At 37.0% G+C, this 144,179-nt stretch overlaps 1 protein-coding gene and 1 non-coding gene across 7 annotated transcripts; one reads left to right on the forward strand and one right to left on the reverse strand.

Moving 5' to 3' along the window:
* Positions 1 to 13,073: 13,073 nt before the first annotated feature.
* On the reverse strand, positions 13,074 to 105,933 carry HBS1L (HBS1 like translational GTPase). 6 transcript variants are annotated; one of them, XM_054490907.2, is made up of 19 exons: positions 105,661 to 105,881; positions 101,567 to 101,632; positions 93,031 to 93,156; positions 89,152 to 89,346; positions 88,774 to 88,890; positions 52,392 to 52,500; positions 47,024 to 47,283; positions 46,405 to 46,570; positions 43,345 to 43,462; positions 37,221 to 37,367; positions 35,130 to 35,204; positions 34,458 to 34,575; positions 33,733 to 33,801; positions 30,851 to 30,955; positions 27,560 to 27,650; positions 27,065 to 27,173; positions 17,687 to 17,787; positions 14,784 to 14,928; positions 13,074 to 13,738 (listed from the first exon to the last, which is right to left on the reverse strand). In XM_054490907.2, the coding sequence occupies exons 1-19, from the start codon at positions 105,701 to 105,703 to the stop codon at positions 13,727 to 13,729; spliced, it is 2,172 nt and encodes a 723-aa protein (XP_054346882.2). In that variant the 5' UTR covers positions 105,704 to 105,881; the 3' UTR covers positions 13,074 to 13,726. The 6 variants fall into 6 exon arrangements, with proteins under 6 accessions (XP_054346882.2, XP_054346883.2, XP_054346884.2 ...); XM_054490908.2 differs by lacking the exon at positions 88,774 to 88,890 and having other exon boundaries at positions 105,661 to 105,933; XM_054490909.2 differs by lacking the exon at positions 93,031 to 93,156.
* Positions 52,279 to 52,351, forward strand: LOC134739799 (small nucleolar RNA SNORD19). Its single transcript, XR_010126845.1, has one exon. It is a non-coding gene; the product is annotated as a small nucleolar RNA SNORD19 (small nucleolar RNA).
* Positions 105,934 to 144,179: the final 38,246 nt, after the last annotated feature.

Below are 144,179 nucleotides of genomic sequence, written 5' to 3' on the forward strand. Positions count from 1 at the left end.
AGGTGTGAGCCACCGTGCCCAGCCGGTGCTGAGACTTCTGACAAGCGTGGTGTGGCTGATGCTGGGAGGCCCAGAGCAGCTAGAGTCTGGAGCTGGCGCCGTTGCCTGTTGCTGGAGAGTTGCTGACAGGGACTGGAGACAGAAGGTAGTCTCAGGGTCTTTCTGGTGCTGCCCACGGTCAGGTCAGCTGGAGACAGAATGAGAGAAATATGCAGGTCCCAGCCCTGGCACCACAGAGCAAAGTACCAAGAAGTGAGCTTGGTGCTGAGAGACAGTGAGTACCACCCGGTGTGTGCATAAAGACTTCTGTAGCCCATCTCCCTGGGTCTCCAACAACTCTGCCTAATGTTGATGGACTCATCAGAATGTCTGTCTTTTTGTACAGAGTGCAAAGGATTCTAATGGGATGACTATGGAAGGGAGATCTTTTTGAAGAAAGGACTTTACCCAGGATAGCATGAGAGAGGAATTTTCTGCCACGTGACAGCAGAAGAGGACAGAAGCCGGACACGGTGCTTCTAAAGAGTGCCTAGTGCTGATCAGAACTCCCCACACAAGATCAGTCCCAGCGGCAGAGCAGGCGTGTCTGTCAGTTACAGTGGCCTCCTTGTGCCATTTCCTTGTGCCATTGGAGGCTCAAGCTGGGACTTCGCTGGGTTTTCTTTTTTTTTTTTTTTTTGAGACAGAGTTTCGCTCTTGTTGCCGGGGCTGGAGTGCAATGGCATGATCTCAGCTCACAGCAACCTCTGCTTCCTGGGTTCAAGCAATTCTCCTGCCTCAGCCTCCCAAGTAGCTGGGATTACGGGCGCGTGCCACCACGCCTGGCTAATTTTGTATTTTTAGTAGAGATGGGGTTTCACCATGTTGGTCAGGCTGGTCTCAAACTCCTGACCTCAAGCGATCCACCCTCCTAGGCCCCCCAAAGTGCTGGGATTACAAGCATGAGCCACCGTGCCTGGCCTCGCTGGTTTTTCATAATGTACTTGGCCTTCCTTCCCTTCTCCCATCAGCCCTTTTCTGTCCACAGTGCAACCATTTGATCCCCACCTGCAGGTCAGCCACAGAGATGACTCTGGAACCAGAGCTCAGCTGAGCTGGGAGAGACTTTCACCCTGGAGTACAGAGCATGGGCCTCATTCAGAGTCTGGTCATGTCCATTGACCCCAGTCCTGATACCTGAGCTCTGACATGCCCTCAAGGCCTTTTCTCTAAGCTTGGCACCAACGTTTCTCCTGTCAGTTTCCCTTGAAGAGACATGAAATCCTATATCTGGGCCTAGTGGCTGAGAACCTACTTCTAGGTAGTTCTACCTGCTTCACTGGACATGTGGGTATCACCTGCTCCTGAATTCTTCTGGCTGGCTCCATCTGCTCGCCAGTGTGTCCTGCTGAATGCAGATCTGTTCTTACCATATCCCTGTAACAGCATTCTGACCCATGGGTGAAACGTACTCCCATTTGCGGTCACAGAATCTACCCCCTACCACATCCCAAGGGGTGGCTTCACTGCCAGGTCCTGCATGGTGAGGACAGGGGACTCAAGACCTTGAGTGCCACTGAGAAAAAATGATAAATGGGAGGTATTAAGTATACTAATATTCTAAGAGAACTAGTTGCTCTAGAATATTACAAAAGAGAATAGGGTATTTTTATCTAATAGAACAAAAGTTATTCTCTTTAAAAGGGGAAAGACAATTCTGATTTAGGGGGCCCCAGGTGTACTGGAGTTTTGTTTTTACCCACAGTGGTAAACAAAAATCACAGTATGGTAGCATGAGGCAGCTGGGAGGGGTATGCTAGACTCAGGAGAAACACAGGATGGGGAACAGAGAGTGCCATGAGTCAAATGGAGCCATCAGAGTTCATTCATTTGGAGAAGGACAGGGGAGGATGGATACAGAAGCATGGAGAGGAAGTTAAAAGACAGACAGGATGGTAATTCCAGGCCAAATAAATACCTGTTCTGGGGCGTCATTTTCCTTCCGTCTCCACAAGAACCTTGCTCACTGGATTATCATCTAACTTTTCATTCTTCTCCTCTCTCCTGGCGCTTTCAGCCTTTAAATGAGCTCCTCTCTCCGATATCATATCATATAAACAAAATAATATAATAAACAAAAATTTAAAAGAACTTTCTCTGGCTCTCTGGCCTCTGTCTTCTCCTCTATAATCCTTCTCTCCTACTGAAAACATTACACAGAATGAATGAAAATGAAAGTGCTGTTGTTATAGGAATAACTACCCTCACTTATATGTGGCAGGATGTTGTTCTCTTGCCCATTTGCCACCCCCCCAAACCCCAATCTTCTTAGCCTCACTCCTAGGAGGAATTTTTGTGCACAATCACATGTCAGAATTATCCTATGCAAGGTTATCAATATGAAACGGTAGAGGTTTCTTTGGTTGCATGTGCTCCACTCTGAGGAATCTGGGGACGTGCCCTTGCCCTCCAAGGTTGGCGCTCAGAATGGGACCACTGTCTTGGGATGATGGTTGCAGGATCCCCCAAGAGATAGAGCTGAAGGCTAGAAAAACTGGGTAAGGAGAGGAACAAGGTATAAGAGAGAAATTCAAGAAGTATGTATATGGGATTCTGTTTCAAGTGTGAACAGATAAGACCTTAACACGTATGCTTATATTAAACTCAGCCATTTTGGGGAAAATGCTAGGTGCCCCCTGTGGTGGCCACCCCTAATGTTCTCTAACATACAGTTCTCCTCCTGAGTACTCCTCAGCCCCTTTGCAATGAGGTGGGGCTGTTTGGATAGTTCTGGCCAGGGTCTTTGAGTAAAAGCCAAGCCTGCTGGGGACTGTCCACTGTCTCTCCCACTTCCATATAGACCAGGAAGGCTGTGTGTTCCAGGTGGCAGGTACAGGATGGAGAACCTCTGTCAGCCTGGACTGCTGAGTCACTCTATGGAGTACAGTTTTATTATGTGGTGATACTTAGCATCAAATAAACATGTGTTTTCCTATGCCACTGTATTTGGGGGTCAATTTCTAACCAATCACAGCATAAACAAGCCTACCCTAGTTAGCAGGCATATAACTTTAGTTGGCTAAAATTTCAAAATTTCTCATTGATGCTATCTTGCAGATACCAGTCCCTGGGCACTGATCCCATATCTAGACAGGAATAGAGCCCTCTGTGAGGAGACGTGGCTCTTTTCCTCAAAGAAAAGGGCATGGCCAAATGCGTGGGGCCTGACGGGTGCTACATACCATGTTAATGATGCAACCCTAGCCTACTTCCCTAACCAAGGAGGTGAAAGTGCAGTGCCCAGCTCAGAGGCAAGACTTAAAGCTGTGGTCAGTGGAGGAAGGTAAGAGCCTCCACAGCGAAGGTGTACACCTCCTCCAGTATGGAAACACTGCTAAGATGACAAAACTTAAACCCAATTAAGGGGTATCGTATTGATATTACAAAGGCCATGAACTGTGGAAGCAGCTACCATCTGACTCCACGGCCCCTTGACTGATATTTGTGACTGGACACTTGCAGAGGATCAGACATTAGGATCAATTAAGATACAGTTGTTCTGGGCCAAATGGCCAAGGATAATCAGAAAATAATACCTTACACCAAATATACTAAGTGGAAAAAACTGCTCAGCAAAGTGGACTATAGAAATGATTCTGACCCACAATACCTTAAAATGGGTGTGACTGGCATTGTTTTTCTTTTCAAAACGTACTAAGGTATGAGACTCCCTCACTCTCAACTCCCATGCAACAGCAGATCCTCCAGGCTTCTTAACTCTGTAGTCAGATCCAGTTTGACCAAGGCAAAGATTTTTAGGAATTGATTTTCACAGGAAGGGTTTTACTTGGCCAGGGACAACTTCTTATCATCCAAGAGATTTACCAAGATGTTTTCAGGCATATCTAAAATAGAAGAGGTGCAGGGCTTATAACACGGGCTTCTCAGGCTATGTACACAGTTGACCAGGAATGAGGCCAGGGATCTCACTGCTTATTTGTTCGCCCTGGGAGGAAGCCCTGGTTGCCTAGACTTTCATTCTGGGATCAAGAACAAAGGACAGATGCAAAGACTTGCCTAGTATATAGCTGAACACGGATCAGCATTAGGCAGAATAGGTCCCCAGAAATCTACATTGACACTCTGTTAAGGTGCCAGGAACAACAAAGTGGAGATAAAATTTCTCTATGGCATGTGGGATTCAGGGGCAACACAAACAGGAGTCTTTCAGGAAAAGACTCTGTATCTTGAAGTGGATTCTTTAATGCTGGGCATGGTGGCTCACGTCTGTAATCCTAGAACGTTGGGAGGCCCGAGGTGGAAGGATCACTTGAGCCCAGGAGTTTGAGACCAGCCCGGGCAGCAAAGTGAGACCCCCATCTCTATAAAAAAATAGAAAAAAATTAGCCAGGTGTGGTGGTGCATGCTTGTAGTCCCAGCTACTTGGGAGGCTAAGGTAGATCACTTGAGCTCCAGGCGGTCAAGGCTGCTGTGAACCGCGATCGTGCAGTGGCACAATCATTGCTCACTGCACTCCAGCCTAGGTGACAGTGAGACCCTCTGCTGGATGCTGAGCCAGAAAAGTTAAGGTAAATGTTCTCAACAATTCTCCATCCACTGAAGAACTAGAGTGGTGCGAGTGGGGCTGAGCGTGGGATTTCCCCAACCCCTAGACAGCAGGGCTCCAAGACGAGTCAGAGAATAGCCTCGCCCTCCCTACAGCAGGAACAAAGTGGGGTTTGAGACATTTTTGTTTCAATTGATGAAATGTTAATAGAGGCTGGTTGAATAGCTGTGATCTATACATATTAATTTCTTGATTTTGATGATTATTGTGGTTGTGCCAAAGATAGATAGATAGATAGATAGACAGATAGATAGATAGATAGATAGATAGTCAGTCTCACTCTGTCACCCAGGCTGGAATGCAGTGGCACAAACATGGCTCACTACAGCCTCCAACTCTTGGTGTCAGGCAATCCTCCCACCTCAGCCTCCCGAGTAGCTGGAATTATAGCCATGCACTCCCATGACTGGCTATTTTTTTTATTATTTTTTGTAGCGACGGAGTCTCACTATGTTGCCCAGGCTGGTCTTAACTCCTGGACTCAAGCATTCTCCTGGTCTTGAACTCCCAAAGTGCTGGGAATACAGGTGTGAGCCACTGCACCTGACCTGTGGAGAATACTTTGTAGGAAACAGATATTCAGTTCAGTAGTGATGGGACATCAAGTGGCAACATGGTTTAGGAAAAAAATTGTTTCTGTTGGACTTGGAACTTTTCATTTATTTGAAATATTTTCCAAAATATTCATAACAGAAAAGGAAGTGGATTCTTACCTCATATCATGAACATATTACTCATACCACATAAAAAATTTACAAAAAAAAATTTTTTAAAGAAGGGAAATGTTAAAATCCCCAGTCAAGGCTGGGGAAAGGCTATGATAGATTAGGATAGCTTCAATGGCACTTATTGCTAATGTTCTAATCATTAGTAGAGGGAACAGTTTATGGGGTTTTCTTAATTGTTTTAAATCTACATATTAATTACAAATGTTTTTTTGCTTGCATTAAATACTATATAACAAAAATTTAAAGACTATTATTTAGAACAGTGTTATATTTATAGAAATACTGCAGCCAGTTTCCCCCCAATATGAACATCTTATACTAGAACAGTACATTTACCACAATTAAGGAACCAGTAGTGATACATTCTTAACTAAACTCTGTAATTTATTGATATTTCCTTAGCTTTTACCTAATGTCTTTGGTACAGGATCCCACTCATGACACCATATTACATTTCCTTATATCTCCTTAGTTCCTCATGGCAATGAGTTTCTCAGATTTTTCTTATGTTTGATGATCTTCACAGTTTTAATGAGTATTGGCCAAGAATTTTGTAAGATGCTCCTCTGTTAAAATTTGCCTGATGTTTTTCTCATGATTAGAGTGGTGTTGTGAGTTTTTAAGAGGAAGATCAGAGAAAAAGTGCCATCTTCACCACATTATTATACATAGATATACATATCAGTATGTATAATCAACATGATGTCACTCTTGATGTTAATCTTGATCACCTGGCTGAAGTAGTACTTGTCAGGTTTTTCCATTATAAAATTCTTTTCACTGCTTTTCCATACTGTACTCTTTGGAAAGAAGTCACTATGCTCAGCCCCACACATGAGGAGTGGAGTGTTATGTTCTACCTCCGTGAAGGTGAAGTATCTACATAAATTATTTGAAATGCTTTTACAAGGGAGATTTGTCTCTTCATTTCCTCTTTCTTATTTATTCAACCTCCCTTTATTTATTCAATCATTTATTCATATTGGTATGGACTCATGGGTATATTTCCTAAGGACAGTCATTCTGTTTCTTTTCTAGGTTTTTTAGTTAAATGTTATTTAGTTAGTTTCCCATAGGCTTATAGTAAAAAATATTTAAGTATATACTGATTTCTTTCCATTACATACAAATATATACACATATACACATGCATATATGTAAAATGTATTTGTTGCATACACATGTAATACATAGGTATATGTATTACACATTTTAAAAAATTTTTACTTTGCTGATTTATTTCTATTACTTTGTATTCCACAAATGATTTGAGATGACTTACAGAAATAAAAATACATACATTATAATAGGTTGTGGGGGAGAAAATATTAGGAAGAATGAAAAATAAGTGCTTGCAAACAAGATAAAGCCAGGAATATGGGTAGTTTACAAAATGCCTAAGATCCTGTACAGTTTGGGGCCTCAAATTTGGCTGTCAGCTTCCTGGCAGCCAAAACAAAGAGAAAACCATTGTGAGTATAAAGCTATCTGAAGCTTTAATAAGTAAACTCATTTTCATTTTTGAAAATAATCTTAAATTTTCTTCATTAGGTTATTTAGAAGAGTGTCTTTTATATGTCCCATGACTAAGGTATTTCTAAAAACTCATTTTAATATACAGAACTTTTGAGTATTATGCTTTTGATAACCTGGGGTTTTCTTCATCACTAAGAATACACTCAATTTTTGTAAATGAACATTTTAGAAGGTGTTTAAGGAAATAAGCCTAGCCACAAGTAAAACTCCTTGGATGAAAATGTCAGTATGCTATCACGCAGGAGGCTCTCTGGGGCATCAACAGTATTTTGCTGAAATTACCATGGTTCGATATCTGGCTTATAGGCTTTGGGATCTGAATTTGTCAATATACTGAGAATAGGCTCATTTAACTAAACTCAAGAGGTTGATATTTAACACTCAAATTCCAATTTATTTATATACTACGAGAAGTATATCAGAAAACCCACAGATTCTTGTGTCCTCATTCTTGGCACATTTCCTTTCTCTAATTAAACTACTTGAATTGCCAAATAATCAAACTTCAGCACATTTATTCTTGCCTTCAGCAGAACTTATGCAGCTCAGTAAAAGTTAAAGGACCAACAAGGAACCAGAAGAGACATTAGACAAATCAAAATTCAACAGTATTTGAATCTATCTCAGAGTTATGTATTTATCCTCTAATTGGGCCTGGCCTGGCCAAGGTAGCCAGGGAGTCTTTCCTTTCTGGACAGAGTGCAATCATTTGAATATTTATGTCCTTGCAAAATTCATGATGAAATTTAATTCCCAATATAACAGTATTAAGAGTTGGGACCTTTTAATTACAAAATTGGGCCATGAGGGCTCCATCCTCATGCATGAGATTAGTGTCCTTATAAAAGCACTTGAGGGAGCAAGTTTATCCCTTCAGCTCTTCTGCCTCATGCGAACATGGTGTTTGTCCCTTCTGCCAGGTGAGGACACAGAAAGAGATGTCATGTTTAAAGCAGAGAGCCCTCACCAGACACCACATCTGTTGGTGTCTTGATCTTGGACTTCCCAGCCTCTAGAATATTAAGACGTAAATGGCTGTTATTATAACTTACCCAGTTTAGGGTATTTTGCTATAGCAGCTCAAACAGACTGAGAGACAGGGCTTTGAATGAGTAGCATTTGTTGCTGTGAACCTTTCTCAAGATTCCATGGATAACTAAGCCCTCTTATGAATGGCACAGACCTTCTTTAACTCTGCAGATATCTTGCTATTTTTGTTTTCCATTTTGTTGTCAATTCCTGTTCCTTTGTAGATTTGACTTTTCTCACTGACCAATTTTAGAATCTTTGTCTTTGGTATTCTGCAGTTTCACTAAAATGTTCTTAGACGTGGATTTCTTTTTATTTGCCATCCTTGAAATATGTTGTATTGCTTCTATTTGTGAATTCATGTCTTTCATCAGTTCTGGAAAATTTTACAGCTATTATATTTTTTGATATTGTACATCCATTCTCTGTATTCCCACTTTCTCAAACTTTAATTTTATGTAATACATACCTTCTCATTCTAGTCTCCATTCCACATGAACTTATTCATATCTTTATCTTATTGTGCTGTATTGTGGGTAAATTCTCTGATCTATGCTTCCAGCTACTAATTCTTTCTTTGGCTGTATCTAACCTGTTTAATCTAAATAGTTTTTAGTTTCAATTATATATTTCACACTTAAACGTTATGTTTGATTTTAAAACACATGGTCATTTTATAGTCTCTTATTTACTCACATTTCCACCTCTTATAAGGAAATATTAAATATTTAAATATTTTAGCCAGCTATTTTATATTCTCTAACCAGTAATTCCAATATCTGTAGTCTGTTTAAATGATTCCAAACCTGAAAGATAATTCCCATATCTATAGTCTGATCCATTGAGTTCACTTTACAATGTAACTCTTCAAGAGCAGTGTTATCACTGCTTATTATCAAATTCTTGAAGGAAACTTGTAACAGTATATTCTCTTTTTACATATGTTCATTTTTTTCTGCTTTGCTATTTAAGTCCTCTATGACCTTGTTTGTTTACATGATCTATAAAGCAGAGCTATGAGAATTCCTCAATAATTGTAATTATGCCCTTTAATTTTTAATTTCTAAATTTCATTATGCATTTTTATGTCATTTGGTACAGTTTTATTGTGCATTATACTTGTTATTAATATGAAATTCTCTTACCTTAATTTTTTTTTACTTGCTTTAAATTCTTAGTCCAGTGTTAATATTGCTACTCCTGATTTCTGGAGAGGCAGTGTAGTGTCGTCGAACATGCCTCAGTCAGACTTAAATCTAAATCCAAATCATGGTTCCATAATTTACTTACTAGTTTTTAGTAATCCCTCTGAGCTTTAGTCTTCTCATCTATAGACTGAGGTTAATAATACCTGCCTCATATAATTATAGATATGTCATGTTAAATGAGTATATGAAAATTGCTTGGCACATGGAAGACACCCAACGGATCACAGTTATTTTTGTCTCCCCAGTACATCTGTACCCTTTCTTATTTAAATCTATGGTTTTATTTATTTACAAAACAGGAATATTTTGTAGATAGCATATCATTAGCTTTGCAGTTTGAGTCTACATTTTAAAGATAAAAACCTATTTTCATTTACTGTAATAATCACAACCTTTGTCTTCATTTAATTTTCTTGTTTCCTTTCCATCATTTGCTGTACAGTTTCTTTGCTTTTGCTTTTTTGCATTGATATGAAAAGTTTCACTAATTCCATTTGTGGTTACTGTAAACATTCTTAAAACTTTGTTTTATGGAATTATCAGAATAACAAAATAATGTAGTCGCTTTATGGACTATAAGTAACTTAATGCTTTTCTTTCCCTATTTCATATCCCCATATTTGGTGCATTAATTTAATTCACTTACTTCATTATTTTGTTTTGCATTGTATTTTATACCTACATTTACACTATTAACTTACTTGTATATACTTAAATGGATTCAGTGTGAAAAAGCAGCTTCTGACCTAGCACTAACACTAGGCGGTGGCATTCTCCTGCTGAACATTTAACAGTTCTCAAATCTCTAACATCAGATGAGGTCACTGTAATCCAGATAAAATGAGATACTGTAATCATGCCTGAGCACAGACAAAAACAAAGTCACTGTGCAAACCATAAATAGACAACCTTTTCTTGTGGCTAACATGGGTGACTGCTGCTTCTTTCCTTTCCTCCCACCCACAACATAAAAATTAAGATACCCAATTGTAAAATCACTCCCACTTTCTGACAGCACTCAATCCAGAAGAAACCCTTGCTCACTTGAGCCCTCCTTAAAATTAGCTACATGTGCTCAAATTCTTAGCAAGCCCCTCCTTACACCTTCCCACTGAGAAGCACCTATAGACCCCAGTAGTGTGCAGTCTCTCTTGCTGCAGCAAGTATCAATAAAACTAATTTTGATTACAATTATGTCCTGGTGATCTTTGATGACATCAACAAATGATGAGCATCAACAAATGTTTGCCGCAGAATTTTCTACCATCACCTACCCCCCAGTCTTAAAGTTTTGAAGTATCTCTTTATGATACCCTGTCCCCTGGTTGGACTATCAGCCCTACTAAAACTCAAGCCCCAGAGCTTTCTCTTGTGCCTGGAATATGGCAGGCTCATAATTAGATGCGGAAAGGATGAATGTTTTTCTACTTACATATTTCTATAAATATTTTGGAGGGAAATTAGAAGATGATTCAGTAGTTTGTATTGGGCCTACTTGTCTTGATTTTTTGAAAACTGTATAATTTTGACTAATTTCTGTACATCAGGATCTGTAATTGTTATTTTATGTCGATAAAAAACGCCTCTAATACTTCTATTGAAAAATATTGATTACCTAATAAAATGAAAATAACTTGGCTAACGCTCAACACTATGTAAAAAAATGCATTGGAGAGACAAAAGAAATACATGAAAACATTGGCAGCAGTTACCTTTAGGTGACAGAACTGTGGGTTAATTTTATTCTTCCCTATATTTTCTGTATTTTCCAAATTTTCTGAAGTCACTATGATTGCATTTTAACAATGGTTAAAACTATTGATTTGCATACTCATGGGAGAAAAACAGCTATGCCTAGAAACTGGTCTCTAAAACATTTCTCACAGTAGAGAGGCTCAATTGTCATGAATGTGTGAATAATACTAACAAGTCAAAACACGGTTCTGTAATGTGTTCAAGCCACATTATCCTAGAGGTTAACTGCTCAGAAGAATCTCACAAAGAGTCAGTCAGAGGACAAAGCCATTAGTGTGAAGAAACAGTAAAATCATAAAAAAAGAAGACAGTCAGGACAAGAAATACCTGAAGCAAAATGACACAAAATGGATGTACTATAAATTATGGATGAAAGTAACAGGGTGAGGAAATCAGAGCATAACCAAGCTTGGGCATGTCTGCTTTACCTCTTTGTCACTTAATTAACTTGAGCCTTCCACTGCCAACAGTCTTCTCACACAGTGAATCCTCGAAATAATATCACCACTCCTTTCAACCACAATCAATCATCAATAAAATGCAAATAAGATTGTACTTAAACACTATTGGAGAAGGAAGAAATGAATAAATGCATTCATTTCTACTACTACTATTTGTTTATGCTAAATTGTAAACTAAAATTCTTAATTCGATCATGGTCTTATATAATATACAGAGTGGGCGGTTTCTTGTTTTTACTCCCCCTACCTTAAACCCCAATCCATTTCCCCTTCCTAACAGCACCCTGAATTTCCAACCCTCCCACAACTGTTAGCTATATGCTTTGGGTGATATTTACTTCACACTCAAACACAAGATATCCTAGGGAAGTATTAATAAATAAAACTCAATCATAGTCAATGATGAGATGTTTCTAGGACTTCTGGAGAAGATATGCTCTTTTAGTCTGTCCTTGCCCTGGATGCGAGATCTGAGGATGTAAGTGTGGAATTATCACATCTTGTCAAGAACCTGGCATTACAGAAGAGGTTTTTTATGGGTGGCAGGGTGACAGGTCTTGCTCTGTCACCCAGGCTGGACTGCAGTGATGTGATCATGGCTCACTGCAGCCTTGACCTCCTGGGCTCAAGTGATCTTCCCACCCCAGCCTCCTGAGAAGCTGGGACTACAGGCATGTGGCACCACAACCAGCTAGTCTGTTTTTAAATTTTTTCTGTAGAGACAAGGTCTCACTATATTGCCTTAGCTGGTCTCAAACTCCTGGGTTCAAGCTATCCTCCTAACTCAGCCTCTCAAAGTGTTTTGATTACAGGTGTGAGCCACCGTGCCCGGCCGAGAGTTCTATATAGAGTTTGAGAGCAAAACCAGCACCAGGGAAGGCAGAGTGGAGATGAGTCCTTGCTAACACTGTGTGAGCTGCTCGATCTAAATGGAATCAAAGCTAGAGCTACCTCTAATTTTCTCAGTTATGTCATTCAAAAATTTTTCTTTCTGCTTAAGTCACTTGAAGTTAGATTTCTGTCACATATATCTGTTAAATTCCTGATTAATATTAATATATAAATAAAACTTTCTTAACTCAGTGAATCTGAAGTGACAACTACACATGTATTTTGGTAAAGAAATATACCAAGTATGTTCACTTGGTAATCATTCACTAAGCAACACATGTATAATCTGCCTACTTTACCATATGGATATTATTGCTTATGTTCAAAATGTCAGGTTCATCAAAAGGTGCAGGGAGAAGAAATGCTGTTGTATATGTTAAGCCATCGATATACAAATCATGCTGCTTTCTAATAAAAAAAAAAAAAAAAGCTTATCATAAACAGTCTATCAGATCAGAGTTCCAGGTTCAGCTGAGGTCAAAATCTACTCTAAAGCTCCTTGCACCCAGAAGGCACCTCAACGAATACCTGTTTTTAAATAAATAAACCATGGGGTTTGTTGTTGAAACTTTAAAGAAAAACATGACACTTACTCACAGGGGACTTATAATCTATAAGGTAAGCAAGATAAAGAAAGGGCCATCATAGGTGTAATTCTATAAGTGAGAATGGGAAAAGCAAGTTATGGCTTAAAAAAATGGATGAGATGAAATTGGATCTGCCATTAGGATAAAAAAAAATTCATGTGACAGAGCTAGGAAACTCTTAGGTGAAAAAGACCCCACAAAACCCCTAAATCATATTTAGTGTTAGTGGCAGAGAATCTTATAAATGTCTAAAGAACAAAACACAGTTTGTATTATGCTCAAACTAAGGCATTTTATTAGCTGGCTTTACAACTTAAATAATATCTTGGCTTTCAAAGGAACAGCTTCCACTAATTTCGAATTAAACTTTCACAAGTTTACTTGTTTGGGGAGGGACATTCTTATGGTCACCACAAAATACCTTTATTATAACCTTCCCCAAATCTTTTCTTAGCGTTAACTGGGAGAGAAAAAAAAAAAAAAAAAAAAAAAGCTTAGGTCAAATATCAACTGCCTGAAAAACCCAATTAAGTTACTTTTCCTTAAAACATGCGCAGTATAATTGAATCAAAAGAGAAAACTGCAAATACATTGTGCTTTGGCCAGAAGTAGAGTTCATTTCATGATGATTCAGTATCTTCAGATACTATTTTTGACACTTGCCATAAATCTCAGCAGAGTAAATCCATTTACTAACATTTCAAAGGCAAAGTTGTTTTTAACTTTAGACTTTGCCAGTTGGCAACTTAGAATTTTTGCAAGGGTGATTATTAATACTTCTTTGCAGCTAATTTTAACTTTAATTTTTCTCTCTCATCTAAAAACATATCAATTGCACATTGTTCCTTTGACTTAATAACTGCATTCTTGAAACAGAGGTTAGCTATTTCACTGTATCCGGAAACATGGTAGAAATTCTGACCCATCATTCTTTCATCTGTTAAAACAAAACAAAAAAAGATATTTGCTATAATTTAATCAATCACATTATAAGAACAACAAAGGGAAAATTACAGTGAAAGAATTATCATATCAAGAGAAAATCTTTTTCTTTGTCCTGCAACTTTCCTCCTTTCCTAGTCGTGCTATTTCTGCAATTTACTATAATCTCTCATTATTCTCCACAAACACCTCTATCTTATTTTTAGAATGCTCTTTTAGAAAGAATGCCTTGATAGATTAAATGTGATATTGATGGCAATGATATCAGCTACCAATATTGGATGATTTGTATGTGCCGACTACTATGCCGAGTGCTTTGCACGTTATCATTTCATTTCAACACAACTCTAGGAGGTAGATTCTATTATCCTATTTTTATATTGAAGGAGGTAAATTGAAGGAGAAATGCATTTATGACACTAAAAGCTGGTGGAGCAAGAACACAAATGGGCAGTGTAACTCTGAAAGCTGTTCTCTTCACCTTCACCCCACACCGCCTTCCATATGTATATTACTTAAATTATGTACATAGAGTTTCCTGGTGCTTTGGCAACTTAAAAGATTTTTCATGATATGTGTAACTCACTTTTGATGCAACTTAAAGTTTATGTTATATCCAATTAAATAAACTAGTTTTAGGCAGAAAACAATCATGTGGAGTAATGAAGTACCCTTTAAAATACAATATTCATGAGATTCATATTAATTATGATAGTGTAGAAGAAATTAAATCATTGAAATTTTCTGGTTCATTTCTGGCTATTTTCTCCAACAATTAGAATTTAACATAAATTCTAATTTCTTGTTCTAGTAGCATAACTGTGTTTCCTTTAAGGCATAAAATCTCACTGAAGATTTTACCAATTTTCCAAATATAACCCTATCCCTTAAAGGACCACTACAACCTAAAATGTGTAAGGCTTCTCCTCATCAATGCTTTTTCTTTCATTCCCTCAATGCTTTCTTTTCATTCCTAAAAGGTAAAAAAGAAAAGGCATCATAACTATGGATATATAATGAGTCACTTTAAAATAAAATACCTCAGTGACAACACCAGCAGCTATTGTAGAACCACCGTAACGTAGCATGAACCTCCCCAGCTCTTTAAAGTCTTTATATAGCTCAAGAGCTATTGGTCTTTGTGTCTGTAGCTCTACCAATGCATTCTGGCCTTTAGTCAAAAACCTATTAGAAAAAAAAAAGAACAAATGAATATATGATAGAGGTGAATAAATGTAATAATAACAACTTGAAAAACAAATATTTCACATTTAACCAACATATCAACTGAGTCTTTCAAAAACAAGAAAAATATTTTTTGAATGAAAATATATGTCTTTGGACTTTCTGCTTTAGTTGAAAGAAATGAGGAGTAATTCTAGATTTAAGAAACATTAGGTAGTTCATTTTTACCAATCTTCCAAATATAACTCTATCCCTTACGGGACCACTATAGCCTAAAATGCTTAAGGCCCCTCGTCATGAAAGAAATGCTTTTTCTTTCATTCCCTCAAGAAAGTGAGTTCAATTATCTAATAAAGAAAGTTATACTAAGGCTTATTTCTATAAAAAAGTATTTGCAAAGAGGAATATAATGCCCTATGTCTTTCCTAGTAAAACTGTAATTTATGGAATGTGTATTAGGAAGTTATCTGTAAAGAGGACAATCAATCTGTTGTTGCTAAGATTCCCCTCAATCAATCAAGCAATCTCTCTCTTTCCCCACACAGGAATAATAGTTGCTTAGCAGGAGTTCAGGACAAAAATCACATAAGCAGCTTTTCCAGAATATGATACTTCTAAAATATGAAGGGAGACAGGGCATGGACCAGACTGTAAATGGTTTCATAAAAATACGTAAACAAAAATCTCTAGGCTAGGCCCTGCTCAGAGTTAGTGAGAGAGGCAGAACCTAAAAAGGGACATTTTGGAATTGTTTTCTAATTTAATTTTTATGTACTCTAGAAGTATAGTGGACAGAAATCATAAACTCTCCTTTTGAAAGATTAGTTCAGGGGCAGACGACTAAAAGAAGGTTCTAAAAAAATACACCAAAAATTCCAAATATTGGTTTTGGACAATTTCAGGCTTAAGTTCATTCCTTAGGAAGGAGAGTATCTAATAGATACATGACTTGTTCCTAATTTAGTTTCTAGAACATTAAATTCCATTCTGCATAAAGCAGTCAAGAGCCTACAACGTGCCTGAACAGGAATGAAAGGGAAAGGCCAAACGGTTGTGCAAAATAAAAGGATAAAGCTACAAATAAGGTGACAGGGAACACAAACACGACAATATGTTAAACTCTACCATCATTGAGCTAGGATTTTGTAGCAGGAGCATGGAGGGGAAGACTCAGGATTATTTATGATGAGCCAATTTCAGACTGAAAATTCTGTATCAATTGTCTAGGTCAAACAACCTGGCTCCTGAACAAAAGAATATAATTTATGTGAACCAACTGACTAGGTTAGAATCCTGCCTCTACCACTTGAGCTTTGTGTCACTTGCTAGATGCTTCACAGGATTGCTAAGAATATACATCATGTGAAAGCATTCACAATACAGCCTAAAAAATAGTGGTCCTCAAGAAATGTTAGTCATATAGTTATATCGTGTTTCTCAGAACATTATGGCAAACACTCATGCCAGAAGCTAAAGACTTAGGTTAAATATAAAGATCTACCTTTAAGAGAGAGGTAAAGTGGCCCTTCCTCCTAACAGAGAAACAGGCAAGGGTTTAGAGCAATGTGAGATTTTCTCTTCCACTTGCAGTCAGCCTATTAACCCACTAACAACGTTTGGCCTCTTCTGCAGGTGTAAAAGATGAGGAACACCAAGGACAGAAAAAAGGGGATTTGGGATGTTATTGGAAAAGAAGTTAGAAGGAAAACCCCAAAGCTAAAGCAGCCAAGCCAAACTGCAATTACCCTTAACTTGGATTTGGGTAAGAAATCTTTTTTTTTTTTTTTTTTGAGATGGAGTTTCACTCTGTCGCCCAGGCTGGAGTACAGTGGCGCGATCACCGCTCACTGCAACCTCCGCCCACTGGGTTCAAGAGATTCTCCTGCCTCAGCCTCCTGAGTAGCTGGGATTACAGGTGTGAGCCACCACACCCAGCTAATTTTTGTATTTTTAGTAGAGACGGGGTTTCGCCATGTTGGCCAAGCTGGTCTCGAACTCCAGACCTCAGGTGATCTGCCCGCTTTGGCCTCTCAAAGTGCTAGGATTACAGGCATGAGCCACTGTGCCTGGCCAAGAAATCTATTTTGTAACATTCATCTCTAGTCTTGTATTTTGTTTTATTTACATACTTAGTTTCTGAGGAAGTACTTTAAAAATCCCAATCTTGTCCTAGCCAAAGGGGAAGTGTCACACCTAGGCCCGGACATTAATGCTAATCAGCAGGCCCAACAGGATGCTGATTACCTCAACTTAAGGCTCCAGGTGGACTTTGAGCAAAAAAAAAAAAAAAACTTTCCAGATGGGAAAAGAGCAGGCACTACAGAGTGTGTAGATTATTTTCTTCTTAGCTTAGCATAGGGAATGATCTTATTAAGAAGGTGACAAGAAAGTTAAACACGCAATAGAAATTTGGAACCGCTGTCTAGACACATTTTTTAAAATGCCCTTATTTTCACATAACCAGTATCTATGGCTTGAAATGTACATACATATATAAGTTTATATTTACGTTTATTTATAATTCACATCCTCCACCACCACACATAACAGAAATTATATCTAGTATCCACATCTAAACAAGAGCTTAAATACTTACTTGTTTTTATGTTTGTTTTAATCTAGCCCTTGAAAAAAATAATTTCTGGAACAAGTAAAAATGGGTTTCACTTACCACAAAGAGAAATACTACACAAATGAGTTAATCTTTAAAAAATTGGCTTAAATTGCTTGTTTATCATTTCTGCATTAAAACACTCACTTAGGCGTTTTCTTTGTGACTTCACCCGTGCTTTTGTTTAAGACACTAATCAATCGTTTAATAACGGCGGGTTCACTGACAGTTTGGTAGTGTAACAGCACCTAAAACAAAAAATTATAACACTAAAAATCTGCTACCATAGTATCTCTGGCCTTTTCTTTTGGCACTTACACTTAATTATCTTCAATTCAGCGCTACTGCTTGGAGTCTTTCAGGATCTCCAGTTGCTTCCTCTAAGTCCCACCACTCTAATCAGGTGGTTACTTAACTCACTAAGGGGAAAAAAGTCATGAGAGGCATTTCAAATTTCTACCCCACCGATTACTGCATCAACTTTAGTTCAGTGCATAACCTGTCAGCTTTTTCCTCTGTAAAGATGGAGGGTAACAACATCTTAGGGTTGTTGTAAAGATTAAGTAAGAGAATTCGTCAATTAGAACAAATGTTGTCGTTGTCATTTTTATTATTATAAGTAGTAGTAGGGAAAGAACTTGGGATTGAATCTCAACTCTTTCTCTTCTGTCTGTACCTCAGTTTCCTCAAGTGTAAAATAAGTAGGCTTTTATAGCGTTGTGATGAAAATTAAATAGGATCAGACACAGTGCTTGCCATGGTAGATGTTCAACCAATATGAATTGTCTCATACAAATTAGAGAGGGGGATAATATCATATTCACAGTAATTAATGTATTCATTGTTGAATGAGAATAAAATATTATAATAAATATACGGTAAAGAGGAAGGAAAATAACATTTTTAACTATACTGGGTACAAGCATTGTATGATATGATTTAAGATTTATATGTACTATTTAATTTATGCAGCAGCTTAGTAGGCCCTGAAGTCAGACAGACCTGGGTTCAAATCACCTCTAGTTGTGTGAACTTTGGGGCATTTTTTTTTTTTTTTTTTGGAAGCGGAGTCTTGCTCTGCTGCCCACGCTGGAGTGCAGTGGTACGATCTCAGCTCACTGCAACCTCCACCTCCCAGGTTGAGGCAATTCTCCTGCCTCAGCCCTTACAGCAGCTGGGATTACAGGTGCACGCCACCATGCCCAGCTAGTTTTCGTACTTTTAGTAGAGACGGGGTTTCACCACGTTGGCCAGGCTGGTCTCGAACTCCTGACCTCAGGTGATCCGCCTGCCTCGGCATCCCAAAGTGCTGGGATTACAGGCATGACCCATTGTGCCTGGCCTGGGGCAATTTCTTTAACAATCTTCCACCCCTAAAATCCCCAGCCTCTGGTTCCTTATCACTGAAATGAGGAAAATCAGATGTTATTTTAAAGTGGTGCCTGGCACATGGCAAGCATGCAGCTAACTGATGGCCTTATATATTAGCTATTATTTCCATGTTTTGTATGTAAGGAAAATTAAAATCAAAAAGGTTAAGCAATTTAATGTGGCCATGATGCTGTGTGTAGAGCTGAATTTTAGGCTTATGTCAGTTGAAACTACAAATTCAAAGCTCTTCCCACTTGAGTTTACAAGGAGGCCTATAGAAATCATATAAATGGAAACTTTCACTTTATGAAGATGAAGCTAAGGTTTGGATACACCCTAATCCAAACCAGAACAAAGTTAGATTGACTATCCTCGCTCAAATAATAAGTATGCAATAAGCATTAAGTGTGTAATATGTCTATAGTTTGGAGATATTGGAAAGATCAAAGCCCAGGACATATCAAAGCTATCAAAGTTTCACTGGTTTATAAGTACCATTTAATGCTGTTTGTAGAAACATTGGCACTTCTACTCTGGAATTTCCTAGCCAAAATAGTTTGCACATTCAGAAAACAGAAATGCAAGGGGGGCTGTAGATGCACAATCTTAGACTTTGGGAACTTTCTAAATCAACTCATTCAATTAAAAAAAAAAAAAGGGGGGCACAGCTGAGCCTGCCTGCATTACTCCAAAAAGACAAAAATGGTTTAATTTTTCAATGGCACTTGAGGAGTCAGAACTGGAAAGATTCCAAAAGAATTAAAAACTGACTATTGGGGGTGAAAAACTTGCCACAATGCGTGGTAAAGTGGTGAGAAACACCTGTGTGCATTCAAAGATTCAGGTCTTAACCAGTACCAATATAACATAAATATAAGTCTAAATAAGAAACATTTCTTTTGTAACAAACAACTTAGGTAAACAAGTAGGATTCACTTCGCTTAGCCAAGGTGTGACTAAGGAACTGGAACCAGTCTCCATGGCCAAATTTGAAAGAACAGAAGCATACAAACCTAATTAAGTTCTTTCTACCCTTGGTGAGCTATATGTGAGCCAAGTAAAATCAGGATGGACAAAGGATGGGTTGTGGCAGTATGAAGTTAGGTCTTATATGTCTTTTTATCTCCTCAGTATCTTGCAAATAGTAGCTCAAACAAATTATCACACGAAAATAACAGAGAGAAGTGACTGTACACTATCTCAACATTTTAATTCATATTATATATAACCAAAGTCATCTACAATTCAAAGTAATGTGCAGCATAGTGTAATAGGAAAAAAAAGTACAGGATTTCAGAGTAAAGGTAATGAATAAGGAGTCCTGGCTTAGTCGCTTATTATTTATATAGCACAACCTCTCGGAGGGTTCAATTCCTTATCTGTAAATAGGAACCATACTAATACAGGTCCACAATCACTTATCTGCAATTCCCAAGTCCCAAAAGACTGAAAATCTGAAGTTTTTTCCTAACTCTGTAACAAGCCCATTTAAGTGCAAAACCAGACTTGAAGTGAGGCAATGTATAGATCTTATTTATCTCAGTTAGTGTTAATAAGTTCTGGTGCAGAAACATTAATATTTTGATTTTAGAGTGTTGTTCCCTTCTGTTATGTAACTTGCATGCATTATTTACCTTTCTAAAGTTCTAACATTTCTGAATTCTAAAACCATTGGCCTAAAGGGTTTCAGGTAAAGGCTGGGATTGTATTCTTCATGTACGGTTATGAGAATCAAATTATCTAGTGTTCTATAAACTCAAATGGGCTACATAATCTGTTAGGTGGCCAAATAAATTATTTTCCTTAATTTTCTAGATAACCTGTATTTTTAAAATGTTAACAAATACATAGTCAAATGGTTTTCAACAAGGGTACCAGGACCATTCAATAGGGAAGGAACAGTCTTTTCAACTCATGGTACTGGGAAAACTGGATATCCATATGTAAAACAATGAAGCTGTACCTTACATATGTACAAAAATTAACTGAAAATGGATCAAAGACCTAAATATAAAAGCAAAAACAACGAAACTCTTAGAAGAGAACATAGCACAAAAGCTTTATGACATTGGATTTGGCAATGATTTCTTGGATAATATACCAAAAACATAGGCAACAAAGGAAAAAATAAACTGTACTTCAACCAAATTAAAAACTTTTGTGCAACAAAGGACACTATAAAGAAAATGAAAGACAGCCTAGAGAATAGGAGAAAATATCTGCAAATCATGTATGTAATAAAGGGATGATATTAAGAACTTCTATTAATAACAACACAACCTAATTCAAAATGCACAAAGGATTTAAAAAGACATTTCTCAAAGATATACAAATGGCCAATAAGCACATGAAAAGATGTTCAGCATCTAATTAGAGAAATCCAAATCAAAACCACCGTGAGACACCACTTAACAACTATTAGTTTGCCTATTATATTTAAAAAATCCCTCTCCCACACCCCACTCCTAGAAAACTTGTTATTTAATGTGTTGACAAGGAAGTAGAGAAAATAGAACCCTTATGCACTGCTGGTGGGAATGTAAAATGGTAGAGCCCCTATGGAAAATGGTTTAGCAGTTCCTCAAAAAGTTAAACACAGAATTACCATATGATCCAGCAATTCCACTCCTACGCATATGCCCAAAAGAATGAAAAGCAGGAATCTCAACAGATACTTGTACACCTGTTTTCACAGCAGCATTATTCGTAATAGCCAAAAGATGGAAACAGCCCAAATGTGCATCAACAGATAAATAGATTTTAAAAAAGTGGTATATACATGCAATGGAATGTTATTCAGGCTTAAAAGGGGATGAAATTCTGATACATACTACAACATGGACAAACTATGAAAACAATTTGCTAAGTGAAATAAGCCAGACACAAAAGGACAAATATTGTATGATTCCACTTACATAAGGAACCTAGAACAGGCAAATTCACAGAGAAAGTAAGTAGAAGAATGGTTATCAGGGGATACCAAGAGGGAATAATGGGAAGATACTGTATAATGGGTACAGATTTTCAGTTTGGGATGTTGAAGAAGTTCTGCAGATGAATAGTAATGATGACTGGCCGGGCACAGTGGCTCAATGCCTATAATCCCAGCAATTTGGGAGGCCAAGGCGGGTGGATCACCTGAGGTCAGGAGTTCAGGACTAGCCTGGCCAACATGGTGAAACCCCGTCTCCACTAAAAATAAAAAAAATTAGCCAGGCGTGGTAGCGCACACCTGTAGTCCCAGCTACTCGGGAGGCTGAGGCAGTTCCAGGAGGCTGAGGCAGGAGAACTGCTTGAGCCCAGGAGGCAGAGGTTGCAGTGAGCCAAGATTGCGCCACTGCACTCTAGCCTGGACCCCAAAGCGAGACTCCATCTCAAGAAAAAAAAAAAAAATGAATAGTAGTGATCACTGCACAACATTGTGGAGGTACTTAATGCCACTGATTGTACACTTAAAAATGGTAAATTCTATGTTTTTTATATATATATATAAAATAAAAATCAAATATAAATTCACTTAAAGTCTAATCCATTCTTCTATTATTTCCTCTTAAAAAATATAGAGTGAGAAGAGAGAAGATTCAAATAAGCTCAATTCAAAATGAAAATGGAGACATTATAAACGACACCACAGATATACAAAAGATCATTTGAGACTACTATAAACACCTCCGTGCACACAAACTAGAAAATCTAGAGGAAACCGATAAATCCTGGAAACATACAACCCTCCAAGCTTGAATCACGAAGAAATAAGAAATCCTAAACAGACCAATATCAAGCAGTGAGAATAAATCAGTAATAAAAAAAATTGTCAACAACAACAAAAAAGCCCAGGGCCAGATGGATCCATAGCCAAATTCTACCAGACATTCAAAGAAATAATACCAATCCTACTGAAACTATTAAAAGACTGAGAAAGAGAGAATCTTTTCTAACTCATTCCATAAAGCCAGTATCATCACCCTGATAACAAAACCAGGAAAGGACATAACAAAAAAAGAAAGCTACAGACTAACACCCCTGATAAACGCAGATGCAAAAATCCCTAACAAAATACTAGCAAACCAAGTCCAACAGCATATCCAAAAGATATTTTATCATGATCAAGGAGGTTTCCTCCCAAGGATGCAAGAATGGTTCAGCATATGCAAGTCAATAAATGTGATTCACCACTGAAACAATTAAAAGCAAAAAAAAAACAGATGATCATCTCAATAGATGCGGAAAAAGCACTAGATAAAATCCAGGATCCCTTAATGATAAAACCTTCAATAAACTAGGCAAAGAGGAAACATACCTCAAAATAATAAAAGCCACATATGACAAACCCACAGCCAACATCATACTAAATGGAGAAAAGTTGAAAGCATTCCCCCTAAGAACTGAAACAACACAAGGATGTTCACTCTCATCACTTCTATTAAACACAGTACTGGAAGTCCTAGCCAGAGCAATCAGGCAAGAGAAAGAAATAAAGGGCATCCAAATTGGAAAAGAGTAAGTCAAACTATCTCTGTTTGCCAATGATATAATTACATACCTAGAAAATCCTAAAGACTCCTCCCAAACAACACCTAGATTTGATAAATGAATTCAGTAAAGTCTCAGGTTACAAAATCAATGTACACAAATCAGTAGCACCAACAACGATCAAGCTGAGAATCAAATCAAGAACAAGAACTTAATCCCTTTTACAATAGCTACAAAACCAACCAACCAACCCATCTAGGAATGTACTTAGCCAAGGAGATGAAAGATCTCTTACAAGGAGAACTACAAAACACTGCTGAAAGAAATCATGGATGACAAATAAACAGAGATACATCCCATGCTCATGAATTGGAAGAATCAATATCATGGAAGAGACCACATTGCCCAAAGCAATCTACAGAATTGGTGCAATTCCTGTCAAAATACTAACATCATTTTCCACAAGATTAGAAAAAACAATCCTAAAATTCATATGGAACCAAAAAAGAGCCCAATTAGCCAAAGCAGTCCTAAGCAAAAAGAGCAAATCTGGAGGCATCACACTACCCTACTTCAAATTATACTACAGGCTATAATAACCAAAATAGCATGGTACTAGTATAAAGGTAGATTCATAGACCAATGGAACAGAATAGAGAACCCAGAAACAAAGCCAAATACTTAACAACCAACTGATCTTTGACAAGGCATGCAAAAACATAAATTGGGGAAAGGACACCCTATTCAATGGATGGTGCTGGGAAAACTGGATAGCTACATATGGAAGAACGAAAACTGGATTCCTGTCTCTTCTCAATACATGCAAGAGTCAACTCAAGAGGGACTTGGATCTAGGAACTGAAACCATGGAAATTCTGGAGGAAAACCTGGCAGAGGTTCTTCTGGACATTGGCCTAGGTAAAGAATTTATGACTAAGACCCCCAAAGCAGATTCAACGGAAATCAAAATAAATACATAAGACCTAATTAAGCTAAAGAGCTAGTGCACAGCAAAGAAATCCTGAACATAGTAAACAGACAATCCACAGAATGAAAGAAAATATTTGCAAACTATGCATCTGACAGGACTAGCATCCAGAATCTACAAAAGACTCAAATCAGCAAGAAAAAAAACCAAACAATTTCATCAGGAAATGGGCAAGTGACATGAGCAGACACTTCTCAAAAGAAGACATACAAATGGCCAAGAAACATATGAAAAAATGCTCAACATCATTAATCATCGAGGAAGTACAAATCAAAGCCACAATGGGATACCACCTTACTCCAGCCAGAATGGCCATTATTAAAAAGTCAAAAAACAATAGATGTTGCCGTGTATGTGATGAAGAAGGGAACGCTTGTGCACTGCTGGTAGGAATGTGGATTGATATAGCCTCTGAGGAAAACAGAATAGAGATTTCTCAAAGAACTAAAAGTAGAACTACCATTTGATCCAGCAGTCTCACTACTGGGTATCTACCCAAAGGAAAATAAGTCATTATATCAAAAAGATACCTGAATGCATGTTTATCACAGCACAATTTATAGTTGCAAGAATGTGGAACCAACCTAAGTGCCCATCAACCAATGAGTGGATAGAGAAAACATATATGTACACCATGGAATACTACTCAGCCATACAAAGGGTAGAGATAGTGTTTTGCAGCAACTTGGATAGAGCTGGAGGATATTATTCTAAGTGAAGTAACTCAGGAATGAAAAACCAAATAGCATATGTGCTTACTTAAAAGTGGGAGCTAAGCTATGGGTACACAAAGACATACAGAACAGTATAGGGGACACTGGAGACTCAGTAGCGGGTAGGGCTTGAAGGGGGTGAGGGATAAGAAACTACATCTTGGGTACAATGTACACTACTTGGGTGATGGGTGCACTAAAATCTTAGATTTCACCATTATACAATCAAAAACCACTAGTTGGTAAAAAGAAGTAAAAAGAAAATTGACAAATAAAAAACAAAGGAAAAAAGTACTTGTACCCAAAAGCTACTGAAATAGACCTTCCCATACAAAATAGTGGAAATTTAAATATATTTATGTAGTATTATGGCATTAGTCCCTAAATAGTAAAATTTTAATAGCTTAGGAAACCTTCGTTTGCTTAAAAAAATTTTTTTTGAAGTTTTTCTCCCATAGGGAGTAGACCGACAAAATATGGCCATTCTTTTCTGAAACAAATTTGATCCTGGTATTTCTGAATCAATATATGCTGGCAGAATCTCCTAAAGCAACAGTGGAAAAACTTGCAATTCGTGCTTATTTTTAAGAAACTACAGTAGTCAGGGAGACAGTATTACTATTCAAAGTCACTACTGACCTCTTCACCCCTCTACCTCTCCATTGGCAAATATTATTATTGCATGAGTAAAAACATGCAGTAACCAACCTCTCCTTTGCCCCACAGGACATACTGCGTTCTGTGAATGAGTTCCATTCGCTCACAACAATTAACTTGTTGTTACTTGATGATCAATACATGAATTCTGAATATTTAAGTATCTTCAACTATAGCAATTTTTTTAAAAGAAACTTTTCTTTTTTAGTGTATGGAAGAAATGGAATATAATTATGTAAGTAAAGTACCTAAATAGTACCTTAAAATATAATTTTACATGATCAAATTAATATAGAAATAATTACAAAGAATTATAAAGTACAAGGTTATCTCAAATGCAGGTGTATCAGTATAAATGACCCAAATAAATGTATTGCCAACCTCTAAACCACTATCACTAACTTTAAAAAGTCTTACTTTTATTTCAAAGATGCATCAAATGGTAGAAACATCACTGAGAAACATTTATTGTCATGCAGAATCTGTACTATATGAGCTAATTAGAAAAAAAAGTCTAATGGGAAAAATGGTTATCTGTCACGTGACAAAAGCAAGGTACAAAAACTATAAGAGTACGGTCCCAAATATCTCAAAACAATTACATATAAAACAAAAAATCCAGACTATTCACAAGTAACAGCTTTTCAGGATAAGTAACATTATTGTATAAAATCTCCCTCTTCCCATAAAATGTGTATGTTCAAATGATGCTGGCAAACCAACCTTACAACATGCAGGGTCTGAATGCGTTGCTTTAGCACAACTGAAGTTTACTGTATGTCTAGGATCCCCAGAATACACCCAATATATACCAACTGGGTGGATAATATGCTCACATAAAAACACACTGACATGTAAAGATATATATCTATGGATTATGCAAGTATATGGCATTTTTATTTTCCATATTTTTACGTTTTCCAAAATTTTCTAAGCAATCTATTACTTTCATTATCAGAAAAACCGCAAATCTACATATTAAACAAAATGGAAATCCAGAATGATTCAACCTAAAAAACTTAGGTAAACTTTAGAACAGAGTGAAAATGTGTCTATCATTTTTCCCTGGATAAATTTTATTATCATTACTTTGTATCCTATTTATTATTAAATATCTTCTCAATGCCTTTTAAAAAGTCCTCAGGCTCAAAGATCAAAATAAAAAACAAAATAAAAACGATTTTCTAAGTTTTTCTGGATTACAGTAATAAGATGTTAATTGAAAATAAATATAGTATCACCACTTGTAAAGAAAGTTACCACTTTGGATAAAGTTACTTTGAATTTATAAAAACAGGAATAATAAAACATTTTGGAACTTACAGGAAATCCTTTAGTGATAGGAATTTCAATATTAAAGATGAGGATTCGGGCTCTGAAACGAGTGCAAGCTTTAATGGGTACTTTGGGACCACAAAATATGCAGCCAACACTGTAAGAACAACAAAAAAAGAGGAAAGGTAATTGGGGTACAAATTTACATCAAATAGAAAGGCCTCAAAAACATTTACAAGGACAGTAAAACAATTAAGTAAATTAGGGACTTTTTCTAAATATTCTCTTCTGAGCTAAAGCATGACTTTAAACCATTATTAACCTTATGTCATTTTTATACATTAGAGCTTTCACTCAAAGCACATGCCAAGTATGTGTGCTGACATGTATTAATTCAAATTTTAAGTTTGCTTACATTTACACAGGTGTCTATTTTTGGTCAAATGAAATTCAAAATTGAACTAGCAGGTTGCAAAATATATGTGTTTAGAGGTGAGGTCCTATATGAAGACAACGGTTGCTTAAACTCATTTTCTCACTCACTTGATTTTGATGATATCCATCCCAACCAAAGTAAGACTAACGTGATCGCCTGCTGCCGCCCAATCGACAGGTTCATCATGCAGAGTGATTCCTGGAAATGAGTAAGAACCAAAGCATACAGTGAAACACCTCGATATCAAACCATAACAACCAACAGAGTTTGGCTGATTTGTGCTTCATCAGTCACTACTCATCATTTTCAATATGAATGGATTGAGAGTAAGAAGTGTAACTGTGAGCGTTGAGGAAAACACACTTCCTCTAGAACTGACTCTTCTAGAATACCACCCTAAACATAAAGTGACTTGTATTTGCCCAAAAAAGGCTGACTTCTGCTTATTTAATCAAGATTTTTAAACTAATTGACACAATTGGTATATTCATTAAACAGGCCCCATTCAAATATTTCTATTATATTAATGGATACAAACAAAATAAAACACAGTTCAAATTATTCATAATGACATAAAAGATGGGCTGGAGAAGATGTCTAGCAGCATTTTCTTCTCGAGTTTTGCTTTTAATTAGACAACCACCTAAACAAGTAATCCTTGTTTTCCAAGTAACCCATGGGACATGTACACTCAGTCAGAATTTCAAACGGTCCTCTCAGCAGGCCCCTTAACTACTCCTGGCTCAGAAGAACTTCTTTCCAGAGAGAGATCTGCATACTAATGACTAGTTATATGAAAAGAAAAATATTAAGGAAACAGTGATAAGAAAATTTAATTTAAAAATGATCCTAGGTGTTGCTATATATCTGGAGAGATACATCTATTTACCTAGACATAGTCCCGAAGGTAGTCGGAGAGAGCTGTTCCCAAGGGCAATACTCAGCTACCTTATTCAAAGGCTTTTAAAATATATCCCATATTCTCTCATTTTATGGAATACATTTATGGATTAAGTTCCTTTCCATAGAAATGTAGGCCTTTTGACAAAGAGAATGTGTAAGCCAACCACTGTGGATAGTTCTTGATTGACACGTTGACATGTTCTTAGTAAATTATAATCCACCCATATCTTTCTGAAAATACTCATTTCCTAGGCAGCAGGGAGAGTTTCTGACTTTTAGGGAGCTCAAGGATTTAACTTTAAGAGCTCTGAGACAATCTAGAGTTTTATGCAAAATATCATGTATGTGCACGTCTGCATTAATCTGAGAAAAGAAGGCATAACTGTTTTCTTCAGGTATCAGAGATTCTTCCTTCCAAACATGTTAGCAATTATTGTATTAAGGAATGTTTGTTAAATATCAACTTACTAGATTTAGTTTTAAAATGTAAATTTAGAATGACCATATCTGAATTTTGCTATGAAATATGGAATTAAAAACAGAAGCTTGGTATTTACATACAATAGAGATTGCCTTTGGCTTAAACATTTGTAGATATTTCATACTACAAGTTCAATTAACAGTATAAAATTTTCCAAAGGTAATTATATTATCTGGTTCTTCTTCCCCTCAATCATGTTACACTGTTCCACACATGACATTTATCAAAAAATTTTTCTCATTGGACAAACATTACAAAAAGAGGCTCTTTTTTAATACTCTATGAGCTTGATATGTTAATAAAGTAAAAAAAAGTAATTTAGAATTTCTATTTGTTGGTAGTAGATTCAGTCAAGTCTTTCTTTTGGGACAGTACTGGTTAGAGAGCCACAGTAGTACCTAAAAATGTTTAGACAGAACAGTGCATTCAAGAATCAAGTAAACCAAGCAAAAGCAGTAAGGTTAGAATGGAGGAAGGAGAACCTCTCTGTTGAGTTAAAAGACCGGCTCTCAAGAAGTAGGGTGGTTCTTCCCTGGGGCTTCTGATAAGACTTCTCTCTTAACAAACACTGATTAAAGATAATACTTTAGAGTTTCTCTGTGTGGAAAGTACAGAGAAGAGGAGGGTAAAGAATGTGAGACTTTCAGAGATGACTAAGGATTTTAGAGGTTACAAGGGAGCCAATCTCAAGGTCTGTGATAACTTTAGGATCATAGTTTTAATTTATGGCTCTTAATCATAAAAAAATTCTTGTTCTCAAAAAAGATCATTAACATACCAAAAAAATCGTGTTTCAAAAGTATTATAGCTCTTGTCACTTTAAAAAACAAAAGCAGAGACCTGTACTTGCACACAATGAACAAATCTATAGAAAATGACACTATTTTTAAAGTGCATATTACTTTTTAACAAAACAGAAATTTCATGATCTCTAGTGGGCACAAATAAAAAGGTCAAATGGAAATATCTGATTTTCACTCCCTTATTCATCTTTAAATATAGGTTAAACCATGTAACTTCAATAGATATTAATTTCTTAAACTTTTCAAGAAATCTTTTAAAGAGAGCATATTAATTCAAGAAAAATATACATTCAAACTGATAAACTAGTCAGGTACAACTCTAGATATAAACTATAAATTAAGAGTAACAGAGAGAAAAATACTAAAATTTAAAAAATTTTTGCATTTCCAATAGGAAAATGTAAAAATTCAGCTTAAAATGGTTACAAATAATATTATTTTATAGTATAAAACAGATCTTCAGAAGTCAGAGGCTTAGTTGGAAGCCAGAATAAAAGAGGTATAGAATTAGAAAGTTTTAGTCAAAATTTGGAAAATAATATACATGTACATGTAACATATAACATATATACATATACATAAATATATATGTGTGTATGTATTAGAAGACAGAAACAATTATCAGTCATGAAAAAAATATTGGATCTATATGCAGAAACAGTCACTGGCAATTTAAACTAGTTCAATTTCTCTTTTCAATATTGGGTTTTTCTCCATTTGAATCTTACTTATATCTTCCTATAAAATATACCTACATTTTTGGCATAAACATGATCAAAGCTGTTAATTTATAGTTATTCTGAAACATACATTTCAAAGTAACAGACTGGAGAAGGCTGCTTTGCCACTGACTAGTTAGGGTCAGGCTGGGACTAGATTTAATTTCTGCTACAGAATATTATTCCAAATACATCTGTGAGGTATCTATACATATCTGATTAAATCCTAACCAGGCTTCTCAAATCTGTGTCAAAAATAGAATGCTACTACAGTTAGAATGTTATATGTACATATATATACAGACACAGTCACAACAGAAAAAAATCGTTTAATGTTTTCACATTTTAATCTTCAACAGTCAGTATCATTTTGACAGTCAGTTACAATTTCAGTAAGAGGTTACTTACTTTGGAGTGTAACTAAACCACTTTTTAAAAATCTGCTGTCTCAACTTAAGGCTTGTTTAGCAAAAGCATCTTGCAGATAAATACCTTTCACCGTACAAGTTTCATTAGGAGGCATTGCCAGTAGTCGGTCACCAGTTTGGATATAACCAGCTTCTATTTTACCAGTTATGCAAAATCCAGATCCTTGATCTGCAAAACATACCAAAATCTTATGGTTCATACAGCAATGTTATCTGATGATTAATACTGTTAACTATACTTAGTTCTCAAGTAGTCATATAAAACTAGTAGTTCAATGGACACTAAATAATAATTTCAGAATTAACATCTCTACTAAATATGGCATACCACACTTTACTTTTTTTTTGCGCAAATAAAAATACTCATATTACCAAAAAAAGGTTCATTCCTTTCTCAAATATTCATTGAGAAATAATAAATACGTGAGTACCAGATATTATACTAAACTCTGGGGATAAAAAAAAAATAAAAATGTAAGTCCCTGCCCATAAAGATATTATACTAGTGAAGAGAAAGATGGAAACAATTACATTGTCCTGAGACAAATAATATTTAAAATATACAATAGAAACAGAAAGGTGCACCAAAGAATCCATGATGGTGAGAATAGACATCTGGGCACTCTGAAGAAGGAATAAGTGTTTATTAGGTAGCTTGTATGCATGGGTAGGGAGAAAAAGGAAGACACTGCTGCCCCAGGAAACTGTGTGGGCAAAGGCATAACCAAATGCGGGATGGGCTAAGAGTCATGTGTCACTTGTGGGGGCCATGGGGAGGGGACCATATAGAATAATGAAGAAAAGGCAAGACAGGAGGCAACAGAGATAGGCAAGGGAGAAATAATAAAGGGGGTCTCATAAATCATGCTTAGGGTTTAAATTTCATCCTGCAGTTAAGTAATAGGAAGCCAGTAAATATTGTGACCGGAGAAGTAAGGTGATGGTATTTCTGTCTTAGAGTAGAGGCTGATACAAATGCACAAACTTACTACAGAAAGGGAATAAACTCAAGAATTCGGGAATAAGGAATAACAAGTTTGGAATGGTAAGGAAAGTGAAGACTAATGACAGAAACGGGAAAATCTGAGATGATGATGCATTAACTGTGAGATATGAAACTAAGGACAAGATCCGTTTTAGGCTTGGTAAATCTGAAGTGTCTATGAGACACACACATGCAGAAGCTGCATTCCAGGGGGGACCAATCACACCACGTTCCATGAGAATGGTACCCCTAAAAGAACACTCTCCCAGGAGAGATGTCCAGTAGTGCTTAGACAAGTGTGTGGAGAATGAGTGAAAAGGTTTGGGTTGGAGATACAGATTTGGGAAGCATCAAGATGCAGAAGGTAGAGACACTCATGGATGTCAGTTCAAAAGGAACTTGAAGACTAAGAAGAGGACTGAGGCAGCAGAACACTGTTTAAAAGACAGAGAATGAGGAGCCCATAGAGAAGATATAGAGAGGTCAGAGAAATAGACAGGTTAACAGGCGAAAGCAGGTCACAGAAACCAAGGGAGGAGTTTCAAGGTGGATGTGGCTACCAGCATCAGAACCAATGCCAAATTCAAGTAAGATAGAACTGAAAGTGTATATTGACTTTGGCAACCAAGAGGTCATTTCATGACCTCAGGAGGAACACACTCAGGAGAGCAGCGTAGGCGGAAGCCAGGAAGCAGCCTGGAAGGGGAACAGGAGGTGAGAAAGTACAGTCAGCAAACACTGTTAATCAAAGAAAAGTAACCACCTCTTGTATTCTTGATAAACAATGGGCATCTTGGAAACTATTAGTATATTTCCTCTATTACTAGAACACTGGGAGCTAATAATGATAATGATAAATTTTGATTTCATTGCATGATTTTTTCAAAGCACCTTCATTCGTTTTTTTAATTCATGTATTAAATGTATTATGTGCCAGGCACTGGGCTAGGGCCGCAGATACAGATAAAGAAGAGATAGTACTTGCCTTCAAGGAGTTCATAATCTAAGTGGGATAAACAGACAGCATAGAAAAAATTATAATGCTGCATGAAAACACAATGACAGAGGGTACAGAGAACACAGAGGGACGCATCAGGGCACGTGCGCAGGTAAGCACACCAGTTATCAATTTACTGCTGCTCAGTTCCAGATTCACTCTGCATTGCTGGCTCTGTGACAATGGAGATTTAGAGGACAAATGACATCCTTACAGTTTTTATTATTGTAATAATAAATCTTATATCCTTTTATTTATTGAGTTTTTTAATTGTATTTCCATTTTACAGTCTTCTATATAGGATCTTGCCCATATTAAGTTAGATAGATTCTTAGGTATTTAATATATCATCTCTTCCAGCAAGTTCTGAACCTCTTCTACACTGGTCCTTCCTCAGCCCTACCTATAAAGTTTCTGTATATCTTTTAGTTGCATTTTTATCATAGTTAATAATTCTTTATATTACATTTCCCATTTCACCTATGTATGGTATCTAACTCCTAACTGGACCCAGACTGCTACAGATGGGGAGGAAATGGACAAGAGAAAGAACAATACAACAGGGAAGCACGGGTAGACATGTGGCAATAACACATCCTGTGTGGTTAAGAAACAATAAACAATCCAGTTTGGTTGAAGGATTTGAAAACTAAAGGAATCTAATGGGAGAAAAAAAAACTATAAAGTTAGAAAGACAAAAGGCAAGGTTTTCTTATGCTTGAAAGATGAGAAATGGTGAGTAAACTGAAGGTTTTCCTGGACAGGGAAGCTAAGGAAGCTAAGCTAAGTTTCCTGGACTAAAACTGTGCATTTTAAGATTAATCTGACAGTGATCCTTACTTGGGCATGGAGAGGAGAGACTCTGAAGGCAATATACTGTCATAACTTAGTCCAGGAAAGGAGGTTAGGAGGGAATGGGGAAAAGGGGGCTATAATGAAGAAGCACTGCAAAGGTAGCACTTACCTTTGAAAACATCAGACACACATAATCTAAAAGGCTTGTCAATAGATCGCTGGGGAGGCTTAAAGGAATCTGGAAAAAGAATTGCAAAAGGCAAGGTTTAATTTAAAATTAAATTTTTGACTCACTTAAATAAACTCATTATAATCCCACTTCTCCTAGAAAATAACTACTTTTTATAATTACTAATAGCAAATTAACTGTCACTAATATACACATTGAGCATCCCAAATCCAAAATTCTGAAATCTGAAATGCTCCAAAATCTGAAACTTTTTGAGCACTAATATAATGCTCAAAGGAAATGCTCATTGGAGCATTTTGTATTTCAGATTTTTGAATTTGGGCTGCTCAACTAATAAGTATAATGTAAATATTCCAAAATAAAAAAAAAAAAATTTTAGACCCCAAACACTTTGGGTCCCAAGCATTTCGGATAAAGGACATTCAACCAAGTAATAGTTTGCAGTTTATAAAACGAATGTTAATCTCACTTAATTTTAACAACAGTCTATAAGATATGTAAACCAGGCACTAGCCTCATTAACTGAGGAAAACTGAGCACTAGACAGGTTAAGTATCGCACATGATGACAAAACAGGTAACTTAGTTCCTCCGACTACAAATCCTATGCTTTTTCATACATGTGACTATCTCCCATAAAGAACTCTAAATAATAATTAATACCAATTTTATAATGCATTAAAGCTAGAATGGCAGTATACTTACCAATTTGTTCTAATAAACATAGTCCTTTATACCATTTTGTGAGTTCACTTGACCGAGATCTTGTGATTAGATTTTCACCACTGAGACCACTTGTAGGAATAAAAGCTACATCACTCTCCTATTAAAAAGATTGACTTATGAAACTTAATACAACATTTTTTAAAACATTAAAAGATTCACCATTACCATAACTGCACCAAGTTTGCAAAAGCAACAATGTACTTTTTAAAACATAATAGAAATCACAGAACTACGGCCCCAAAGTTATCTGATCCAATAATTTTCAACTTTTTTGATTGTGGGAAACTTGCAAATTTATTCCAAAACATTCAAGCATTTGGTAACAAAGGCATATTACAGATGCTTGCTGGACAAATTCTTCCCTATCAGTTTCCACACTCCTCTATGACCTCCTTAAACCTATACCATCTAATTTAATAGGTAGGGTAAAAAAGTATTTTGCTTACATAAAAACCAACCCAAATATTAAACATATGCAATTTTCTAAGTTGAAATAATCCAAAGAATATATTATATACATGATACTCTAGAGAAAATAAAGCAAAGAGAATTAAACAAATTTAATAAGAATATCAAAGTATTAGTTTTTCCTCTCATACCAGTAAGATGACTTAAGGAAAGTAATAACAAATAAATCTAAAATGATCTTACCTTAAAACCTGCTTGCTTAAGAAAGTGCCCAAGTTTTCCAGTAATCTCTTGAAATCTTTCTTGTTGCCAATTAACCTGATAAAGATCCAATTTATTTTTTAAAACTATGCTTCAGAACATGATACATAAAATTTAAATTTCTGCAATGAAATATAATCAAGACTATATAAAATATAAATATAAAATCTATTAAAATCAAAACACAGAATATCAGACCTTGCTAATAATATGATCTAAAAGTAATTGTTCCTAAAACAGAAAGCCTACAAATAGTCTCCAGTACATTTAGAATTTTTTATATATGCTAAAAGTGATTTCAAATTTGGGGGGAAAAAGTGAGTATTTTACTCACTTTTGCTTGGACCAACTGTTAGAATAAAATAAAATTATCAGCACTCCCCTCAAGCCAAATAGACTAAAAAAGTATACATAATATGAACTCTGGATAATGACATGCCACTGCAGTATTTAGGGGTCTGCAACTTACATGGAAATGCACGCCAAAGGAATGGATTAATGGATGGATAAAGAAGTAGATAGAGAAACCAACAAGTGAGGAAGTAAGAGGTAGAATCTTAATAAGTGAGTATAATATGGATGTTTACTGTAAAATTTTTTCAGCTTTTCTTTATATTGAAATTTTTCATGGTCAAATGCTGGGAAAAAATTAAAAGTACATGTAATAATGATACCATAAAGGAACTAATAGCAAATGTAGGTGAATCAGATCCCAGGGTAAGAAAATACCTAAGCAGGCTGGGTGCAGTGACCCACACCTGTAATCCTAGCACTCTGAGAGGCTGAGGCAGGAGGATAGCTTGAGGCCAGGAGTTCCAGTCCAGCCTGGGCAACACAGTGAGACACTATCGATCCAAAAAATTAAAAATTAGCAGGGCATGGCGGCACACACCTGTAGTCTCAGCTACTAGGGAGACTGGCATGGGAGGACTGCTTGAGCCCAGGAATTGAGGCTGCAGTAAGCTATGATGGCACCACAGCACTCTAGCCTGGGCAACAGAGTGAGACCCTCATCTCAAAAAAAAAAGAAAGAAAATACCTAGGCATAAAGACAGAAGTCAAAAGGAACTATTTATAAATTTGAGTATATGTCCAAAACATACCATAAACAAAAAGTAAAGTAACAAATTGGAAAGAGATCTAAGAGAGGATAGAGGGGTAATATCTTTAACAAATAAAGTATGTTTACAAACCAATAAGAAAAAAATAGTTACATAAATGAGGAAATTATATAAATAATTCCCAAAAGAAAAAACAAATTGTTAATATACAAAACATATTTAAATATGAACATTCACAGTAGAGTAAATTTTTTTAAAAAGAGGAATCATGTTTTATACATAAATTGGGAAAACAATTTTGTAATAACAGCAGTATTGATAAGAGTTTAGGAAAGTAAATACACCATATGTGACAGAAGTAAATAACTAGAATTTTGCTCAAAGGCATTTTAATCATGTTCAGCAAGTCTTAAAACGTATATTCCCTTACGCCCAGAAATTTCCATGGAATGAACCATTTTCTAAATACATATGTAGGAAATGTTCAAAAGTAAATGTTTAATGAATTACATCTTTAAAATAGACTAGAATACAGCCATAAAAACAATACCCTCTTTATCTAAGGATTATCAATTACTTGGAAACGTGCATAAGACAAGAAAATTATTTTTTAAAAAGCAGATGATAAAACAGATAACCCAATTTTGTAAATAAAAAGATTCTTATCTATAAAAATAAATTGGACGAATACACAAAATGAAATGTTATAAGTTTCTGGGTGGGAAGGATAATTGGAAATATAGGTTTATTTCTGATTTTTATACTTTCATTCCACTATAAAAAACATGTATTATTTTATAATTTAAAACAATTTTTAGGTGTTAAAAATTAATTTTAAAAATAAGACATTTTCTTACTCAAAAATTACTAACACCTCATTTATTTAAGATGAGAACGGAATTTATTTTTAAAAACATGGCAACTGACTAATAAAATGTACACTAGTCACATCTAAGTCATCTATATGAGCAGAATAACATCTTAAACAAATCTCTACAAAGCCCTTAAATACCTGATCCATTTTATTAACTGCAACTGCAAGCTGCGTCACTCCCAGAGAACGGACCAAGAGTCCATGCTCTCGTGTTTGTCCTCCAGTCTCAAATCCAGCTTCAAACTCTCCCCTGCTGGCATCTACAACTAAAACAGCTACATCCGCCTAAAGAAGAAAAATAATCGAAGCCAGAAATAATGTTTCAGCATTTTCATTCAAAGGACAGATTATTCAATTAATTATGTTAGTCAAATTTTTAAAGGAAGACACTAACTATCCCCACCAAAGCAAATCAAACAAAAGACTCCCAAAGATGGATTTAAATTTTAAAATAAAAGTCACCAAAAATAATGACACAAAGAACAAGAAAAAAGTCCACACTTGATTATGTAACAGTTAAAATATATAAGCAAAGGAGGAAAAATATAAGCAAAATTAAAACATAAATAAACAGCAACCAGGCACAGTGGCTCACGCCTATAATCCCAGCACTTTGGGAGGTCAAGGCAAGCAGATCACCTGAGGTCAGGAGTTCGAGACCAGCCTGGCCAATATGGTGAAACCCCATCTCTGCAAAAAATACAAAAACTAGCCGGGTGTGGTAGTGCACACCTTCCTCCCAGCTACTTGGGAGGCTAAGGTATGAGGATCACTAGAACCTGAGAGGCAGAGGTTGCAGTGAGTCGAGATCGCCCCACTACACTCCAGCCTTGGTGACAGAACAACTCTGTCTCAAAAAAACAAAAAACAGTAGACAGGGAGGGACAAACATTTGTAACATATAAGTAAAAGTTATAATCTCTATAGAATCTTTACCAAAAAAAAAAAAAAAAACCCAAAACAAAGCAAGACGACATAGCTTTAAAGGACACAAGCAAGCTATTTGCTAAAGAAATATAAATGGTCAACAAACATGAAAAAAATTCAAATTCAGTAGAAACTAAAATTTTTTAAAAGTAAAATAAAAACACATTGACATATTCCCCCCCTCCCATTTTTACAAATCACATTGTTAAAGATTTAAAAGACAAAATTATTTGCTGTAGGCAAGGATGCGGTGAGAAGCGCATCCTCAAATATTGCTCATGGGACTGTAGGTGCACCACCTTCCAGGGGGTATTTTCACAAAAAGTATCAAGAACTTAAAAATTATACATATTTTACTTCCCATCAATTCCACCTCTAGGAATTTACCCCAGAGAAATAAGTATAGATCTACAAACATATTCATCAGAGTATTGTTTATAATGAAGAAAAACAGCAAATATGTGAATTGTCAAAAAGCAGCACATTCATCCTCTACAGCTATTGAAAAAAAGCCTTGTATAACAAAGTTTTCTAACCTGTGTGGACCATCTTGTGAATCAGATAGAAAGACATTCCTTTCAGACTCAAATTACACACCCCACAAAAGAAGAAAGCTAACCTCAGCTTAGCTCAGTTTTTGTTAGCCTTATTGAAACTAACTTGACAGGTTCCCACTATTCTTTTGTGTTGATGCCACTTGCATCATGTGGATGCAGCCTTTTAAAATGTGCAATAGACAGTTTGTACAACCATAGAAGTTCCTCCTTTTCATACTTATCAATTATTTCTGTCAATGCACTATAGGGACATTTTTTAAAGAACACTTTTATTTTCTCTTTTACAGCTTTTGCTTTGTATGCATACCTGTTTGTCATAGAAATCCACTTTTCTGAAATCCAGGAAACAAAGACTAGACCTGGCATTCCCCTCTTTAGCTATCTCGGACTGTTACATGATAATCACTTTCTCTCTAGGGTCCTCTTATATTCCATCCACATCATTAAGTTCTCCTGCTTTCTGGTCAGAACAGAGTACACAACAGCTTGTTTCTTTGTTGCTTCCCCAGTAACCCTTTATTTCTGTGCTCTGCAGTTTTTAAGGAATTTCAGATATAATATATAATCCTCACCATAATGGAAAATAAATGGTCATAAAATATGTCAAGAATGTCTCAGATACCTTCTTACAACAGAACATTACAATTTAAATTGAAGTACTATCCATATACTTTGTCTGGTGGGATAATTTACACTATTCCTGTTTCCTTTTACTCGTACCTAAATACTCCTGCTTTGTCTCTACTCTTAAGTGCCATCTTCACTTCCAATCCTTCATATTTTATAAAACTGAACATTAATTTCCTCAATGAGATCCAGCTCTTTTGATCAAGGATCCTTAGATAAGAATAAGCGTACAAACTGAAGCAATCAATTTGAAAATTGGCTCTTTCATGCATACTTGTAGTCAATAATTGTTCTCCACACCTCAGGCAAGTTGTCTAACCTCTCTGTGTTACCAACTTACTTACTTCACAGAAACACTAGGGAGTAAATATAGTTTATATAAAACATCCAGACCTGAACTTCCAAGTCCTAGGCTCAGTAATTGAAAATCTTTTTCTCATTAGGTTTTCATAACAACTGTAAAATTATATTTACGTTCTTAGGTTAAAATGTAAAATTCATTGAATTGGTATTAAGATACCTAAGGCCACAAATGTTGTACCTAATCTTCCTATTACTATATCCAAAAAATTACTAGGCAATTTCTCTATTAATATTATTTCTAGGCAATAGCTCTTGTCTTTGGGAGTCCAAATGCTTACTACACGTTCTCAAGGAAGCCTCTGATGATCAAGCAGAATAAAGTGATCTCTCTCTACAATGTATATCTTCTCTACTCTTGGAGTGCAACTGTTAGCCTTTCATCTTCACATCTTGTCTTCCACGCTGTGATTTCCCTGAGGTGAGGCAGCATGTCTTGTATGCTTCTGTGTCCCCAAAGTCCACTGCAATATTTTGCACACTCGGCAAGTTACTTAACATCTTTGAGTCTCTTTATTTCTTTGTTACATAATGGAATTCAATTAGATGATCTCTAAAATCCTTTCTCACCATAATTCCATAAAGAGTTTGAAATAAATGATTTTTGTTTGAGGCAGGGTCTTACTCCCTTTCCTCACGGCTCACTGCAGCCTCAACTTCCTGAGTTCAGGTGATTCTCCCACTTCAGTTTCCTGAGTAAGTGAGGCTACAGGCACCTGCCACCACACTCAGCTAATTTTTTGTATTGTTAGTAGAGACAGGCTTTTGCCTGTTGCCCAGGCTGGTCTTGAACTCCTGGGTTGAAGCGATCTGCCCACCTCAGCCTCCCAAAGTGCTGGGATTACAGGCGTGAGCCTCCACACCTGGGCCTGGAATAAACAATCTTTATAATAACTGTGGACTCTAAGGTTCTAGAATTCAGAAGTATTTTTTACTACAACTGCTTCTTCTGGTGTTTGTCTCGCCCACTAAACTATCAGTGCTTTGTAGGCACTGCATTCCCACACTGCTACCCCAGTGCTTGCTACACAGCCAGTATTCAATAAGTAATCATGAAAAAAAAAGAGAAAGACTCACAGACATACACACACACATACATATACACATATAAGGAGAAATCAAAACTATATTGTATTATTTGGTAAATGCAATGAGAAGTACAGTTTCCCTAAGTATCAGTGAGGGATTGGTTCCAGACCTCCCAACACCCGTGGATACCAAAATCTATGAATGCTTAAGTCCCTTATACAAAACAGGGTAGCCTTTGCATATAGCCTACACACTTCCTCTCACACACTTTAAATTATCTCTAGATTATGTGTAATACCTAATACAATGCCTACACATCACTTCATTTGCATGGATTCAACACAGTACCCAGTGTGTGGCAAATTCAAATTTTGCTTTTTGGAACTTTGTGGAATTTTTCACCCCCCAAATATTTCCAATCCACAGTTGACTGAATCCATAAATGCAAAATCCATGCACATGGTGGGATGATTGTATACTAATTTAAAATGGTGATAATATACACTTCCTAGAGTTGTTATAAAGATTATACTAAACTAAATGCATATAACACCTAATACAGTATCTGGTCCATATTAGATACTCAATTAATAGCGATAATTACTTTATTTCAATCTTTTATCACATTCAGTCCATGAATCTTGAATTAATATTCTAAAATTACATGTCAACTTTCTAAAATAGTATCAAAAAATTCTTGTTTATCTTCAAATATATTATAATGTATTCATACAATATCCTTTTTGGTTGACAAATGTTCATATTAAAATTCTCTTTTTGGCTGGGCACAGTGGCTTACGCCTGTAATCCCAACGCTTTGGGAGGCTGAGGTGGGGATTGTTTGAGCCCAGGATCTCAAGACCAGCATGGGCAATACAGTGAGATCCCATCTTTACAAAAAATTAAAAAATTAGCCAGGCATGGTGGCACATGGCTGCAGTCCCAGCTACTCAGGAGGCTGGGGTGAGAGGATCCCTTGAGCCTGGGAGGTTGTGGATGCAGTGACTGGTGACTGTGCCACCGCACTCCAGCCTGGGCTACAGAGTGAGATTCTGTCTCAAAAAATTAATCTTTTAATGAGTAGATCCCAGAAAATGGTTAATTGCTTGAAGTCATGTTTTTGCCATGTAACAGAGTCAAGTTATTTTAACTCTTCATGTTTTCCAGTAATCATCCATTATGAGAGAAATCAATGTCCTATATGTGCAGTGCTATTTTCATTGCTTTAATCATTTAAAGTTACGGTGATGCACAGCATAATGCCGTTTTGGTCAACCATGGACCGCATACACGATGGTGGTCCCATAAGATTATAATGGAGCTGAAAAACTCCCATTGCCTGGTGATGTCGTAGTCACCACAATGTCATAGCACCATGCGTTACTCATGTATCTGTGATGATACTGGTATAAACAAATCTACTGCGCTGCCAATTGTATAAAAGAATATAGCATATGCAATTATGTATAGTACTTTATAATGATAACTATGATAGTGGTTTATGTACTTACTATTTTTCACTTCTGATGATCCTGATCCTGTGTAGGCCTAGGCTAATGTGCGTATTTATGTCTTTGTTTTTCACCAAAAAAAGTTTAAAAAGTAAAAAATATATATTAAAAAAAGCTTATGGAATAAGACTATACAGAAAGAAAATATTTTTGTACAGCTGTACAACATGTTTGTGCTTTAAGCTAAGTGTTATTATAAGAGAGTCAGAAAGTTAAAAAAAATTTAAATGTTTATAAAGTAAAAAAAGCTACAGTAAGCTAAGCTTAATTTACTATTAAAGAAAAACATATTTTTAAATAAATTTAGTGTCACCTGAGTGTACAGTGTTTGTAAAGTATACAGTTGTGTCCTAGGCCTTCACATTCACTCACCATTCACTCACCGAATCATCCAGAGCAACTTCCAGTCCTGCGAGCTTCATTCATGGTAAGTGCCCTATACAGGTGTACCATTTTTTATCTTTTATGCCCTATTTTTACTGTACGTTTTCTATAATATGCTTAGATCAGTTTAGGTACACAAATATTTACCACTGTGCTACAACTGCTTACAGTATTCAATACAATAATATGTTACACGTTTGTTGCCTTGGAACTATAGGTTCCATGTAGCCTAGGTGTATAAAAGATGTTACCATCCAGATTTGTGTAAGTAAACTCTAATATGTTCACAAATGATGAAACTGCCTAACAACGCACTTCTCAGAATATTTCCTTATCATTAAGGGATGTATGAATGCAAATTATACTTGATTTTTTGCAGTATTCTTATTAAGAATCATGTAATTTACAAATTGCAATGCTTTTTTAATATTATAAAGAAAGTAAATAAACCACTGGGCGAAAATACTCAAGCTTCATTATTTCTGCATAAACAAGCTCTTTAAAAAGATATAGGACTTGAATATATTGAAAGACATAAGGCAGATTTTGAAATACTCAGGCCAACTTATCAATAAAGGAAATACGAAGCTATACTCATCAAGTCCTTCACCATTACTTTTACGATAAAGAAACTCATAGCTTTTATACATTTTGTTCCTTTGTAAGAAATTTTAAAAGGTTTTACAAAGTACAGGTAAAAAGATCATGAAAAATACAATATTGCTCTTTTTGTTCAAGCTTTATAAAGGTTAAAATTTTTAATTTTAAAATATTTTAAAAGTCAGAATCCTAGAATTGTAACCTCAGCATCAGGAAATTTTATGTAAAGTACAATCAGTACACTATAGTGAAGAAAACAGCAGTTACCTGGGCTGCTCCTGTAATCATATTTGGAATGAAGTCCTTATGGCCTGGAGCATCCATTAATGTAATAACTTTGGTTGTGGTTTCAAACTTTGTCATACCAACATCCATGGTTACTCCCCTTAAACAAAACATAACATGGTTAGAATGTACGATGTAAATAGTGCTACAGAGTAAATTAATAATAGTCTACATGACCATCTACATTCTTAGGTAAAAATGGAAATTGTTCTTATAGACCATTATTTTTGAATAATTAAATTATCAATCAGGGCTGGAATTTCTGCTATAATAGAAGTGCATCCATATGGTTTTAACACAAAAGGGAGGACAAAGTAAGAGCTCAATAAAAATGATAGTTATGCCCTATTATCTTATTTGTTTTGTAAGAAATAGTGTAAATTGTGAAGAAAGAAAGATACATGGGGACAACTCTAAATGGGGGGGAAAATACTGCATATGAGAAAAGATAAATGAAAAATTACCACGACCGAGAGGTAATTTTCTTCATGTTCTGTGCTTATGCTTCACTAATTATAGAAATGAGCTTATAAAACTTAATTTGCAAGGCTGGTTAGTATGCTACATATTTAGAAAACATAAGATATCAAAGCAGATGCCTAATTTTTAAAAAACAGAGACAGATGAACAGCAGATTGTTTTGTATCCTATTTAATTCTTTTGGAGACCAACATAGTGCCTTTTTTCAGCCACAAAAATGTAGATTCAGATTAGTGAAATGCTTGCAACTAGAAGCTTTTCAAATTACAGACTTTTTCGGATTTGGAATATTTGCATATACAAAATGAGATATCTTGAGGATGGGACCCACGTCTAAACACAAAATTCCTTTGTTTCATATACACATTATACACATAGCCTGAAGGGAATCTTATGCAACATTTTCAGTCGTTTTGTGTGACCTGTCACATGAGATCAGATGTAGAATGTTTCACTTGTGATGTCATGTCAGCACTCAAAGTTTCAGATTTTGGAGCATTTCAAATTTCATATTTTCAGATTAGGGATGCTTAACCTGTATAAGAAGGCCCAAGGAAGGTCTACAAGGGCACTCAGTCATTCTAGGCCTCAGGAATTTAGACAGGGAAATCATGTGGCAATAAACTAGGTTTGCCCCAGAATCACTCAAAGTAAGAAATAATAATACTCGCTTTTACTACCAAAAGAGTACAACAATTAGAATAATGAACTATAGGTTTGCCCTAGCAATAAAGTAACTGTAGGTCTCCTTAATCAAGCCATTTTAGTTTAATCTGAAAGCATGGGCCATCCTAGTTTGCTAAAGTGACGCTTAATTCTCTTTAATAATTCCCAAATACTCTAGGGACCACAGACACCTTCAGAATAATGGTGAACTAAGACTTATTCTGAGATCCTCCCTAGACTGACCTGGGTATACTCTGCTGACCCAGCTCTGATTTCAATTTGTAATCCTAAGGATATGAAATGTCACTCAATTTACTAATTTCTGTTCTTCAGTATCTGAGAAGACCAGGGGATTTACAAATATTTAACATGGCGGGATAAGCAACATATTACATTTTGTAAATGCTATTAAGGAACACATGGTGGTAAGCTAAAACTCCCATCATGTACCTGGAAGCACCTGCTATCTATGGAATGAAGAAATATTCTAAAACTTATATCATGCTGAGCAATAAAAAACCAGCAGCAGCAAAAATATGAAAGCCAATCAATAGATGTATTATCAAAAAAGCTAAAATGACTGACCATTATAGGAATCAAATAGATTATTAGTTCACTTGCCAGCTCAACTAAGATACTAGGTAAATTCAAGTAAACATTCTAACTTAAATTATACTGTTCTCAATGTCTTTACCTGCTTACTAGATAACGCAAAGAAAACTAAAAAGCCACATACTTTAATAATGTGCTTGTTAAACTGAGAGGTGAAAATTATTTAGGCTTCTAATATTGCATCATATACAATTACATTGTTTTCCAAAATTGGCAACTGTCTAGCTAATTTTTCTTACTAGGACAGAAAACAGGTCTGTGATACTATAAAGAACTAAAGACACCCACAAAGAAAGAGAAACCATTATGATACAAATTCTGGTTTATCAGAAGAGCTAAGGAATACTGTGACCTGCTTTACAGAGTGTTACCTTATATGTTTATAATGGAGACTATCCAAGACTGCAAGAAAATACACATTAAAAAGGCATGCAAATCCAGATATATTCTCCAATAATCAGACTGAAGACATCAGAGAACACAGTTTAATCTCCTTGTTAATTTAGGACTTCCACAGGACTTTATAAGTTTGTAAAGAGTCATTATTTTGACACAGATGATATATCTGCCATTTCACTAATTATTAAGGTGTCCTTTGGCTCTCCCACCCTAACAACCCTAACATGATCTATACTGACACTCTAAAAAGACTTCAAAAGAAATACTATTCTTTGACCAGAGTATGAGTAGCTGCATATTCCTACTAGAATCTCCCCAAAATTAGCACTCAACACAGTAGCAGAGACAGAGGAGTAACTGACTGCATTATAGCTACAGAATTACTTGTTTGCTGACTGTCTCATAAAAACATAATATGTAAAGTATAAAAATGAATTGTTTGGTAATTTGAATTTGCTGGTTATTTAGATTCTACACAGAAGAGGTTTTACTACAGTTACCTTTCCTTTGTAAGCTGACATGAAATTAAAAGTCTTACTCATAATTTTAATTCAAAATCAAGGCAATTTGACAAATACTTAGGGAAGTGACAACTGAAACTTATCCCATAGACTAATCAGCTTATGATTTTTACTGTTTTTTTTCTGCATGGCTTTTATTTTGTTTTTTTAAACATTGTTTTAATCTATTTCCATAAAAGTCAGAAGAGTAAAAACAGTATGCAAATTACAACAAAAAAGTCAAAATATTTCTCTGATATTTAAGAGCTATTTTCTAAAAATAATGTCTAAAGTATTTCATGTTTTACAAATTCAACACATATTACACATTTATTTTAGAAGACTGTATGATTTCAAACTGAAAATTTTGAAATATAGTGACTACCTTTCCCTTTCTTCGCCAGTTTCATCCAAGACCCATGCATATGCAAACGAAGCTTTGCCAGCCTTTTTAGACTCCTGTTCATACTTATGCATAGTTCTTTTGTTTATATTACCCAGAAGATAAAGCATATGGCCCATCAGAGTACTTTTCCCAGCATCAACATGACCTAAAGAAAATTGATTCAGGATTAATACCAGGTACATTTTCAGATGTTCACACTGAGGCATTGCATAAATGTGTAATTCAATATTTCATGTCAGTGGTTTACAGTAATACCAGTATTTATCAAATGACAGTTAAAACATCTAATAGAAAAAAAAGAGCATGTCTCTTTACAGCGGGGGGGGGAATTTCTCAGATTTTTGGAAATTAAAATTGTCAACAAAACACGCCAATTTCAAAATGTCCACAAAATGAAAAATCCCACAATCAAGTGTAATGACCTCTTTGGTAACTTGGCATTATCTCTCCCCAGGTGACTAGAAAGCATTATGAGGCTGTGCCTCCTCTCTCTCTGTCCATTCCACCCATGGAGAAACTCAGAGTTTCCATGCTGCCACCAGACATGGGCAGGCTAAGGCATGGCTGGCTGACGATCCAGAGGGACAAAGAGCATTACCAATGACCACTAAGTTGAGTAGCTGCTTCCCTCCTTGCCGCTTCTCCAGTTCCGCCTTCACATCTATTTGCTGCCTCAGCTTGCCAGACTTTTTCACCGGTGCTGGGGTTGAACTCTGCTCTTCTGATGCTTGAATCGTTTGGGGTGGATTAGCAGATTTAGAAGCAGTCTCAAGAACATCGGAAGAAGCAATGGCATCTTGAATGGGCGGTCCTTTTTGAGGTGTGTGGAAACTATGACCATTTTCTTCAGACGATACTCTACAGAAGGCAGATAGGAAAAAAGTATTTTAAACCAACTCTATTGATGTCCTACAATGTCAGAAGGGCAGAGAAGCTGTTTCTTCATAATCCTTTATGCTCCAGACCAAAAATAGTCTCTGCTAAGTAGCTAAAGTCTGTTAAGGTGGAAATGATAAGTAGCTAGACTCAAACCACACAAATACAACCGTGGAAGATCCCACGCAAAAAACAGTGTACCAAAAATGAAGATAAGAAGAAAATATGTTGAAAAATAACTGAAATTCAAAATCAAGCCCACAGCCTTGGCCATATAATCCATCCTATCAAAATCAATGGTATAAAGGAGATATTTTGTAAAAATGGCACCAAATATATTACTGGAGATGAATTAGTACTAAAATATAGTTTTACTTCAACTCATCCTTCCAACATGATAGACTTATGATCTTTTTTACTCAAACACTACCCTGAGGGGAGATATCTCTAAATGACTACAGTTCATAAACATTTTTGACAGTGGAGCTTTAATTCATTAATTCAACAAACACTTGATTTATTAAAAACTACAACATATACTAGGGACTGATGTCAAAAAGAAAATGACACAGAAATTAAGAAGTTAACTACCACTCTCAAAAGATTACAATCTAGTGAAGAACTCACATATATAAAGGAGAAACAAGACTGCCCAGCTTAACCTATTCTCTCCTTGACAAAAGTAAACACTGATCTTAGTTCTTCATGAGCTCGTTGACACTCCACATAGAAATTAGTACCAGTGCAACTCTGTGAATAGCTATAAGGAATGTGACCTAATAATCAGACTATGTATGATATGCGTCACTTTCCTTTAACAACTATGGATAAACAGAATTAGGACAAAGAGCAGGTTAAATTGGAAGTTATTAAGAATGAAACCAATTATATCCAACTCTATGTGGAGCTGGCAGAGAAACTACATATAGAAAGCAGTTTATAATAATCATTTAAGATTGTAGCATGATGGATATGTGTAAGCACATCTATTTTCTTCTTGCCTATTATAACAAAAAATACATTGGTTTTTCCCTGTCAGGGCATTTTTACATGCCCAACATTAGCCCTTCACAATATGCCTCAGGAAAAGAGTCACAATAGTTATATTTGCAACTTTATTAAAAGCCACATATACATTCTCATTTTATTTTGCTTTTTCAAATCTCCACTAACCAATTTAGGTGTTCATTTTTGAGCACTGCTTAGACAGATGTACTTCATCTTAAACTAGTAGGTAAAAACAGTAATACGCAGAAAATGTTCCCATACTTTTAAAGGATTCTAACAAGCTAAATTAAGTGAAATCAGACTATACTTTGCAAATATTTGTTTGAATGACCACAGCTAGTTCTAAAACCAAAACTTGACAATTCTGTACTTAGAAGAATTTTAAAAGCCCCACAAATTATAATACAAGTGATCTACTATGACTAGACATAGGCTCTGGTTTGGATCAGTCCTGGGAGAAATCACAATCTCGGGCCCCAGACCTTTTTGTTTTTAGCTGCAAAACATTTTCTTCAGAGGCAAGCTTACATTAAATTCAATAAGGAAAACAGATCAAAGCAGACAGCTATGGTGGACAGCATGGGCAGGGGCTTGAAGCTCAGCTCCCCCACCAAATCCAGGCAGCCCTCAGAGGGGTTGCCAGAATAGGAAGGGCTTCACAAAACAGGGCTGACTTGATCATTTCATTTGTAATTCAATAACATGAAAGGTTTGTTTTCCTCTGGCTTTCAGGATAGCATTTCCATTTTAGTAAATCTTTTTTTTTTTTTTTTTTTTTTTTTTTGAGATGGAGTCTCACTCTATCACCCAGGCTGGAGCGCAATGGTGCGATCTCAGCTCACTGCAGCCTCTGCCTCCCAGGTTCCAGCGATTCTCCTGCCTCAGCCTACCAAGTAGCTGGGATTACAGGCGCTGCCCACCACACCCGGCTAATTTTTGTATTTTTAGTAGAGACAGGGTTTCACCATGTTGGCCAGGCTGGTATCGAACTCCTGACCCCAAGTAATCCACCTGCCGCGGCCTCCCAAAGTGCTGGGATTACAGGCGTGAGCCACTGTACCCGGCCCTTTTTAAGTAAATCTTAGGTAAACTGTAAATTAATTCACTAAAATTCTACAGTGTTAGTGGGAAATGACCAAAGTAATTAGAAAAGTATTCCAGGTAAGTCTGCCCTTAGTAAAAAAAACTTCTGCATATTATGAAATAAAAGTCAATGTTTTAAGATTGGAAAAATATCTAAGATAAGGTCTAAAAATGACCATTTGGATTTCAGGCCTATAATTAATTACTGACTGATATGAATGAAAGAATAAGTTGGTTGAATTTTTTTCAGGTGCTTTCTGGTATGATTTTGTAAGCTTTTTTTCTTTCTTCCTTTCTTTCTTTCTTTTTTTTTTGAGATGGTCTCGCTCTCGCTGTGTTGCCCAGGCTGGAGCGCAGTGGTACAATATCGGCTCACTGCAGTCTTGGCCTCCCAGGTTCAAATGATCCCACCTCAGCCTCTTAAGTAGCTGGGACCACAGGCATGCACCACCATACCCAGCTAATTTTTTTTTTTTTTTTTTTTTTTTTTTGGTAGAGATGGGGTAATCTCAATATATTGCCCGAGCTGGTCTTGAACTCTTAGGATCAAGTGATGCTCCCACCTCAGCTTCCTAAAGTGCTGGAATTACAGTCACGAGCCACAACACCCACCCTGTACACTTATCTAATATTATAAAATGACTAGTCTTTTTTTTTCTCTAAACTACCTTTCTAAAAGTAAACTATACATGAATCTAGTGGTTTAATCTTTCTTCTTGAGTTAAATACTTAGAAGCGAATAACTGAGATTTAAGAGGTTAAAAGAATATTTCTTCTATATGCAATGTTCCATTTCTACTTACATGCACTTACTTGCATCTACTATTTTTAATATTATTAAAGAAAAAGAAAGTTTGCTGTTTCAGTTCCTTCCAAGCAATGCATTATGCATTATCCTTTTTTTTTTTTTCTCTTCCAAATAGAGACAGGATCTCACTCTGTCGACCAGGCTGGAATGCAATGGCAGGATCATAGCTCCCTCGAACTCCTGGGCTCAAGCAACCCTCCTGCCTCAGCCTTCCAATGTGTTGGTATCACAACCATGGGCCACTGCACCCAGCCATATCCTTTTTAAAATAAGACACCACTGAGAATCACACTACGTAGAAACCTATGATGCTGAAATCTTGACTCAAAAGTGTTTCCCTGTGTTTCTATATGCTTTCTTAAGACTAACCCAGAATAGGCTAAGTGCTATCCCTATCATAAATCTCAAAAAAATCCTGTAATAGTGCAACTTGGTTGGCCTTGAGCACTATTAAGCATTTCTGAGTATTTCGATCTACAACTGCAGACCTTTCACATTCTAATGACTTCTCCCATAGAGCCACATCAAAATGTTGCCTCATGCGTGTATTTTTTATCTTTATGTTATTTGCAAGTTTATTTTTAAAATAATACGTATTTCTCCAAGGATTCTGAGAAATAAATATTTAATAACTATTCTGTAAAAGGAATACAGTGATGAACATTAACAGTCCCTGGCCTCACAAAGAATATAGTCATAAAATTCTGAAAGGCCTGCATTGTACTTACAGAGTTTTCAAAAATTATGCACATTATTTATTGATACATTTATTACCCATTATCTTTATAATTATTCATTTAGATACCTATGCATTTACTTCTAATATAATACATTAATTTGGGTTCATTTGCATGTTAAGACTTCTGAAAAATCTTTTGCACTAAGATTATAAAATCCTTAGAACAATAAATTGTGTATTCTATTTATTTCCTCTCTCTCTCTCCATGCAAAAATCCCATAACAGAATTAAATGGCACTCAAGAATAAGGACAAAAAGGGCAATTATAATTCTGACAACTCAATCCCAATTCAGAAGGAAAAAAGGCATACATGAAGCTTTTTGAGACTGAATCAGAATTCTAAATTATTTTAATAGGCTAAAGTTACTCATGATAAAAATTAACTTTTTCATTCATCCAATCATTCAATTAATGTATACTGAATGCCCACTATGTCCTAGATAAGGAGTCCTTTCCTTCATTGACTTTGAAATCTAGTGAATAAAGTCTTGTTTCTATGAAGTCCAAAAATTGAACCAGGTGATAAACATTCTTCCCAACCAAAATTCATGATACCTCACTAGTTTAGACAAAAGAATATTGTAAGGAAAAAAAAAATAAGGTTCCTGGGTTTATATTTTTTAAAAAATATAACTTGGGAAAAGAGAAAAAAAGAAAAAAAGTATATATATAAAAATTTATTGTTTATAGTAAAAACCTATTGTTTATATTTGATAACAATGTTTATCATTTTGGCAGACAAAATACATATAATTTATAAGTAACAGATTTATTGAACAACTGAAAATTCTGAAAAATTTTAGAGTTTAAAAATTAATGGCTTTAAAGCAACTCACTCCCCTTGTCTATAAAAACTCCTGGAAGGATTCTAGAGACTGGGATAAGAACAAACAAGTGCTACCAAGGTATGGTGTATTTCCATTTTTCACTATATATTTGAAATTGTACGTATGTTTCATATCATATGTCTTTGCTACAATGGTCCTATTTATGTCTTTGCTACAATGGTCCAATTTATTCAATATGAAAATCCGAAGAGTTTAAAAATATTTTAGTTATTAAAAAATTCAATTAATGATTCCATGATTCGGGGACTCACTCCAAAATCTGGTTACCTCTGCCACCTAGTGGTATAAGAATTCCCTATCTCACAGTGCTAGGTTTCACAAAATCATAGGGTTTTTTATGTTAAAGTAGCTATAAAATATTTATGTAAGAAAACTGACAGTAAGGTAGAGTAAGTAATACACACAAGATAAGGCCAGAATCAAGCCTAATTTCTCATTTTGTCTCTTTGTACTATGTTATACTGAGGATATATGATACTTCAGTGCTAATGATATATTATGCAAAATTGAAACAGTCTGTTTCTTACAGACTAATAGGAGGCAACACTGATTTCAAAAACGTGGGGGTGGGGGTGGGGATGAGGGAGGTACTCAAAGTCTTACCCAGGCACTTCAAATCCCATAGTTTGCTTCTTTCCAGATACAGTCATTTTAGCAACTTTTGGCACAATTTCAGATTCACTTCGCGATGTCTGGGAATCTACTGGTTTTCCTAGTTAAGGAGTAAAATATAAAAGGCCAATTAATTTCTTTAGTAATATAAAGAAATCTATTACGTAGTATTTTAAATTATAGATTATGATAACTTTCACATAATTAATGTCTTTATAAACACATTATCTTATCTCTAAAAAAATTTAGTAAGATATTAATGCTGAAAGAAATTCTGTCACTTTAATCTAGGAAATCCCCTATTGTCAGGACTCTCCTATGCTTAACCTCCACCAAATCTCTTCCTAATCTTGAACTGACTGTTAAGTTTCAGTATTAAGAGGTCACAAGGTAGTTTCTGCACTGAGCCTTGTTCTGACATTATACCTAGACCCTATACCTCCCTTTCCTACCACACCCTTTCACAATACTAAAATTGTTTGGTCAGTTAACAGATGGCTAAACTATTTTTAATCCTGTGAGGTTTATGAACTGATGAACAAGTTGAGAGTCTGCTGAATTGTGCTGGAATATAGTATATATTTTACTTGCACACAACACTAGACTTACTAAAATACTGATATCTATAAAGAATCTAGGGAAAGAGGTTAATGTAGAAAAACTGAATTAAGAACATGGGGGAATTAGTCAGGCATGGTGGCACGTGCCTATAGTCCCAGCTACTCAAGAGGCTAAGGTGAGAGAATGGCTTGAGCCCAGGAGTTTAAGGTTGTAGTGAGCTATGATAACACCACTGCACTTCAGCCTGGGTGATAAAGCAAGACTCCATCTCTTAAAAAAAAAAAAAAAAAGAAAAAAAGGTCAGGCGCAGTGGCTCACACCTGTAATCCCAGCACTTTGGGAAGCCAAGGCAGGTGGATCACGAGGTCAGGAGTTCGAGACCAGCCTGACCAACATGGTGAAACCCCTCTCTACTAAAAATACAAAAATAAGCTGGGCATGGTGGTGCACACCTGTAATCCCAGCTACTCAGAAGGCTGAGGCAGGAGAATCGCCTGAACCCGGAAGGTGGAGATTGCAGTGAGCCAAGATTGCGCCACTGCACTCCAGCCTAGGCGACAGAGTGAGACTCCGTCTCCAAAAATAAATAAGTGAATAAATAAATAAAAATAATTAAAAATGGAGGGATGGAGGAGAATAAATTATGAGCTAGATCAAAGTAAGACTTTTTTTTGCATTTGATCCCTACATAATTCATTGAACTTTTAAAAATGTGTCGTTATAATTTTTTAGAAAAAGTACCACCAGGATTGGATCCACATAAAACTATGGAAACTGCATGTGCTACACTGGTAAATACATATACAGAAACCACTAACAATATAAGAAAAGTTAATGTATAAAATTCATTTAAAATGTTTGCTATTTGCCTACTATACACCAGGCACTATGCTGGAAATATGATGGTGAAGAACAGACGTAACACTTGCTCTAAGAGTGATTACATCCTAGCGGGGAAAACATACTAAATGATAAAAAAAGAAGTACAATTAAAATTGTTATTAGTGTTATAAAGAATCCATATATGGTGCCATAAAATTTGATGATAGGGCACATGACTCAGAGAGCTTCTCTAGGAAAGTGAGAATTGGAGCTATGATGGGGAAATTGAATATAAATTATAATAACTAGCACAGAAAGAGCATTCCAAGCAGAAAGAGAAGCTTGTATAATGGTCCTTCCGTAGGAGGAAGCACGGTTCTTCAGAGGGAGTGAGAGCAGAAGGGGAGCTACATGAAGCTGGAGAGATGGGCAGGGCCAGAGAGTGCCGAAGATCCTAATGCTTGCTCTAACAGAGGCGGAAGTTACCAAAATGAGGTAAGCAAAAGAGAGGGGAAAGTGGAAGGGAGAGGAGCGGATGAAGTAAAGGGACATCTGAAAACAAACAGTTTAGGGAAAATTTTGAGATTGGGACACATTAGGAATTTGGACCCAATATTTGAGAGTTCCAAATGACAATGAACGTTAAATAGGCAGTTGAACATGTTGGTTGACCTCAAAGGAGAGGTCTGAGCTGCATCAGCACGTAATTGGTAATTGAAGACATAGATACAGGCAAGACCACCAAGGGAGAGAGCACAGAGCAGGAAGAGAAGTGGTCCTAAGAGACCTTGGAAGAACTCTAGCATTTAATGCCAAGATAATGGACAATATGCCTACAAAAAGGCGAAGGAGAGCCAGGGAGGGTGGTGCCAACGAAGCTAAGGGAAGAGAGTGTTATGCAGTTGGCATTACCAGGATCTAGGGCTCTGGGCCAGTCAACTGAATGAAGACTGAAAACATTCACTGGTGACATGATCACTTTAGATAAAAGTCATTGGTAGAGTTAGCAAGAGCCATTTGAAAAAAGTGAGAAAAGTAAAAGGCAAACTAGGTTAAAAAATATAAGGTGAGAAATGAAGGCATGTTCACTACCTCTCAGCTATAATTTCAAAATCCAAAAGCATTGAAATATTAAAGTTTTGGGTTTTGTTATTTTAATAACTCATTTGGAAGCAAAATCTGACATGGACTGATATGAGGCTATTTATCGATAGCACTTATTGCTCCTACTGAAAGTGACAGCCACACACTTCAGAGCAGAAATGGCAATGCGTCTGATTACAGGGAACTGCTCCACAATTCACTGGGGCTATTATACAGATGGTATGTACATGTTAATGTTTTTCTAAATCCAAAATATTCCAAATTCTGAATCAAATCTGGCCCTAAGGGCTTTAGATAGGGATTACATTTGTATGAAAATGATTCTTTTAAAAAGCTTGTCTGGAAACAGAATAATATGGCAGAATAGCAGTAGAAAGGGGATATGGGATCAAGCTGATAGAAAAGATTAAATGGAGAAGGTTTAGTTGAATAAATTACGAAGAGATCATCAATATTTTAGAGTTTCAGAGAAGGCAGAATGAGATGGAATCCAAAGTACAGGTAGAAACTGAGCTGAGACAGGAGAAACGCTCTTTTATTGCAATAGAAGGCAGCTTTGCATGTTTAGGAACTGCAAAATGAAAATTCCTAATGGATGATTTCTGTTTTCTCCATAATACAGCACCTAGTTATGCTCTGGGACCACCCAAGGAAAGTAAAAAGATTTGCAAAGTGAATAAGGTTTTCAGTAACTGCTGCGCAAAAAGAGAGTAAGTTGAACATTTAAAAAATTAGAGGAATTGTTGGATAGTATTGAGGGCCCATTTAAGATTTGTGATAATGAATTTATAGTGGAACCTATCTGCCTTTGTGTGACTTTCTCTAGCAATGTTCAGCCATTCACAAAAAAGGCACAGAGAAGACATTAACTGCTTCATTAGGAGTTAAGGATCTATCCAACAGGTATAAGAAGAAATTATATGGCATTGAAATTACAAATAATTAAATCTAAGCTGATTTTAAAAAATAAATAAAATGACAAAGGAAGAGTCCTGATGCACTAGGAGAAAGCAGAGGGATCTGTAAGGAAAGAAGGAGAAGAAATCTTAGTAAATTTCTGATGAGAGGTGAAGCTCACCGGAAATAAGGTAGTCAAAGAACTGAAAATCCAGTGTTGGACTTGGTGGTGTTTTTCCATACAGATAGGTCATGAGCTGTGATCATGAAGAGCTTAGGGGGAGAAGAAAAGAGTAAGCCAGCTGCCAAAGTCTCCCATGAGTAAGAAGTGACTGCGAGGCTCTTCACTAGATGACAGCAGTAAGGACTGACAGAAGGCTGGCTCAGCTAAAGACAATAACTTCAAAAGAATAGAAATCAAGGGGGGAAAATGATGAAAGAATGATGGAAAGGAAGGACAGAGCCTCAGGTTTAAGAGGCTATAAATGAAGTAAAGCAAGAAGTAGGAAAAACACTAGGAAAATAGATTGAGAATTATAGAAGGATTGGCTTTGCGTGAAAAAGCAGTTCCTGAAGTTACAGCAAAAGTGGAGGGGAGTGAGAGGTGAGTGAGGAGATAAGGAAGGAGGATACTTAAGAGCATGATGATGATGACGATGATGGGGTATGCGTATGTGCATGCATATGTGTTAGGAACAAGGAGACATCCTGACTGATTAAAACAAGGAAAAGTGGCATGGGGGATTCTGGCCTCTGTCAAAAGAAGAGGGGGGAAAAAACCATACAGCATGAAAATGTCTCAATCCAGCCTTTATGACACTAATTCCAACTTCCTGTTATAGTTCATCTTAGTATCTTCCAACCATTTTGCACGTAAAAAATTTATTGTCCCACTTACCACATTTAGTACACTGAAATACTGAAATTTTGGCTTTTAAAAAAGTAGGTGGGTCATACAATGGCATAAAAGGTCTCTAAGCACACAAAAAAATTACAATGTGATCCTGTAATATTTCTGGGGATGCAATAAATATCATAATACTTTTCTTTTTGATTTTTTTTTCTATAGAACATCAAACTCACGATGTAACATTTCAAAAATGTGGTTATTTAAGTGAAAGTAGACGGGGAAAGTCTAGTATGGATTTGAATACCACCCCATTAAAGCAGTGGTTCTTAAATCTTTATTTTCAGTCAGGTACCCCTTTTAAAAACTAACAAAAACCATGGGGCATTATTCATAGAAAAATGTACCATACATATAAAATTTTGCATGCTATTTCAAGGACATCAATAAGTCCAACTCTAGAACTTTTGAGAGATAACCATGGCTAAGGCTATTTTGGAAATACATTAATTTAAATTAATGATGTTATCCACAGTCAAGGATAAAAACATACATTCAGTAAATTATCCATTGAGCTGTTCTTAACAGCAAGGTGATTTACTTCCACTTACTCAATACATTACAAAGTCCCCCTCATGACTAGCACCATTCTGGAAGGCAGGCAAACTCTACTGACATAAGTCAGAAAGGAACTCATAATTAAAATAGCCAGTCATAGATCAATAACAGATACATATATATAATTAATCAAATCCATATTTTTTAAAATGTAAAATGTTTACTGTGTTCTCCCATCTTCCCCAAACAACTGGAAATTCATTCACCATTTAACAATCCCAAGAAATTGAACACTAAATTTTCAGTAAGTCCCAAAATATGACAGTAAGAAATAAGTACTGGATGAAAAAGAAGGAATCTTTGATTCTGGTCCCTGCCCTACCACTAATTAGCTGTCACCTTACGGCTTAAGCGGTTCATTTAATTTCACTAGCTTCAGTTTCCTCTAAACTTTTCCATGAAGTACGTAAAATTTCCACTTCCTATAATGAGGTGAATTAAACCACTAAGATGTCCTTTAAATCAACTAGCCCACTATGAGATAAAAGTAAAATGCACCATTCCAAAGAAAGACTATTAATGTCCTCCCCTAGGCCTCACAAAACCCACCCACCAAATCATGATCACCCAAAAGATACATATTCTGAAAACTCATATATTCATAATTAGTGTTCAGTCTCTAGAATAGAGAAGAACTAATCATCTGTTAGGTAAAGTTTTCATTCAGACAGAAATAATAGCCACCCAGCTGAAGGGCTACCCAACTGATCAAGTCTAATCTAATTTTATAGACAAAGAAACAAGGGACAAATAAGTGACTTCACCTTAGTGGCAGAGCTTGCACTTAAACCAAATTACCTCGCTGCCTGTCCAGTTGACCTTTCTCATCCTCCAGCTACCTCTGCAGCAAAACATAATTAGAAACTGCCTCCGTCCCCATAATTAGAAACATAATTAGAAACTCTGTCCCCAGTGGTTACCCCTTGAGAAGCTGCTTTCCCCAGGGCTCTCCTGGTTCCTTCCTGCGGCTAAGATCTAAATAGATTCTAGGTTTTCTCTTGAACATGAAATGATGTAGGTCTCTTGTCCTGAAGATTTTTTTTTCAATGTATATTCATTTCTGAAGGATGCAAAGGTAGATCTCTCTCACATCACACAACTGATACAGACTCACTGAATTTAATGAAACCCCTCTGCTTGCATATCCCCAATTTATGCTCTTCTGATTCATTCCTTTGGTCTTTAAGCACACTCATTATCAGAATACTAGCTGTCAGGGGTCAGGAAGTGCCTTACACACGTTCACACAGTCCACAGTACATGACACAGTGCTCTGCCTATAATAAGCCACCAATAAATACAGTTTAACGATTAATCCCTAAGGGTTTAAATTGTGAAACTACAAGGTGACCTCTATTGTCTTTATAAGTTATCTTAGATGGCAATAACCTCCTCAATTTACTCTCTTTACTCACTCACTCCTCGCATTTAATACCAGCTACCTCCCAAAGTTGAGATATAAATTCTAGAAAGCCAACGTGGCACTCTCATATGATCTTCAGCCAGGTGCTTTACATGGTCTTTTACCTTTACACAACCACGCAGAATAGGTATAATTACTCCTACATTTCTTTAGAGAAACTGTGGTTCAGACAGGCTGATCTGCCAGAGGCCATACAACTGTGGCCTGTTACATAGCTAAATTAAAAAAAAAAAAAAGATATGAATTACATGGCGCTATTATCAAAAAGTGTACTCTACACTATTCTGAGAGACAAGTTATAAAAGTTGTTGAGCTGAGATGTAGAGGCAATAAGCAAGAGAAATTCAAAATATGTACCTGAGTAATTCTAGAAGGCTTAACAAATGAAATGAGATTTGACTTGACTGAAAAGTAATAAAGAGGAGGCAAAAATAATATGAGAAAAGGCATATGCAGGGGTCAGTGGGGCAAAAATTCTAAACGTGGGCACTCATCAATATGCTTTTAAAGACTATATAACTAAAGTTTTAAAAAAATGGCTTTTTTAAAAAAAGATCTTTTGTAGATTTATGTTCATGGAGTCCTTTTCTCATTTAATAAGTAGAAAGTAAAACAGAAGTAGTATTAAATATTCTTTTTTTTTTTTTTTTTTGAGACGGAATCTCGCTCTATTGCCCAGGCTGGAGTGCAGTGGCGCGATCTCGGCTCACTGCAAGCTCCGCCTCCTGGGTTCACGCCATTCTCCGGCCTCAGCCTCCCGAGTAGCTGGGACTACAGGCGCCCGCCACTGCGCCCGGCTAATTTTTTTTTTTTTTTTTTGTATTTTTAGTAGAGATGGGGTTTCACTGTGGTCTCGATCTCCTGACCTCATGATCCGCCCGCCTCGGCCTCCCAAAGTGCTGGGATTACAGGCATGAACCACCGCGCCCGGCGTAAATATTCTTTGTAAGGATAATTAGTAAAACTGTTTAGAAATGAGGAAAGCCAAATTAAGATTATGGAAGAGAAAAACCATAGAAATTTATATGTGACGATGATTTCTCCATAAAATATGCTGCTGTGTCTCATCATTCTATAATTCCTTACCTTTTCCAAACCATTAATAAGGCATTCCCTAAGCTTTGGCCCTAGGATCCTATTTACATTCTACAGATATCTTCTATACACAAGGGCAACCAATCCTAATAGTCTACTATCGCTAGAAATCTAAGGCTCAGCCACCAGACAATTCACAGAACTTGAGCCTTGACCTAGTCATCAGATATTTCAGAGACTGAGTTTACCCCATCTGAAAAATGTACCACCTACCTCACAATGATATAATACATATCATATACATAAAAGCATTTAAGAAATTCTCATACAAAACTAAAAAATCAGACCTTTATTCTATAAAATTATTTTATTGTTTCTATAATAATATCCTTGGAAGAAAATCCTTAATGGCTGAAGTTTGTTATCAGTATATGTTTACTGATAATTTTTGGTTTTACTGGCTATTTCTGTACCTATTAACCTCTTTTAGTTTTAAAATGATTTTAGGTGATAATAGGATCAAGAAGTACTACAATAAATATGTATCTAGCCATAGATAAATAGTATCACAAAGTACCTTACCTTGGTTTGAACTCAGTGTTTTTTATTTGCTTAAGTGTCATGCAGATAAGTTTCAAGAGTACATAACAAATTAAGAATGATCTGGTAGAACAAATCCAGTGGGACTATTTTGGGGGGAAAAATGCCAAGTTGATGTTGAAGTTCATCTGGAAGAGTAAATGTGAAAGAATGGCCAATAAAATAAACTAAGAATAATAATGGGGGAGTTGAACTACCAGATATCAAGATACCAGATATCTAATTCAATGAATTAGAATAGGGCATCTGCAAATAATCCAATTAGTAGAACTATATTTACATGAATGTTATATATAGGAATTAACAGGAATTAAGTATATGGAAAAATATATAAGAATTTATACATTATATATGGTTATAAATAGAAATTCAGTATATGCAGAAGTGTTTCAAATCAATGGGAAAAGGATGGGTTATTCAACACATTATACTGGGAACACTGGCAATTCATATGGAGAAAAGGCTCTATCATATATACAGCATATCATATATAAATTCCTTATTGATTAATGATATGAACGTAAAGCAAAGAGAAAAACATAAAAATATAGGGACTTCAGGTAAGACAGATGTACAAATTTGTTATAAAAATTTCTGCCTGACTAGGCGCAGTGGCTCATGCCTACAAATCCCAGCACTTTGGGAGGCCAAGGTGGGTGGATCACTTAAGGCCAGGAGTTCAAAACCAGCCTGTGCAAACAGCAAGACCCTGTCTCCACACACACAAAAAAATTTTCAATGAGCTGGGAGTAGTAACATGCACCTGTAGTCCTAGCTACTCAGGAGGTTGAGATGGGAGGATCAATTGAGCCCAGGAGTTTGAGGCTGCTGTGAGCTATGATTGTGCCAATGAACTCTAGCCTGAACAACAGAGCGAGGCATTGTCTCTTTAAAACAGGTTCTCCCTGATTAAAGATACCACAAGCGAGCATAAAATATGTGAGGAAAATATATGCAAGGGGTTAGTTAATATATACAATAAAGAGTTCCTGGCCGGGCATGGTGGCTCATGCCTGTAATCCTAGAATTTTGGAAGGCCAAGGTGGGTGGATCACCTGAAGTCAGGAGTTCGAGACCAGTCTAGCCAACATTATGAAACCCCATCTCTTCTAAAAAATACAAAAATTAGCCAGACGTGGTGGCACGCACCTGTAATCTCAGCTACTTGGGAGGCTGAGGCAGGAGAATCACTTGAACCCAGGAGGCGGAGGTTGAAGTAAGCCAAGATCGTGTCATTGCACTCCAGCCCAGGTGACAAGAGCGAAACTTGTCTTAAAAAAAAAGGAGTTCCTACAAACTAGTGAGAAAAAAACTCCTCAGAAAAAGAAAGTGAGCAATAAATGGGCCAGGTCAATAAACACAAGTCAAAGGTATGGCAGAGGAAAGGGGAAAAAAAAATGTTGCTATGTACACCATACTTCTGAGAATATGGCCTTATAGAAACATTAACACTAATGTGCAACAGGATATGAATGAGATTGTTCACTGTGTTACCATATGTAATGACAAAAAATTGTAGATGTACGTAAGGGAATGGTTATGATGTATCCAAACAATGGAATAGTATGCTACAGATATAGAATTAGAAGACCTACATGTATGAAAAGATAACTACGACACATGAAGTAGAAAAAAAAAACTCAAATATAGCAATGGTCCTATATCACATCACTATGCGACTGGCATTAAAAAGTGTGTGCTTTTTAAAGTGATTACTTCTAGGGAGTGATAGTAGGAAAGAGAGAAGTTGACTTTTCAATTCAAACTTTATATACTTCTATGCTACAATGACTGTATATTATTTTTATAATAAAAATGACTTGTGCCTGTAGTATCTGATATGGTGTCTCTGCTTTCTATCTCTAGCTCCTCAAACCATGTTCTACTTCTGTCCGCTAGGGTTTTCATCATCTCACCCGCTAAAATATACTCTGTAGCTCTGTACAGAAAAAATCTACTTGTACATTTAGTCTTTAACATGACCGCAATTTACCCTTCAAGATCCACCTCTTCCTTGCAAACTCCCATAAACAGACTGAGAATCCCTGACATAAACACTCTTGTTTTCTCACATGCATGGCCATGGCTCATCTATTTCCATGTTTCATGCAAAAGCCACTACTTTCATGAAAATTATACTTTAATTTTATTGCGCTAAGATTTGTGATTATTAATAGAAGGAAGCCATGGCTTCTTGGTAATGCATGAATCACAGAGGCCAACTCCAGCAATGTATGATGAAAGACTCTTAGATTCATTTCACAAAGATTTACTGAGAGCCTCTGAGGTAACTACCAACAGAATAAAGCACATATAAAGTTACATGCATACTTTTCATGCCCTCACAAGCTTTCCACACCAAATGCCTCCAATTCACCAGCCAGTTAGGTTAGTAGATAAGACATGGACTCTGTTGCAACACAACCTGAGTTTGAAGCCAGGCCTTGCCACTGCATGACCTCAAATGAATCACTCAACTTTTCTCTATGCCTAGTTTCCTCGTCCATAAAGTAATAGTATCTGCCTAACAAGGATGTTAGGAGAACTGAGAATTAAATGAACCAATACATGTAAAGTACATGTAATGACTGGTACATACGAAAGCACACAGTCCGTGGGTCTCTGACAGTCACCAAAATGCCAACTTCTTCTTTTTCTCATGTGATACCAGGACATTTACAAACACAAATTACTCTCTAGCTATCACTTATTCATTCGTGAAGGGAAGGCGAGAAATGCCAACTGTGTGACACTGAGCTAGGTACTGAAATAAACAGACCCAAGAATGTGGTGAGACATAAGGTTAGAAAAGCAGGTAACTCATTTAGAACCATGTCTAACATTTCACTTATCTTGAAACATAAGAGCCACTGAAGGAATTTAAGTGTTAGAGAAACATATCATACTTTTAAAACTTACTCTGACCCCAGAATAGAAAATGGATTGTGGAGGCAAGACTGAAAGGAAAGCAATTAGAAGACTGTTGTACAAATACATGTAAGAAATTCTACAGTGATCTAAGAGCAATGGAGATAGAGAAAGGAATATTTAAAAGACATTACTTTAAAAGATATTACAGTCAGACCTTCATATCCTTGGGTTCTGCATCCATGGATTCAACCAAACACAAATTGAAAATATTTGAAAAAATTTAAAAATACAGTATTTAACTACTATTTACATAGTATTTGGTATCTAGACTACTTATAATCTAGATTCCTTTTCATGTAATGGTAATTTAAAAAGTAATTTAGAGATGATTTAAAAGTATACAGGAAGATATGCATAGGTTATATGCAAATACAATGACATTTTATATCAGGGATTTAAGCATCAGCAGATGCTTGACGGAGGGGGGTACAGAGCCGAAACCCAAGGAAATGAGGGACAAGTGTACAAGGTAAAATCATGAATCCTTGATATCTGAATGAACAGAGGAGATAAGAGAAAGGACAGTCCTCAGATTTTCTGCCAAGAAAGAAAGGGTAGATGGTGATGCCATGAACAAACAGGAAATACCTTCCAGGAAACTAAGAGAAGTCTGCTGGTCAGAATCTTATTTCTCTCACTCCTTTCATTCAGTACAAAATTACAACAGTCCACAGAGGAACTCTGCTTCCTCCTCCTAAGCAGAAACTGTAACCAAAAATTTTATTTTATTAAAGACTGCCTAGATACGATCTTGGATCTTCAGAGTTTTTCAGGTTAAATTCTAGCATGTTCTTGGCACTGAGGACACAAAGATGAGTGACAGACTGTTTTCAGATAGCTTTCATTCTAACAGATGTGATGAACAGTATGATAAGATGAAACGAAAAAAAGAGACAGAGAAATTAAGTAAGTTTCTAGGAGACCACAACCACTGTGACTGCAGCTGAACAAGTACTATAGCACCGGAAATGAGTAAGAAGGAACAGACATGAGAGTCAATACATTAATAGAACATGGAGATTAATTAAATCTTAGGAAGGCAAAACATAGGAACCTAAATGACTGCTATGACTCTAACCTAGACACTGTTCATGAATATAGACACATTGGTCAGAGATTCCTTTAAGACATACAGATAGAGGCCGGGTTCAGTGGCTCATGCCTGTAATCCCACCACCTTGGGAGACTGAGGTGGGCAGACCACCTGAGCCCAGGAGTTCAAGATCAGCCTGGGCAACATGGAGAAACTGTCTCTACAAAAAAAAAAAACCACAAAAGAATCAGCTGGGTGTAGGGGTACACGCCTGTAGTCCTAGGTACTCAGGAGGCTGAGGAAGATGGATCACTTGAGCCCGGGAGGCGGAGGTTGCAGTGAGCCAAGATCATGCCACTGTACTCCAGCCTGAGTGGCAGAGCAAGACCCTGTCTCAAAAAATCAAACAAACAAAAAACAACCCAGACATAAAGACAGAAATCCATAGAAAACAGTTGGATCATCAGGTTTACAGGAATGTTTACCAACATTAAAACACATGAAGCTATTCAAGACCTAGACTGCTTATCGAAAATGAAGAATGAGAATGCAGCCAATGAAGGAACTCTTAATACTCAATAGAGAGGGAGGCTGAAAACAAGTATTTACCTTCCTCATAGAATCCTTACATAGAATTGAGATTCACATATCATACAATTTGAGAGCCATGTTAGAGGTCATTTGGTCTTGTCCATCATTTTACAGATGAAAATTTAAGTGAGATTCCAAAGTTCACATGGCTGATTAGTGGAGTTTTTGCTCTGGTGTTCTCTAGGTTGCTTCCACGGCACCCTCCCCTTTCCACTCTCTGTCCTCTAAACCTTCTCAGGACCTCATGGAAGTGGTATTCCCAAGGTAACTGAAGCAGGGTGATTTTGAAGTTGAATGTATACAAAAACTGCCAACAAAGTGCCTCTAAATGTAAATATACACACGCACATATTTATTTATTTATTTTTCTTGGGGGACAGAGTCTTGTTCTGTTGCCCAGGCTGGAGTGCAGTAGCGTGATCTTGGCTCACTGCAACCTCTGCCTCCCAGGTTCAAGCAATTCTCCTGCCTCAGCCTCCCCAGTAGCTGGGACTACAGGCACACGCCATCACGCCCGGCTAATTGTTTTGTATGTTAGTACACACAAGGTTTCACCGTGTTGCCCAGGCTGGTCTTGAAATCTTGAGCTCAAGCAATCCACCCACCTCGGCCTCCCAAAGTGCTGGGATTATAGGCATGAGCTACCGAGCCCAGCCTTTTTTTTTTTTTTTTTTTTCCCAGACGGAGTCTTGTTCTGTTGCCCAGGCTGGAGTACAGTGGCACGATCTCAGTTCACTGCAACCTCCGCCTCCTGGGTTCAAGAGATTCTCCTGCCTCAGCCTCCTGAGTACCTGGGAATTACAAGTGCCTGTCACGATGCCCGGCTAATTTTTGTATTTTTAGAAGAGATGCGGTTTCACCATGTTGGCCAGGCTGGTCTCGAACTCCCAACCTCAGGTGATCCGCCCATATTGGCCTCCCAAAGTTCTGGGATTACAGGCCTGAGTCACCATGCCCAACCCCTCTAAAAATATTGCTTTGTCCAGATCACGATTTTGTGAGTTTAAGTGAGGTTAACCATCATTAACATCTACTCAGATACTTCTGAATCACAGTTAATGTTAAAACCAATTATTCTGATTAGGTTTAATGTTTGCATTTCGGAATGTCCTAATATACATAGTTAAAGCCTAGCAGTTAGTTCATTTTCTGCTTAACAAAGAGAAAGTTTCTGTTTACTACAATTTTTACTTCCAATGGGAAACCTGAAGGCTAGGCTAGTCTTCCTTTAATAATGAACACCTGGATACTGTCCTCTTAACATTCTGTGAATGCCGATTTGGGGAGGTGAGAAAGGTATATTCAGGCTCTAAAGCATACATCACAACATGATGCTATCAACTTTAAGTCACACATGATAATCTCAAATTGCTAAAAATAATAGCTCCAGACCAAAATGATGTAACTTGCATATCAAGTCTTTATTGCATATTCTCATGCAGCATATACTGTTTTCTGTCTATATTGTAAAATATATAGTGCCTTACCTCTTCAACTAAACTAAGAGCTCCAGAAGTTTATTTTATGATACATTTTACAATATCCAGTCCAGTGCCTGGTACATACTAGGCACTCAAATATTTAATAAAATTATTTATTTATGAAAAAAAGGAACATACTCTCTAACCCAATGATTCTCAGCTTGGGAGGAACAGGTAGATTAAAATAACAGGGACATCCTTGCTCCTCCCCCTTTTAAAAAGCACTGTCAGTAGGAGACACTGATCCTAACAAGTGTTCTCTCATGTGTCCTGGGACAGAAAAAAAGATTTAGAACTATTTATCTGGTATAAAACTAATTTTATAGATAAAGAAGTCAGGCTCACATAAATTAAACAATGTGTTCACACCCGTTTAACATTATTTGCAAATTATAATCACCTACCTAGTGTTGACTGGTTTCAGGTTCCTAACTAAAAAGATGTTTGAAGACCTGCCTGAAATCAGAAAACCAGATGGCCTTTTAAGGTTTATGTCCTTATAATCCTAATCGCTCCCCCATACAGATAGATCATTTACCTCTAAATGACATCAAATGCAAGATGTTTGGACATTTTAATATTATCATTGACATAAAATAGGGTACTAGTTAATGAAAACTGTTGCCTAGGGATAATATTCTTAAATGCAATCCAAACCATCAAGTTCGGTTTCTTTCTTCACATAAAATCCTCAATTGAATGTGAGAAATATTACTAGGGAGAATTTTTCAAAGTAAACTTGTGGCATTAAGTAATTTCAATTTTAATTAGTATCTCTAAAGATGTGAAACACTAATGTAGAACACTAGTTTTTGTTTTAAATTAAAAATGCCTTTATAGCTCTTAATCAATATTTTGGAAGTATTCTGAATCAAATTGAGATCTAAAAATTTATTCCACATTTAAAAATATATAAAGAAAAGGAGGAAAATATAGGATACAGAAATGTATGTATAATATAACCTTAACAACATAAAGAATAGAAACGCATAGACAAAAACTGAAAAAATAAGGCAAAGATAAATTATGTTATCTCAAGGTAAGAAAATCATGAGTGACTTTTTTCCCTTTTATTACATTAATATATTACTTCGACATTGTGAAAAGGTGATTTGAAAGATTTCAAAAAGGGGAATTTTTTTTAGATTTATATGGCTTAGAAACATTCAAAACAAATTCACAACAGACTTTTAATGTGAGACAAATTCACAATTTAAAGTCATTCAGATCAAAATGCCTTGGTGAAAACAACATTCAAGCTTATTTAAAAACAAACAAACAAAAAAAAACAGGGGTTTTCCAGGTACGTACACTTTTGCCATCAATCGATATTTTTCCTATAAATGTTTCAATATGCCAGTACATACAGATACACGTACACGCACAAAAAAGATTTTCAAAATTACAAAGAAATCAGTGCTAAATTTCCAATTAAAAAACACTACTTAAAATATGAAATCATTTCACTGAATCTGACTAAACATTTAAATTCTAGTTACCAGATGTACATTCAGAAAGTACACCACCTAGGCTATGGAGAATAAACCACTTCCTTCAATAGCACTGTTGCACTGACTGTGATTTATTTGTTATGAATTATTTTCTCACTTTAAAGCAGCTTTATAGCATAACTTGCCTCATCAAATCCATTATAAAGCATCCAGCCTCCTATCACACTAGAATAAAACAACCTAAAAGATTCACTGAGACCAGATTTCAATTTTATGTAAATAACACTGAACCAGCAATTTTTTAAAACAAAGACATTTAAATAAACAAATTCAACCTACATATTACATTGGATTATATACCTTGAGGTAGTATATGCAAAATTTATAATCTAATACATGCAATGAATTTAAATTATCATATTATGACCATTCTATAGCACTAAGAATTCTTGTTACTAATAATTTTCCTTTAAAAATGAGATTTATATTTTATTTGAAAATATTATTACTGTGACTGAAAACTTTGTTGGACTAGAAATAGGCCAGCCTACAAAACAAGGCCTTTTTACTTTACAGAATGAAAACAGTATACAACCTTTAAAAAATAACAAGGAAAAAAACCCACACTAAACAAATACATTGGTGTTTTTTACCCTTCTGCCCTAGGACTTCTCTTTCATTTATCCCAAACTCTCTCTGAGAAATCTCATTTATATCCCCATCCCTGGAACTATCTACCCTTGAGTCCCTCCCTAATAAATCACATTAATTCTTCTGTCCTAAGCTTAGGCATATTATTTATAAGCAAAGCTAAGAATGTATATTTGAGAAATACCTCCTCAGCAATGCAGAATAATCTAAATTGAGTAAGTACTAACCACGCACCAAGAAATGCTATAATGACTTAATATATGCTATAATGGCTCATTTAGCGTTGCAACCACCAGAAAAAATAAGAACTATAACCCTACTTTTGCAAATGAGGAAACTGTGGCATAGTGTTAAGTAATTTGCTAAAGGCCACACAGCTAGTAGTTTATTCAGTTGAAATCTAAATCCAAGCAGTCTAACACAAGTACCAGTGCTCATCTAAATTAATGTGGAAACTAGCAGTGAGAATCAACTCTGGTCATAAAAATCAGAAAAATAGTGCACATTTGGAGACAAGAAAAAGTTCACGAGAAATAAAAATTTCATAGTATGCATGAGCTGAAATAAGGAAAAAAAGGTTTATAAGGACCTTACTGAAAACTTCAAGGGTTCTAGAATCAGAGATGATAAATGAAAATTAAACTGTATTAATCAAATTTAAAAGCCATCAATATTTATTAATATTCTGTATATTTAGGTGCCACACACAGTTTTTAGTGACAATAAAATACACATACACAGGCCTTCATAGATTCAGCGTAATCCTTATTTCAACCTAGTCTTCAACTTCTTTAATACATTTCACCTTTGGGATTTTGAGAAACATGACCTTAAAGACAGGGAGAGGTTACTCCATTTGAATAATCCTAAAAAAAACTCTAGTTTTAAAAAAGATATACAATAAGATCATTGTATATCTCCAGATATAATACATTATTTCCAAACACCATTTTGAATTCATGTGTGAGCAAGATGGCTTAGGAAGACTTAGTAATGGCACCAATATCCAGAAATAACTCTACAGTAACAAATATAATGAATTTTAAAGCAATTAGTAAAGGAAAAGGAAATTAATATTGTTTAGGGACTGCTATGTAGATGTATAACTATTGTAGTTTGATCTAGCTTGACAGTGTATTACGGGGGGAAAAAGGAAAATGAAAAATATAATATGCCTTTTATTTACAAAAGCATAATCAAAAATCCCTATATGTATGTGTCTATTTTTACAAATGGTTATGTGAAAGAATATACATCAGACTGTTAAAATGGCTAAATGGAGAAAGGGGCAACAGGTAAAAGGGCCTACATAAAACATTATGAATGATTTTAAAAAACCCTCCAAAAAAAAAATCAGTGGAAGTAACTTGAGCACCTCAATTCATTAGACTTTAACATAATAATCCACTTTTTAACAGCATTTGCTCCTTAAGTGGTAATAAAAGAACACTATTTCTTTGAACTAAGTTCAATGATCATTTCCTGGGCATTTTCCATGAGCAAGACCTTATGACAACTGCATCACATGGGTTATTTTACTTCTCAGAAACTTGTAAGGTAGACATTATTTTCTCATGGATAAATGGTATTTTTGGCAATGCCAACCTATAACAACATGTTCAATGCACTAGGGACACAGTTTTCAGGGACACAAGGTAATTGCCATAAACAGGCCCAAGAAAAACTGCATAATTTATCTTTTATCCACTGTCAATGAATGACTTCAATACAAATACAAAATCCTTTAGTGGAGTATAATTATCCTTTATGAAATAACACTATCGATGCTATTATGAGTAATAATTAAATTTAAGAATTAGTATAATCTTTCTGAAGAAGTGTGCTAAAAGTACTATATGTACAATATGTACTGTAAGTCTTAAAAATGCCCATCCCTTTTCATCCAGCAATTCCACTCTAAAATCATATATTTTATATAATAAATTGAAAGACTTAAGTTCCTATAATAACCAGACAGCTAGACAATGGAATACTATGAAATCTAAACTTATCGGTATTAAAAAGTGTCTATGTGTGGCTGTCAGAAACTAGGGGGAGGGCAAAATGAAGAGTTGCTTAATGTTGCACGATTAAGTTAAAATGGGTTTTTTCAAAAAGGCAGATGACCACTTAAAAAAAAAGGACTAAGATATTCTAATATGTGGAAACACACACAAAGTATAAAAATGAAGACTTCAGTATTAGAAACATATTGCTGTGAATGCTGGTTCTATCCTTTACTGGTTTTGTGGTCTTGGGGAAGATGTTTACACATTCTGGAGCTTCAGATCCTCCAACTATAAAACTAGGATAAAAATAATCCCTACTCTATATGATTATTATGAATATTAAGTGTTAGCAGATATAAAGAATTTAGTACATTTGGTATAAAAGTACTCATTAATATTGCCTACAATTGCTGTTTAAATGCATCAAAATGCTACATAATTCTAGATTCCATAGGTTTAGGCATGCGCTGTCTCTTAAATTGGTTCTCAATAAACAATATTATTTAAGCTGGTACTTACAATGGCACCAAGCTGGCAAATATTGATAAACAAAATTATACAGTATTTTAAATTAAACAGAATTGTTGTTTTACAATCCAAAGACCACAAAGTCATCTGAAATTTAAACAGACTAGCAAATGACTTCATTTCTTAGGACTGCTGATTTGTAGGATTTAGAAACTGATACCAATTCTCTATACATGAATGACAAGTCTCTTGGTTAAATAATACTAGCAGAAAAAAAACCTAAGTTTTAAATACCCTACTAATGATAAAGCTGGTTTCCTTGACAATGGATTCAATTTTATCCCTAAGATACTTATCACTTAACAAGATTAAACTGTTACAGAATAAAAGTTTGTTGCAAGAAAAGTAATGTATAACAATGAAAAGGGCACCGGAGATTCAAAGAACTCTGTTCAAATTACAATTGGCCTCTTAACACCCACGTAAAATTAGGCAATTTATTTATTTTATATGAGCCTCACCTTAAAGGTTCTTATAATGACCAAATAAAACATATACAAAGCCTGACACATAGCTGATATTCAAAATGTTAATTCACCTTCCTATCCCCCCTTGAGAGGTAGCTCCCAGAACAGAAAGCTTTACAGACAACCAAGAAAGGGAAGCAGATACCATGTTCAGACTGAAAGCAGTTGGCCATATAGGTACTTCTATTAAATGAGAGACCTAGCCCCTTACGAGCTACTCTAAAACTCGAGGGGAAAGTTTGTACCTCAGTTTTACGTCCCCTATGCCTAGCACATTTTTCTAATTTAAAAAAAGGAACATGCAATAAATGCTGGCTAAGCTGAATTTTATTTGTCCTCTCCCTCCATTCTATTCTTTGGCTAAAGTACTTAGTAATACCTAGCACATAAAAAGCACTAAAAAATATTTTTTAATAAAAGGATGTATAATTGCCTTAGAATAAAACAAGAAAGTATATACAAATATACATAATGTGATTAGAATCTGTAAGGTTAAAAAAAAGCAAGGTAATTAATGTCAAAAGAAAACTCTATATTTAACATTCATGTAATTCATAGATGGTACCAGCTGTTCATGAAGATACACTGTTTTGAGAGTCTAAAGCAAATTATTTTTAAATTAAGCAATTAGTGTTTCAGTTTTTCCAGTGTAGGTGTACATACAAAGAGAATCTTAAAACATAGCTGAGAACATTCTGAACTAAAGTTTTTTCACTGAAATAAACCACTTCCTTTACAAAGCCCACATAATTTTAAGCAGAAAGCCAATTAATTCTGAAGTTATTGTATAAGTATAAAATTCTCCTATTTGTCTAAATAAAAATACTCAGTGATGAATAAATTAGTGAAAAAATATTTTCAATGAAAAATATATTTAAAAAGGAAAACCAGAAAAGATGCATTAAATATGACCGTTAACAATCAACTAAAAAGGATTAAAATAAAAGATGCATTTTAAGTGCATTATTGAAAAGTTCATATAGATTTAGTAGTATTCATAATATCTCATATTTCTTTGTAACATAAACTTTTCGAATTAATCACAGGATTTATTTCCAGGATAAGGATAAAATCTCATAATACATTTGACCTAAGCAGGAAAAAAAAAAGAGGTTGCATCTCCTCATAAAAATCAAATGTTACTATGTTTCCCATTTACTGATGAGATACATAGTGATGATGTCTAACAGAAAGACAAATACAGCAAAATAAACAAGTAGAAAAAAATGATCTTAGGGAAACTGTTTATGGCTCTTCTTTTTTTTTTTTTTTAAACTTCTTGAAGTTCCCTACTGAAGAATAGGGAACAACCTGCCATTAAGAACCAAAAGTGGCCGGGCACACTGGCTCACGCCTGTAATCCCAGCACTTTGGGAGGCCAAGGCAGGCAGATCACGAGGTCAGGAGATCGAGACCAGCCTGGCTAACACGGTGAAACCCCATCTCTTCTAAAAATACAAAAAATTAGCCAGGTGTGGTGGCGGGCGCCTGTAGTCCCAGCTACTCGGGAGGCTGAGGCAGGAGAATGGTGTGAACCCCAGAGGCGGAGCTTGCAGTGAGCTGAGATCGCACCACTGCACTCTAGCCTGGGCAACAGAGCAAGACTCCATCTCAAAAACAACAACAACAACAAAAGAACCAAAAGTATGATAATCATCACCTGAGTTATAAATAATATTAAATAGATATTCACATACAGATATACTATGTAAAGTTTAACAGATTATTAACACTATGAAATGGCGAAACAATGCTAGAAAGAATATAACCTCATCATATAAAATTAGGCTTTACTTTCTAAATAAAAGCTTTACTTGAAGGGAAAACTAGATAAAATTCAAAAGAAAAGGAAAATGATATATAATAGGTTTCTAACCAGCATAGGTAGACCACTATTACTTAAAGCACACCTTGTCAAAAATAGTAGCTCAATTATAAAATACATTTATTTCTTCAAACCAAGCAATACTTTTAAACAATCAATTATCTTAATGATCTGATTAGTATAAACATTTATCAGCTACTTTATTTGTGAGGCAATGGAAATATCAATTTTGAAAACTGTAAAAAAGTCCAATTTAAATTATACATGATACTTTTTCCAGATTTTTAGACCAACTATTTTTCTCAATGATCACTTTTTTTAACATTAAACTATTTTTTCAATGAAATAAAATTAATCCAGTGGTAGAAAAAGCCTCAATAGGAATCGTAAGAGTGAAACCTCGCTCCACATAATAATATCTACTCTGTTGAAATCTTCCAGCTGACTAATTATAAAATTTTAATCCATAAATAATATTTTTCTGAGAAAAGGGTCCCTTAAAACAATAATGATGGACCGGGCACAGTGGCTCACGCCTGTAATCCCCAGCACTTTGGGAGGCCGAGGCAGGCGGATCACGAGGTCAGGAGATCTAGACCATCCTAGCTAACATGGTGAAACCCCGTCTCCACTAAAAATACAAAAAATTAGCCAGGCGTGGTGGCGGGTGCCTGTAGTCCCAGCTACTCCAGAGGCTGAGGCAGGAGAATGGCGTGAACCCAGGAGGTGGAGCCTGCAGTGAGCCGAGATCGCACCACTACACTCAAGCCTGGATGACAGAGTGAGACTCCATCTCAAAAAAAAAAAAAAAAAAAAAAGAATGATGTATGATTTTTAATTTCTGAATTTTCCTGTGGAAGAGTCTGTGTTACTCAGTTTTATATTCTTGGGGGTGTTTTTTTTTTCTTGGTAGGTTTAAGGTGGCAAGGGAAATAACATCAGAAAACTAAGATTATTCCACAATTTTATTCCCCAAATATGTGCCTTTTTAGCAGTTCATTCAGGGGAATGTATAACATAATTATAAAATAACATTTTAAGGTTATATGTATTTGCTGTTAACAAAATGAACTAAAATGTTGTCTAAATTAAGATATGTTAACATTTAATATATTATTTTAGAAGTTAGTTCTAATTTATTACCAGAAGAGGCTAATTTTATGTAAATACTAAGAAGTTCACATTCCAAAACTATAAATATATTAAAATACTGAAAATTTCTCTGAATGGGAGAAAAAAGAGAAATCTTCTTTCGGAATGTTTAGTGGTATCAAGTTGACATGATACTGGAACCATTATACGTAAGCTCCTAAATCTTTAGGACAAGGCCTGCTGTATCACATACTAAGAAAGAAATTATCACAAGCCTCTCAGATCAGTCTAGTTTCACAGTTGAAAAGGGGGTATCTAATCTAACAAGTGCCCTTGGAAAAATACATCCAGTTTAAGAGCCAAAGCAAAGATGTTTCTATCCCATTCTTCTTCCAAAAAACACCCATCCCATTTTCCCGAAAGAGAGCAAGAAAAACAGAAAACTGTACTTTCAAAAAAGTAGGAAACAGTCATAACACCAAAGCACAAACTATGAAGAACATCTTACCAAACAGAAATGTGGATCAAACTGAGAGCACATGAGAAACATAGGACTCCAGATTCTGTCCAGAAGCCAGAGTTCTCCAAAGTTGGAAGCATACCTCTGAAGGACCCAACAAAAGAGTCATCAAGAAAATAGCAACAGTGAAGGCTAAGAAAGAATCTCAGAACCCATCCACACCAAGCAAGGAAATCATAAAAACCTTCTGAAGAGAATTTCACTTAGCCTTTCACTGCTTCTGTTTTGCCTCAAAGAGACAAAATTGACAATGCTGGGAAAACTGCTGCAACATTACCTAAGGATAAACAGCAAGTTCAAGAGTACAAGGTGGTCTGAGCTCAGTCACCACACCCCTCCCATTATTCTTTATAAAATGCTGTCAAAAAAGAAATCCCGCCCTTTTCAAATATTCAAAGAGGGCATGACATAGAAGCTATAGGTAGATACTCTAAGAATAAATATGGAGGAAAACAAGGTAGATGAAGAATATATAACAGTTGAATGTAAAAAGAAAAAGACAGGGTTTTTGAAGTTTTATGATATCAAATATAGCAAAGAAAATACAGCCTCTGACAGAAGAGCTTAAAAGAAAGACAGAGGATAAAATAAAGATGATAAAAACAAATAGGAGGAAAAATTGAAAAGTAAGCCAGCAGGGCTCAGGAGAAGAACAGAGGGAGAGTGGGAAACTCCTGTAGAAATAAAAGCCACACTGGAGGTGGCAGAATCGAGGTAGCTAGTTAGCAACATGCAACAACAGAAAACAGTAGAGCAACAGCTGCAAAGTCCTCCAGGAAAGAAAGAGTAATGCTAAACTATTCTTTTCAATGTGTCATGCAAATATAGGCCCCAAAATCACTTTTAAAATAACTAATAAACTGTTTTTAAAAACTGTTTAATAAATTGTTTAAAAAAATAATTGTTTAAAAGCTAATAAATTCAGTTAACAGAAGTTTAAATATACTATCAAAGGTGTAAAGGTGAACACCTTACCTAAGAATTTAAAATATTAACAAAATTAATGAGAAATAGAAAAGGGGTAAATTGCAAATGTTCACATCTCTATTTTTAACAGTGAGAGATCAATATACATTGTTTAAAGTTGGTGAATTTAAAAAGTTAAAGTATGTTATTACATGATAAAAATAAACTATAAAATTTCCAAGTTATCAAAGAATACACAAAGATAAAAACAAACACAAATCGTATCAAAATATGTAAATATAAAAACAACTTTTTAAAAAATGACAGACATTATCTGGTCTATTAATAACATAAATGAGAAAAACCCATCTATTAAAACAAAGACTCTCTATCCAAACCCAAGTATATACAAGTACAGGAGATACAACTAAACCAAAGTGACTCAAAACATTGAAAGCAAAAGAAGGGATGAATAAAACTTAGAGAAAGCAGCAATCATGATATTAATGCTAAACTGAATTTAAGGCAAAAATTGAAAAACTAGCAAAAAGGGAAATTTAATGAAAAATTCAAATGCATAGAAAGATCATGTATCTTTATATATCAAATTTTACAGAGTAAACTCTCCAGGCAATATGAAATAAAAATGCAAGAGTGTTATATATTAACTTACCACACTCAGCCTATCGCCAATCCAAAAAAAAAAAAAAACCCAGATTATAAGAATAATGAACAGGCCGGGTGCGGTGGCTCACGCCTGTAATCCTAGCACTTTGGGAGGCTGAGATGGGTAGATCGCTTGAGCCCAGGAGTTCGAGACCAGCATAGGTAACGTGGCAAGACCCCATCTCTACTAAAATTACAAAAATTAGCCAGATGTGATTGCAGGCACCTGTAATCCCAGATATTCGGGAGACTGAGGCCAGAGAACAGCTTGAACCCAGGAGGCAGAGGTTGCAGTGAGCCGAGATTGCGCCACTGCACTCCAGCCTGGGCGACAGGGTGAGACTCTGTCTCAAAAAAAAAAGAAAAAATAGCTAACAGAAAAGTATTGTATTTTGTATTCTGCAAACAGAACAGTATTGTTGACAAATGCCTATGAAACTACAGAGAACTACACTGGGCCACAAACTCAATAAACAGAGTACAGACCAGATACTCTGATAAACAGTATAATAAAACCAGTAATCATAACAAAAACAACAAAACTCCCCAGCAACCAAAATTCTAAAACTCTCTTGGACTCTTGGCTTAAAAACGAAATGAAAATTAAAATTGTGGATTATCCAGAAAATAACAGTAATTCTAAAAGAACCCATCAGCCACCGCAAATGTAGTATTCATAGGAAAATAAGATATAATTAAATAAGAAAAAAGTGGGAATGATGCATATCAACTTTAAAATATTAGGAAGGAACAAGCAAAGGATGAGGCTATATTCCAGTCTAACAGTTTATTTAAACAGAGATCTAAAATTTACATGGCAAAATGTTAGCTTATTAAAACCAAGTGCTAGTTCCATGAGTGTTTATTACATTATTTTCTGCATTTTTCTGTTAGAAATTCCATAAATAAAAACTAATTTTTTTTTTTTTTTGAGACAGTCTCACTCTGTCGCCCAGGCTGGAGTGCGTTAGCACAATCTTGGCTCACTGCAACCTGTCCCCACACTCAAGCAATCTTCCCACCTCAGCCTCCCAAGTAGCTGGGATCAAAGACGCGTGCCACCACACCCGACTAATTTTTTTGTATTTTTGGTAGAGATGGGGTTTCACTATGTTGCCCAGGCTGGTCTTGAACTCCTGAGCTCAAGCAATCCACCTGCCTCGGCCTCCTAAGTGCTGGGAATACAGGCATGAGCCACCGCACCTAGCCATAAAAACTTTTAAGATGAATTAAAAAATGCATGTATGTTAAATATTCTACTCGGGTAGGAAATGAAAAGCAAAAAACATAAGGAAAATACATTAAGTCATACCCAAACTTACAAAGTAATGAATTAAACCAGGAGAACTAATTACAGATCCTGGAACCAAAATTTAGGGAAGAAAAAAACAAATTGCAAGGTAATTAAAAAAAATGCTGGGCAGAGAGAAAGGGGAGACTAGAGGAGAGAAAACCATACTGAAAATGAGAATGGAGAAGTAACTACAGACACAGAAAAATCTAAAAAGATTAAGACAATGTTTGGTACAATGCACAACAAATACATTTGTCACCTTGGATGAAATGGACATTTTTCTAAGAAAATCAAAACTTTCAAATTTGACCCCAGAATCTTCAAAAAGATAAATCCTATCATAAAACAAATCATTTCAATGCTACTGAATTATTTGAAGATAAAATCATTCTAAATTTTCTGTAAAACCATCACAAGAAAAACCAAAATCCAAAGAGCATACACATACACACGAATGCAAGTAATTTTATGAATAGATGAAACCATCTTAAATGTTAGCAAATAAAATCCATCACATTAAAAGAATAATCCACCATGACCAACTGGAGATGGTTCTTCATCATAAGACTAGAACAATACTAGAAAATCTACTAAGATAATAATAATGTCTAACGTTATCTAAAGCCTTTGGCATCTCTAGAGACAGTATTTTTTTCCTTCAAAGATCTCTTGCTAGCATTAAATACAACAATAAAAATTATAGCTGGATTTTCTTCTTTTTTTAGTAACAAGACAAGCTGTTTCTAAAGCTCATATGGGAAAAAGAGGCATGTGAGATAACTCAGAAAAACTACAAAAAGTAGTGAAAAAATTAAGACAGCCTACCAAAAAACAGGTACTAAAAAGCTATAGTAATTTAAAAAGGTACTATGATAAATCCATCTTTCCACAGAGAAAAGATGGTATAGAAATGGGATTCCTATGTTAGCCCTCAATATCAGCTAAATCAAAGATACAATTGTAAAATAATGAATCTGACAAAGGCATTAGAAAAAATAATGAATATTTTTAAAAAAATTATCTTGTAGTGGAGCATAACTTTCCAAAACCCTTAAGAAAAAAGGCTAATAAATCTGAATATATACAAGTTCAAAATCTATCTTCTAACAAATGACCTGACACACTAGAAATCAGGAAGTGTTTTCCATGCATATAACAATTTTATGACTAATTTCCTTAGTATATAAATATGCATGTGTGTATATGGATCCACACATATACATACACATACACACACACATACAGACAAATACACCTTAAAAAATCATGAAATGAGAGATAAACCAGCAGAAAAATGGGCAGATTTAAGAGTAGACAGGGAGAAAAATATAGCTTTATATATAAGAAATATAAATAAATGAAAAAACATTTTCCATTTATCAGGTTGGTATAATACCAAAAGGAATAACACCCCTATCTATAAGAATTTGGGCAGAAATGCTCATAAACTAGCGGGAGGGAAATCAATTTCCATTAAGGGCAATTAGGCAATATCTATCCAAAACTTTCAAGTATATAAACTCAATTTCTAGAAATGTAGGATGCTCATTTATTATTAGCAATAACAACTGGAACACTTAAAATGTTCATCAATAGAGGCTGTTTAAATAAATTATGGTACAATCATATCACAGAATTCTAGGTAGCTGTTAAAGAATGAGATTGATTTGTATATGGCAGTAAAGTTCTACAAAATGCTTTATTAAGTGATACATACCTACGTGTTAGAGTATATTCTCCATTTGTATAAAAATGTATACGTACATTCACATATGTGTAACATGCTAGAGAAACCTTTGGAAGAATAAAGAAGAAACAGTGTATTTACAGCGGCTTCCTCTAAGGAACAAGATTGTGGGACCATATTAGGAGACAGACTCAATTTTTACTTAAAATCCTTGCCTACGTTTATGTGCCAGACATATTCTGAGTTGGGAATACAGCAATTAATACACAAAATTCCTGTATTTGTAGAACTTACATGGAAGGGGGGTGGAGCGAGAGCAGAGAGAAAACATAACAAAAACAAGTGTATATACAACAAACACAGTGTCAGAGGATACAAGTGCTGTGAAGAATAAAGCACAGTTACAACAGAAAGTCTATGTATGTGTGGGAGAGGAATTATGACTTCACATGGGGTGGTAATAAAGGGAGAACAGTGAACTATGGGTGCATATGAAAGTTCCCCTACCCCATGATTGAGAGTAAAGTGATATCGAAACTACAATTCAAACAGTGATTAGCCAGGAGGGAAGGGGAAGAGAAAAAAAGGCAAGCACTATAGAAGGAGAGGAAACTCAGGTAGGTGTTCTTGGGTAGGTTTGGGTAAGCAGGTACAAAACAGAAATGAGTTCATAAAGGGGCTCAGGAAATAAAAGGATTTAGATAGGGAGACAGAAAATTAGATCTTTAGTTTAGAAAACTTATTCTGGCCGAAATAAACTGAAAAGTCAAGAAACCAGTTAGATGTTTAGGTAATTCTGCTAAAAGCTAATGGCCTTTAAGAGGAAAAGTAACAGTAAATGAAATAATGAAAATAAAAGTAACAATAAAGATGTAACAATAAAGAGGAAAAGTAATAATAAAGAAGAAAATAATAAAGAGGAAAAATAACAATAAAGAGTAGTGGGCCAAAAAATGTAAAGTTGATTCTCATTATTCACAGGTTCCACATCTGTGAATTCACCTAATCACAATTTACTTGTAATCCCAAAATCACTACTCACTTTTGCACTCACTTGTGGACATCTGCAGAGCAGCAAAAAATTTGAGTCATCCAACATGCAATTTCACAGAAGGTGACAGTCGGCCTTTTAGATACAGCTCTCATACTGTAAACAAATGTCCTTTTCATGGTCTACTTAGTGTCGCATTTTTTCCAGTTTTGTACTTTTTGTTGGTAATTTTGTACTTTTTGTTGGTAATTTTAAAAATGGCCTGTAAGTCTAGTGCTTAGTATTCTAAACACAAGAAGGCTAGGATGTGCCTAACAAATAAAAGATGTTAGATAAGGCATGAATTCCAGTGCTGTTGGCCATGAGTTCGGTGTTAATGAATCCATGCTATACGCATCCATTAAATAACGTGTCTTTAAATAGAGACACATATACAACAATGTTATGTATTCACTGATTGATGAAAATGTTATGAGAGGCTCACAGGAACCTACCTCTGTATTTCTTGTAGGAGCAATGGTTCAGTATTCATTAATTCAGTGTTCGTAGTGACTATAAAACATAACTACTGCAAATAACAAGAGTCGACTATATATGTATGCATATCATGTGCACACACACATATATTTACTTATTTATAAGGTGGGAATAACAGGAATGGTGATCAATTATGAGTAGCAGGTGAAGAGAGATGAACCAAGGATGATACTAGGTTCCTGATTTTGGTTAACTAGATGGTGATAGTAATAACAAAGATGAGAAACAGAAGAGAAGGTGGCACCTTGGATGAGGAAGACAAAGGTGTCAGCTTTGAAGGGTATAATATGCCACACTGTAATAAAGATAATCATGTGTTGAAGTGTGCATATATCCCCCTCTCCTTTGACTAAGAATGATATCTTTGTTCATCTTGGGTTATATTCTGCATCTAAACTGCTTTCCTTCACTCATCCAATATAAATTAGGCATGTCAATGTCGGAAATAAATACGCATTTTATCAGTTCTTTTTTTTTTTTTTTTTTTTTTTTTTTTTTGAGATGGGGTCTCACCAGACTGCCCAGGCTGAACCTGAACTCCTGAGCTCAAGTGGTAATCCTCCTGCCTCAGCCTCCCAAACAGCTCAGACTACAGGTACATGCCACCATACCCAGCTTATCATTTCCTTTGCCTTGCACTGTCATATCTGCAATTACATCACCAATATTCATCACAACCTATACTTAAAGAGTGTTTCTACGTGAGTCCTAAAAAGTAAAAAGAATATATAAAATTTTATCCCATGGAAGACAAGAATTCTAAATGCTAAATACCTTAAAATAAAATTTTCACAACCAGGTAGTTTATTTTTTAATTTGTTTATAGAAATAAAACAGTACTTTCAGCATAAATGAGTAAAAGACCATTCAGAAATATCAAGTTTATATAGAAAATCCTAATGGATAGATTGTATGTTTTTACATTTGATTTAGGAAAATCTCAGAATTTTAATTTCTTTCAATGTAGCTTTTACAAAATATATATATTCAAAATGTGACTTTTTTACAATCTAAAAATTAAAATTGTATAACTGCATAAGCTGAGCTTTATGTCATTATAAATATATAGGTAAAGGAAAACTAGTATAGAAATTCATATTAATCCCTCCCTGTCTAGTCCACATTATTTACATATAATCTGTTTATATATAAAACAATTTCTAAACTATTATAAAACTGACTTTATAACCAAATATATACCTGCATGAACACAAAAAAACATGTTGATACACAGTTCTTTCTCAACATACAATGTATACTTGTTTATTTGCAATGGTCCACATACAGATTCAGGGTCAATTTAAAAAGGTAAATAATCATATGAGAACTCATTATTCTTCTCTATAACCGTATTTTATCTTCAGTGTTCCTTTTACTTACAAAAAATTAGCACCTTATTAGTTTTATCCCTGGTATGACAATTAGTTACATGACCCCCCACTGAGTACTAAAAACTAAATATAAAATACTGACTGTAGTTATTAATACATATGAGAAGAAAAAGAGTAAAAGACAAGTTTAAGAAAGACAGATTCAAAGCTAAAAGGAGAAAAAGAGGTTAAAATGCCAGCTTAGTAACTAGGAAAGGTTTTAAAAAGGAAAAGTTTTAAAAAGTGCTCTGTACAGAAATGAAACCCTGGTTCTTGGCAATTTATTGCAAGAAGAATCATATCCAAAAGAGCCACCTAAAGACTTCAGAATGCAAAAGGACAAAACATCCATCCATGAACAACATCAGATCTTTTAAGAAACCAAAAAGAGTAAAGAGCAAAAATTGTTTATAATGTATTTTATATCATTTAGAATATAATTACAATATTATTTCTATTCCTAAAGTAAATTATTAATGCCCTTGATCATAATGCAAATAAAAACAGCTTTGCATCTTAAAATTTATAGCTGAACTGGAAAATAAAGTCAACTAAAACACATAGCATACCTGAGCTACTAAGACAGCAATCAATAAACAGCAGCTGGTACAGAATATACACTTAGTGCCAACAATCATCACAAGGAGTGTATTCATGAACAAGCAGACACTTGGCTTTTTACCAAGGATTGATGGCCAAAGGTGGAAGGTGGAAAGGTCTGCTCAGTTCCACCTTCGCAGTCTCAAAGAGACTGTGACATTCCCTTAGTCAACAGGGCAAGTACTTGTCATGTACATGCCTGACAGACCAGCAGCCAAGCCAAGGAAAATAGGAAGCCTGGAAACCTATTTAAGATATTGTTGCCTTCTCTTACCACCCTATAATATCTCATTTTTTTCCCCACCAAAAGAATCTCATACCTAGTAGTTACAACCCTAATCAGCCAACAAATGGAGACCTAGTTCACCCTAGAAGGTCTACTATATGGCTTTAAAAGTATTGCATTTCAACTTGAAAATTACTTTGTTATAAAAGAAGGTAACACAATAGTGCTGCTATTCAACTACAGTGTAGATTACATAAGTATTTGGGGATTCACGTGCAATGGGGACCACTTGTGCAGCACTTAACCTATCAGTAATTATCATCAGTTACAAACTCTTATAATTCAATTAATTCACTCCTAAGTTGGAGACTGCTAATATATACCTCTAGTTCAGTCATATACTAATTCAAAGTTATTAAAATGTTTGATCAAGGTTCAAGACTAGAAAAACAATCTCAACCACTGGGATAATTCAAATTTTAAAATCACTCACAAAATATAGCTTGTGATTTAAATGATCTCCTAAGCATTAGTATTATGGTGCACTGATACATTCAACTAAAAACAAAAACCTGAAGACACCACAAGAAATCAAGAAGTGTTTGGTTTTAAAAAAAAGACATAATGCCATCTTAACTTTTCCCATCAAAATACTGAATATAAAAACATCACACAGAGATTAAAATTTTAGAATGTCATTCTGAAAATAAACAGAAACAAAAGTAATACAAAAAATTATCAAATGCACAGTAAAGTAGCTGCCAGAGAAAAAATATTTACTGGGAAAAGACCAGCCTTTTTATTTTCATTTAAAAAAATATTTGGCCAGGCGTGGTGGCTCACGCTTGTAATCCCAGCACTTCAGGAGGCTGAGATGGGTGAATCACCTGAGGTCAGGAGTTCGAGACCAGCCTGGCCAACGTGGTGAAACCCCATCTCTACCAAAAATAAAAAAATTAGCCAGGTGTGGTGACACGCACCTGTAATCCTAGCTACTCGGGGGGCTGAGACAGGAGAATCGCTTGAACCCAAGAGGCGGAGGTTGCGGTGAGCCGAGATCATGCCACTGCACTCCAGCCTGGGGAACAGAGTGAGACTCCGTCTCAAAAAAACTAATAAAATAACATTTTAGATACTACTGTATTATTTTTTCCAAGGAATACTAATATCTCCATCATTTTATGCAAAAGGCCATTAATTCCTAAGTAGCATTTTTCCTTGGTATTCCTGATTTCTAGAAATTATTCATTCAAGTTGGTCAGATGTTATTCTTGGCATTGATAACTCATTCTACTGATTTCTCCCTTTAAGGCAATGGTTCTCGAACAGAAATACACATTTTGGGGAATAGTTTTGAAAATACACATTCCCAAGTGCCATTCCACAGAGACTGCTTCAGCATATATGGAGTGAAGCCACAGTATCTGTGTTCTGAAGTAATTCCTCCAGTGATTCTGATTGCTAGTTGAGAACCACTGCTTTAAGGGATGAATTACATAATTATTCTGATTAGAAAAGCTTTTATTGATCCTCCATTGCTGAAACTTTGTCACTGTGGGGCACACAACTGTCAGTACCAAAAAGGAAAATTCCACATTCCATTACTTATTGTAAAGAACAAGTTAGGCCGGGCGTGGTGGCTCATGCCTATAATCCCTGCACTTTGGGAGGCCTAGGCGGTGGATCACAAGGTCAAGAGATCAAGACTATCCTGGCCAACATGGTGAAACCCCATCTCCACTAAAAATACAAAAACTAGCTGGGCGTGGTGACACACACCTGTAGTCCCAGCTACTCAGGAGGCTGAGTCAGGAGAATCACTTGAATCTGGGAGGTGGAGGCTGCAGTGAGCGTCACTGCACTCCAGCCTGGCGACAGAGAGAGATTCCGTCTTAAAAAAAATAATAAGAACAGGCCGGGTGCATGGCTCACGCCTGTAATCTCAGCACTTTGGGAGGCCAAGGCGGGAGGATCATGAGGTCAGGAGATCGAGACCATCCCGGCCAACACGGTGAAACCCCATCTCTACTAAAAAAAATTAAAAATTAGCCGGGTGTGGTGGTGGGCGCCAGTAGTCCCAACTACTCGGGGGGCCGAGGCAGGAGAATGGCGTCAAACCTGGGAGGCGGAGCTTGCAGTGAGCCGAGATCGCACCACTGCACTGTTGCCTGGGCAACAGAGCGAGACTCTGTCTCAAAAAAAAAAAAAAGAAGAAGAAGAAGAACAAGCTAAAGAGATCTGGTAAAATTCTCCATTCAAAGAACATGCAGCCATACTTGAAAACACTTTTTATATATTTATTTTAAAGTGTATACTTAGGACAAATGGTTTTTAAAAATGTATAAAAATAATTCACATATTAATCCAACTTCCATATTTACATGGTCCCTTAAAAGATTTTCATTTTATTATTATCAAAAATGTATTTCAACAATCTCCACAGTACTCTCAAAAGTCAGGAATTTTAAGATTTTCTAATAGAAAAATTTTAGTAATTATCTACAGAAAAATAATGAAACTAGGAATTATATTTTAAAATATAACGTCTCAGCTATGCTGTGCCACATAAGAATAATCTTCACACTAAACTATAATAATCTCAAGTGCTGGCATTTTCGTTTAAGAACAAAGCACAAAAATATTTCATAGAAAAAAATATTTCATTACAAAAAACATAGAAAGTTGAATGCTTCAAACAAAAATATCTGAGGTCTGATTTCACAACATCAAGTTTCCATATCCACTTTGTAAACATATACTCAGTATAGGTTACCAACTTAAATAAAGCCAGTTATCACTGAAAGAAGACATAGTTAAAAAAAAAAATTCAGTGCAAAAATACGTATCAACTAATCAACTGACCTACGACAATTTTCATAAAAATCAGAATTTGAATCCCATAATATAAAGTGATCCTCTGAAGACTTTAATTAAAAATAAAAAGCTCTACAACAGCAATCAAGTTTTCCTTTTGTTACTATTCTCTAGTAAATGCTTTTTTTTGATTAGCTTTTACAATGTCATCAGGTGATGCTGATTTGAAGTCAAATGGTGTTATCGCTACAAGTGGACTTATTTCTTTGTCCTTTACATCTTGAACTTGTCTACTATAAAGAAAAGTCTTATAGAGGTCAAGGGTGCGTCGCTTGCAGCTTTTCAGTGGGTAACGAAGACACAGTGTTGAGGCAAAAGCTGAAGGTCTAGCAGCAAGGGCCTTGGTCCAAGAGAGAGAAAAAGGTGGTTTCCTAGTCAGAGAGCCTTTATTGTTTTTCTTATTATCCTTAGCAAAATTGGAATTCTTCCCTAGCTTTGAACTTAGAACTTTAGTTCGTGATGATGGAGCAATGGATTGGTCTACTATAGGCTTTGGAACAAAATCTGGGTTTTTTATAAGGACACTAAGATCAATATTTGAATCTATTCCAGGAGACCTCACTTCAGATAAACTGACCTCAAAGGACTCTTTCTTAATCTGAGAGTTGTCTACATCAATTGTTTCTGCAATCAATTCAGAAAGTGACAAATTCTCAAGGTCTCTTGTGGGAGAAGCTTTATGAAATGCCAATGATGACAGAGATCCTGTTAATTCTGATATTCCGGGTGGAGACTGACAGCGATTTGCTAATTGTGACAGGGGAAAGGATCCCAAACTTAGATCTGTGAAACTGACAGATGACTGGTTACAAAGGTCAGATAAAGTAAAGCACTGGCTTATATTGTTTTCTTTGTGTTCCTGAAACAGTTCAGTTAGGGATGGACTTTCACACTGAGAAAACTGCAAATTATCATTTTTAAAAGTGTGATTCTTGGCACTTTGTTCAACTAAAGAAACACTTCCAACTTCAGTTTCTTTACTAGCATTTAAATTATCAACAGTCATATTTTCCAACGAGCTAGTTAAGTACAAAGGATTATTTGAACTTCCTAAACTGTCCTGTACTGGAATGTTTTGAAAATCAGACAGTGAATTATTTTGAATATATAAAGAATTATTCGGTGTTGTGCTCTTTATGATTATGGTCTTTAAATCTGGTATTTCTTTGAATGCAGAATCATCTTTGGAAATGCATTCAGATGCATGAGGTCTCAACAAATTGGCATCTAGGTTCTTTGAAAGCAGACGTTCCAGACTGTCTGTAGATGATAATCTCACTGATGGCTGACTTTCACAGGAATCTCTTGACATATCATGAATTAGGTCAGCCAGTGAAAGTTCTTTTGTTAACTTACATGATTCTAGTTTCTTTCCACTTTTACGTGTGTCAAGTTTCTTTTTTCTATGGAGTAAACAGTGACTTGGAACTGAAGAATTATGAGATAATCCATATTTTCCTACTGAGCTAGCAAAATCAAAGGGTTTGCTACTATAATCCAAATGATTTGCTGACTGAGGATAAGAACTTTGAACATTATCAGCTGAAACTTCAGAAGAAGAAAATAAGACTCCTTACCTTACAAGAGCCATTAATTTTCAGATGAATAGGTTGATATACGCAGAAGACAGTCACAGCAACCAAAAGGAAACATGAAATGAGGCATTTAATTACTAAATGCTTCTTTTGATTATGACATGAATAAAGTGATACTTGATCATTACTTAACATGAATACTCTAAAAAACAATAAGGGAGTATTACCTTCCTTTACCAATTTAAAGTAACCTTTATACTCTGTTCACTGATACATACAATGTGAGTCAGTCAATGTTCTAATTTTCACGAATTTAAAAATGTGAGGTCTTAACCATAATTAAATTATAGTCAGGACTGTCTCAAATTCAAAAACTTCTTTAAAAAAACAAAAAAAACTAGGTTCATTTTATTCTGTATTTTAATGTATTAGAAACAAATAAGCAAACGACCCCCGGTAATTTCTACCACAATCTGGGATACACTATCAATACAAGATGACATATTACAGATTCATTCCCATCACAGCCAGTTAAAAGTGCCCATCTATGTGCCCAGCATCCCTGGAAAACACACTCTTATTTCATGGTAACAGGCTGTACACAGCTTTGTTGTAGAAAAAATTTAGCCCAGAGGTTACAATAAACACTGACACAGTAAACAAATTGCCATACTCATACTGAGAGATAGCATGCCAATTAATATAATGCTACCACCTCAGTTCCCTCTTATGTCCATTGAATTCCAAATTTAACCCCAAATTTTACAAATTTAAAATTAAATCTCTGGCTATAAAATGCAAAGTAGTATAATTACGATACTTATACCTAATTATTTTTAAATAAAACAAAATTATACATAATAAAAGCATAAAGGGATTTTTTTAACATTAATTAGCTGGCTGTTAATTTCCTTTTCCTATCTCATTAGAGTTAAAAAAAAACAATTAAAAAGTTCTATAAGCTTCTAACAAGAAGAAAAAGATGTCTTGTCTTATCGAATTTTATTTCCACTATGTTGTTATAAAATCAAGTAGTGAGGCCGGGTGCAGTGGCTCACGCCTGCAATCCAAGAACTTTGGGAGGCCAAGGCGGGCGGATCACTTGAGGCCAGGAGTTTGAGAACAGCCTGACCAACATGGTGAAACACTATCTCTACTAAAAATACAAAGAAAAAAAAAAGCCAGGCATAGTGGCACGCACCTGTAATCCCAGTTACTTGGGAGGCTGAGGAAGGACAATCACTTGAACCCAGGAGGTGGTAGCTGCTGTGAGCAAGATCATGCCACTGCACTCCAGCCTGGGTGACAGAGTGAGACTCTGTCTCAAAAAACAAACAAACAAACAAACAAAATCAAGCATTAAAATAACCACAAAAACAGGCTACAACAGAAGAAACATAGTACTCATCCTAAAAATTCACAACTAGATCAACTGAAAATCAAAAGTTAACAATAACATGCAAGATTTTCTTAATAGCTCAAGCAAATTAAATATTTTCTTAAAAGCTCAAGCAAATGAAAGCCTCTCTTTAGGCATTAACCATGTAAAACAAGTGAAAAAGAACAAGTAAAGGCATACCTTTTGCTATCTTTCCTGTAGATACTGTTCCCTCATTCTTGTCCTTCAAACTCTGCACTCTATCTTGTTCCAGAACCCCTGACAAAGCCTTCTGCACATCAAACTTGTTCTTCAGAACTGCTTCAATTAATATTTCATCTGGCACAGCATCTCCAAGTATCTCTCTCATGTGATCAAGGCATGAATAAAGACGAGCTAGAAAAGACAACAATGGTCAAAAGCCATACTAAATGGTACAATGAAAGAACTTTTAATCTTCAAAACTGATTTTAAAATTTACAGCTGTACTAGAATATTCAACTCTCCTTTCTCTTTCGCAAAAATTATTTCTAATGATCGTATTTTTATCTACAATATACCTATCTTCCCTTATCAGAGGAACGATTTCGTTAATTTAAAAATCACTATAATAAAATGTCTCCTGAATAATAGTGACTAATGTTTCAAAAAAGTGTACATTGCACAGTATACACTAATATCTATTTTCAGTCACCAGTGATGATGGTATCTGCATTGATCATTTTTTGCATGTACAGAAAGGAAGGGATGAGTGTGGAACTATTTCTAATTTGTTAGTGAACCCAGTTACTCACGAAGTATATTTCTTATATTTCTCAAGCTGCTACCTTAAGTTTCCTTTTTGGCTAACTTCAGTTCCTCCCAGCTAACTAAAATAATCCTTAATGACTCTAAAAAAACAGCAAGATAACATAATATAAAAATGCCATAAAAATAAGAAAGTCCAGGAGATTAAGGGGAGGCTAGGCATTCTTTTTTGTTGTTGTTGTTGTTGTTTTGAGACAGTCTCACTCTGTTGCCCAGGCTGGAATGCAGTGGCGTGATCTCAGCTCACTGCAACCTCCGTCTCCCAGATTCAAGCAATTCTCCCACCTCAGCCTCCTGAGTAGCTGGGATTATGGACGCCCGCCACCATGCCCAGCTGATTTTTCTATTTTTAGTAGAGATGGGTTTCACCATGTTGGCCAGGCTGGCCTCAAACTCCTGACCTCAGGTTTCCAAATGCCTCGGCCTGCCAAAGTGCTGGGATTACAAGCGTGAGCCACCACGCCCAGCCGGCATTCACTTTTAAAAGAAAAAAATTTAAGTCTGGAATTATCTGTTTATGAATTTTAATTTTCTGATGACATTAGTATTAAAAGTAATTATTAATAATACTTATTAACGATGTAAAATCCGTAAGAGCAGAGAGGCTTTGTATCCCTAGAACCCTTTGTATCTCTAGTACCAGGTAACTAGGGGCCAATGAATAAAAATGAATGATATATTCCTTTATATTTTTGTATACCACTTGACAATTTTCACAATACTTTTATGTATATTTCTTTTGTAATCCTCATAATAAGTCTATGAGCTAGATATATCAAGCAAATTCTAACTTAATAAAGATAAGATTGAAAATCATGGCACTACTAACTAGCAATAATCAAAATAGAATAGAGGTTTTCAAACTCCCTAATCCACAAAACCATTTCACAGAATGCAATTTATATTTAATTGTACATGCTCATATGCTGAACAAGTAATCTACTGGCAATACCCTTTCTTTAAAAAAAAAGTATTTGATACTTCTTTCATTGGCCCATTAATTATTAATAATACATTCCTGAAATATTTGGGCAATTCTGCTTTGCTTCAATCTAAGATTAACTGTTAAAGGCTAATACGCTATGGGATAATATTATCTCTTTGATAAATACATCAATTATTGAAACTGTAACAAAATACTTAGTATAGCTAGCTAGCATCAGGGCCTCCTCTTTTTTTTTTTTTTTTTTTTTTGAGACAGTTTCACTCTTATTGCCCAGGCTGGAGTGCAATGGCGCGATCTCAGCTCACAGCACCCTCCACCTCCCAGGTTCAAGCGATTCTCCTGCCTCAGCCTCCCGAATAGCTGGGATTACAGGCATGTGCCACCACTCCCCGCTAATTTTGTATTTTTAGTAGAAACGGGGTTTCTCCATGTTGGTCAAGCTGGTCTCAAACTCCTGACCTCAGGTGATCCGCCCTCCTCGGCCTCCCAAAGTGCTGGGATTACAGGCGTGAGCCACCACGCCCATCGGGCCTCTTCTAATTATAAAAACTATTTTCTGTACCCACCCAAAGAGGCAGTATAGTGAGGGGGTTAAAAGTAGAGGTTACAGAGTTAGGCTAGTTTGGTTCATATCCTAATGCCACTTACTAGCAGGTACCACCTCAAGCAAGTTACTTCTCAGTGTCTCATTTTCCTCTCTTGTAAAATGAGGGCAACTGTCCTACTTCATAAGGTTGTTGTCAAGATTAAAGATGCTAACACCTGAACAGTACGGTACGTAGAAAGTACCTAGAGAGCATTAGCAAAAATCAGCTATGATCATTATTACTGTCATCACTTACATATAAGTCAGGCTGGAATGATTAGCTTTCCTTCTCAAAAATAACTCTGAATTTCCTAACTCCTTAATCATTGTTCACTGAGGCATAGCAGGACAGAACTTCCATCCTATTCCTATTCTCTCTCCTTACAATCTTAACAATAATACTCTTTAAAAATACAATTAAAAAGTGAGTTCATACTACAGCTAGACTTTTATCCAGATTTTCCAATGTATTTTCAGAGTTGGTAAATCCCCTTTATTTCTCCTTTATCTATTGTTTCCCTTTCTGCTTTCTACTTTTGTATATTCATGCTTTCTCTCCATTTTTCTTGAGTTGGTTAGCAGCCGGTATGTATTTTATTGATTAATTCAAAGATCAACTCCCAGATTCATAAATTTCTTGTTTTACAATTATTACAAATTTTCAACATAAAAACAATTATGCCAGGCACGGTGGCTCATATCTGTAATCCCAGCCCTTTGGGAGGCTGAGGCGGGTGGATCACTTGAGGTCAGGAGTCCGAGACCAGCCTGGCCAACATGGTGAAACCCCATCTCTACTAAAAATACAAAAATTACCCATCTGTGGCAGCAGGCACCCATAATCCCAGCTACTCGGGAGGCTGAGGCAGGAGAATCCCTTTAAACTGGGAGACAGAGGCTGCAGTGAGCCAAGACTGCGCCACTGCACTCCAGCCTGGATGACAAAGTGAAACTCTGTCTCAAAAAAAAAAATTATAGAACAAAGCCACACTCCAGAGAAAGATCAAATCTTTGTGCTATCAACAAATGGCATTATTGTTATACCTGGTCATTTCAATTCTGCTATCAAATCTATGGCTTGAATGATGTTTGAAGCCATGTCATGTCTGGAATTTATTTATAAAAGAAGAAAGCTAAAATATAAATATCTTCATTAAAATGTTTAAAAGAGTTGAAAATATGCAAAAACTCAGAACCGATGTCATTACCAAGTTCTATCGTGAAACAATTCACACAGATGTAAATCTTGAAACTTAATTCACACAGATGTAAATCTTGAAACTTAATTCACACAGATGTAAATCCTGAGGACACTTATACAGTGTCACTTTAGACTTCAACTGGTTTTTTTTTCAAACCTCTTGAACTTAACATCTTTGTAAGTAAAGGAGTTTATGTATTCTAATCATAAGCTCCACATACAGCTTATGAAACAATTAAATCGTATGAAAAAGTTCTTCTTAACGAATCACTGGAGTTTCTCTCCCATGGAAAAAGTTTTAAATGGGATAGTTCAATTAAAATTCCAGTTACTAAACAATAGCCATACAATTTTTCATACAGTTAAATACACTCCTCACAAAACATACTTAATAAAACATAAACTGTCCTTGAATATGAAAGATATGTTTACATCATTATTGTTCATAGTCACTGTTATAAACACAATAGAACTGATAAATTCTGGTGTATTTGGTTATTAATCACTTTCAGATAACAGATACACTACTTTTTGCTATACCTTGATCAAATCCACTGAACTGATGGTTCGAAACAGAATTGGAAGATTCTTTCAGATCTTCATAATCATATTCTTCCACAGGCTCAACAGAAGGTTTGTCACGCCGTGAATAAATAAACTGAGCAGCTAGAATATAAAATGATCAAAGAATGCTATGGTATAGCCATTTCCTATTAACTTTTTACAAAAGTTAAAGTAAAAATTAAAAATTCTAATCAATCACCTATAGTTACCTATATTTCATAAGGGATGAAAACAAAAACAATATCATACCAAAACATATACCTAAAATCCTACTCAAAGGTGCTTACAACTTATTATTCTCTTATAATCTTCTTCCTTCTTTCCCCCAGTCTCTGAAACCATTCCACTCAGCCTACTTTCTCCCTGGTTTCCAAAATCTACCTTTCCTAGTATCTCTTCTTTGTATACTATTCTGTGTTCCCTGAAATTTTCTCTTCGATACAAATATTTCAAACCAAGTATCAAACTTCTAATTTACATAATTAAGAAAACACAAGGTGGCCAAGCACGGTGGCTCACCCCTGTAATCCCAGCACTTTGGGAGGCCAAGGCGGGTAGATCACCTGAGGTCAGGAGTTCGAGACCAGCCTGGCAAATACAGTGAAACCCCATCTCTACTAAAAATATAAAAATTAGCTGGGTGTGGCAGCGGGCACCTGCAATCCCAGCTACTCAGGAAGCTGAGGCAGGGGAACCGTTTGAACCCAGGAGGCAGAGGTTGCAGTGAGCCGAGATCACGCCATTGCACTCCAGCCTGGGTGACAAGAACAAAACTCCGTCTTAAAAAAAAAAAAAAAAAAAAAAACAGAAAAGAAAACACAAGAAGTGTTAATTTTGCCTGAATCTAAGAGTTCACGGAAAATACAGACTCTAATCTTTAAACAACTCATGCTTTCAATCACACACTTTCGATCATACACTGACACTGTAAACTAGTGTCATATACCTAACTTTAACTTTCAGACATCTGTGCTACTCTGCAATACTGCCAAACATCATCACTCAATATATAACTGGGTATTCATATATCTCTCATTAGGGAAAGGAAAGACAGATTATCTAAATGCCAATACATGCCTGAGTATCATAAATGAAATACAAGTGAGCAAAGGAGAAAATCACAGGCATATCCATGGTACTAATGCTTCCAGCTCTACTGGATGGCCACTGAACTGAATCCTGGACACTGTGTTCAATTGTAAAGGAACAAAATTAAAGAATATGTTAAGAAGGACAGAAATATAGATACAATATTCAAAAGGCAAGGTATTATTAGAGGTATTATCTAGCTTTCTATAAGAGCACAAAACATGTTAAGTTCATTGACTTGTGTATAGATTATCAGGAAGATATTATTTATTAAAGGGAAGCTACATTCAAAATTTATAGATATACAATCACATTGGGGGGTAGAGAAAAAGACATCGAAAGGTATAGATAACGCATAGAACATAAAGCTGCAGTGTACGTGTAACACCTATACTCAGAAGGTTAAAACATAACCACTCTCTATTCATTGTAAAAGTCAATGGCCTTACAAATTAGAAGGGAGGGCAAAGAACAAAAACGTAATGACTTATTTTAAAAGCCAAATGAGTAATACTAGACAACAAGCACTGTGGAAGCACAGAAGTAACCAATGAAGACTGAAGCATTATAATAAAGGAGGTAGGAATATAGGGAAAATTGAAGAGGTGGAAGAGATCCTGAACAAGGAGAAAAGAATAAGAGAAATATTAATAAAGAGCAGTTGAGAGAATTCAATCCGTTCTACTATAATGCATGTTTCCTTAAAACAAATTAGCTCATGTCAATGGGCTATGAAAGTGTAACATTGAGGATGCTTTAGTTTATGAAATTTTTCTCCCAAAACTTCAAAGTTTTGCATCACTGCATAATAACAACACATATAAAGTCCGATAACACCAACCACAGAGAAATATTATGCTGTAAGATAATTGTATTGTAATGCCACATAGCTCCACATTCTTCCCCTTGGCTCAGTTTGGACATGTGCCCTGTTTGGAGAGCCCTTACTGCTTGGCTCTCCAAGGTCTCTGAGCATTGTGCCTTTACAATATTATCCTTTAGTTTCAACCCTTTCTTACACCTCCTATCAAGCGTTCACCTTTTTTAAAAGTATAAAATCCTATATTTACTGGAGTACTTATTAGGAAATTAATGTATCTTTTCAAATGTGCAAGCATTTTTATTAAGATAATTATTTCTGTTTGCACTCTATAGGTGGAGTGGTTTGTCCTGATCTTATGTTTTCCCATAAGTTGTTAATTTTAGTATATAATTCTGAAGACCACAAAGTTTTTTAAGAATGCAAGTTATGTTGTGTATGTATGTATGTGTAGGGATATATACATCCCTATTTTCCCCCTCTTGTGCAAGTAGATAACAACACTGGTATAAGGTCAGCATGGCTAAATAGCAGAAGAGACAACCTATTTCATAAATTCTCTAAGAGGACAACTTTTTTCACATTACAATCTCAGAATTAGAGATGTGTCTTTCAATCAAATGACATCTTAGCATTACATAATACTTAAGACTGATAGCCTTTTGTTTTAAAGTGGTCCTTAAAATAATGATACACCTTACAATTCATGGCATTTTAGATTTAATAAAATGTGGTATAAATGAGGCCCTTTGGTCCCTGGTGCTTTCCCGGCTTTAATAAACTGTATTCAGTTTTGTCTAAAAGTAACAAACATCCTTCCCCCAACTTCTCCTCCTACCCATGAACTAGGAGGGAGAAACCTAACACAAATTAAAAAATTAAGTGAGGCATGAAATCAGATGTTTCCCTCAACAAGTTTCAGTCAGGAAATACTGACAGGGAAGAGGAAGTTTTCAATGTACAGGCTTCTCCTCTGCCTGCCAGGAGCTATTTTTTCTGCAGTGGGGTCGGGGGTGGTCCTATACCACCACACACACCCAACACATAACTCCAACTCAAAAACCTATACTGTGGCCACTATTTTGGAAGTAGTAATGGTTGGATTTGCAAAGGGTGGGTGGGGGGAAGAGTAAGAAAACTCCCCCAGGAGAAGTATTGGGTCGGTGCAAAAGTAACCGCAGGTCTTTCCATTACTTTCAAAGGGTGGGTGGGTGAGGCGGGGAGCGGTCCAAACCTCTGAAGTTGTACTGAGAGCCCCAAAAGCAACAAACACAACAAACAAAGGAGTGACAGAAAGTAATGATGAGAAAATGGTAAATACAAAATGCTATTCTCTAAAATTTTAAATCACAAACTTTGATGGAAGTGCTTTCTGAAAAAACGGACACCTATAATTTTTAAAATTTAAGGCATTTTGACAAACATAAAAGTGCAAAGAATTCAAAACGTAACACCTGAAACTTCCTACAATGGTTTCCTAAACATCTTAAAATAAAAATCACATGAGGCATTCATTAAAAATACAGATTTCTAGGCTTCTTCCCCTGGAGATTATGATTCAGTGGTGCTGGAATGAAGCAGGAAATTTGTATTCTTAAGAATTATTCCGGCCAGGCACAGTGGCTCATGCCTGTAATCCCAGCACTTTGGGAGGCCCAGGCAGGTAGATCACCTGAGGTCAGGAGTTCAAGACCAGCCTGGCCAACATGGCAAAACCCCATCTCTACTAAAAATACAAAATTAACTAGGCGTGGTGGCGGGTGCCTGCAATCCCAGCTGCTTGAGAGGCTGAGGCGTGAGAACTGCTTGAACCTGGGAGCCAAGTGGAGGTTGAGGTGAGCCGAGATCGTGCCACTGCACTCCAGCCTAGGCTACAGAATGAGACTCCGTCTCAAAAAAAAAAAAAATTATTCCCAGCAGATTCATATCACAAGGTAAGATTAAGAAACACTGGTGACCTACAAGTCTCCCCTTTATTCTGGCCCACCTATACGCCACTTTGTGGACCATGATCAGTTATCTGCACAAAATACTAGCTCCCTTACTCAAAAAACTCCAATAAGTTGACACTAAAAACACAAAATTAGAAACTGTCTTTCACAATTTCATTCCTATTTTCTTTCCTAGCCCTCTTTCCTCCTGCCACTTGCATTAATCCTGGTAGTCTGATGAAACAAGCCTCACTTAAAGGCCATTGCTTAAGCAACGCTGTTTCCTCTAGCTGGGATGCCATTCTTACTCCCAAATTTACTAGCTTCAATCCCACCTCCTTCTAGAAGCCTTCCCAGACTCCTTCAGTCAGCGTTATTTTCTTTACCCACAATACTGTTGTAGCAAGTTATTTGAACAAGACTTTAAACAAGCTTCCTTATACCAAACTAATTTATAAATGTATTAGAATAGCGTTTTTCTTACAAAAAAAAAGAATATACAATAAAGGTGTGAAATTAGAATGGAACAAATAAAGATTACTTCTAATCATATTAGCTGAAACAAAATACATCACCATTCAAATAAAGTTTTATATACAAACTCCTTTTGCTACCCCCCACTCTTTGACATAGGTTCAATACTCAGTATCAATCTTTCTAAAAGAAAGAAAAGTTAACATTTAAAAATCACCATCCTAGGCTGGGCATGGTGGCTCACACCTATAATCCTGGCATTTTGGGAGGCCGACGCAGGAGGATCACTGGAGCTCAGGAATTTGAGACAAGCCTGGGCAGCATAGTGAGACCAGGAAAATTGGGCTTAATAGAATTCAAAAAAATATACACGTGCTGATGAATTTTAGAGAGAAATTCCGATTAATCGATAAAGTCTTTCAATTATCAGACTTCATTACACCATGAATACAATCAGCTTTTCAATGACATTAGCTGCTTAAGGATAGAAAATATTCTTCTAAAACCATTCATTTTTTATTGAAAATTACCTGGAAAATATACCACTATAGAGGAAAGTAAGTTTCTTATCTGATGTTACTGCTATTTTTAAAATGTTTTGAAAAATTTAAAAATCCAAAGTCGTATGCTTTTGTTAAAAATCAGTTTGTCACAGAAGAAACCAAAAACATTTAACTATCTCCTGCTTTGATAAGATCAGTTGGCTTCTTGGTGTGTTCGAAAAGTAACTCTCAGAGTCAGACTGTCCTGAATACAAACCACAGGTAAGAGCCACATCAAAAGCTATGAGAGACACATGGATAAACTCTGACTCTGTCCTCAAGAAAGCTAGGCCATAAATGCAAATCTCAGAGAAACACCCTTTGAAGGTCTGACTTTGTACTATTACCTTATTATTCAAGATAACATTTATCCAGTGAAGCCTAGATAAATGACTGTGTTAACCTGCAATATTAAGGTGTCTTTCAGTAATCCCCCCTCTGAAAGACTCCACGCTTATACAAAGCCATATTCAACCAACTTCCAAGTCCTGTAGACCTCAACTCCTGTAAATTTTCTCTTGAATGTATTTCCAAATCCAATGCTACCACTCTTGCCCTAAACAAATGGTTCTCAATGCATACCACAAGCATACCCCAGTGGGCTTGTTAAAACATCTGCTATGCCTCACTCCCAGTTTCTGACTCTTGGGTGGAGTCCCCAACATTGCATTTCTAACAAACTCTCAAGTTATGCTGATGGCTCACTTTGAGAACACTGTCCTAAAATAGCCTCATCTCCTCTAGATAAATACATATAACAGTCTCCTAACGAGTCTACTTACATCCACCCATATACCACCTTTAATCCATTATCTATGTATTAGAGATTTTTTTAACTCAAATCTAATATAACCGTATCATCTTCTCAGTTCTATGAATATGCCATGCTCTCTAATGTGCTTAGAATGTGAGTGATGAGGACAGCACTACCAGACATCACTTTGTCACCTCTAATATTTAAGTTACCTAGTCAACTGTGATGCTGAATTATAGGAGCCCCAAAGGGCAAATGCCTAGGAGGTTCCTAGAAAAATGTGAAATTGTTTTATTCCTAAGTCACTATAAAATGTCTTCCCTTTTGAATCCCTGAATAAGGAGCTATAAAGGAATGCTGCTTATTAAGCCATCTCTCAGCTTCTAACCTACCATCCTTTACTCAGCTTTGTGATGCTGGATTGAAGTCACTGCAAAGCACATTTCTTCTTTGATACCCGGCTCCCTTTTAGGATCATCCAATAAGGAGATATTAAAAGGACACTGGAAAGCCAGAGAAGGCAGGCACATGCTCCTTCCCTTTTGCTTCTTGTTCCAGCAATACTCACTTCACCTTCCAGAAGCAGTTTCTTCCAGTAACTGCAATTAATATCCGTTTTCAGTTTTTCCAAAACTCCCAGAACCAGCTTCAATTTGCCTCTTCACTCCCCAGACAACACAACCAGCCAGTAGGTTGGAATCCCCTCTTTAAAAGGCTGAATCCCAGCTCTAAGATTCAGGGACCTTCTGAGGCACCAGCATCAGCCATGCAGTACGTCCCTGCCCAGAGGTCTGAGTCCTGGCCCCACAGTCCCTCTTGTGAACTTCAGAGGCAAAGCAGCAAAGAACCCTCTCCTCAAGGTCTAAGTCACAGCTCCAAGGAGCCTCCACCAGCTTCTAAAAGGTGGTTTCAACCTTGCCTTTTGTTCCCCTAAGAACTAGGGACAGTAAAGTGCTTCCTGAATTTACTACCTTCTTGATATCCTGGTTGCACTTTTTGCATTATTTGTTCTATAATACCTGGTCAACAACTTTTTATGTTAAATGTTCTCTGATAAAATAACTAGTGCAATTTTTATCTCCTAACAGAATATGGACTGATAACAGTGAAACATTAAAAGATGAGAGGAAAAGCCACGATTAAGCTAAATGAGAAAAGTACTTGACCAGAAGAGCAGGCCTGTAAATAAAGAGCTAGATGCATTTCAGAATAACCAGTTAACAGGAAAAGGATGACAGAGTAGATATGATAAAGACAACTTCTAGCATATCTATGCTTTTATAAAGAAAAAGAAATTATAAAAGTCAGAAGGGGCATATTTGGTCTACAGAGGCTAAAAATAGGATGAAAGCAGGTACAGTTTATAAGACAGCCCAGCAGACAAGAGGGTAATTAAGACAAGGAGGATGTATTAGTCCATTCAGGCTGCTATAACAAAATGCTATAAACTAGGTAGCTTATAAACAGAAATTTCTGACAATTCAGAGGCTAGGAAGTCCAAGATCAAGGCAGTCTGTGTGTGGTGAACACCCGCTTTCTGGCTCACAGACAGCACCTACTTGCTATGTCCTAACATGACAGAAGGGGAAGAGTTCTCCTTGGGACCTCTTTTATCAGGGCACTAATCCCATTCATGAGGGCTCTACCCTCATGGCCTAATCACCTCCCCTCCCAAGGGCCCCACCTCCTAATACCGTCACCTTGGGGCTTAGAATTTCAACATGTGAATCTGGGGGAAACACAAACATTCAGACCATGGCAGAAGGCTCTGAAAGAAATGTTAATTATATCAAACCTTTAAACTTGTGAAAAATGTTTTATAAATTATATTTACGCTATACCCAACCATAGGTAAATATACTATTATACGCTCTTTTTATACCATATTAAATTTTTTTTCCATTTTTTGAGATGGAGTTAGCTTTTGTTGCCCAGGCTGGAGTACAATGGTGCGATCTCAGCTCACTGCAACCTCTGCCTCCCAGGTTCAAGCGATTCTCCTGCCTCAGCCTCCTGAGTAGCTGGGATTATAGGCACTCGCCACCATGCCTGGCTACTTTTTGTATTTTTAGTAGAGATGGGGTTTCACCATGTTGGCCAGGCTGGTCTCAAACTCCTGACCTCAGGTGATCCACCTGCCTCGGCCTCCCAGAGTGCTGGGATTACAGGTGTAAGCCATCGTACCCGGCCTATACCATACTAAAATTTAGCAGGGCATTTTAACCTGTGTAGATAGTAGGCTGAAATTTGGAGACAAATGTAGTGTTAGGGAAATAAGTGACAGGAGGATCAGGATTAATGACTCAGCCTTTGCTGGGAAGAATATATGAATGTTTTCCTTATATGGTGGCAGAGAAGAAATCTTTGGGCTGATAATCTAGAAGATGCAGCTCTGATGTGGAATCATACAGAAATATGAATGCCAAATTCCTCTGTGGCTCCAAAATAAGTCTGAACTACATGTATTGGTTTATTTACCAAACTGTTTAACAACAGATAAACTAAAGTACTGTATAAAGGAAAGTCTAGGCATAACACCTCCATGTTTCTAATACTCAAAAGATCCTTGAGGATATAATGGCTGTCTGCCTCCAGAGGCTTCAGAATTTCATTATTGACTAACTTACCATTTTAGTATATTTAGATTAACTGCATGATGCAAAGTATGTTGAAAAAATGCCACAGTCTTTTTCACATTATTTAAAACTAAATAATAGAATCACAAGTTTAAATTCTACTCACAGGAAAAGAAATTATTTTATATGCCTTTAAAAATTAACATATAATTAACTTTTTAAATGTTATATATTACAGTCTCACAGAACACTCCAGTCTTTGAATGACTAACATTTACGTTTTTAAACACCAAATCCAAGGAATCAAATTATTTTTAAAAATTCACCTGTTGATGGCGAAATACAATAATCATCCTCTACAGACTGGCCGTAGAGATCATCATCTTCAAAATCTAAAATAAAGACAAAAGAGATAAATTCATTTACAAGTTCTTTTTATATTCTTAGTTACTAGTGAGGAAGCATCTGAATCCTCTCCAAAGTAAACTGTTTATCAAAATTTAAGGAACCTAGAATGTCTATTTTCAAAAAAACTCTAAGAATTTCACCCATAAAATAGGTTATTTACTAACTCTGTATTTATAACTCTGTATTTATACACAGTTCTTCAGTTGTTAAATTAATTGGGTTTACCCAGGTCCCAAGTTTTCACCTCATAGGATCAAATATAATAATCCTATAAAAAATATACTTGAGGCCAGGCACGGTGGCTCATGCCTGTAATCCCAGCACTTTGGGAGGCCAAGGTAGGTGCATCATGAGGTCAGGAGTTTGAGACCAGCCTGACCAATATGGTGAAACCCTGTCTCTACTAAAAATACAAAAATTAGCTAGACGTGGTGGCGCGCACCTGTAATCCCAGCTACACTGGAGGCTGAGGCAGGAGAATCACTTGAACCCAGGAAGCGAGGTTGCAGTGAGCCAAGACCGCGCCACTGTACTCAGCCTGGGCGACAGAGCAAGATTCCGTCTCAAAAAAAAAAGAAAAAAAGAAAAAAAATACTTAGTCTCTCCAGTGTTGACAAAAATCTGAAATAAACCATTTTTTTTTTTACCATGTGCCCTCCTCTATAACCAAAGCACTTCTCTTCCACAGAACATGGGGGTATACAATAGATCATGAAAGTAGTATTTCTTTATGGAGAGCTAGGTAACATCTATACAAACCAACTTACCCTAAACTCCCTATGCCCACCCGCTGATGGCTAACTGCCCTTTTTTTCTGCTTCCTGGGATATGCTCTTTGCCTAGATTTTCCTAGGTCATTTCTTTCTGCTAGTTAAGGTTCCAGCTCAAATGTCTCCTCTTTGCACAAGTCTTCCCTGACCACTCTGGGTAAAGCAGTAAGCCCCTCTGCTACTGTTACCCTCCAGCACACTTACCCAATTTACAGAGCACTACGCCTGTTCACTACATGAGACTATCAGCTTCTTCAGGGCAAGACTTGGTTTAGCCAACTACCTGGCACATATGGGGCACTAGATTAATATTTGTTTCATTATAAATTAATGAATCAAATTAATTACAACTAAAAACCCACAAAGAACATAAATATATTTACATAAATTTCATTTGACAAACACTAACACCATGCCAGGGAGTAGCTGAGACAACTGTGGTATAACAGTGAACACATTTCCAGTTATCACCGCACCTAAAATCTGACAAGGAATACACACAAGATAATGGGCAATTACAAAACCATGTGACAAGTGCCTGACGTGAGAAACACAAAGCAATTTGGGAACACACACATGAATGACAAACTAGAAATGGGAGTGGGGTAGCTAGGGAAAGATCCCCATTAATATAATACCCAAACCAATTCCAAAGGATAGAGTTAGCTAGTTTCTGAGGGTATTCATGCAGCAGGAACAGCATGCTCAAAGGCTGAGACCAAATGCTTACAGCAAAGAAAAATTAGATAAATGCTACTATTGGGCAAAAACGTACATGATTAAATAAATTATTAGATCATAATCCCAAGTTAATAAAAATTTATTTGCAAATAAATGAGGGGCCATTCACAAAGTATTTTTAGATATTGAAGACAACAATAGGCCAGGCATTGTGGCTCACACCTGTAATTCCAGCACTTTGGGAAGCCGAGGAGGGAGGATCTCACTTGGGCCCAGGAGTTTGAGTCCAGCCTGGGCAACATAGCCAGATGCTGTCTCTACTAAAATAAAAAATTAACCGGGCATGGGGGCACATGCCTGTAGACCTAGCTACTCAGGAGGCTGGGGCAGGAGGATTGCTTGAGCCCAGGAGTTGGAGGTTACAGAGAGCTATGATCATGCCACTGCACTCGCACTCCAGCTTGGCCAACCAACAAAGTGTGATCCTGTCTCCTAAAAAAAAAAAAAAAAAAAAAAAAAAAAAGACTCTTTTTTACTAGGTCAGTCTGTCAATGCTGAAGTTGACCCTAAAGTGCCACAACATAAAAAGATGAAGAGAATTCTTTCCTGAAATCTTCATAGTTTGTTTCCTCAATCAACAAAATTATGAAATATTTACTACATGTAAAGAACATTGTGCCAGCTAAAGTATGGACTTTGCCTTCCTGAGACTTTTAAATCAGTGACTGAGGCTGTCATGTAAAGTATTACATAAATTACAGAGAAAAACAAAGTGGGAGTTAAGTAGCGGAACCAGTAGGTTTTAGAACACAAACTCTCTCTAATGAGGTTATATTTCTTAAGAGAATTTTTAAATTATTATTCTGAGAATTCAAGAGAAAGCCTAACTGGGAAGAAGAGAAAGAAACTGGACCTTGATGAGTACAACTTTTATAAACAAGAAAAGCGGATGAACCTCCTTAATGTTACAGGAACAGCTTGGTTATGATGTCACCAATTGTTCCAAAGAAACATGACAACATGACAACCTGACCTCAAGAAGCCAAGGTGCTCCCTGAGGCCAACCACCTCTCCTCCATGAAGCATTCCTTCATATAGAAATCTTGCTTAAATTCCCCCCAATCCATTCTGAATTAAGTGTTCTCATCTGTGTATCCCTCCTATAGCGTTTTCTCAGTACCTTTTGTAGCATTTTTCATACTCTAATAATCTGTAACTCGTATAATCTTCTCCTTTTAGACCACCCTCAAATATCTTACTGTCAGTCCTCAAAGCTTAGAACAGTACTCTAAGCACTAACTTAATGGTGGTTGAGGAAATGATAAACAACTATTAAAGAAATGAATGAATAATAAATAGGCCTATTCATGTATTTTATATTTGCAAAAATATCTCTCAGTCTAAAGTCATTTCTTAGGTGACAATGGTCCACATGCAATACCATCCACTGCAATATTTATTTAAAAGGGCCTCCATTCTAAAGTAACCACCAGAAAATTCACATGTTCTAGACGGACTGAGGTCACAGGTTCCAAATGGAGAACAGGGTGTTAGCTGCCCTCATTCTAGCTAAAGCATACTGATGTTCTATAATAATCTACTGGGGTGCCAATGACAATCACAAACATATTAAGCACTACATGTTCTGTACTTCGCAAAGCATAGTTCTTTATTCTTCTCCTGCATTAGTTCATTTTTGTTTATATTTTTAGTTTATGTGATGCTTGGTGATGCCTATAGTTATCTACTGCATGAAGAGGGATGTGCTCCTCCTAAAAATAATTCTGTTAACTCCTACAGAACATTCATACAGATATTTTTCTTTTATTTCATTTTTTAATATCAAAAAGTCCTTTCCCATACACTCTTTCCTCTACTACTGCCGTTTATTTACATTTCAAAATACATTTATATCAAGCATTACCAGCCAAGAACTAAGTATAAACTTCACGATCCATCTGATCGACTCATTCTTTGGGCCTTTTTAACATGTGTCTTTTCTATTGTCTCCTAAGTTTCCACTTTGAAATTCGTTGAAAAATAAATTAGCGCAAACTGGTTCTGCACTAGGTATGTATGGACATACACAAAAGGTTTACCATATAAATCTAACACAAGTACAGGTCGGTTGAATGTAAGTATTAAGTCAATCTGTGTTTTACAAATAAGCAACGTTTCATGGACATTTCTCAAAGGGGATCTGGGAGAGGAGCTAGAAGCAGGTACGTTAATGCCCGACATGGGAGGAAACAATGGAAGAGGTGATAATGCTTACGTACCTAAATATCACCGGATCTCAACCTCACCAATGTCCTACCCATATGACGCTATGCAGCACCTCCCCCTCCCCAAATAAAATCAACCCCAGAGGGCAGAAATCAAGACTTAAAAACGACGGCATTTGGCGGCACTAGAAGGCCTGTTATATTCCCCAACTGGGGCTCTCCCAATCACAACAGGGCAACAATGACGAGAAACTCACAGATTGAAGTGGATGCCAACGGGCTAGGATCCCAGCTGTAACCGGGAAAAGAACGTCCCGGCATGACCCTGCCACCTACCTTCATCGTAGTTATAGCCTCGAACATTCCGATGCCGGGCCATGACGGCGGAGAGGGCGTTTGCCACAGCCCCTTAACTCCTTCCAAAACCACTCCGCTTAGATACAGATAAGGCGCCAACTGCAGCCTGGAGAACCCCTATGCGCCATCTTAGCTTCCCGCAGGCCTCTGCGCCGAGCGCCTGCGCAAGCGCGACGTCTTATCTGTGCACCGCGCGACGGCAATGCCGCAGGGTCACTGTCAGCCTCCCTGAGGGCGCATGCGCACCGCTGCGCATGGCGGGACGAGGGGAGGGAGCATTTGGGAGTGGCCCCACCCAAAGGTTGGGCGACGGAGGGGGTTGGGAAAATCCCGCCGCCTAGAATTGACTGGTTTGGACTAAATGTTGCAAGCGGGGAACCTTGAGCTACCTACGCCAGCGTTCTGGATTATTTTCCAAATTTGGTTTCTGATAATCTGAGAAAGCTATGTGCTCAGTAAGAGCAGGGACGTTGTTTTATCAAACTTTGATCTTTCATAAGGCACACAGTGGGCATTCAACAAACTTGTGTAAACTTGGAATCAGATTTAGCCCAGGCCGGTGCGGTGGCTCCTGCCTGTAATCCCAGCACTTTGGGAAGCCGAGGAGGGCGGATCGCTTGAACTCAGGTGTTCAAGACCAGGCTGAGCAACATAGCGAGGCTCCGTCTCTACAAAAAATACAAACACTAGTCGGCCCCGTGGTGCAGACCTGTAGTCCCAGCTACTGAAGAGGCTGAGGTGGGAGGATCCCCTGAGGCCGGGCAGTCGAGGCTGCAGTGAGCTGAGATCGGGCCTCTCCATTCCAGCCTGGGTGACAAAGTGAGACCTTATCTCACTCACAAAGTGAGACCTTGTCTCAAAAAAAAAAAAAAAAGAGTCCAAGCTTTAGAGAAGGAAATAAGGCTATTTTTAAACGGGTATATATTATTAAATTGAGACCCTGGCTATAATAGGTCACCCTGCTTTCATATAATTTACTACTTCATGTATTCACTCCGTTCGGCATTACTATCCCTAGTAAACAGCGATTTGCCCTTAGCTATGTAAACGATTTTAGCTATATAGACGATATTTATCAGCATCATAAAGAAGGATTCACTGAACATTCACTGAACACATAATTGTGTGTAACATTGCGAGTATTAAATATAGCTTTTTAGACATAGCACTGACCTTAGGTGGTAATGCTGAATGTTGTTGATGCATGAATCTATAACCTGCTATTAAATGTCTTCATTTCTTAGAACATAAAGTTAATAATGCTATATAAGAAACCAACCTCATTATACTGAACAAACCACTTCAGTTTTAGCTTGTGTTTTTGAAATGATTATACTTCACATCAAAGGCAAATGTCGAATTCTAGAGATAATTAAAAGCTTACTCAGCTTTTTGCTATGCACAACAGAAAGAAATAAGAGTAATCCAAATTTAGTTTATATTTGTAAACGGCTTGGAACGTAATTTATTCATGCATTTGAATGTGTTTGACTACAAAAATAGTTGTTTAATGTAGCTCCAAGATAAAATTTTACAGAAAAATAGAGATAGTTGCTAATGTTACATGGCTTAAGTGTTTTTATTACTTTACACCCTTAGGTAATTTTTATTTTGCAGCCTGTTTCTTTGTAAAAAGGAGATAGAGACACTAACTCGCGAGCTGTAAATAATTTATCCATATAAGAGGATTTATCACAGATCATAGTAGGTGCTTAAAAATATTGTGTTATTGGCCGGGCGCGGTGGCTCACTCCTGTGATCCCAACACTTTGGGAGGCTGAAAGCATGCGGATCATGAGGTCAAGCGATCAAGACCATTCTGGCCAATATGGTGAAACTCCCTGTCTACTAAAAATACAAAAATTAGCTGGGCGTGGTGGCACATGCCTATAGTCCTAGCTACTCGAGAGGCTGAGGCAGGAGAATCGCTTGAACCTGGGAGGCAGAGGTTGCAGTGAGCTAAGATTGTGCCACTGCACTCCAGCCTGGAGGCAGAGTGAGACTCTGCACCCCCCCAAAAAAATTGTGTTATTAAAATACAAATGGCAGCTTCCACTCCACTGTAATTGTCAATTACAAGCTTAACAACTCACTGAGGTATGAAGTGAATGAGTTATAGACCACATAAGCAAAGTACTACAGGAACAATGAATAAGAAAACGTTACTTCTGTCAGATAATATATAATTTGCCCTTAGGTCGTCAATAACGCACTCCTTTAAAACTCTAAATATTGCACAGCATCTACTGCATCTCAAACAATAGAGCCTCAATGGCAAAGCCTTCACTGACTTCTTCAGAAAAAGTTAGGATTGTTCCACTCCCCTCAGGACTCTGTAGGTGTGGGCAGGGCAGCGTGGTTCACGCCTGTAATCCCAGCACTTTGGGACGCTGAGGCGGGTGGATCACCTGAGGTCAAGAGTTCCAGACCAGCCTGGCCACCATGGTGAAACCCCCATCTTCTACTAAAAATTAAAAAAAAAATAGCTGTGCTTGTTGGTGGGTGACTGTAATCCCAGCTACTTGGGAGGCTGAGGCAGGAGAATCGCTTGAACCCAGGAGGCAGAAGTTGCAGTGAGCTGAGATCATGCCACTGCATTCCAGCCTGGGCAACAAGGGCAAAACTCTGACTCAAAAAAAAAATAAAAGACTCTGGTATTGTGTTTTGCTGGAAAGTACTATGACTTCGGATTACCACGAACCTGGATTTCAGTCCCAGTTTTGTTGCTGTTAACCACTTTGGATTTAATTTCTTCATCTGTAAAATCGAATATATGAAAATGTATGTCTTCTGTTTTGTGAAAAGTAAATGATATATGTAAAAACAGTAGGTGTTGCAGAGTGGGTACTCAATAAATGCCAGTTCTCTACCCCTACTAATTTCAAAGCTTTATCTTTGTTTCTCCGGCACCCTAATGTCTGGCACTTTAAATGTTTGCTGAATGAATTAATGAGTAAAAGAAGAGAAATAAAATGACATTTCTCTTGCTATGGAATTGTTAAATGTCATAAATAACAATACAAATCATTTTATATTGATTTGTGAAAAAAATTATGAATGAAAGAAGCATAACCACATTACTGAAAAAAATTTTAACAACTTTACTGAGATATCATTGACAATAAACTGCACATAATGTGTAATTTTGATACATTTTGACATAGGTATACACCAGTGAAGCCATCAACCCCATCAAGATAATGAACATATCCAGACTTTCAAAAGTTTCCCAAAGTACCTTTATATCCAGAATAAAAATTCCAGAATATCCCGGGATCCTTCCTGCCCGTCAAGGCCTCCTCACCATGGCGCCTCACAATAACTGATCGTCTTTCTGTCACTATGAGTTGTTTGCATTTTTTAAAATTTCATACAGGTGAAATCATATAGTATGTGTTCTTGTTTATCTGTCTTAATTCACTCAGCATAATTATTTAGAGATTCACCTGTGTAGTTGCTTGAATCAACAGTTCATTTCTTTTTATTAGAGGAGGATTCCACTGTGTGGATATACCACAATTTGTTTTTCCATTCACCCATTGAGAGATATTTGGTTTGTTTTCCATTTTGACGACTATAAATAAGGCTTCTGTGAATATCTGTGTACAAATCTTCGTATAAACATAAACTAATTTTTCCTGGGTAAATACCTAGGAGCAGAATGATATGATAGGTTATCTTCAGCTTTTTAAAGAAACTGTCAAACTGTTTTCCAAAACAGTTGTAACATTTTATGTTTCCACCAGCAATGTAGTTCCATTTTCTCTATTTTCTCCACATCATTGCCAACAGTTTATGTGGTCTAAAGATGTTAAGCTTATGGCCGGGCGCGGTGGCTCATGCATGTAATCCCAGCACTTTGGGAGGCCGAGATGGGCGGAGCACAAGGTCAGTTTGACACCAGCCTGGCCAACATGGTGAAACCCCATCTCTATTAAAAATACAAAAAATTAGCCGGGTGTGGTGGCACACACCTGCAATCCCAGCTACTCGGGAGGCTGAGATGGGAGAATTGCTTGAACCTGGGAGGTGGAGGTCTCAGTGAGCCGAGATCACGCCACTGCACTCTAGCCTGGGCGACAGAATGAGACTCTGTCTTGAGAAAAAAAAATAAAAAGATGTTAAGCTTATTTGACAGTTCTATATATCAGCTTTGGTGAAGTCTTTGAATCTTTGGTCAATTTTTAATAGGGTATTTGTAGTAGAGAGTTCTTTCTATATTCTGGATACAATTTCTTTATCTGATATAAAATTTGGAAATATTTCTTCCAGTACGTGGCTCATCTCTTTATGCTGTTAACAGTGTCTTTTGAATAGAAGTTTTTCATTTTTATAAAGTCCAGTTATCAAATTTTTCTTTAATAGAGTATGCTATTGATTTTGTATCTAAGAAATCTTTGCCTGATCTAAGGTTACAAAAATTTTCTCCTTTTTTTTTTTTTTTTTTTGAGACAGAGTCTCACTCTGTCGCCCAGGCTGGAGTGCAGTGGCCCCTGATCTCGGCTCACTGCAAGCTCCGCCTCCCAGGTTCACGCCATTCTCCTGCCTCAGCCTCCCAAGTAGCTGGGACTACAGGCACCCACCACCACACCCGGCTAATTTTTTGTATTTTTTTAGTAGAGACGGGGTTTCACCGTGTTAGCCAGGGTGGTCTCAATCTCCTGACCTCGTGATCCACCCACCTCGGCCTCCCAAAGTGCTGGGATTACAGGCATGAGCCACTGCGCCTGGCCAAAATTTTCTCCTTTTTAAAATAAGTTTTACAATTTGGGATTTTACATGTAGGTTTATGGTTGATTTTCAGTTGATTTTTGTTTATGACGAAAGGTTTGGATCAAAGTTCATTTCTTGGCCGGGCGTGGTGACTCACGCCTGTAATCCCAGCGCTTTGGGAGGCTGAGGTGACCAGATCACTTGAGGTCAGGAGTTGCAAGAGACAGAGATACAGAGGTTGCAGTGAGCCGGGCAACAGAGCAAGACCCTGTCTCAAAAAAAAAATCAGGAAAGTTTATTTCTTGCTTATTATGGACATTCAGTTGTTCTGGCACCATTTGTTGAAAAGAAGGTCCTTTCTCCACTAAGTTGCATCAACATCTTTATCCAAAATCAGTTGCTGCTGTCAGTCTATCTCTGGACCATTGATATATTACTGATCTATTGATCTACCTTAGCACTACTACCATGCTGTAATGATAATGCAGCTTCATAAATCTGAAAATCTAGTAATGTTAATCCTCCAACTTTGTTCTATTTTTTCAAAGTTTTCTTAGTTATATTAGGTCCTTGATATTTCCCTAGGCATGTTAAAATGAGGTTTTTCAATTACTACATGTGTTCCTTCTTAATTTAACTTGTGTTTTTCTTACTTGATAGATCAATTTGGGGGAAATTGACACTTTAGCATTAAGTCTTTCAACACAGGAACAACATATGTCTCTCCATTTATATAGGTCTCCTTTGATTTCTCTCAATAATGCTTTTTGTTTTTCAGTGACTGGTCTTGCACAGTTTTTGAAGATTTCATTCTAAGTACTCTGTGTTGTATGTGTGTGTGTGTGTGTGTGTTTTGTTTTGTTTTGTTTTTCTTGAGACACAGTCTCACTCCGTCACCCAGGCTGGAGTGCAGTGGCTCACTGCAACCTCCATCTACCAGGTTCAAGCAATTCTCCTGCCTCAGCTTCCTGAGTAGCTAGGACTACAGGTGTGTGCCACCAGGCCTGGCTAATTTTTAGTAGAGACAGGGTTTTGCCATGTTGGCCAGGCTGGTCTTGAACTCCTGACCTCAGGTGATCCGCCCACCTCGGCCTCCCAAAGTGGTGGGATTACAGGCATGGGCCACCACATCTGGCCAAGTACTCCATATATTTTTGATGCTATGTAAATTTTTTTTAATTTCAAGGTAAAGTTGTGCAATTAAACTATTAAAATTAAATTAATTGGCACTACCAATACACAAAATTGTATATTTTATACACTGTATAATTTGTTTACAATTGTGAATATAGTTGTATAAATTATATATACAACTATATGTATAATTTATATAGAAGGTATATAATTGATAGATAATTGGATAAAATTATAAAATTTTATATATAATCATGAAACTGTATGATTTATATACAATAGAAACAATAGAAAGATAAAAATTAAAAATTAATTAGCCACATTAGCATAGAAATATCATCCATCCAGGTGCAGTGCTCATGCTTGTAATCCCAACACTTCGGGAGGCCAAACCTAGAGGATAGCTTGAGCCCAGGAGTTCGAGACCAGCCTGGGCAATGTAGGGAGAGCCTGTCTCTACACAAAATACAGAAATTAGCCAGGTATGGTGGTGTATGCCTGCGGTTTCAGCTACTTGGGAGGCTGAGGTGGGAGAATTGCTTGAGCCAGGGAGGTCAAGGCTGCAGTAAGCCCTGATTGCACCACTGCACTCCAGCGTGAGCAACAGAGTAAGACCCTATTTCAAAAAAAAAAAAAAATTGTAAGTAAATTTTTTAATCTTGGGAAACTAGAAGACTTTGCTAAGAGAAATAAAGGAAACGACATTAAATGGCGAGATATTCCATGTTCATACACAGGAAAAGTCACTATTATGTTAAATGGGAGAGATGTCAATTCCTCCCAAATTAATCTATATTCAGTGATATCTCAACCAAAATCCTAGCAGGGTTTTTTTTTTTGTGGAAATTGTCAGTCAGATCCTGTCATTTAAATGGAGATGCAAAGATCCTAGAATGGCTAAAATAATCTCATAAAGGCACCAAGGTCGGGCACAGTGGCTCATGCCTGTGTTCCCAGCACTTTGGGAAGCTGAGGCAGGAGGAATGTTTGAGCCCAGGAGTTCAAGACGAGCCTAGGCAATATGACGAAACCTCGTCTCTACAAAAAGTACAAAAATCAGCCAGGCATGGTGGCACGTGCCTGTAGTTCCAGAGCCTGTAGTTTTGGCTACTCGGGAGGCTGAGATGGGAGGATCACTTGAACCTGAGAGGTCGAGGCTGCAGCGAGCCAAAAGAAGCCAGACCTAAAGAGTATGTGCTGTTTGATTCTATTTATGTGAAATTCTAGAACAGACAAAACCATGCTATAGTGATAGAAGTCAAAATGATTGCTCTACATACTTACCAGTGCAGAAAAAGAAAAATTAGGCCGGGTGCTATAGCTCATGCCTGTAATCCCAGTACTTTGGGAGGCCAAGGCGGGTGGATCACCTGAGGTCAGGCATTCGAGACCATCCTGGCCAACATGGCGAAAACCTGTCTCTACTAAAAACACAAAAATTAGCCGGGCGTGTGCCTGTAATCCCAGCTATTCAGGAGGCCAAGGCAGGAGAATTGCCTGCACCTGGGCAGCAGAGGCTGCAGTGAGCCAAGATTGCCACTGCACTCCAGCCTGGGCGACAGAGCAAAACTCTGTGTAAAAAAAATAAAATTAAAAAAAGTCAAAATGATAGTTGCTTTTGAAGTAGATATTAATGGAGTCAGGAAAGAGAGAATTAAAGGGAGCTTTCAGAGGTGCTGGAGATGTTCTATATATTGATCTGGGTTAGGATTATAAGGTTTTATACATGTGTACAATTTTATTGTACTGTACATTTAAAATTTATGCACCTTTCAGTAATAAGTTATACCTCAATTTAAAAACCAAATTAAAAAATGCAAAAATTTATTAAATGGAATTTTCATTCCTATCTTTAATATATACATATATGTCAGATGTTTCCTTTATGCCTCATAGTGTTGTTTTATTTATTTATTTTATTTTATTTGTATTGACGAGTTCTCACTATGTTCCCCAGGCTGGTCTCAAACTCCTGAGCTCAAGCTATCCTCCCACCTCCACCTCCCAAAGTGCTGGGATTACAAGCATGGGCCACCATGCCCAGCATATAGTGTCCTGTTTTAAAGATATAAATAAAAACTAAGCACTGTGATACATCTGAGTTAGAATTTACTTAACAATATATCAGTATTTCTCAGAGTATAGTCTGTTCTTCATCCTGTATTCGAAACTAAACAATTACTGATCCATTTACACTTAAAATTTTCTGTTGTTCCTAAAATAACACTGTCCTTGTTAGCTACTTAAATACTCATATGAGGTTCAGTAAATAAATTATAGTGACGCTTCTACTCCATAACTATTAAAAAGAAATGAAGGAATTGATCTTAGTCATTAAGAAAGGAAGAATGAGGCCGGGCGCGGTGGCTCACGCCTGTAATACCAGCACTTGGGAAGGCTAAGGCGGGCAGATCACCAGAGGTCAGGAGTTCAAGACCAGCCTGGCCAACATGGTGAAACCATGTCTCTACTAGAAATACATAAACTAGCCAGGCGTGGTGCCGGGAGCCTGTAATCCCAGCTACTTGGGAGGCTGAGGCAGGAGAATCAGTTGAACCTAGGAGGCAGAGGTTGCAGTGAGCCGAGATCGTGCTACTGTACTCCAGCCTAGGTGACTCCAGCCTAGGTGACAGAGCAAGACACCATCTCCAAAAAAAAAAAAAAAAGAATAGGAGGGATAGAGGATAGTTATATTGTGACATTAGACATTGTATATAAGAAAAGTTCTAGAATTTTCTAGTTAAGTGTCTAGGAAAGTAGGGCCTATCCTACGAACTAGAAAATGTCATGGGTATGTGGGAAGATCCTTTGGGGTCCTTTGCAGTTTTGCAATTGTTTTGAGGACTTGTGAATTATACTTGTTATTATATGTTAATAATGTAAATCTGCTCATCTTGATTATTGTTACCGAATATCTGTAAAATTTATAAACAGATGACTTTATTTTCCTGTTGATATCCCGAATTATGTCTATAACCCTCTGTCTGAACGAATGATATTCTTACCTTCCTATTTGCAATTCCCCCTGACTACTTTCCTCACATATTGTTCTCTCGTTCTCGCTCTCTCCCCCACTCCCTGCCCCTTTGTTTCTTGACAGAAATCCAGCTAAGTAAAAATTGGCAAGATGCTGTTACAAGATCCTGTGACAAGATTCTGTGATCAAGACAAAGTTTTGCCCCCAAAGGACTTGAGGCCATCTGGGAATTCCATGTTTGACAGAAGCGCTGACAGCATAACCAAGCAAACAAGAAGGTATTCAGGGACGCTGAAACGGATCTTCAAAGAAGACTCAGTGGGTGATTTTTAATTTCTGTGTGGTATTATAGAGCTTAATGCAGAACATACCAAAACCTTGGAGAGGTAATGATAGGGTCATGCATTTCATAAGGCAGAGTAATGCCCTGCAACAACAAAATAAAAGTCAAAAAGTTCTACACTGAGCCATGAACCACTAAATGGGGAATACCAGCAAAATAACACCACCTGGGTGAAATCTTCTTCCTGCACAGATAGGTTCTTTCAACCACCAACCCTAGGCTTTTCGGCTGTCAAGCACTTAATCATGAAATATAATAATTAAGATGTTTCAGGAGTTCCTTATGATACTTTTTGAAAAGTTCATATTGTTCTAAACTCTCTAATAATAATCAGTTCTCCAGGTAAACATCTTTCAATGAAAGCACATTATTTACAAACTAAGTCCAAACCCTTAGAAGGACATAGGAGTTCCACTATGATGTCAATACTGCCTGGTTTCCCACCTCACCACCACCAGACTTGGGGCACTCTATGTCAGCTCCTACTTTTATGGTTCCAGGTCCAGCCATGCTCTTCCTGACTCGGGACATTCACACATACTAATTCTTCTGCTTAGAATGCCCATCTATCCCCATTCCCTCTTTATTGCTCAGCAAAGCCCAGTTTCCATCACACATTCTGCGACACCTTCCTTGACTCTGCAGAATAAGTGTCCCTCCTGTGTGCCTTAAAGCACAGTATTTGTTTCTGCTACAACACACATTAGTAATATTCTAATTGTCTATGTTTGCTTCTACCCCTCTCCACTTGCCCAGTTAGATGTAAGTTCCTTAAAGGCAGGGACACTCTAGTTTATTTTGTATCTCTTGCATCCAGTGTAGTGGCTGGTACAAAACTAGAATAAATAAAATAAATGTTATCGAATTATTGTTGAATAAAGTTATAACATGAAAAATAAATATATTTGTAAGAAGTTCATTACTTTGGAGACCAATATCAGTAATATTCTGGAGAAGGACACCATCTGCAAGGAATGAGAGAGTGCAAGAGAGTGCGTAATATGGCAGTGAGGGCTATAAGTAGAAATTTCTAGATTTAAAGGTATCTTTTGTATATACCCCCAAAAAATGAAAACTTATGTCCACATACAGACTTGTACATGAATGTTCATAACAGCATATTCATAGGAGTCAAAAGTAGAAACAACTGAAACGTCCATTAACAGATGAATGGAAAAATAAAATGTGGGCTATTCACAGAGTACACTATTACTCAACAATAAAAACAAGTGAAGTACTGATAATAAGCTTCAACATGGATGAACCTGAAAACATTACATGAAGTGAAAGAAGCCCCTCTTCTGAGTTGGGTGAGAATACTTCAGTGAAAAATGAGATACTTATTTTCTGGATTCATCCTGGTCTGAATCCAGGCTTGCCAAATATACCTTGTTAGTGTATGCACAACCAAAAGAAATACACATTTCATGATTCTATTTACTTGAAATTTCCAGCACAGGCAAGTCTACAGAGTCAGAAAGTAGGTTAGTAGTTGCTTAGGGATGGGGAGGCTGGGGGAAACAGGGAGTGACTGCTAATGGACAGGGGAGTTTCCTTATGGGGTGATGGAAATGGTCTAAGATTGGGCGTGTTGATGGTTGTGCAACTCTGTAAATATACAAAAAAACACTTAAAAAACTGTACACTTTAAATGGGTAATTTTTTTTTAAGACAGGGTTACATTCTGTCACCCACTCTGTCATGCCACCATGCTCGGCTATTTTTTTTTTATTTTTGTAGTAATGGGGTTTTGCCATGTTGCCCAGGCTGGTCTCAAACTCCTGAGCTCAAGCAATCCACCTGCCTCAGCCTCCCAAAGTGCTGGGATTACCGGCATGAGCCTCCGTGCCCAGCCTAAATGGGTAAATTCTGATATAGGAGTTAAGAAGAAATTACTGGGCCAGGTGCAGTGGCTCATGCCTGTAAAGTCCCAGCACTTTGGGAGGCTGAGGAGAGTAGACCACCTCAGGTCAGGAGTTTGAGAAACTCCGTCTCTACTAAAAATACAAAAATTAGCTGGGAATAGTGGCACGCATGTGTAATCCCAGCTACTCGGGAGACTGAGGCAGGAGAATTGCTTGAACCTGGGAGGCGGGGATTGCCGTGAACCAAGATCACGCCACTGCACTCCAGCCTGGGCGACAGAGCCAGACTCCGTCTCAAAAAAAAAAAAAAAAGAAATTACTTAGACAGATAGTGAGGGTATAGAAGACCTCGGTAAGGTTTTCCTTTAAATGAAAAGCAGCCCCAAGTCATTTTGCTTACTAACAAAGGGCAGCCTGTAAAATCGAGCTGCAGACATACAAGCTGGCAGTTGTGTCAATTGTGTTCAAAATGGCGATTCCATCTTCCCTTCTCTGCCAGCCAGGTGTACAGGAAGGAGCAAACAACATGGCACCGGACAAGGCGAAATTTCATTTGCATAATAAGATTAGGGTGGGGCGGCCAGTCTTCTCCTGTGCTATGTAAACCTAGTACCTGATTCAACCAATCTGTGAGCCGTATGTAAATCCGACACCACTTCCTCCAGCCTGACTATAAAATCTGGCGCATCCACCAGCTGTTTCTTTCCTCTCAGAAGTCCCTTCTCTCTCACTAGAGAGAGCTGTTTTCCTTTATCTTTCTTTTGCCTGTTAAACCTCCTCTCCTAAACTCCTCAGGTGTGTCCATGTCCTAAATTTTCGTGGCACGAGATGATGAACCCCAGGCATTTACCCCAGACAAGGTAGCTGCTTCAATTCTATGGTGTTAATTATATATCAATATAGCTCTAATTTTTTTTTAAAGAGTCTCTTTCAGTGAAACAATCTGTTTTAGATATTCAGTCAATCTTTTTTTTTCTTTTTTCTTTTTTTTTTGAGACGGAGTCTCACTCTGTCACCCAGGCTGGAATGCAGTGGCCGATCTCGGCTCACTGCAACCTCTGCCTCCCGGGTTCAAGCAATTCTCCTGTCTCAGCCTCCAGAGTAGCTGGGACTACAGGCGTGTGCCACCACCGCCATCTAATTTTTGTACTTTTAGTAGAGACAGGGTTTCACCCTGTTGGCCAGGATGGTCTCAAACTCTTGACCTCAAGTGATCCATCCACCTCTGTCTCCCATAGTGCTGGGATTACAGGTGTGAGCCACTGCACCTGGGCAGTATTCAGTCAATTTGAAAGCAGAGAGCCACCTGAGAAACATGGGTGCAATGAGAAGCTTCTGTAACTTCTGTAACTTGGAGGCAGACAAGGAGAAAGGTCTGGCACAATGGCAATTTCTGTAGTGATTATAAGCCACTTGGGCAAAAAGCTCTGTTCTGCAATTTACCAAATGTGTAATCTTTTTTTTTTCGAGACAAGGTCTCGCTCTGATGCCCAGGCTGGAGTGCAGTGGCACAGCCTCCACTCACTGCGGCCTCAGTCTCCCAGGCTCAAGTGCTCCTCCTTCCTCAACCTCTCAGCATAGCTGGTATAAACCAAAAATTTCTAAGGCCCCTCAGTCATCTGAATGGACCCTTTCTCTCGGCCAACGGCATTACAGAGTTAACATGAAAATCTAATTCAGGCCGTGATGGAAGAGGGGGTTGGATATGCCTCATTATAGCCCTCCAGCATTAACATCAACACAGACCTTAAGTGTGATAAGAAACATTTATAGTCTGCCCTCTTTGAAGCCTGCTCCTTGGAGGCTTCATCTGCATGATAAAATCTTGGTCTCCACAATCCCTTATTGTGACCCAGACATTCCTTACTACTGATAATAACTTTTTCAACCAATTGCTAATTAGAAAATTTTTTAATCTACCTATGACCTGGAAGACCCCCCAACTTCACATTGTCCCACCCTTCCAGATAGAAGCAATGTAAATCTTACATGTATTAATTGATGTGTTATGTCTCCCTAAAATGTATAAAAGCAAGCTGTACCCCGAACACCTTGGGCACGTGTCTTCAGTACCTCCTGAGGCTGTGTTACGAGTGCATTCTTAACCTTGGCAAAATAAACTTCCTAAATTGAGACCTGTCTCAGATACTTTTGGGTTCACACTGGGACTGCAGGCACGCTGGATCACACCCTGCTAATTTTTTTTATGTTTAGTAGAGACGAGGTCTTGCTATCTTGCCCAGGCTGGCCTCATACTCCTGGGCTCAAGGGATCCTCCTGCCTAGCCTCTTGAAGTGCTGGGATTACAGGCATGAGCCGCTGCATAAACTTGGGCCAAATGCTTCTCCTCTCAGGGCCTTAGTTGTCACACTGTAAGATAGAGGATAAAAATTGAACTGCTCTAAACAGTCGTGAAGATTTGAATGCCTTAATTCATTAAAGCATCTAGAGCCTCTAGGCACATAGAAAGTAGTCCAACAATGCTTATATTCTTCTTTGGCCCCACTGACTTCCACTGCACAGGACAGATTCCATTTGGGTCTTGAAAATTATGAGATGAGGTTGGTCTGGTTTGGTTGCCTGGGTGCTGACATCACTACTGTTGCCCTTGAACTTTATCACTGCATCCAGTGATGAGGCCCTCAGGGAGTCCTCCCTGTCTTTATGTCACACCTATTGGTCCAACAAAACATTTAGCATTTTCTTGCCCCTTGGTAGGGCTCATGATTGTCAAGTGTTTTCTCAGCTGTATGCTGCGGCGTGCAACACTCAGTGAGACTGCCCTCGGTCACTCCTTTCAGTCCCTAGCCAGGTAATATCACTACCCTCTTGCTCAACTCTCAACACTGCACCATGCCAAGTAGGAGGCTTTTTTGAGGGACTTGCAGCCTTTCCAGGTTATGTTCTCAAGAAATTAGCACAGCTTGGCCGGGCACAGTGGCTCACGCCTGTAATCCCAGCACTTTAGGAGGCCGAGGTGGGTGGATCACCTGAGGTCAGGAGTGCGAGACCAGCTGGCCAACATGGTGAAACCCTGTCTCTACTAAAAATACAAAAATTAGCTGGGTGTGGTGGTGGGTGCCTGTAATCCCAGCTACTTGGGAGTCTGAGGCAGGAGAATCACTTGAACCCATGAGACGGAGGTTGCAGTGAGTGAAGATTGTGCCATTGCACTTGGGCAACAGAGCAAGACTGTATCAAAAAAAAAAAAAAAAAAAGAAAAGAAATTAGCATAGCTCCCAATATTGCTGGATATATCCAATACATCTGGAAATCTTTAATACAACAGCTTCCACACAGGTTGAAGAGAACTGTCCATTTTGAGTACAGTATTCTTTAAGAAAGAAAGTTGGGTGGGAATATTTCAAAGATGAAATACTTATTTTCTAGATTCATCCTAGTCTGAATACAGACTTGCCAATATACCATCTTAGTGTATGCACAACTTCTTCTAGGATTTATAGACTGTCTACCTCTGGGTATCATCTTAGCGCTCCAAGTGTATGTATAATGTAGGGACACATACAGCTTTTCAGCCATGGGAAAGAGGTGTGTCCTCAGTATAAAATGCTCCAAGGCACCAACGGAATGTTAATGACAAATCAAAGGACGAAGCATCTTTAAATCCTAGGGGAAAATTCAAAGCAAAGAAAATTTGCAAATCAAATTTAAACCAGAGAAAAAGCATACACATAAAAGGCAGGGTTTTAAAAGGTAAAAGAGGCTCTCATTAAAAGTCATTTAAAACACTGAACTGTTTGAGGAATTTCCCTTCCTTGCCCTGTCATGCTCTGTTTTCTTTGAAAAGGCAGAAAATGGGCTATCGTGTCAATGTGTTGTTTAGAAACCTATATCTAGAAAAAATGAGAAGAAAGGAGTAAAATAATTTAAATCAAAACCCGTTCAGCCACTAGATATGGTTCTTACTAGATTTTCTTCAGAAAGACAAGTTGGAAAATGGGAAAGGCCAAAGGGAAGCACTTGTTTTCCTTCTCATCTCAATATGTGTATAGGGTTGAGCCATTGCTCATCTTGAAAAACTTAGGTATGGGACAGTCACACAACAGTGTTGCCTGTATATTGGGCCATAGATTTTGCAAACTATCCTGTAAAATTCATTAGAAGCTCCTAAAAACTTTCATACTGAGAAGAAGCCACTTGATACTGATTGCCTGTGTAATTTTACCAGGGGTCATTTAGAAGACTTTGGTTCCTAATTTCTGTTTCTCTCAGGAAATGGTTCAATATGATTAGTCATTTTCTTCATATTTGTTCATATTTCCTTATTTCCTGACTTGTGATGGTTTTATTAGGCAAGAGTTGCTTTTGACTCTGGTTGAGATACACATAATCACACTGATATAACTAGAAGTTTTTAAAGCCATGTTTGCATTTAGATAAACAGAAGACATTAATCCTTTTCAAGTAGAACACTGGGCAAACATTAGTCCTTTAGGTTTCCCATTATGACTGTGGTATTGTGGTAGATTATATTTTCCTAAGATGTCCACACCAGTACATTCTATCCAACGTGATCTTCTTTCCATGTAATACTGACTGATATGGTTTGGCTACGTGTCCCCACCCAAATCTCATGTTGAATTGTAATCCCCAATGTTGGGGAAGGGACCTGGTGGCAGGTGATTAGATCATAGGATCGGATTTCCCCCTTGCTGTTCTCATGATAGTGAGTGAGTTCTCATGAGATCTGGTTGTCTGAAAGTGTGTAGCACTTCCCTCTTTGCTTTCTCTCTCCTGCAGCCATCTGAAGGTGTGTTTGCTTCCCCTTCATCCTTCCACCATGACTGTAAATTTCCTGAGGCCTCCCAGCCATGCTCCCTGGACAACCTGTGAAACTGTGAGTCAATTAAACCTCTTTTCTTCATAAATTACCCAATCTCAGGTAGTTCTTTATAGCAGTGTGAGAACAGGCTAATATACCAACTCTTCTCCTCTGAGAGATTGGGAGACTCTGCCTTTGAGACATACTTTTCCATTGAGAGATCTTTCCTCCCCATAAAACTGGGTGGACCTATGACTACATTGGAAGCCACATTATGTACCTGCTAAAGCTGAGCCATAGAAGGTGATATGGCTTTCACTTGGTCCTCTTTGGATGCTCACCCTCAGAACCCAGTCGCCATATTATGAGGAAGGCAAACAGTCATTTGGAAAGGCCATATGTAGGTGCCCAGTAGTGCCTTTGCTGAGATTCCAGATGACAACCAGCCTTCATGACCAGACATGTATGTGAATGAGGCTTCAGATGATCCCAGTGTCCAGCCTTCCAGATACCCCAGCAGATGCTGAGTGGAATAGAGATCATCTGTCCTCACTGATTCTACCCAAGTTGCAGAATTGTGAACAAATATAAATGTTTATTTTAAGCCACTAAGTTTTGGGGTTGTTGTTTAGCAATAGATAACCAGAATAATTATCAACCCAAAAACATCTCACAGAGACAATAGTAAATACCGCCATGTTACATGTCTATAGACTCTCAGAATTCATAAAAATGCTAATGGTAGTTGTATAAAGTTAATTATAAGTACTATTGATTCGAATTATTTATATGACAAAGAATACAAGTTTAGAGAGTCTGCTTTAAGTGAGATTTTCTTTGGTCACTAGTCACAATTCTGAAAACTGCCTCCTAGGTATACCATAAATAATCATAAAAGATCTTTTTATTCTACCCCATTGAAATGTTACACTAAAACGAATCAAGAAAGCTAGTGTAACAAGGACTTGATTTTCTGTGTGGAAGATTTATGTTATGAAATTCTGTAGTCTTCATTCTTTCACTTGTTACCCAACATATTAATTGCCTGAGAAGTTTTAAGGAACAAATATTTTATTCAAAGGTTGATGACCTTTAAAAAAATGACAGCTGAACAAGGAAACTTTTGATAAAATATCGTCTTCCCAAGTAATATTAATGTGGGTCATTTATTATTATTATTTTTAATTACTACAGTGTTGGCCGGGCACGGTGGCTCACGCCTGTAATCCCAGCACTTTGGGAGGCTGAGGCGGATGGAGCATGAGTTCAGGAGTTTGAAACCAGCCTAGCCAACGTGGTGAAACCCCCTCTCTACTAAAGATACAAAAAATTAGCCTAGCATAGTGGCACATGCCTGTAATCCCAGCTACCCAGGAGGCTGAGGCAGGAGAATTGCTTGAACCCAGGAGGTGGAGGTTGCCGTGAACTGAGATCGCACCATTGCACTCCAGCCTGGGCAACAGGGTGAAACTCTGTCTCAAAAAAAATTACGGCCGGGTGCAGTGGCTCACGCCTGTAATCCCAGCACTTTGGGGGGCTGAGGCAGGCGGATCACGAGGTCAAGAGTTCGAGACCAGCCTGGCCAACATAGTGAAACCCTGTCTCTACTAAAAATACAAAAAATTAGCTGAGTGAGGTGTAGGGCACCTGTAATCCCAGCTACTTGGGAGGTTGAGACAGGAGAATCACTTGAACCCAGGAGGCGGACGTTGCAGTGAGCCAAGATCGTGCCATTGTACTCCAGTCCAGGCGACAGTGCGAGACTCTGTCAAAAAAAAAAAATTACTACAGGGATATTAAATTTCACTTGCACTGATAATTGATTCAGATGTGTCCCAAGGACAATTTATTCCTTAAGTCATGCTTTTATTAGTGAGTGAAAAAGAGGACAGGAAATTAAGCAGCATGCAATGAAGTACACTGTCATGTTATTAGGATAGTCCTAATCCATTAAACACAGAAAATTCTCTATAAAGATGTTTTTAAACCTTCAGTAAAATGCTTAAGAAAGAATTATTCCATTCCAAGAGTTTTAGGCCAGACAAAAGCTGAGGTAATTTTGTTCCTATACTCAGACATACTAGTGTACATAAATCTGTCTTAATATATAGGTCATTATTGCTTTATCCAATAGTCATAGCCTAGTGACAGACAATGAAAAAGAAGAAAAAACAATAAACAGCTTTAGAGGAAAAATATACTAGAAATTTTTTTAAAATCACAATTTGGTTAACGAGACCAATAGGAAGAGCCAAACATAGACTGGCCTTTATATTGGCCCCTCTTTCTTCTTCTCAGCCCTGGACCTAGGAGTATTGGCTTGATGAATTCTGAACTCCTTATATAGAGCTGTTGCCTTCTGATTTACTCATTCTACTTAGGGAAAAGAATCTTTCAGGGGCACACTGATGTTTAGGGAGGGAGTGTCCCACAAGGAGAGAGATTTTTAAATTCTTTATGTGCCTTAATATAGGCACTCTAGAATAAGGGGTAAATCAGGAATTCGGAAATAACCTGTATCATGGTAAGCCTATTAGTAGGACTGATTTCTGGTATCCTTCATATCATGGCAAATTTTCGGTATTTAGCATGTGTCCCAGAGAACCTAAGATGTGTACTTCATTTACCAATATAAGCAGTGGCTGCAGAAAACTTTGTCATGAAGAAATGCATGGGAAGGCTCCTTTGTTTCTCCTCCTATCAAAAAGCAACCTGGTGCAAAGCAAAGAATATCTATCTATAATTTAGGAACGCTTCAGGTTAGCAATCAACTACCTGTGTCAAGGCAACTCACTTTGCCAGCCTCTGTTTGTTTGTTTGTTTGTTTGCTTTTAAACAGGTTTTACCACAGGACCTCTAAGTTTCTTTCCAGTTTAATTTTTTTTTTTTTTTTTTTTGAGACAGAATCTCACTTTGTTGCCCAGGCTGGAATGCAGTGGTGTGATCTTTGCTTACTACAACCTCCGCCTCCCAGGTTCGAGTGATTCTTCTGCCTCAGTCTCCCAAGTAGCAGGTACTACAGACATGCGCCACCATGCCCAGCTAATTTTTGTATTTTTAGTAGAGACGGGTTTCATTATGTTGACCAGGCTGGTCTCAAACCCCTGACCTCAAGTGATCTGCCCGCCTTGGCCTCCCAAAGTGCTGGGATTACAGGCATGAGCCACCGTGACTGGCCTCCAGTTTAAAATGTAAATGATACTTGAATCACAGCATTTATAGCATCTGTCATTTTTGAATATAAAAGCAGAAAGCACACTAAGTCTTGGTGTGTGCTTAGGTTCTTACAAAGTCTGGAAATATGAGCAAATTTCTAGTTTTCTTTTTTTTTTTTTTTTTTGAGACAGGGTCTTGCTCTGTCTCCCAGGCTGGTGTGTGGTGGTGCAATCCTGGCTCACTGCAACCTCCACCTCCTGGGCTCAAGCAACCTTCCCACCTCAGCCTCCTGAGTATCTGGGACTACAGGCAAACACCACCATACCCAGATAATTTTTGTTTTTTTGTTTTTTGTTTTGTAGAGATAGGGTTTTGCTATGGTGCCCACGGCTGGTCTCAAATTTCTGCACTCAAGCGATCCACCCGCTTAGGCCTCCCAAAGTGCTGAGATTACAGGTGTCAGCCACTATACCCAGGCTCTAGCTTTAATTCTTAAAGATACATAATTCTTCCAAGACCGACAAAATGCTTGCATCACCTCTTTATAAGGAAATTTTTATAGATTGCAGCAAATAATAAACTATATCATACATTCTGATTTCCACGTGTAAAAAGGTATTTGGAACATTTCTTATCTTCATATTTATTTTAATAATTATTTTAGAATTGAAAATGTTGCCCATTTTTCTGTCTTTTAATATATATTATACAAACGAAATGTAAAGGACAACACAGTATCCGTTTCAAAGTTGTTTATAAGCAATATGTTCAAATTTGGACATTAGATAAAATGCAACAGTTATTTTAAATAACTATCTTAGTCCACTTTCTGTTGCTATAACAGAATACCATAGACTGGGTAATTTATAAACAAAATAAGTTTATTTAGCTCTTGGTTCTAGAGACTAGGAAGGCCAAGAGCATAGCACCCGTATTTCGTGAGGGCCTTCTTGCTGCATCATAACATGATGGAGGACATCGCTTGGTGAGAGGGCAAGAGCAAGAGAGCCACAGAGCTCACTTGTATAAGAAACCCACTCCCATGATAGTGACATTAATTCACTAATCCATTCATGAAGAGAGAAATTAGATTTCCGACACATGAACTTTTGGGGGATACATTCAAACCACAGCCATAACCAAATACATGTTAAAGGTGAAATAAATGTGTACAGGAAAATGGATGAAAGGAAATGTTATAGATTGAGTTTGTCACCCAAAAATTCATGTTAAAATCCCAATCCCCAATGTGATGGCATTAGAAAGTGGAGCCTTCGGAAAATAATGAATTCGTTTGTTTGGAGCCCTCATAAATGGGATTAATATCATTACCAAAGAGATCCCAGACAGCTCTCTGGCCCTCTTTCTGACATATGAAGACACAGAGAGATGAACTAGGAAGTGAGCCCTCATGAGACACCAAATCTGCTGGCATCATGATATTGTACTCCTTCAGCCTCCACAACTATGAGAAATAAATGCCTGTTGTTTAGGTCATCCAGTCTGTGGTATTTTTGTTTTAGCAACCCAAATGGACTAAGACGGAGAACCATGAGAATCAGATGCTTATACACAGTGGCATGAAGACTGACAGTTAAGGACCAAGATGATGTAAGATGATGAATACCATGTTATACAAAAAAAAAAAAAATTGAATATCTTGGAGCTAATTAGATTAGAGAGTAGAAGGCTAAAGGATGACGTGACTGCTATCATCAAATAGCAGTCTAAGCCATCACATAGCAATTCTAAGAACGGTTCTATAGATTTTAGAATAACTTTATTTTGTGTTGTCCTAGAAGAGTGGGATTTATAAAGACGAAAGTCTCAGTTGAATATGAGGGAAATGCACACACAGCTTTTTTTTTTTTTTTGAGACGGAGTCTCGCTCTGTCGCCCAAGCTGGAGTGCAGTGGCGCGATCTTGGCTCACTGCAAGCTCGGCCTCCCAGGTTCACGCCATTCTCCTGCCTCAGCCTCCAGAGTAGCTGGGACTACAGGCGCCCACCACCACGCCCGGCTATTTTTTTGTATTTTTTAGTAGAGACGGGGTTTCACCGTGTTAGCCAGGATGGTCTCGATCTCCTCACCTCGTGATCCGCCTGCCTTGGCCTCCCAAAGTGCTGGGATTACAGGCCTGAGCCACCGCGCCCGACATACAGAAAGCTTTTCAGCAATGGAATGAAGTGTCTCAATGAATTTCCCATTATGAGAAGCATCCTGTTGAGAAAATTTTAAGATTTTTTTTTATTTGAAAAGACATTGGACCAGATGTTCTTTTAAGAGCTCATTCAACTCTAGCCTGTGATTCTATTTTTAATTAAATAGTAAGTTAAGGCAGGAAAACATCTTAAGCATAAAATAGAGCGTTAAAGAAAACTCAGCACTGGGAAAATAATGGGATATAAATGGGAAATTAAACAGAAAAGAGAATATGAAATAGGAAAAGACAAGATCAGTAAAGAAATTTAGCCAGGCATAGTAAAGCATTTTGACCTTCAGGACGAGGGTTAGGTCTCTCAAGAGTGTCCAAAAGCCAAGTGAGAAAAAAATGTCAACCACTAAAAGAGGTCATATACATGCTCCAAATTTCTCCCTTTTCATATATTGAGTCAAGGGGCTTGATCCAAAATGCAACAGGAAGTTGACAGATTAACCAGAAAAGTACAAATAGAAAGTTGGTATGTCCTAGAGGATTGTGGTTAATGATTGTTTTTTTTTTTTGTTTTTTTTTTTGGATATGCACATTTTATTTTTTTTATTTATTTCTTTTTTCTTTTATTATTATTATTATTATTATTATACTTTGGGTTTTATGGTACATGTGCGCAATGTGCAGGTAAGTTACATATGTATACATGTGCCATGCTGGTGCGCTGCACCCACCAACTCGTCATCTAGCATTAGGTATATCTCCCAGTGCTATCCCTCCCCCGTCCCCCCACCCCACAACAGTCCCCAGAGTGTGATGTTCTCCTTCCTGTGTCCATGTGTTCTCATTGTTCAATTCCCACCTATGAGTGAGAATATGCGGTGTTTGGTTTTTTGTTCTTGCGATAGTTTACTGAGAATGATGATTTCCAATTTCATCCATGTCCCTACAAAGGACATGAACTCATCATTTTTTATGGCTGCATAGTATTCCATGGTGTATATGTGCCACATTTTCTTAATCCAGTCTATCATTGTTGGACATTTGGGTTGGTTCCAAGTCTTTGCTATTGTGAATAGTGCCGCAATAAACATACGTGTGCATGTGTCTTTATAGCAGCATGATTTATAGAAAAGTGCCCTTGCTAACGGTAGACAGCATCCAATGACTTTGAAGCAATTGAGGTGGGAAATGACAACAATGTCGGCTAAATCCCTGACCATTTGTTTCTGTGTAATTTATGCCAATGAGATATGTGATGGGGGAGAGAGAGGAAGACAAGAAGTCGGGAAAAATGGGTGGAAAGGGAGATGTGAGAAGCTGTTGTGAAGGTAAAGGAGAGCTTTCCAAAAGCCCTGCAGAGTTTACACATCATGTTTTTGTACGATGTTACTTCTCCATCAAGAAAAAGGGAATCCTTTTCTGAAAATAAAATAAAACCGGGGCCCTTTACACACCTGTACTTTAAAAGATCATACAGTACTTCAGTGGGAAGGTGTGCTAATACCCCTACATTTTGGTTAAACTCCAAGTCAAATAGTTTCATTCTACCTACCTAAATCCTCTGCTGTTTAATTGAAGGAAGTCATACTTCACTCCACTTCCTTAAAAACTAATAAAACATGTCTGGAGTTGTTTACACTATTATACTATGTGGTATAATGTGATTCTTAGATTTTTAAATGTCTACAGACTCTTTATATCCCTCAAAAAATGCTCTTTAACTTTTGGTTGTTAGCATTTTTCCCAGCAGTAACACTTTAGATCTTTATTATATTATTAATATATATTTATGAAGGATCATGATTAAGGAATATAATAGGATTATTTTTATATAGCAATATAGCATCTTCTCTAAAATTGCATTGATGGGATGCATCTTTTCAACTTTTCTTGTATTTTATACGGTTCTCTTTGGAATGCTTTTTAGGCTCACCACAGAAATCCAAGAAAATGTCAACTTTTGCTTGCTTCTTTACTTCACCTCTCCTTTGTCAGTTTTTCTGAATTCTCTTTATATGAAGGCAAGACTTAACTTGGTTTGGTTGTTGGAAAATCCTGGCATCACCTGGCCTCATAAGAGGGCGGAAATTTGGCCCTAATCCAATAAACTTTCATGACAACACTCTTTCAGCTTCATTTTGGTGACTTGATCTGATAGCCAAGAAGAAAAGAACTACTTAACAATATGTCAGCTTACTATCTAGTTTGGTTCACAGGTCTAAAGTATAGAAATCTATCACCTATTGCTAGGATAAATGTCATATCTTGCAAAGACTAATCTTGTTCAAACGGACATACTCTTTAAATGCATAAATCTACTTGAAAACTAATCTGATAACAAAGACATGCCTGCAGAAGGATGATTCAGTTGTATCAATGTACTTGTCACTCAGACCTCAGCCAGAGAAAAATAATATGATGGGGCTAGTGGGTGTTAAAAATATGCAAAGTCTTGATAATCAGACAACATTAGCCACAAAATGAAAAGAAGAAACTTTTTTTTTTAAGTTACAGGAAGAAAAAGGTCTAATGAGTTTTTTTAGACTTTATGACATGAGTACAAAGAGACAAACCACGAATTTGCCTGAGAAAGTAGTAAATCTTTTAAAAAAATGTGTTTACTTTGGCTGTTATCATTATTTTAAAATTAAGATTATACATATCATCCTGGCTCCTTCTCAAATGAAATTGGGAATATAACTCTTGAAATTGGGACTATACCTCTTACTTATTTCAAATATTGGAGGCATTTTTGTACACCAGCGAGAAGGGAGGGCTGTCTCTTTACTTACAGAAGTTGTGTTCTAGCTCCCCATCATTTCCTAGTTTTCTCTTATTTTTTGGCCTCAGAGACTCTATTTAGTTATTTGTGAGTAAATTTATAATATGGCTTTACTTATAGAAACCACTGGCTAAATTCAATAGCCTGTAATTGAAAGTAAAGTTTATTTTTATAAACTCTTTAATGCTTTATTATTTTAATTTAACTACGTTCAATTTCAAACACGAGAAACTGTTCCTTTGAAATCTAATTAAGCAATTCTAAGGTAGAAACATTTTTAAAAATTTGGAAGTCTGTCCCTAAAAGGCCACATTTTCCTAATTAATTTAACCAGCTCCTCCTTATCTCAGAGACCAGATCCATGCATATATAATTAAACAAGAGTATTCAATTATATATTGGTTAGGGTACTCCTACTGTTCCCAGAAACTAATTATTTAAAAACATTACTGAATACTAAATTAGGATCTCTATTCTTACTTTGTAAATGGATAATTAATTGCTCTTTACATGACTTTTCTCACTTGTGCTTGACCTTGGCGTGACTTTTTCATGACACTAGGTGGCAGGAATAGAAGTTTTCCTTCCTTCCCTCCCTCTCTTCCTGCCTCCTTCTTTCTCTTCCTTACCCCTCCTTCCCTCCCTTCGTTTCTTCCTTCCTTTGCACTATGTACTCTAGTTAAGAAGTTAGCAATTTATCTAAAGCCCTTATTTTGTTTTGCTTTTTAGTGCTTTTTGTTTCATTGATTATTGATTATTATATGTTTGTGCTTATTTGTTTAGTTAGGAATTTGACTATGGAACAGTGAAATAATTCATATGCTATTTTATTATTATATTCATGGAATAACATTTCATATCTCACGTTTTTAAGAATTTTGTTAGAAAACTTCATGTATAGACCAGTAAATAGCTTTCCTTTCCTTATGGCCACTTAAAATATGAACATAAAAATATTAAATGAATTAAATGAATGCTTTCTACTTCCATTTTAGAGAACTGAGCAAACAATATTGATATTTTATATTTGAATGCTTTAGGCAAAGCTAAAACATGACAACATCTGATTTCTCCTTTAGAGGTCCTGGACCTGGCTCAGTGAAACTTCACATATTAGTGTTGTCTCAAAATGTTCTATTATTGACTAAATATGACTCTATGCAATATTTCTTTTTAGGGGGTAGAATCTTTGGTGTTTTTTTTGTTGTTGTTTGTTTTGTTTGTTTGTTTGTTTTTAAGACAGAGTCTTGCTCTTGTTGCCCAGGCTGGAGTGCAATGGCACAATCTCAGCTCACTGCAACCTCCACCTCCTGGGTTCAAGTGATTCTCCTGCCTCAGCCTCCCGAGTAGCTGGGATTACAGGCACCTGCCACCATGCCCGGCTAATTTTTGTGTTTTTAGTAGAGACGGGGTTTCGCCATGTTGGCCAGGCTGGTCTTGAATCCCGACCTCATGGTCTGCCTGCCTCGGCCTCCTAGAGTGCTGGGATTACAGGTGTGAGCCACCGCACCTGGCCTTTTGTTCTTTTTTTTTTTAGCTGAGGTCTTGCTCTGTCACCCAGGCTGGAGTGCAGTGGCATGACCATGGCTTACTGTAACCTTGAACTCCTGGGCTCCTGTCATGGCCTCTCAAAGTGCTGAGATTACAGGCATATTTTTGGCTTTTTTTTTTGGAGGCAGAGTCTGCTCTGTCACCCAGGCTGGAGTGCTGGAGTGCAGTGGTGCGATCTCAGCTTACTGCAGCCTCTGCCTCCAGGTTCAAGGGATCTTCCTGCCTCAGCCACCCCAGTAGCTGGGACTACAGGCACATGCCACCACACCCAGCTAATAGTTCTTTGTATTTTTAGTAGAGATGGGTTTCGCTGTGTTGACAAGGCTAGTCTCCAACTCCCGGCCTCAAGTGATCTGCCAGCCTTGGTCTCCTAAAGTGCTGGGATTACAGGTGTGAGCCACCATGCCCAGCCAGATCTTTGGATTTTAAACTGAGCTTCCTAAAACCAAAATATCTAGACCTACTGGTATGAATACCTACTAGATGGAATCACTGTTGCCAAGAAAATCAATGAGTTTCAATATTTTAGGAAAAGGAAAAACACATTCACTCATACAGTTTTTATATATTTATTGAACACCTGCTATGTGACAAGCCTTTCATTGGAAACCAGAGACACAAAACTGCAAAAGGAAAAATAATATAAAAATAATGGAAAGGAAAAATATAATAATACAAAAGGAGCCTACAGTCTAGAGGAAATAATATTATCATTGAATATGGCCTATGCTGTACCTGAAATACTCTTCTTCACTCTTCCTTCTCCTAACTCCTCCTTTACTCCAACTGTCCCACATCCCTCTTCACTCCTCCATCCCACTTTCCATCACCTGCTTAACTCCTATCCCTCCTTCAGGTTTCAACTGAAACCTCACTCCTTCAGGAAGGCATTTTCCAACTCCATAGACTTGGATAAATATACTAGCTATAAAGTGGCCATTTTTCCATATCATAGCACCCAACAATTTTAGTACATTACTTGCTTAATGTCTATCTTTGGAGATTTAAAGACAGGAACTATCTTGCTTTTATTCGCTACCATAACTCAAATACCTTGCACATTCCTGGGCCCATAGTACGTGCTCAGTCAATATTTAATGAGTGAATAAATGAATGAAAATATGTTGTTTAATATCTATAAGTATATTATGCCTTAATATATAGTATACAAAGAAAAAATTAAATACTTTAATAAATTGATAGAGTAAAATAGAATATCCTTTGTTTGTTTGTTTGTGTTTTAATTCCTGAGTCTCCAGAGAAGAATATACTTATTAAAGCAAAGGAAAAAAATGATAGTATTGTGACTCCAGTGTCACAATTTTGTACCTGCTGTTTACAGTCCATATGCTCTTTCACTTTCCACTATATCTTACAACTAAGTTCTATAACTCCGTCTTTATTAATTTCTGATTGCTAGTTTTAGATTCCTAGTTTCAGATTATATAATCATCAAGTTAATTTGAAAAGTATGGGCATATGTTCAAACTTTCTTTTTCACTATTAGTCAAGAAATAACAAAGTACATCTCCATATATATATTCAAGACAAAAACAATGAATACTTTGGATACTGTGAAATGCCTCTCTTCCTAGCACCTAACATCATATCATTGAATCCCCAAGATTAGTCAAAAGTCCAGTTGGGATCACTAATAATTAAAAGCCGTGGTCAAAACTGTGTGTGTCCAAACCCACCCTTTCTACTCTGTTTTGTGATGCTGGGGCTGAGCCTCTGTAAAGAGCTTTTCTCTTTTGTCCTCCAACTCCCTGTTAGGCTTGGTCAATAGATGATGCTAGAGGTGCCAGGTGCGGTGGCTCACTCCTGTAATCCCAGCACTTTGGGAGGCTGAGGCGGGCGGATCACGAGGTCAGGAGATTGAGACCACCCTGTCTAACACGGTGAAAACCCTGTCTCTACTGAAAATACAAAAATTAGCCAGGCATGGTAGCAGGCACCTGTAGTCCCAGCTACTCAGGAGGCTGAGGCAGGAGAAGGGCGTGAACCCAGGAGGTGGAGCTTGCAGTGAGCCGAGATTGCACCACTGCACTCCAGCGTGAGCGACAGAGCAAGACTCCGTTTCTGGAAAAAAAAAAAAAAAATTCTGGAGGCAGGCAGGAAAGGCAGGTTGAAGAAAGGATTTGCATCTTCCTGTTTGTTCTACAGTGTTATTTCAGCAAAAGTCTCAGCCTGGCAGAGGCCATGTCTTCTGCCTTTCTCAGCACTCCCAGAGCCATCCTCATGGTGCCACTACAGTGATACCACCAGGACCCAGTCAGGAAAATAGAAACTACACTAGTTTAATATAATGAATGAAATACAATGAATTTAGTATAATGAATGAAAGATTGATCATTTAATATAACGAGACCATTTAATGTAATGAATGAAAGACTGATCAGGTGTTAGAGAACTAAAGCAAAAAGGGAACACTAAGGTAACACAGAGATAAGTCACCCCAGGAAGAAGCTACCACTCTAGGGCAAAAAGAAAGACATGGGTCTTGTCAGAACCTAGAAGCCCAGAAGAAGGACCAAGCATAGCCAGGACTCAGGCCTCTGAAGAGGAACCACTGCAGGGCTGGTGCTGATGCCTGGAAGATCAGAAGGAGAGGTTTATGGACCTGAGACTCAGACCTTAAGGTGGGCGTGCTGCCTGACTGGTACACTATGTATACAGGAAATCTGTGTGAGCCTAGACTATGTCCACTACTATGGTTCAGGAAAAGCTAAGCACATTTACCGAGGCTGTAAGACGGCCCAAGAGAAGTCAGTTTGTATAAGTTGATATATTTATTTATTTTGATTGGTTATCTATCTGCTTGTTTCTTTGTTTCAGCTCAAAGATGAGGAAATAGATTTTAGTGACTCAAGGGGAAGGAAATAGGTGACCAAGTGCATAGGGAGAAAGATTGGAGAATAAAGAGCATAGCATGTGGTATGCTGTGCCACATGGTTTGGCTGTGTCCCCACCCGAATCTCATCTTGAATTGTAATCCCTGTAATCACCACGTGTTGAGGGAGGAACCTAGTGGGAGGTGTTTGGATCATGGGGATGGTTCCCCCATGCTGTTCTCATGATAGTGAGTTCTCACGAGATCTGATGGTTTTATAAATGGTAGTTTTTCCTGCGCTCTCGCACTCACTCCCTCCTGCCGCCTTGTGAAGAAAGTGCCTGCTTCCTCTTCCCCCATGATTATGAGTTTCCTGAGCTTCCCCAGCCATACAGAACTGTGAGTCAATTAAACCTCTTTTCTTCATAAATTAACCAGTCTCACGTATGTCTCCATTAAAAATACAAAAATTAGCTGGGCGTGGTGGTACACACCTGTATTTCCCAGCTACTCTGGAGGCCGAAGCACAAGAATCATTGAACCTGGGTGGTGGAGGTCACAGTGAGCCGAGATTGCACTACTGCACTCCAGCCTGGGTGACAGAGTGAGACTCCATCTCAAAAAACAAAAAACAAACAAAAAAACACATAATAATAATAATACATAATCCTAGGATGAAATTTTGATTCTGCTAAAATATGTGCTAAATGAATTAAATATTGCAAATTATGTGAAATAAGGGAAATACAAGTCACAAGTATTGAGATGAATTTAATATTTAATTTAATATAATAATACTAATTTAATATTCAACTTAATATTGTGCTTGTATTCACAATATCTCCTATTTTTTGGGAGGCTGTTCTCCCACTTACTTTCTCAGGTAGGGAACCACAAAAGTCAGCAGCTTTCATACACTAATCATGTGTTCTGCTATGAAAAGTGGTGTGCTAAGATCTCTAAAAAGAAACATAGAAGCTATGCCACCAAATTCTAACCATGAATTCCCCTTAAAACCTTTAAATCTTAGATTAAGTACTCCTTTATGAATGCTTGTCATAGTTTGTATCTTTAGAAGTTTAATTCTAAAGATCACTAAATGTTTAATCATGCTTTGGGGTATACACAAAAAGACATAGAAAACAACAGAATATTTCAAAATGTTCTGAGATGGAGCCACTCCATATGCTGGAGTGCACATTGCTGTATTATAATGAATTGTTGAAAGTGTGGACTCACTGTAACACTTTTTATAATAACGATGATATTTAAGCAGTCTGTTCAAGACTTCTGCCGGCTCAATTATTTACAATCTAAATCTAATGTAAGCCTAACACATTTATTTCTGTGAACAGCAGTATTTTACTGTGAAAAGAAGGTGTTTGTAAGCATTGCCACATGGTTCTTAGAATGTCTGAGCACAGCAAGATAGTCATTTTTTAAAACTGGAAAACAAACACAATGCAAAGACTTGAGGGAACCAGCATTGGGTTTTGTTGTTTAAAGATGTTTTAGGGATTTTTACATTGCTTTTAATTTAAGAAACAGAAGATATGTGGTATAAAAAAGAATTCCTTTTTTACCTAATAAAAATTCTCTATTAGAGTCGAAAGTGAGCCTCAACACACACACAGATGTGTGCATACACACATGCCTGCGCACACACACATAGCTTTTCAGCAAAGTATAGTAGCTATACTATTCAAGGCATTAAGGAAATCCTGGATTAATCACTAGCTGACTACTAAGCTAAACAAGCAGAGTTTAGTGACCACACACAACAACAACAAAAGACTTTACAGAATTAGTTTGGAAAGTCATTAAACAAAGAAACAGCAGCAACAACAGCAAACCCTTAAAAGGGAGGGACTCTGATTACCAGAGTTGCCACAATGTAATATTTTAAATGCCCAGTTTTGACCAAAAAATATCGCAAGACACACAAACAGGAAAACATGGTTAATACACAGGAAAATAGTAGTCAATAAAAACTATGTCTGAGGAAACACAGACAGTAGACTACCTAAATAAAGACTTTAAATCAGCTATTGCAAATATGTTCAAAGGACTAAGGGAAACCATAGGTAAAAAATTAATGGAAAGTATGAGAATGATGTTTCTTTCTTTCCATTTCTTTCTTTCTTTCTCTCTCTCTCTCTCTTTGTCTCTCTCTCTCCCTCTCTCTCTTTCTTTGTTTTTTTGAGACAAGGTCTTGCTCTGTCACCTAGGCTGGAGTGCAGTGGCACAATCTTGGCTCACTGCAGCCTCCACCTCCCAGGCTCAAACGATCCTCCCACCTCAGTCTCCTGAGTAGCTGGGACTACAGGTGCATGCCACCATGTCCAGCTAATTTTTGTATTTTTAGTGGAGACAGTGTCTCCCTATGTTGCCCAGGCTGGTCTCAAACTCCTGGGCTCAAGTGATCTGCCCACCTAAGCCTTCCAAAGTGCTGGGATTATAGGCATGAGCCACTGCTCCCGGCTGAGAATGATGTTTCATCAAATTTTAAAAAATCAATTAAATGGTAGAAATTATTTTTAAATGAACCAAATAGAAACTCTAGAGTTATAAAGTACTATAAGTACAATGAAAATTTCACTAGAGGGGCTCTAGCAGATTTAAACTGGCAAAAAAAGAATCAGTAAACTTGAAGATAGGTCAATTGAGAGTATCCAACCTAAGAAACAAAAAGAAAAAAGAATGAAGAAAAATCAAGAGAGCCCCAATAACCTTAATTTTACTTAGTACAACTGAGTATCAATTATACTAAGTAAACATAATGGAAATACCAGTGGGAGAGGAGACAGAAAGAAGCTGAAAGAATATTTGAAAAAATAATTGTCAAAAAATTTCAAAATTTGGTGAAAAACATTAATCTGCACATTGAAGAAGCTTAAACTCTAGGATAAATTCAAAGAGATCAACACCTACATATACACTGTCATAAAGTCAAAAGACAAAGACACAGTCTTGAAAACCCAAGAGACAAGTGACTCAACATGTACAAGAGATCCCTAAAAACAGTAGTATTTTGATTTCTCATCAGAAATCATGAAGATCAGAAGATGGTATGATGCCATATTCGAAACACTGAAAGAAAAAAATTGTCAACCAAGAATTTTATATCCAGTCAAACTATCCTTTAAAAATGAAGAAATGGAGACATTACAACATAAACAAAATACAAAAAATACTAAAGGTAGACATGTAAATTGAAATGAAAGAACACTAGATAGTAACTCAAATCCACATGAAGAAAATCCACAAGAAGGAAACTACATGGATTAATATAAAAGACAGTATATATGCATTTTGAGGGTAACTCTTTTCTTCTATTGGATTTAAAAGACAATTGTATAAAGCAACAATTTTATACTGTGCTGATGCTCTTATAATCTATAAAGATGTAATTTGTAGCCACGCGGGGTGACTCATGCCTGCAATCCCAGCACTTTGGGAGGCTGAGGTGGGTGGATCACCTGGGGTAGGAATTCAAGACCAGCCTGGCCAACATGGTAAAACCCCATCTCTACTGAAAATACAGAAATTAGCTGGGCATCATGGCGCATGCCTGTAATCCCAGCTACTCGGGAGGCTGAGGCAGGAGAATGGCTTGAACCCAGGAGGTGGAGGTTACAGTGAGCCGAGATCATGCCACTGCCCTCCTGCCTGGGCAACAGAGTGAGACTCCATCTCAAAAAAAAAAAAAGATGTAATTTGTATGACAATAATAGCACAATGGAGGGGGTAGGAACAAAGATACATTGGAGCAAAATTTTTGTATTCCATTTAAATAAATCACTAGTAATTTAAATAAACTATTTAAATTTATATGCTAATTATAATCCCCAGGGCAACCATTAAGAAAATAAAAATATATAACAAAAAAAAACAGAAGGATTATAATGTTACACAAGAATATACCAATTAAACACAAAAGCAGGTAGTTATTAAATTCCATTTAACTTTCTGGTTTAAGGTTATGAAACTAAGCACTGAGTTCCTATTAGCTAAGGTGACCATATAGTTCATCATTCAAATCAAAGTAGTTTGAGGACATTATTTATATCAGGACAGATGACATAAACTCTCCCTGGACAACTTTGATATAAGACTGCCCTACTTTTAACAGAAAAGTTTAGGTATTTTGAACAATCAACTTAGTTTGCATTGTATGAAACACCGTTTAGTATTCATATTTGGCTACTAACTTGTAGGGCAAATTAAGCACTGTTTTAGCATTCCGGTACAATCTGATTATGAGAAATTGTTTTCAAAGGTTTAAATCTGGTCACTATCATCAAGTAAATACTGTGTTTTGGATTGTATTGGTTCTATAGATTGATCTGAAGAAAATTTTTTTGTAGTTTCCATTTCATTATACAGGCCTTACATATATACTGTTAAGTTTATCTCCAAATATCTCATACTATTTATGCTATTATAATCGGTTTATTTTCTACTCGTGTATTGCTAGTGTAAAGACAGAATTGATTTTTGTATATTAACCTTATATCCTGCAACCTTGATACATTTGCTTATTAATTCTAGCATTTTTTTTCCTAGATTTCATTTTACCCTGTCAGGTAAGACTAAAATGTGAAAGTATGAATGCTTCTACTGGTTGGAGGCAGAGACATAGTATTTGGAAATGTGAAATATTAACAACCTTTTTGGAAAGCATTTTGATAGCATCTATTAAAATTTAAGTGAAAAAACACATTTAGTTTCAGCTCAGCAATCTCACTGCTAGGAATCTATTTTACAGCCAGCATAAGGATATATGTGCAAAGATGTTGATGGCAGTCCTCATTTGTAATGGCAGAAACCTGGAAATGAAGTGAATGATCAACAATAGGTGAGTGCTTAAGTGGTGGTACATCCACCCTTGGTTTCAGCTGGCTTGAATGGGTTTCTCAGACTAGTAGAGATAACCCATTTCAGCAAAGGACTATATAGTACAAAAATAATATTTCATTTTTAGATATGGTTATGTATTGCTGAAAATTAAAAAGGTTTAAAGATCTATTACTGTTCAGTGGAACTTTCTTTATTCCTTCTAATGCTTTGTCTTGCTGTGAGAAAGGTATGCACAGTCTGCAAAACAAGCCCTTGCTCCTTTCAAATTTGCATAATGTGCATGCAGTTACAGCTGCTCAATTTTTTTTCTTCAGTTGCCAGAGGATTTCCATAACTTATTCAATAGAACTCACTCAAATACAGCAATTTTTATTTACCCTTCTACTTATCTTTTTAAAACTCTGATGTCTATGTCTCTGCCATTGTTACTTCTTTGAAAAACAAAACAAACAAAAAGAAAACATTATTCTGACAAATCATGAGATTACCATGATTTCTGCCTATTTGTACCACATTATTTTCATAAATACTTTTAACATTGGATGTGATCTGAAATTATTCATTGTATCACTGTGTATCACAGTAAGTACCTATTTTATTGCTATAAAGACTTTATTGCCCTTTGGAGAAATGCACAAATACATTTGTAGTAAAAGTAAAGAAGTAAAGTAAAGGAGTATAATGGTCAGATCTTCTGCAAGGCCATTAACAGCATACCATGAATCAAGCATGACTTGACATACGAGAGGAATGATTTATAGCAAATTCTTGGAACAACTACTATCTGTAGGACCTAGGAGAGAGAAAAAAATACAAAGACATAAAAGAACTCAAAACATAAGCCACTTTTGCATAGTCATTATCTGCAGATTATACGACTTATGCTCTCACAAAGAATCGTTTGAAGCATCAGATGAAGAGGGAAGGCAGAGCAGTGAGAAGTCTTTGAATGAGACTTTTGAGCTTGTATTGCAGACTTGGGAACTCACCTAATGTAATGGGGAAAGCAGGCTGATTATTTAGTTCTTTTTTATTAAAAAAAAACTCTATAATTATAATAAAACCCTTTTTAATTTATTTACCTAATATCCCCTTGCCTGAAATGTCTTTTTTTTTTTTTTTTTTTTTTTTTTTGAGATAGGGTCTGGCTCTGTTGCCCAGGCTGGAGCTTGGCTCACTGCAACCTCCACCTCCTGGGCTCAAATCATCCTCCCACCTCAGTCTCCTGAGTAGCTGGGACTACAGGCATGAGGCACCACACCCAGGCCATTTTTGTATTTTTGGTAGAAACAAGGTTTTACCATGTTGGCCAGCTGGTCTCAAACTCCTGGCCTCAAGCGATCCTCCCGCCTCAGTCTCTCAAAGTAATCCTTCAGTCTAATCACCAAAGATATTAGCTTGTTTCTGCTTTGAAGAAAATGTACAATAATAATTATATTGAGTGTTTTCATACATTTGATTAGTATAACCAAATAATTTCAATAAGTATAAAGACTTAAAATGAACATTTCCTTAATGTTGTTTAACCTGCATTATAGGTTTTATTTACAACTGAACCCTTATCCATAAAGAATAGTCTCAAATATTTACTAAAATTCAATATATTTTGTGTATGATATCACAGCCATAAAAACAATCAAATTAGAAGTAGCATTTACAGTATTAGTCACAGATAGGAAACCATAATTTAGTGAAGAATAACAAAAATAAATAAATATAGATTGACAGATATATAGATAATTTCTGAAATTTAGCTTTGGCTTTACCCAACCTTGTTGAGAATGAAATCATGTATGCAGGGTGCCTTAAAGGCACTTTTTTCCTAAAAATTGTATATATTGGAAATAATTCACCAAGAAAATCCTAAGAAAGAAAAGAGTTTATGTGATTGACTTTGGGTTATCAAAGCAAAGACTATCCAGGATAAATAACAGGCAGAGGATAGTGATTACAGCTCATTTATTAAAATAGCAACATTGGTACATATCTGAGTCAAGCTTGGAACTCCCCCTCCCTGTCAACTAGACAAGTTAGGCTTTAAAATTACTGTAAAAATTAAGTTAAATTGCCTGTGAAGGTAAGCTCTTAGAAGAATTTTTTAGGTAGATGATCTACGTAACAAAACATGCACCAACCAAATCTGCAGTCAAATATTGGGGGAAAAAAGCAACAACAGTAGGTTTGTGTTTATTTCAATGTCTGAAATATTTTAAAAATTAAGTTCTTAGCTTTGGCCTAGGGGTCTCTAACCAATTCCAGGAAATGTACTGTATCTTTCCTTGAGGCCAGCAGGAAAGCCCCTTGGCAAGGGTGTCTGGAATGGCCACTTGACATCCCCAGCACACCTCTTGCCAAAGTTACCCATGGCTGCTGACAGAGAGACTGATGTGCTGCCACGGATTGACTTTAGGGATGAACAGATCAAGATCAACTAATTTGGGCAGATGCATTAAAGTGTTTCTGTGTATTTAAGCGTACCATAGAAAGACAAATTCAACAGCTTTCACTTTGCTTTCATACAAGGTTGTTCTCTTACGTGTTTTCTATTTTTGTTTATATACTAATTTCCTCTAGATTGACTGGGTTCTAAATTTATTATGAATTTGGTAAAGCCTCTGAACTTTGTGTTTCTATATTACACACCTTGTGTCTGTTACTACTGTTGTGGTTATACACTCGGGATTTTAAAGTCTCAACGATAATCACCATAAGTCATTTTTAGCAGCTCTGTTTAAAAGATTCCATCAGTAGAAACTCAGCACGGGTAACTTTCACTTAAACATTCCAGACTCTCAGAATCCTTTACATTTAAATGATGTGTTAAAAACAATGGCACCTCTTTTTACTTAATTTCAGTCACATTTGGAAGAAGATAAGCAAGTTTATTCTGAACTCCATCACTCACTATTACTGAGTTTGCTTCATTGTTGAAACTAGGGAAAATTAGTCTGAGGTTTCAAAAAAGCAACTAAACAATTTTTTTTCCAAATTCTTATCCACCATGACTAGACTGTGGCAAAAAAAAAAAAAAAAAAAAAAAAAGAAAGAAAGAAAGAAAGAAAAGAAAAGAAATAAAACACAAACAAAAACCCCAGAGAGGCAAAAACGCACTTCAGCATAGTAGAAAGAAAGCAGATACACGTAGACACAAATCCCCAAGCTCTCCACTTATTGGGTAAGTACATTTTGTTGAGCTACTTAATATCACTACAATTCAGTTTCCTTATTTATAAAATAGAGATGACACCTCCTTCATCGCTTTGCTGAAGGATTATAGGATGATGGGTGAACTGTAATACTTGGTACATAGTATACATTCAATACGCATTACGAGGACCCCTTTCTGCTCATTGTGTGGACAGAGGTAAAGTACCAGGCCAGGGTATTTATGACGACTATGTGGAAAGATTTTGGCTTCTATGGGGATGACATGGTTATAGGAATCAAAACTTTGACATTAAAAACTTTCATATCCTTTTATGAAATTCAATGAAAAAGAAAGAGCTGTTGATGCTGTGGGCTAAACATGAGGACAGTAATGGTTGGATTAACACAGCTGGACCACAGAGTGCCAGATGGTGGAAGACACCCTTCCCCTTCCCCTTCCCCTTCCCAACCCATAAATCCTAGAACCCTGAGCCCCCTAGTGTGAGCTTTGTGCATTTGTGCTTGAGGCAGCGAGGTTCTCCCACCACAGGTCCCAGTTGGCATATCCACCAACAGCTCTCACCAAATCACACTTGTGTCCTGCCTTCCTTTCCACATCCACCTGCACTCTCACCACCCCCAAAGAAGCACCTTTACTGTATATTACAGATATGTTTGATTTCTCTAAGCAAAATGTTCTCATAGTCTACGTACAATTGCATTCAAAACCTAAGTTCCATTATCTTAGAGATGATCGTATGGTTGTGTTTTTGTTTCCTTGAGGGAATGTTACCCCTGTAAACCATATGGCAAAGGGACAAGATGGAACATGAGTCACCGTACACAAGGGAACAAACATCCAGACATGAAGGCAGACAGTGTCACAACAACTCCAGAGGCTGGCAGTTTCTGGGCTTCAAAAGGAAAATAACTTTTTTTTTTTTTTTAACTCTGCAAACCACAGCTACTTGTGTGGTTGATGTGTAGCTAAAGGCCACGGCTCTCCTATCACATGATCTCACACAGAGCTGGAGTTCTTCCAGTGAGCAGGTGTTAACGGTCCCTGAAAACCAGTTTATAAGAGATCGTAGCTGTCATCCTGGAGTGATATGTTTTAATAGAAAGAAACCCACGTTTCCCAGGCAATTGCTATCAAAGTTCAACAGAGATTCCAATGCATGAGCAGAACATAATTTACCCGCCATTTATCTTAATGAGCACCTACTGTGTGCCAGGTACCAGGCACCTGCTAGCTTTGTCTATTTTAATCCTGCCTTTCCTTTAAATCTCAGGCAAACATCACTTTCTTACAAAAGCCTTCCCTTCCTTCCCTGAGTCAGAGCCTCCTTTTACACACTCTGGTAATATGACATCTCTGTCTTTCACGGCTCTTAACCATGGCTGAACTTTACATTATTTATGACATTCTTTTATTAACATTTGTCTCCTCCAGCAAGCTGTAAGCACCATGAGGGCAAGTACTGTGTCTGACTTTAGTCAGTACTGTATCCACAGCACCTAGAAGGCACTCATGTATTTATTAACAAATGCAGGTTTTTATGTTGTCTGCAATCTTACATGCTCCTGAGGTAATTGTTCAGCTGACCTGATTTAGGGTCAGCTGGGATAAAATGAGTAAATATTAATTAGGAATAAAGTGCATATTTCTTTCTTTGGGAGACATAGATTACCCACACCAGTGATGAACTGGTAAGTCAGCTCTCTTGAAATTAGTCAGTCAATCAATCAATAACCCTGACTGGTATTGTTTGCCAAATTCCTTGGTGCAAATACTCCCCCCATATCCAATTTCAGACTACCGGTATGAAGTTACTGGACCTGAGTTGGGAAGAAATGCACACAATCAGCTCTCATGAGCCAATTCAAAGCAGCACTAGCATACACTGCCTCACACCCACAGATACTCTGGACTATTGCATCACTCCCATGATTTGTCATAACTGTAGCCACAAGAGCAGCCTATGATACCTTTTGTCTTCTGGTGGCATGTAATTAGAGACCCCACAAAATAAAGTCACATACAAATGATTCATCAGGAAAAGCCAACATCATTGGGAATGGAATGTTAATTTTTTAATCTGCATAAGATTGAAATTACAGTTAAGATCCTGTTTGATGGAACATGGTTTCACATTTGAACTCTGGAGAAAAAATAACCTGGGGACACGGGTTCTCATTT

This window comes from Pongo pygmaeus, chromosome 5 (assembly GCF_028885625.2).
Source record: "Pongo pygmaeus isolate AG05252 chromosome 5, NHGRI_mPonPyg2-v2.0_pri, whole genome shotgun sequence".
Taxonomy (NCBI): domain Eukaryota; kingdom Metazoa; phylum Chordata; class Mammalia; order Primates; family Hominidae; genus Pongo; species Pongo pygmaeus.

What these genes read in the sequence shown, in the direction of transcription:
- HBS1L (XM_054490907.2), bottom strand. Translation starts at nt 105,703, where the DNA reads ATGGCCCGGCATCGGAATGTTCGAGGCTATAACTACGATGAAG. An exon ending in AGGCTATAACTACGATGAAG is followed by an intron (nt 101,633 to 105,660) that starts GTAGGTGGCAGG and finishes TCTTTATTTTAG; the next exon opens with ATTTTGAAGATGATGATCTC. An exon ending in TGATTACAGGAGCAGCCCAG is followed by an intron (nt 37,368 to 43,344) that starts GTAACTGCTGTT and finishes TTTCTTCTTTAG; the next exon opens with GCGGATGTAGCTGTTTTAGT.